General features: G+C 42.1%; 6 protein-coding genes across 26 annotated transcripts; 2 read left to right on the top strand and 4 right to left on the bottom strand.

Annotated features, from left to right (window-relative positions):
* Window positions 1–36,212: 36,212 nt before the first annotated feature.
* Window positions 36,213–59,291, bottom strand: rpap1 (RNA polymerase II associated protein 1). Of its 3 annotated transcripts, XR_014599836.1 has the most exons (28): window positions 59,211–59,291; window positions 58,285–58,493; window positions 57,729–57,877; window positions 56,706–56,798; window positions 56,203–56,383; window positions 54,852–54,998; window positions 54,454–54,678; window positions 50,979–51,094; window positions 50,647–50,745; window positions 50,327–50,428; window positions 50,060–50,227; window positions 49,749–49,928; window positions 49,180–49,314; window positions 48,763–48,933; window positions 46,789–46,946; window positions 45,990–46,160; window positions 45,704–45,899; window positions 45,306–45,415; window positions 44,964–45,156; window positions 44,597–44,743; window positions 44,101–44,243; window positions 42,740–43,178; window positions 41,867–41,985; window positions 40,894–41,125; window positions 39,429–39,605; window positions 38,168–38,224; window positions 37,202–37,546; window positions 36,213–36,627 (listed from the first exon to the last, which is right to left on the bottom strand). XR_014599836.1 is itself a non-coding variant. In XM_084044929.1 (27 exons), exons 2-27 carry the CDS (start codon window positions 58,487–58,489, stop codon window positions 37,397–37,399), a joined length of 4,263 nt encoding a protein of 1,420 aa, XP_083901055.1. In that variant the 5' UTR covers window positions 58,490–58,493; window positions 59,211–59,291; the 3' UTR covers window positions 36,213–37,396. The 3 variants fall into 3 exon arrangements, 2 of the variants coding, with proteins under 2 accessions (XP_083901055.1, XP_083901056.1); XM_084044929.1 differs by having other exon boundaries at window positions 36,213–37,546; XM_084044930.1 differs by having other exon boundaries at window positions 36,213–37,546; window positions 50,647–50,736.
* A 1,511-nt stretch (window positions 59,292–60,802) lies between these two features.
* LOC311036077 (transmembrane protein 151B) lies at window positions 60,803–65,016 on the top strand (the record flags this gene model as incomplete). The annotated part of the gene is made up of 2 exons (XM_084044601.1): window positions 60,803–60,973; window positions 63,367–65,016. The coding sequence occupies 2 exons, from the start codon at window positions 60,803–60,805 to the stop codon at window positions 65,014–65,016; spliced, it is 1,821 nt and encodes a 606-aa protein (XP_083900727.1).
* An 18,462-nt stretch (window positions 65,017–83,478) lies between these two features.
* On the top strand, window positions 83,479–89,421 carry lrr1 (leucine rich repeat protein 1). The gene is made up of 5 exons (XM_084045491.1): window positions 83,479–84,063; window positions 84,769–84,867; window positions 87,207–87,459; window positions 87,847–88,321; window positions 88,441–89,421. Exons 1-5 carry the CDS (start codon window positions 83,881–83,883, stop codon window positions 88,694–88,696), a joined length of 1,266 nt encoding a protein of 421 aa, XP_083901617.1. The 5' UTR covers window positions 83,479–83,880; the 3' UTR covers window positions 88,697–89,421.
* A 394-nt stretch (window positions 89,422–89,815) lies between these two features.
* dnaaf2 (dynein axonemal assembly factor 2) lies at window positions 89,816–92,294 on the bottom strand (the record flags this gene model as incomplete). The annotated part of the gene is made up of 2 exons (XM_084044600.1): window positions 89,816–90,163; window positions 90,801–92,294. 2 exons carry the CDS (start codon window positions 92,292–92,294, stop codon window positions 89,816–89,818), a joined length of 1,842 nt encoding a protein of 613 aa, XP_083900726.1.
* A 2,044-nt stretch (window positions 92,295–94,338) lies between these two features.
* klf11b (Kruppel like factor 11b) lies at window positions 94,339–98,914 on the bottom strand. The gene is made up of 4 exons (XM_084044910.1): window positions 98,642–98,914; window positions 97,457–97,747; window positions 95,815–96,814; window positions 94,339–95,594 (listed from the first exon to the last, which is right to left on the bottom strand). Exons 1-4 carry the CDS (start codon window positions 98,684–98,686, stop codon window positions 95,293–95,295), a joined length of 1,638 nt encoding a protein of 545 aa, XP_083901036.1. The 5' UTR covers window positions 98,687–98,914; the 3' UTR covers window positions 94,339–95,292.
* An 11,659-nt stretch (window positions 98,915–110,573) lies between these two features.
* On the bottom strand, window positions 110,574–133,767 carry grhl1 (grainyhead-like transcription factor 1). 19 transcript variants are annotated; one of them, XM_084045074.1, is made up of 16 exons: window positions 133,570–133,767; window positions 128,971–129,223; window positions 127,652–127,725; window positions 127,253–127,437; window positions 126,907–127,142; window positions 125,926–126,007; window positions 125,172–125,335; window positions 124,433–124,544; window positions 122,594–122,688; window positions 119,443–119,692; window positions 118,907–119,028; window positions 115,379–115,410; window positions 114,930–115,021; window positions 113,364–113,449; window positions 112,225–112,289; window positions 110,574–112,108 (listed from the first exon to the last, which is right to left on the bottom strand). In XM_084045074.1, exons 1-16 carry the CDS (start codon window positions 133,587–133,589, stop codon window positions 111,994–111,996), a joined length of 1,983 nt encoding a protein of 660 aa, XP_083901200.1. In that variant the 5' UTR covers window positions 133,590–133,767; the 3' UTR covers window positions 110,574–111,993. The 19 variants fall into 19 exon arrangements, with proteins under 19 accessions (XP_083901200.1, XP_083901197.1, XP_083901199.1 ...); XM_084045071.1 differs by having other exon boundaries at window positions 115,379–115,413; window positions 118,907–119,034; window positions 125,172–125,328; window positions 125,925–126,007; window positions 133,570–133,766; XM_084045073.1 differs by having other exon boundaries at window positions 118,907–119,034; window positions 125,172–125,328; window positions 125,925–126,007; window positions 133,570–133,766.
* Between the last annotated feature and the right edge of the window lie 10,412 nt (window positions 133,768–144,179).

Genomic DNA, 144,179 nt, shown 5'->3' with positions numbered 1-144,179 from the left:
GTGACAGGAAACAGGGAGAGAGAAACGGGGAGTGACACGCAGTAAAGGTCATCGGGCTCGGTTAGAGCCTACAGTATATGTGGTATGAATACCAAAACACAGTCGCCCCGGGCCAAATCCGGCGGTATTCACCTCAGTAAACTATGCCTACACCTAACCTTATTCCTAAACGTAACCTCAGTAAAACGGTGCCAAAACCTAACCTTATTTCTAAACTTAACCTCAGTAAAACTATGCCTAAACTTATTTCTACCCTTATCCTCAGTAAAACAAATACAAGAACCGCTGGTCCGTTTTGGGGCGAGCCTTCCGGTTACCTGTGGTATGCACCTTAACCACTAGGCCATCGGCGCCCCTGAAAATGCATATTAACATAAATCCAACTCATTATTAGCAGAGATGAGGTGTAAACAAACAAAAAGTGTGTTGCTGTGTGCTGTCATATTAATCTATGAAGTCTTCAAAGCTGCAGCATCACTTTTCAACAACCCATTCCTTTTCACTCAATATGCATCCCTGATTGTGCCTGGCAGGTCTGTGGCAGAATGTGAGGCTACCATGAAGGAAGCTTACAGTGTGCTGGGTTTGGAGTACAGAGACACTGATTCGGAGGCTGAGACACACTGCACCAACTCTGACCATGGATCTGCCCCAAACATATTTGATGATGATGATGCAGACAGCAGTAAGGATGTTGTCATTGATTTATATGGCTTCATAGACTAGAGTATGTATTTATTGAACATAAACCTTTTGTATTTTGAACGTTCATAAACAGGAGAGTAGAAAATGGATGAAGATTTGTATGTTGCTATATCAGTGGTGCTCTAACTTTTTCATGTCAAGGACCCCCAAAATTATATGTATTTGGCCGCCAACCCCCATCTCAAAAAAATTTGTTCCAGGTAGCCCAGAAGCAACGATTTTAATAAAAAAAAGTTTTGCTTAAAAAATATATATTCAAAGATTTGCAATCTTTTTGAAAAATCTTGACATATCTAGTATCCAAAATTATGAAAACGAATCCAGTAGAACGAATGACTAGTTTGACAAGTTTACAAACAGATTTCATTTCATTAACTTAATCTAAGTGATGTCTCGTTATGACTTCAGTGACATAATCCAAATAATTATGATTTCAGTAATATAACATTTCTCGTGTGTGTGTGTATATAAACATTTTTATATTTCTAATTTCACAATTTCGTGTTTCCTAGGTGATATTTCATTCTTCCTTCCCAAACTTCCCCTGGAAAAGGTTTGCCATGCTCTCCGTCCACTGTCACCCCTGCAGCAATGCAGCAGCGTGGAGGATGAGGTGGTGGAGGAGTGGACTCTTCGTCTGTCTGGTAATCCTACACTGATACTGTACCATAATGAATAAGCTGAAGGCGATTGGTTTTGATAACACCTCTGTTAACTGGATGAAACTGGATGAAATCCTAAATCCTAATCCTTGATAAAACAGAATCCATTCTTTTTAGGTCCAAACAGTCCCTTTAGTAATGTAAATGCAAAGTATTTCAAGGTCAGAGTTGACAATATAATAATCTCAAGCAAAGAAGAGGTTACCTATTTGGGCTGTATTCTTGACAACAAACTGACGGGTGAAAAAATTGCATCAAAAGTGATCAAGAAATGATATCAAAGAAAGAATTTCCTCTTTTGTCAACAAAAGTGCTCTCAAGACTCTTGCTGGAGCCCTCATCCAATGCCACTTTGACTATGCTTGCACCTCTTGGTTCTTCAACATCTCGATGTCACTACAAACTAAGCTTCAGACCTCCCAAAACAAACTGATTAGACTACTTCTCGGCCTAAAGCCTATGACCCACCTAATTCCAACACACTTAGCCAGTTCTTTATGCTATGTTGATGAATTGAATACATAGGACCACAATAGAAACAAGTCCCCAGTACTTTGTATGCGTTATCCTTTTAGCCGTAACTTAATGTCTGACTGTACCTCGTGCTGTTACCATTTCTGACTAATAAAGTATTCAATCAATCAAACCCCCCCCCCCCCACCAAGATTTTTCCAGCTGGTCCAGGAGATCGACGTACGCTCCTCTAACCTTTACTGTTGGCCACTGCTGCAAACAATTTTCACCTGTCTCTACTTTTCTCTCTCTCCCTCTCTCAGGAATGAGGTCCCAGTTTTCGAAGACACAGTTCTACTCCTGTTCCAAGTGTCCATATGCCTTCACATCTCAGTTCTTCCTCCATAAACACATGAGGACCCACAATGACATCTACTACCAGATGCTGAAGAAAGGACAGATCACCTCAGCAGCCTGTCAGAAACTCATCGACTCTGTAGCCAGCCAGAAACAAGGACACACTGATGAACCAAGATCTCAGCCAGGAGAAGCGCGTACACATCAGCTGACTTATACAGGAAAGAAAACCCACTTCTGTAAACAGTGTGAAAAGAGTTACAGTTGTTCAAGTCAGCTGAAGCGTCACCTGCGTGTCCATAATGGAGAAAAACCTTTCCACTGTAAACAGTGTGACAAGCGTTACAGTGATTTAAGCCACCTGAAACGACACCTGCTTGTCCATACTGGAGAAAAACCTTTCTCCTGTAATCAGTGTGACAAGCGTTTCAGTTGTTCAAGTCAGCTGAAGCGTCACCTGCGTGTGCATACTGGAGAAAAACCTTTCCACTGTAATCTGTGTGACAAGCGTTTCAGTGGTTCAAGTCACCTGAAGCGTCACCTGCGTGTGCATACTGGAGAAAAACCTTTCCCTTGCAATCAGTGTGACAAGCGTTACAGTGGTTTAAGTCACCTGAAACAACACCTGCTTGTCCATACTGGAGAAAAACCTTTCCACTGTAATCAGTGTGGCAAGCGTTACAGTGGTTTAAGTCACCTGAAACAACACCTGCTTGTCCATACTGGAGAAAAACCTTTCCACTGTAATCTGTGTGACAAGCGTTTCAGTGGTTCAAGTCACCTGAAGCGTCACCTGCGTGTGCATACTGGAGAAAAACCTTTCCCTTGCAATCAGTGTGACAAGCGTTTCAGTCGTTTAAGTCACCTGAAGCGTCACCTGCGTGTGCATACTGGAGAAAAGCCTTTCCCCTGCAATCAGGGTGACAAGAGTAAAGAGTTACAGTGTGTCAGGTAGATTGAAGGAACGCCAACATCTCCACACTTGAGACACTTGGAACAGAGTGGTCACAGATTCACTCACTTGAGTGAGGCCATTGGCAAAATGTATCTGTCCTTCCACAAGGCTGTAGCCAAGACCACTGAGTCATTGACGAGTTTCTTATTTATTTACTTTTTTTTTTTTTTAATTAACTTTTTAGCGTTCATTTGGCTAACACATTGGGATATTTTGTGTGGAAATTATTTGAGTCATAGCTGCAATACCACTGAATGTTATTTTGTATGTATACTACTAGGCTACATTTGAATAAATTATTAGGTACATTTTCACCTGCTTGTGTGTTTGTCCAGTCAATCTGAACACATTCGGGTTTTTTTGGCACCACCTACTTTTTTTTTGTAGAAACAGGAACTCTGTTTGGCTCCTCCCCTTTCTTAGTCTACGTCCTCCCGGGGTGCTTCTGTGTTTATTACTACTCACAAAACCACAGCATGTTTGGGGCAGTGTTGCTGACAGATTCTGCTGTTAGCAGACAGCAGACTCTGTCTTGAAAGATTAGTCCGCGGTTAATATTGAAAACAAGTGTCAAATTTCTTGTGCATGCTGCCAGCAGGCCAAGGAACTCAAACGTCAATCACAGAGAACTGTTATTTTTATGAATTCATAATCACAGACCCACAATCCCTGTGAGGGACTGGAACTAGGCAATCAGGCGCCTGTCCCCACTAGTCAATCACAGACAATGCAATAATGCCTGCACAAGTCCTATATGAACAACAAAGTATACATTAATTATGCCCCCCAACACCATTGAATCGCGAGTCTTAACCACATTAAACCTTGCATCTCTGTTCTGGGCATGTCATAATAGGCAAACATTAGGCAAAAATAGCTGCTCGACAAGCTCAACGCGTCACGATGCATGGTGAGCTTGTAGAATTTCACTTTGGCATACAACAAAGTGTATATAGGGTTTAAGTACATGTCTGTGCACAGACTTGCTGCACAACAAGCATGCTGGATTTGAAATGAACATGTTTTGAGTGATTTGATCGTCCCTGCTGAATTTAAAAGTCATGCATGCATATGGGTTGAGACTCGAGAGACCAATCTCTTTTGACTCCCTCCATCTCACGCAAATACAGGTCTCATTCATGAGTGTCGTCAAAGATGCTTACTTTAGGAAGATGGCCCAACCCACACTTGGTACAAAATGGTACAAATGGTCTCCAATGGTCACAAAGTCGATTTTAGTGTCAGAATGTTGGGAAGATTGTGTGGCTTGTGAAGATTGGGTCCAATATTTTAGTTCAGTGACCATGGGGCTAAAGAATCGTGTGAGTGTGTGTGCGTGCATGCGTGTGTCCATGTGAGTGAGTGAATGAGACTGACATTCCTGGTATGTCACTAGCTTAGAATGTGGTTTCAAACTGTTCAATGATTCATATCTCATTAGGTTGAGCTGCTGACACAAGTTTCTTGTTACTTCATTTACTATTGTCTGAAGCAAAATTTCCGGGAACCTGATTTGTTACTTCAGAAAAACCTCCAACCATTTTTGCATTAAAGAACAAGGAAACTATAATTTGCCAACAGAGTATTGATAGAAGCCCACATTGCCTGTTCACAGCTGGAACTACAGACATACAGTATCAACAAAATACTACACTAGCGATGAACATCCACCAAAGTAGACACTGAATATTCCCAAATGAAAGTGGACTTGCTAGCAACTGGTTCCCACCAGAGCGAGAGAGAGTTACGACACCCCTATAGATTATAGAGAAATTTTACATACTGTAATATCCAATCATGTCAAATTCAATAATGTATTGCCAAAACCAACTTACTGTATAGTTATTTGTAATTTGTTTAGATATGCTTGGAGATTGCAGAAGAATGCAGAAGTAACGTTTGCCATCGGGCGACCAGTAGTTCCAAACAATAGTACTGTACTAGTAGTTCTAAACATTGAATCCTCACAATAGGTGTTGATTAAGCATGCACAATACATGAAACACGTGATCACGTTGGGATCAAAGAGTGTCTGGTTCCCACTACTGTTGATCAAGTATATCGCTCATGCATCCAGTATTCATAGTGTTTTGCATGTAGTGACATGGCCTTCGGCATGGATGCTCACATTTAGCCTATTGCTTGATAGGCTATTATGGAGATCTGCCCGACAACAATGATGTGTGAGTCCACACACTTGATTATGCCATGGTGTACATTTACTGTCTTACAACCTAAATTCAGAGCTGTGCTCAAAACATCTCGGTGAGAAAAAAATCATACTCTGGGTTATATCATTATTATTTATCATTATTAATTATTGCATAATGAATTATGCAATTCATTATGGGGGGCCACAGCTGATGGGTAGAGAGGCCGTCTGGGAAACAGAAGGTCCCAGGTTCGCGCCCCGGGAACTTACATGTCGAAGTGTCCATGAGCAAGACACTCCCTTTCCCTCATAATCACAAGGAAGATTTCATATCCCTACATTCTTGGATTTTATCCAACACCTGTTACAGGTTTGTGATGCGTTTTCACTTCTTTTCGTTAAGAGGAGCCGCTTTCAAAACTTCTAAACTCACTGCACGGGTTCACTGACTACCATGTCTCCTTTCAGTCTCCTACAACATGCTAACGTTAAAACATATGACTCCAAAACGTTATAACTGCATTATCTGACAGACAGATACACAGATGGGTTGCTCTCATGCAGCATTGGGCATGTTGTGTAGCACCACGCTTTAACAGGAAATGACTTGTAATCTAATAAATGTGAAATACAGAGCTGTCTGGTTCTGTCGGGGGTTGTCTCCTCCATGCTGTGGTGTGTGTGTGTGTGTGTGTGTGTGTGTGTGTGTGTGTGTGTGTGTGTGTGTGTGTGTGTGTGTGTGTGTGTGTGTGTGTGTGTGTGTGTGTGTGTGTGTGTGTGTGTGTGTGTGTGTGTGTGTGTGTGTGTGTGTGTGTGTGTGTGTGTGTGTGTGTGTGTGTGTGTGTGTGTGTTCTGTTTGTGTGTTCGTGTGAGACAGCTCAGTCTGGAGCCATCAGGAGGTGTCTCCAGATATATTTCATGTGTCCCAGTTACAATCAGTTACGTTTAATAGGATCCATGCTGCTCTGTGTCTGCGCTGCCTTCACAGGTATCCTGCTGTCCCGGCAAACAACAATGTCCTGTCTAATTTCTTCCAAACCTGGATGCACAAAGCACGTTTTCTCCGACCGCTACCATGTGCATCAGTTTCCTCTCTCTGCCTGCCTGCCTGCCTGCCTGCCTGCCTGCCTGCCTGTCTGTCTGTCTGTCTGTCTGTCTGTCTGTCTGTCTCTCACTGTCTCATTCCCTTTAATGAAATGTTTAACTCTCAGAGTTAAATTAACATGGAGGATTTCACTCTGTTCCGTAGCCTCCTCTGTATTGTTGAGTTGGTTGACAGAACAGTTAATTCCAAGGAGATCAAATTCCCTATACTGTATGTGTATGAAAACATCCCTGACTTTGGCGGCTGAATTTCCCTCGCGGTATCAATAAAGGTCTTATCCTGACTTACCCCCGGTTTAGTCTACTTAATGTACATCTGAACGTCTTCATGCTTAGACTTGTGACTTTTTGTTAAAACTGTTACCTCAAACCAACTCTATACAGTATTTATATTGCAGGCTTCGATGAGTGTGTGTGTGTGTGTGTGTGTGTGTGTGTGTGTGTGTGTGTGTGTGTGTGTGTGTGTGTGTGTGTGTGTGTGTGTCTGTGTGTGTGTGTGTGTGTGTGTGTGTGTGTGTGTGTGTGTGTGTGCAGTCAAATCCACAATCGACTTCAATTCTTTGTCAATATTGTTTCTGGCTGCTATCTCTGTCTGTCTGTCTGTCTGTCTGTCTGTCTGTCTCTCACTGTCTCATTCCCTTTAATGAAATGTTTAACTCTCAGAGTTAAATTAACATGGAGGATTTCACTCTGTTCCGTAGCCTCCTCTGTATTGTTGAGTTGGTTGACAGAACAGTTAATTCCAAGGAGATCAAATTCCCTATACTGTATGTGTATGAAAACATCCCTGTCTTTGGCGGCTGAATTTCCCTCGCGGGATCAATAAAGGTCTTATCCTGACTTACCCCCGGTTTAGTCTACTTAATGTACAAACTACATTTAGGGTTTACAAAATGAACATGCAATATGAACGTATCACTTACCACTATATCACTATTATTATCACTCTTATCACTCTAGTAGTCTCTAAACTCTTCCCCAAAGGACAGTCATTTGTGCCACTAGCTATGAAGATGTATAATGTGGTACTGACAGGTCGGCTCGTTGAATGTGAATGTATTTTTACCCTGCTGTATCTACAGTACTTTTTCTTGACCTGTAATCTGTATCTTAACTGCTGTGCCACCTTTGGCACAGTAATGTCTTATCTTATCTCTCACTCTTATCAGTCTAAACACATATCAGTCTTATCACTTATCATTCTAGTGTACATTTATATATTAAGTTAATAGTATTCTGTTTTCAAGCAAAACAGCATACCCCATGACCAGATGTCTATGCTGGATTCAAGGGATGCTCATTGGGTGGGCATCACGTCAAAAGCTAGCAGGGCGTGATATTTTCTATTATATTACGCAATTATCGTTTCAGCCCCAGGATTTGTTCTGGGAAGTTTGGACTAGTGATATTTGCCTTCTAATCTTTAAACTTTTTTTTTTTAAATGGCGTGTTCAATCTTTATAAAAGTTTCTCATGAGGAGAGGAGAGGAGAGGAGAGAACAGGACAGGAGAGAATGGGGGTAATCAGAAAAGGGGTCCTTGTGGTGTTGTACACTAGCTCCCCAGGGCATGTCTGTGCACAAAGTCAGAGTCAGAACCACAAAGAAAGATGCTGTACTGTACAGTACGTGTATCAAATCAATTCCAACCAAGCCAACAACATCTGAACGTTGCTTACGTTTGCTTAGACTTGTTGCTTCAAAACCAACTCTGTGCGTGTGTGTGTGTGTGTGTGTGTGTGCGTGTGTGCGTGCGTGCGTGCGCGTGCGAGAGAGAGAGACAGACAGAGAGAGAGCAGAACAGTAACACCAAATCAATCCCAACCAAGCCATCAACATCTGAACGTCTTCATGCTTAGACTTGTGACTTTTTGTTAAAACTGTTACCTCAAACCAACTCTATACAGTATTTATATTGCAGGCTTCGATGAGTGTGTGTGTGTGTGTGTGTGTGTGTGTGTGTGTGTGTGTGTGTGTGTGTGTGTGTGTGTGTGTGTGTGTGTGTGTGTGTGTGTGTGTGTGTGTGTGTGCAGTCAAATCCACAATAGACTTCAATTCTTTGTCAATATTGTTTCTGGCTGCTATCTCTGACATGAGGCTAATCACACCAACCACAACATTTGGAAAGGGGAAGATGAAAGGCAAGGAATTAGTAGAGTATTTTTGCTGCAATATGAAAAAAGACAAAAGGCCATAAAAACGTGTTTTCAAAGAAAGTCCAGCCTTCCGAAAGTAATGCTTCTTTTATAGACAAATTAATGCTAAATTAAAAGATATATTTAATTAAAAAACTTTGGTCATGGCAGATTCACAAGTCACACTGGGAGCCTTGTTTCTGTCAAAAATACAGCCAAGTTTTAATGTCTCTTTATGTTCTCATTTCTATTAAAGATTGTAGTGGGAGGTCTTGGCACAGATCAGAGCAATATAAAGTAATCCATCACAAGAGTCGGGGACGGAAGTACTGTATGGTCTATTTGAGTGAGAGTGTGCGTGTGCGTGCGTATTAATATTACCTGCACTGGGCAAATAGCCAAGGGTATTCTTATTCCCCAGTTTGATTTCCATAACACGGCCAATGCTAGGATCAGATTTCATTCAGCCTTAACATGGCCCTAACAATCTCTCTGTGTGCAGGTTAATGTGCACACACACACACGCACGCACGCACGCACGCACGCATGCACGCACGCGCGCGCGCGCGCGCGCACACACACACACACACGCACAGCATTGATTTACCTCTGCTCTGCAGGGACATGCTGTTCTTGAGTACTCCTTGGTGTACAGCTGGTGAATGATGAGATTATAACTGACATACAGTATGCCTAGTCTCTATTAAATATCTAGCATGTTGAATGTGTCATCGTGTTATCACTGATGACCGTAGCGAAACGGATATACAGTTGTCACTCTGCAGCAATTAAACATAGGCCACTGCTTTTACAAGTCAAAATGGAAAAAGGTTTTCATGGTGGGTTTTGTAAGGCTCTACATATTGTCTTGGGTGTTTTTTTGCCTGCCACCAATCTGTATGGTAATGAGCCTGTGCCTGTGTCCTATAAAAGCCATGTTCTTGTTTAGTCACCCTGATGAAGGCATGTGGCCACAACGCGTAGGTGCATTTTTTTCTTCTTGCTATGCATTAGCCAAACTATTAAAGGCTTTTTAACTCTTCCACAAGAGTGCCTGCTTGGTCTCTTCCCCCTTGCCTTGCTTGGTCTCATTTGCATCAATTCTGTCACCCAGTTGTACCGGCATAGAGCACCTTGTTGGAGATTTCTACTCTAGCAAACAGATGCGCTCCTTCCTCTTTTTTCTACTGAGTAGAGTAGAATAGAATACAATATGGTTCTGAACTGAGGCAGTGTAAGTTTAAACAATTTCCTTACAAATGCAACACATACAGTACACCACAGACATCACCCCAACCCAATGTGGGGCGATATCACCCCACCACGATGACTGTTAACCATTTTTTAAATGTCTGCCTTAAATGACATGCCTAAATTAGAGACACCAGGGTTAAAAAGGTTACAGCATAGTACAATGTATAGTGCATGTGCAGCAAATTACTTTAAAGATAAAATCCATGATTTCCATGATTTTGGATTATATGGTCCAAATGAATGAAATAATGAACAGAGAAAAAAACAGGAATAGAGCTTTAAATTGTGCCAAAAAGTCATGCCATACAGATTAGCTCATTGCCAATTGCTGTTTCCTGTTTATATGCTATCCACTGCACCATAGTCCAGGACAGGGGGTACAGTCCATTAACTGTTGTAAAACTGATTTGATGCAACAGACAACAAATACAGACAAAAACAAAAACAAGGAGAGAAAGAGAACGACATGCAGGGTCCTCTGAGGAAGAGTCTGGTGGCTCGAAACGTTACTCACAAAACATTCTGCAAACACCAAACGGGAGTTGTTTGGTGTGCGGATTATATGACGTACTCTTGTTTTTGATCCAGCACCCTGCCTAGTAGTAGGTATGGGATGAACATGTCTTTTTCACCTTTTCTCATCAGAGAAAGAGAAAGAGACATCAGAAAGACATACAGTACATTAGATACAGTATAAGGAGTGTATTGTTGTTTATGTTCAATTCCAGGTCTTGTGATAATAATACCTGGAGAATATTTTACAACACAGTATATTACACCATAACAGGTTTTTAGGTGCGGATTTTAGTCACGATTGATTGAGTGGTTAATGACTTGTCCATTCTTTAGCTATTGCAGTTTGTGAACGAAGCCACACAATTCTCAATGCGGTGTTCAGTGGTGAAGTCACACTATACTGGCCGCTTGAGTTCATGTGATGGCCTACGCCTCATTTGGTCAAGTGGAAATAGAGATCTTTATAAATACTTCACCAATAACAACAAAATTGCTTCATAAGAACACTGTTGGTGTAGTTTAGACAAGATTTTCAACTAAGACACAGCTTGTAAATGCTCCTCATAAGTTTCACTTTCACTAGCGTAGGTGCTTCCGTTTTGTAAGTCACGCAGACACGCGCCCAGTTGTGATTGGTGTACTTTTGAAGGGACAGACATACAGTACAGTGTACATACAGACAGACAGACAGGGTTGGCCAACATAAAGTGGGCTTAACTATGATCAATAGTTTATGAATAGTATTATTAATTTATGTTTTATGTCATATTTCCAGGTATTATTTGCTTAGCCTACTTGTATTGGTATGAAATGGCTGGTCAAATCATGACAAAATATTTTTTTTCCTGAATCTTCTTGCAACCTTGCTGCAGTTATGAAAGATGCCTTTAGATTATGTGTAAAAGTATCAGATGGGCATGTCTCCAGTGTACTGTAAAAGATATCAAACAGGAGAATATGTGAGCTAGAGCAGAACTCTAGCCCCCATCATCAATAAAACACAAAGTGTCTGAGAAAAACCCACCTGCTCATGAACCCACTGTCTGGTTCATGAACCAAAGAGAAAGGTTCACTGTGTGCGTGTACAGGTTGGCCTTACCGCACCTTTCTCTAAAGCGCTTTACAATTTTCACCTCTCATTCACCTACAAATGGTGGTGGAGCTGACATGCAAGCTGCTGGCCTGACTATTGTAAAACAACTTGGCGCTCAGTGTCATGCACAAGGATACGGCGATACATGGACAGGAAGGGGCGGGGAATCGAACCACCAGCCCTGCAGTTAGTGGATGACCCACTCTACCTCCTGAGTCATAGCCGCCCAGCTGGAGGAGAGTGGAATAGATAATTCCACAGATTTGCATTGATGTAATGCAAATGCAAAAAAAAAACGAAAAAGAAGAAAATTAAGGTCCTCACACTGTAGCTCCCTTAAGTGCAATTTACTGGCACATTTACTTTATTGGCACAACCACTTTGCACTTAAGGGCGCTACAGTGTTCAGACCTTCTTTCATGTTTTCATTGCTGTCTCTATTGCTCCAGCAGCTGCTTTTTGTGCACAAATACTATGCATTGTTCCAAAATTTAAAGACCGATTCAGTGCAATTATGAAGTGCCTTTTTACTTCGGATTTGAGTTAGTCACTAAGAGCAACTTTCAGTAAGAAATATGGTAACAATATTACTGAGTCAAGCCATTTATTTCTTGTCCAAAACATGCTGGCATAGGCATTGACATTCTCAACCAGAAGTGCTTAATAATCAGTAGGTACAGTACGGTGCCTTGCTAAAGGATATGTTGACTGGACACGTGGGTGTGGATGTTGTTAGCTTCAACGTTACATGCTGTTGTTTGCATGACGAATGGGATACCTAAGTGGCCAGAGGGAGTTCTGGGGCACGTAGTGTCAGGATCTGAACTTAGGATAATTTGTGTAGCAGACAGGCAGTTTGACCAGCGACACGCGTTCCTCATTATCGACAGGAAATCGATGTTTGCTCCCAGCCAGGCTTTTGATAGTCACTATAATTAAAATGTGTTAGAGAAGCAGCTCATTGACCTGTTAAGGCCAAGCGCTCCCATTAAACAGTCAATACAATGCCACAAAGCCTCTTTGCTTGTTCATTAAAGCTCTGTTTGTGCTTTGTTTCAATCTATTGAACTAGAACTAGACCAACATGGGTTGAGCTGTGTTATACTAGTCAAAATGAAATCATCCACCTCACTGACAGGAAATGCATTGTATGATGAATCAATGAATCGGGAATTAATGGTAAATTAAGAGTGACTTATTGAAACACTTACGATCAAGGCAGCCATGCAACAGTGTTCCATATCGTCTCGTCGGGGGTGGAAACCTCATATGTCCAAAAGTGTTACTGTTCAAAAATAGCAAACAAAGCAGATCGACAAGCTCAAAAGAGAGCTTGCAGATCTGCTATTTTGGATACTTTTGAGTGACACTGTAGTATGGTGAAGAAGGCAATTCATTTACGGGGAAAATATGGAGATAGGAGGTTTCTGCCTGACATCGCGATATCTTACTCAAGGACACTTCAACGTGATGCCAGGAGGAGCCGAGATCAAACTGGGAACATTGTGACTCAGGCAACCACTCTACTTCCTGAGCCACCACCACCGAATGAACGAGTGAATATTAAGATCATTAACCACTTACACCCCATATGGTTAGGAGGGGCGCTCGCTGGCCAACAGTCCAGGTGCATAGGCCTACCACATAATATAGGCTCTAATGCGAGACAGCGAGTCGCAGGTTCGAATCCCGATCCTGACGACCTTTGCTGCGTGTCACTACCTGTCTCTCTCTCTCTCCCTGTTTCCTGTCGTATCTGCACTTACCATCAATAAAGGCAGAAAAGGCCCCCAAAAATGTCTTTAAAAAAAAAACTGGGGACCTTCGTGGCTCTATACTAGTGTTTTTTCTAGTAATTGTGGTGAAAGCTTTCGCAGAAAATAGCAGATCGACAAGCTCACAACACGTCACAGCACGACGCGTTGTGAGCTTGTCGATCTGCTATTTTCAGCGAAAGCCTTCCCCACAACAAGGATGCTGGGGTTTAAGTGGTTAATCAATGATCAATGCTGGGCAATGTTAACTGTAGCATTTTGAGTTGGAGCCAAGACGGTTAAGATAGTTTTGATGTGGTTGTTAGATATAACGAATCATGGGGGAAACCCTGGAGTCTAATTTCTCATTAAGCACTCTGGTGCTCTGCTTACTTCTTGGTTAACTTATTACTTAAAAAGGCTGTATCTCGGCTCCTGTGTACTTTTTTTTTTACTATGTATTTTTGGCCAAGACATGCTATTTTCAAAGGCAGACAATTAATGTCAACGAGGTTACGATGACCTCGTTGACATTTGTGAAACCACACAGTATAACCCTCAGTCATTAGCAACCATCAGGGGATCGATCATACTGGAGATAAATATTCTGTGACAACTTGAAAAAGGTAAGAACATCGAAAAATCGCTGGCACAGCAAGCAAATATTGTTTTATTTAATTGCCACTGAATGAGTTAACATGAAATTGCTCCCATTCTGAATTGAGCAGCTGCAACCCCATATTAACAATTACTATAGTACATTATACTGCTCATTTCAGTCTATTGATGCTAAATGAATCAGATAAATGTAGAGGCAAAGTACATACTGTATTTCTCAGCTGGTTATTAAGATCTATACCTGAAGTGTATGTGCGTTTTCATGACAAAATGGCATGAATGCACTCAGTAATGATAGAAAAGTAGTGTCTGCACACTGGATTATGCTCTCAATTCATTACAGTTAATTTAAATTAAATATAGTAAATTTAAACTACTAGCGGTTCCCCGTCACATGCACAAATCTGCGTTGTTAGGCAACGGTTTCTGTTTGTGTCTGACATCAGTGCATGTTGTCCACCGGCCGGCCCACCCACACACCCATAAGGCAAATTTAATATAGGATTTGAAATATTCAAATGAACTATAGTTAATGCATGTATAAAGGAACTATAGTTAATGTATTGGATTACCACCAAGGTGACATTTCAAGCGTCTTATGTCTTCCTCAGTTTCAGTATTCAGTCTGAGGAAAAGCTAAGACGCTCGAAACATCACCTCGGAGGTAATCCAATAATTAACTATGGGAGCATGATCCAGTGTGTGGAGTCTGCGGACTCTACTTTTAATGTGTGTTCTGTCCAGCAACTAGCATTTTCCCTTTTTGCATTATGCAAAAATTCTGTTTTGTGTCCCTTAAAACACGGTTTCCCAAACAGTGGGTTAGGACCTTTCTTTGGGTCGCGGACCAATTTCTATGGGTTGCAAGTAAATATCCTTTTTTTCCCTGCGTACTAGAGGCAGCATAAATCTGCCTGTTGTGGAAATCCCGACTGAGACACCCAAGTCGACAAATAGCAGAGTCTTTAGGCTGTGTGTGTGTGTGTGTGTGTGTGTGTGTGTGCGTGTGTGTGTGCGTGCGTGCGTGCGTGCGTGCGTGCGTGCGTGCGTGTGTGGGGGGGGGGGTTATGAGTTCCCAGGTAAGACAGACATAAAAGTTGAGAGACGGAGACAGAGAGAAGGAGAAAAATACGGGGGACAGGTAGGTATTAAGAGAGAGAAGTCAGAGAACTACAGGGCAAGTGCTAATTCATGATTCAAATTCATGGCTAGCACAGCATGTAACAGTTCCTGCACATACTGCATTACTGCATCTCACATGAGCATTCTGTATATAGCCTTCGCTCTGATCTGCACACTGTTCAAATGAGTAAAAAAAAAGAAGAAGAAAAAAATACAGTGACGGACAGGGGCCTATAAACCCTGTCCTATAGGATGGACATATGGTAACAATTTGTTATGTTTCTTTTAGAGCAATCAGTTAAAGCGTTGTACTGAATGTGATGCAGTCTCTTTATGTAATTTCCAAAGAACGCATGAAACCAGAGGTCTATGACACGTGAAGATCATTTCCTTTGCATGCTTTGTTTTCATCCATGACCTACCGTGTATGATCCCAACATCAACATCATCAAATATGAGACAGGTCACATTAATCATGTCTTTAACTTGCCATCGTAGCCATGTATAGTGTATAGTCCTTTCGGCTTCACATTCTACCGTATTTTTAAGGGTTTAATATTACAAGGAATATTGACCAAAAAATTGCCCATCTTGTGTCTACTTCAGTCAGCTAAGGAATGAGCTCCCTTCAACATTCTAGCCTGTGTGTTAATATCACAAAAAAAGGAGAAAGTGAACACACTGGATAGCTGCCCCCTTAGAAATATTTATCGTGACGTAACATTACTGTGTCTTCATCAGGCCTCGTACAAAGGCTGAATTAATATGGCATACTACACATTTAATTAAGTTACACTTTTACCTGCTCATCAGTGTTCAGGGTCTTGCTCAAGGACACTCCAATACGATGCCAGGAGGAGCCGAGATCCAACCGGGAACCTTCTGATTCCCAGCAGGTGACCACTCTACCTGCAGATGAATGAATGAATATTAAGATTAAATTATCATTGCTGGGCAATGGTTACACATTGGGTGCCATACAACCATGGAGTGCCAAAACCGTATATATATACGTTTTTTGAAGAAAAAAAATTAAAAAAAAAAAAAAAAAAAAAAAAAAAAATCCTTCACAGCATCAGGAGATATCATTTTCCGAAGATTTAGACTCCATCCACTTCCTGGTTAACTTATGACTTCAAAAGCCTGTATCTCGGCTCCTAAAAAATGGTTAAAAATCCTAGCACTCAGTGTACTCTGTTTTTAAAAAAACCTGGCACCCCATGTGTTAACAGCAATATGTTATAAAATAAGGAGTTTGAGCCAAGGTGGTGAAGATAGTTTTGAAGTGGTTGTTGGATATAATAGATAATGGGGGAAACCCTTTAGTCTAATCATTTTTCACCAAGAACTCTGGTGCTCTGTTGCCTTTAATGTGAAAACGCTTCCATTCTGATTTGAGTGAAAGAAGACATGCTATTTTCAAAGGCAGACAATTAATGTCAACAGGGTTACGATGACCTTGTTGACATTTGTGAAACCACACAGTATAACCCTCAGTCATTAGCAACCATCAGGGGATCGATCATACTGGAGATAAATATTCTGTGACAACTTGAAAAGGTAAGAACATCGAAAAATCGCTGGCACAGTAAGCAAATATTGTACTGTACAATGTACTGTACATGTTCCTTAACTGGTTTTTAAGATCTTAGTGTGACAAATTGCATGGATGTACTCAGTAGTGATAGAAAAGTCGAGTCCGCACACTGGATCCTCAGTGTGCAGATTCTATTTCTGTCAGGAATGACGGTTTAGGACCCAAACATCCTGACAATTTCACTGTGTTCTTCTGTCCAGCAACTGGCATTTTATTTTTTGGATGCGTGCTTTACCTACCTTTTTACGTGTTTTAAGTTAAGTTATAATTTGCGATCGTTGTGATCCTATCAACCTATTTCCATGTCTTTCTTTACTTGCCATCTCAGTTTACAATGTAAGTACTACGGGGACTACATTCATGAAATATAATACTACTGTAGGATGGATTATGGTTGAGTTAAGCTGTCACACCTGGCCTGAGTCAAACTAATTGGACCCAGGCCTACAGTAGGTGAGACTACACACCTGTTGTGCATCAAATACAAGGGATAAATCAGCCATCCCCACACACATTCAGAGAGAGCCACTGTCCAGACAGAACATTACATTATGCTCGGGCTTGTACTAGCTTGCCCTTTCAAAAAAAAAAACATGTTTTTACCATCTACCTGTCTGTGTCCATGACTACAGCTCAATAATCAACACAATAGTTCCTGCCAAGCTCCTCAGCACAAAGCTCAGTGACCTAGGCCTGCTCCATATGTGCAGCTGGACACTGGACTTTCCGACAAGCCGCAGCCAAGTGGTGAGAATTACTTCAGACTTTCTGGGCGGCTCTCAACACAGGAGCTGCCCAGGGCTGCGTACTGAGTCCTCTCCTTCACTCTGTGTACAAACATGACAGTGTGGCCACACACAGCTCCAACGACACAACAGTGATGGGGCCGGATTGTTGATGACGATGAGTCTGCCTACCATGGTATCAGGAGAACAACCTCGCTTTCAACATCAACAAGACCAAGGAGCTGATTGTGTGTACTGACTGGCTGCAGGTGTGCTGTGCTGCTGCTGCACTGGCACTGGAGAGATGTGTGAGGGTTTTCAAACCACCGCGGTGATAAGGTGACCGAAAATGGTAGCATGCGCCCGCTTGGGGTAATTTCTCCATTCCGACATCTCGTCACTCCGACTAGTGGCTTCCGCGTGCGGTTAGGGTTAGGGTTAGGTATAGGGTTCGTTAACGTCGGAAAGGCAACATGTCGGAAAGGCGACATGCACCCGCCCCGCTTTACAGTACACTGACATCTTTGATGTGGAGCTGTTCAGTTTAAAATGTTGCAAATCACAGTTCGGGGTTTCTGTTGCAAGTGGTTGCAAGCTTCAACTCGGCAGTTGTGTTGTGAATCTTTGGTCTGACTCTGAACTAGACTCCACAGCACCGAAGGACAGAACATCCTGATGAACTGCATTACTGTCTGGGTTTGAGAGCTGCACCACCCTTGACCCGGAAGACATTATAGAGGGTGGTGCAGATGGCCCAGTGCGTCATTTGAGGTGAGCTTTCCTCCCTCCAGGGAATATACAATAAGCAGTGTGTGACCAAGGCTGAGCAGATCATCAATGACACTCTACACACAATCTGTTAATGCCAGGCAAGCGACACTGATGTATCAAAAGCAATTCCACCAGACTGAACAGTTTCCACCTGACTTTCCATCACACTGTTGAACAAGTGGTGAGCCTCGCCTGTTGCCAGCCTGCCAGGCTGTCTTGCCACTGAGGATAACTTTCTCAGTGTATGACTGCACATGCACTCTGCTGTTGCTGCACTGGCACTGCCACACCCAGTATACTACACTGACATGTTTGATATCTGCTGCTAAATGATGTTTCACCTGCATGACACTATAGGGTCTATTTTTCTATACAGTATCTGTTGCTACAGTATCTAACTGCCTCATTTTATTGACATTGTGGGCATTTTACAATGCACCGTGTGTGTTCATAGGGCGAGCAGGTGTTCACAGGGGCGAGCAAGTATAATATGTTCTGTTCAGACAGTGGCTCCCTCTGGGTTTGTGCGTCTGGCTGGCTTATTATGCTGTGTGCATCGATTCACAAGAGGTGTGCGTTCACAAGAGCTGTGCAGTCACAGCTAGCTCTGAGTCCAATAATTTGACTCAGCCCAGGTGTGGCTACATTTATATGGAACATTGACCAAGAAATCCCAATGCAATTTTTAGCCATAAATGGGTTGTTAGCAAAGCTTTGTGATGTATTTTATTTTCTTTCTTTTTTTGCACTCAACTTATTTTGATATTAATGAATCAAGTAGAAAGAACATACACGCATAGTACAAAGATCACATCACAGATGTACTGTAGGTATTGTATCAACCAATTAGAATTTGTTTCTGTTCATAGAGGCACAGGCACCTAGATATCATTATTCTAACCTTCATGTAATCACCCATGCATACCCACATACTTTTTGACATAACCATCGTGAAACTGTGGAAAGGGTCAGTACAAGACTGAGTTACATCATCATTGTACAGTCAAAATATATACTCCTAGTCCCTTGGAAATACATAATTCCTTTTACTGCAGGTGGGCTGCCCCAGTTGAACTTCTCCCATCCGTTGAAGTTACGGAGGAGTTGTTCCTCGGTCATTGTAATATTATTACTGGTGCCTATTTAGTGCTGAAAACATTAGTCCTTTTGTTGCAGTTTAGCCGTAATGTATACCATCATATACAGTACATGTTTTTAATGTCTCCCTCCATTGTTGGACAGTTGGTGGTTTTACATTTCTCCAAGACACTGTAATCATCTTCTTTGTGATTAAGTAAATATGTCTGTTTTTTGGTATCTATTTCCTCTGGAGTCTGGAGGTATGTCTATGATTTGTTTGTTTGATGTTCCCCAGAATGTCACTCTAATGGCTTTGACATTTCTGTATCTAGCTCTTAAATATTTATATTGAGTATTCTCTTCATTTGAAGCTCCCCCTTTTTGTATTTGGATAAATCAAATCAAACATTGGATATTGATTATTTAATAGCATTGGTGCAATAGCGCACAAGTTGTGATTTATTTATTTTTCACAATGAAGCAACATTGTGCTTTAAGAGGAAGTATACTACTAATAATGATTCAAGTTTGATTATGCTGACATAATTTCAACTATTCAAGTTGGCTTTATTTGGAACAACCATAGCAATAACCTAACAATCACAAACGCCCACAAACTGTACATTTAGAAACTAATTACATAATGAATACTTTTAAATAAATTTCAAAATATCACTCAAAAAACTAGTGATGTACCGAAATAAGGAAAGCTACAGTTTACCAACCATATACTGTAACATCACAGATCAAGTCTTATATAGGCCTACTGTAACAGGATGTTTCTCATGGATTTACCATAGATGAATTGAACTGGCCAAGTATCACAATTCTCATCTGAGCCACAAATCGCATTTTCTTAATGGCTGTAAGACAACTTCCTAGTTCTGATCCAGAAGAGGCCATGGCGAAATCCGACTACGAATTTATCATCTCAGCACTGCTGGAGAATGGAAACTGAAAACCGACAGGGTCTTGACATTCCGAGCCTCCCCATATGTGCCGTATTATGCGTATACATCAGGTTGGAGATGACTTTAACAGGCACACTGCCTTTTGCATGCCTGAACCGCATTCCTCTGAGACGTCTGCTCTGCCCAGGCCCCTCATTCTTTCCCCTTCACCTACGTGTATGACTGGCAAGGCATAAAAGCTAATAACGTTGAAGCAGAGGAACGCACCTACAGATGTTTGATTGAAGGTTGAGTTAACAAAAACCATAATGAACGATATGGTTAGTTCTGTCAAGGTTTCTACTGCATGGCTTTGATGAGCAAAGTACAAGGGTTTCTTTGAGAAAGGAGGAAAAAAGTATGCTGGACCTGTCCTGCTGTCCTGCTCTACAGTGTAAGTTCAGACAATTCCTCCCAAGTGAGAGCAACTGTTCTGAGGGATTTTTTAAGTGAGTACATGCTATTTTCCTGGCTTCATTTATCCACATCTGATAGACAGTACTATTACACTGAAATTTAGTTATGACCACATGGCTTTCTAATGTGTAATTCCTTGTCCAGGACGGGGAAGTTGATGGATGAAACCAGTACGGGGCCGTTAGTATAAAGTTACTTTTCTTGAGGCCAATCACACACCACGTGGGATACAAACGGTATAATGGCTAAGCTGTCTACGGGACCTTTCAGGAATAATTGATGATACCTATAGCTTGGAAACAAATCTGTAGTTAAGAATTTGTAAGTGATGTGGTGGCCTAGGCCTTTGGAAAAGACATAAAACATTAAATGATACACTCTTCCTTGTGGAAAGAATACTCAGGGCCTCCAACTGTTGCATGAATGTTACACCCAGCGAAAAGCGCAGCCAAGTGTCATTGCTAGTGTACAACCGATACAGTTGTAATTTCTATGACCAGCGCCCACATTGTGTACCTGTGCCCATGGGTGTATTGTTGGTCTTCAAATTAGGTGTGGACAGGTACAATTGTTGGTGCGTTGCTATCTTAGGGGTAGAACTTTAGATAAGTTAAAACCTCATCTAGTATTTTCTCCTATAGTAAGTTACTATGTGTGCAAAATTGTTGTAGATGGAAACACGCAGGGGACCAAGTATAGACCCCTGTGGGATCCTGGTCAACTAAGTACTTGTATATAGTGTTCAAGTAGTTGTTCATGCTGCTTTCATTTATGGTCAGATGTGGTTCTGCTTTTTGAGGTTCAAGCATGTAGCAGCATAAGCTGTGATTGGTCTACTTTTGAGGGGACATACATAATATATATCGTTCAAAGAACTGACAAAGGTTAGGCACCGATTCCATTCTCCATCAGCGTCCCCCCTGTCCTTAGATGATCTTGTATCTTTGGATTGTGTCTTTGCTTGTGTCAAAGGTTAAATACACTGTCATTGTTGAATCATGGGTGGAAGTAAGGGCCATCTGCCATTACCTGATCCAGCAACCAACAAAACCGATGACAATAGCTACAAACGATGTATTCCGTATTGCTGTAAACATTACCGTTGAAAACAACGGTAATTGGTTGAGACAGCCAGAGGCATTCTGTCAGAGGCAGAAGCAATGACCTATACCTTCTCCTAATTAACCCTCCGGATTGGCCTTACACTGTGAATCCTTTTGTGTCTCTGTGGGCAGAAAGACAAGTCTGGCTGGGAGGAGTGTTGCACATGGAGAGGATAAGGTTCACTCTTTCTGATAGGGAGCCCCTATTTCAGAAAATCTGGGCACCTATTATTGGGTTGCTAGATGAGATGACTTGAGTGAATATAGTGTCGTGTTGCCCCCGGAGTGGTACCTGTTGTATGCCTTTATATTTTACTAGATCGTGATGCTGTTCGTTTTGCCCTTTGGATGTGTACTGTCATCAGCCTCATGTTGTTTGTATGTCACTTAGTTTAGTTAAGTTGTGTATGTTGTTGTTGTGTTTTGTATGTCTCTGTTTTGTTTCATGTTGTTTTTTTGTATTTTCTTTATCTGTGCAAATCCTGTTGTCGATATTTTTGAAAAATATCTATGTGAAAAAAAAAAAACTGCAATAAACAGATGTTTAAAAAAAAAAAGAAAAAAAAGAAAGACAAGTCTGTAAACTGAACTGGAAAGATCAGTTGGGACCACATACTGTACACTAAAGGGGGACCCCTGACTGGTTCAGTGAAAGGGGCTGTGGGACCATTGGAAGCAACAGCACTGCATATAGTTTGTTTTCTTCTTTGTCCCTCTATTCTAGGCTCCCCATATTCCTGTAATCGATCATCATCATTTTACCGTGTTAGGGAGTCCAGCATAATATATAAAACACAATCAAAAGCGCCACTGTCACAAGCAACCTCACGAGCAACCCTGTAAATAATCTAATGTATATGTAGATTCAGATTACAGAATGAGAACTCTATTATCAGTTCTGAGAACGGGTTGTTATTCATGTTTGATGTTATATGTAACAAACACTTTTTTTTTTTTTACGCATTGGGTTGTGAAGCAGATGTTGCACTGGCATCTCATCGCCACTATCATAGCTGTGAATTCATGTCCGCCTGACTGCCATTCTGCCAAGTGCTGCATCGTACCGTATGGAAATGACGGAGCCGTCACAGAGCCAGCAATGTCATGGAGCACTGCACACATGGAATGTCAACGCAGCAGCACACACACAAATCACCAGAACTAATGCGGTTGGACCTGCCACCTGGAAATGAGAGCAGCAGAGAGAAATAGTGTGTGTGTGCGTGTGTGTGCGTGTGTGTGTGTGTGTGTGTGTGTGTGTGTGTGTGTGTGTGTGTGTGTGTGTGTGTGTGTGTGTGTGTGTGTGTGTGTGTGTGTGTGTGCGTGCGTGCGTGCGTGCGTGCGTGCGTGTGAGAGAGAGAGAGAGAGAGAGAGAGAAAAAGTGTTTGACAGAGCAGTGGGAAAGGGAGAGAGAGGGGGGAAGATAGATAAACAGAATTAGAGGGTGATCGTAATGCTTTTTTTCTCCCTTTCCAAAACATTCATTCATTAAACTCATATTCAACTCAACTCGGATTCATTGTAAAGTCCTCAATCACTGTTACAGTCTCTAAAGGCTCGGCAGGCCCACATTTAACAAAGGAATCAAATGACAATCCCCTGTGCCCTCAATCAGGAAAAAAACAACAACACATGCATATCTCTCTCTCTCTCTCTCTCTCTCTCTCTCTCTCTCTCTCTCTCTCTCTCTCTCTCTCTCTCTCTCTCTCTCTCTCTCTCTCTCTCTCTCTCTCTCTCTCTCTCTCTCTCTCTCTCTCTCTCTCTCTCTCTCTGAGATTATCCGCAATTACCATCTTACGAGAATAGCCTGTATATGAAACCATATGAAAACTAAATAGTTGGACCAGAGGGATGGAAGCCGGTCTCCAGATCCTGCAGCTGATTTGAGCAGAGTCCCAGGGCCACACACGCATCAACGATTGGATGTGCCAGAATTTTCTTCAATTAAACAAAGACAAAACTGAAGTGCTCGTGCAGCTTCAGTCGATAATGTTAAAAATCACAACCCAAGCCAGAAATCTTGGTGTAGTCATGGACTCAGACCTGAATTTCAAGAGTCACATTAAGAAAATTACAAAGTTGGCCTACTATCACCTTACTAATATATCACAGATTAAAGAAATGTATGTCTCAGCAGGATTTGGAAAAACCTCTGATTTGGAAAAGTCTGACTACTGTAACAGTGTCTGTAAAGGTCTCCCTAAAAATCGTTAACACAGCTGCAGTTGATTCAGAACACTGCTGCTCAAGCACTCATTAAGACCAAGATCATATCGCTCCAGGTCTCAAATCTTTACAGAGGCATTCTGTCTGTCAAATAACCGATTTCAAAACACTACTGTTGGTTTATAAAGCACTGAATGGTTATGGCCAAAATACAATTCTGTTCTTCTGCTACATTATGAACCATCCAGAACTTGCAGGTCATCTGGGACAGGTCTGCTTTCTATCTAGATTAAAAATGAAATGCGGAGAAGCAGCGTTCAGTTTTTATGCACCACAAATCTGGAACAAACTCCCACAAAACTGCAGGTCTGCTACAACTCTCAGTTCTTTTACTGTAAATCAAAGCTGAAGACTTCTGTTTGCCGCTGCCTTTTGAGGCTCTTTTTCCCCCTCAGAATTACATTTATTTGTTTTCGTTTCTTCAGTCTTAAGACAAACAGGAATACACATACAAAACAGGAAAAAGAAAAGGAAAAACAGGAGGGCAATAGAGAAAATAATACTTACCGTAACTAAAGTAAAGAATAACAAATAATAATAATCCTGCAAGTCTGTGTTAGACTGTGTTACATCATTCATACAGTATATTCAAGTGCTCAGCAAGCCTCCTAAAAGACTAGCCTCAAGAATTAAACAAAATGTCCCCATATATTAAAGCTCTGTATCTTCCCCTTGGATGCATAAGTCATGGGTAGAAGAATTGCAACACCTTATAGACAAACAAACCACCACGCTGGCAGTTGGAAAATGTGCTCTACTATGCACATTTTCATGTTTATTTACTTTTTCCCTCTCATCTGCTATATTTAGTTTTTCTTCAACAGCATGTGAGAGAAATGCATCAAGTCAAATTCCTCATCATGTGAATATCTATAGTACCTGGCCAATGAATAGATTCTGACATACATTGCTAGGGCCAATTAAACAAGTGACCCTTGCTCCCAAACAACGACTGTGCCCAACAGACTGTGACTTTGGTGTTTCCACAAGTCTGTGTTGCTGCAGAAATAGAAGTGATAACCAGACACACATATGGATGCACACGCGCATAGGGTGGCTCGCTCGCGCTCGCTCTCTCTCTCTCTCTCTCTCTCTCTCTCTCTCTCTCTCTCTCTCTCTCTCTCTCTCTCTCTCTCTCTCTCTCTCTCTCTCTCTCTCTCTCTCTCTCTCTCTCTCTCTCTCTCTCTCTCTCTCTCTCTCTCTCTCTCTCTCTCTCTCTCTCTCTCTCTCTCTCTCTCTCTCTCTCTCTCTCTCCTCTCACCTGTTGGCTGAATAATACTACTTGGGTCCCTGAGTTTGCTCATTCCTGAAGCATTTCAAAGTGTACTGTAAGAGCAGTACCCCCCCCCCCCCCCCCCCACACACACACACACACACACACACACACACACACACACACACACACACACACACACCTTTTCAATAACATTCAGAGATAGACTGTGTTCATGTACATATCTATGTACATGTTTGTTTGTGCCTGCACAAATCAGTGCCTTTGTGCGCTCAATCAATGGTTCTGCCCAATACCTCCATTTTCCACTTCTAACCTAAAATAGTCTTTCCTGAGTACCTGAGGGCTCTAAAATAGTGTGTGTCTGTATCTGTGCATATACAGACAACATCGCAGAGAGCAGTGCTTGTGTTAATCAATTAACACAACGACCACCTCTGTATTCATTATTGACCATTTAATGGCTTCATGAGTAGAGTAAAGTAGAGAGAAAGAGACTGCTAATGGGTCCCATTAAGCACAAAGCGGTTAATGGGACCCATTAGCAGTCTCTTTCTCTCTACTTTAGTTTTTCTGAACTGCGACTCGAGATCGGCTATTTCTGTGAAAGCTTTCCCCACAATACGGATGCTGGGGTTAAGTACAGTAGTTACGTACGTCTAGTGGTATGCTTGGCCAGAAAAGTGGCATGCAACACCTTTTTTTTCAACTGTCACCGTTTCACCAAATCATAAAGGCTTTAGTCACTTGTTCACACTGACTGTCCTGGTAGCACTGCTGTCCTTGTTGGAGTTCAATGGTGTTATTGGAAAACGCCTCTTTTTACAATTTGGGCCAGTTATGTGGCGATTAAATAGTATTCTATGGTCTGGCATGTCTAGCACGTTGACGACCACTGTATACTTGACATTACTGTTGACCATTCTGTCAATAAAGATGCCAATCAATCAATAAATCAAAAACAAATTCAGGATATCATTGGATTGCAATAATTTCAGCACGCTATAAAAATCCACTTTCTGAGACATGCTTGAGATGCTGTAGGTAATTAAACACACAAAATTTCACTGCGTGGTTAGTTTTTGTCAAAGTAACATTATTGACTAACCACGTTCTATTTTCACATTTTTTTCATAACTTTTAAAGAATCGTCAACAATTTCTTAAAACATAGCCATCCTACAAGGTCACAATGCGACACATGTGAGCTTGTAGATGTGCTATTTTTGAAAATCTTCACCTGACATGCCCAAAATAGGGACACGGTTAAAGAAATGTGGATTGATCTGAATAGTTGAGAAAATCTAGTCCCTGGAGAAAAGATTGATTTTCACTAAATTCAAACGTCCATGAACTTATTAACCATGCAATGATGCTTATTCAGCAGTGACTCAGTTCTTCAGGTAAGTTCGGTAACATTTTAATGACTTGAGATGAATGAATGAGAAAACACAAAACATGCACTAAAACTAAAGGAAACACAGCAAGGGCATGTGAAAAGGAGGGATGCGGGGTACATTGGGAGAAGGATGCTGAAAATGGAACTGCCAGGTAAGAGGAGAAGAGGAAGGCCAAAGGGAAGGTTTATGGATGCGGTGAGAGATGACATGTAGGTGGCAGGAGTCACAGAGGAAGACGCAGAAAACAGAACCAGATGGAAACTGATGATCTACTGTGGCGACCCCGATGGGAATTAGCCGGAAGAAGAAGAAGAAAGAAGAGTCTATCGCCAAATACTGTGAAAAGTCAATGACATGTACAGTAGGCTACTGACACCAGTATGGTCTTCACTCATGTCTCCGTTAAACAGGGGTGAGCTGTCATTACTGTGTCATTACAGTGTCAGGTGCTATGACACAATTTCTCACAGCTACAGTATGTCACCTCAAGGAAGCACTGTTGAAACAGTCAACAGCCAGGACAGCCAAGATATCACCATGAGAAAGTTCTGCGTTTTTGTTTGATGACATGTTTGTTATTCGGTTATCTATGGACCTTGGTTGGTTGTGTCATTGCCTGAGACTTGGATTCTTTTCTTTTTTCTTCTTTTCCTTCTGTTCAATTCTCTCTCATTAATATACAAAGAAAGTATAGACGCCTTTTTTAGAAAGAATCTTCAAGCAATTTAACTGCCAGTTGTTCAGCACAACCTGGTCCAATCACAATCACACTTTAATGATATCTTGCATTATTCTTTCATACTGTATCATTAAATATTGAATAGAGTAACTTTATTTTTTCCATTGTCTAAATTTTTCCAATGAAATCTATTGGTTCTACACTGTAACTAGATGAATTAGACAATTGTCAGTGATTGACATGACATTATCACAAAATCACAAAATATCATACAAAACAACATATTCAATATTTATCAATAATAAGCAGAAAACTCTTGCCGGCCGTTGCCAGGGTTATTGCGCTGACTTGTTGCTTTGTGGCGGTGTTGATCAGCGTCGGGCATAATTACGCACGCATTGGCCATAATCCAGGCACTTAATTGCCTAACAACATCGATAGTCGGCATCTTCATATATGGTGATGATTTGAGCTGAGAAAATGTAAGATAGGCCTGAGACTCCAACATGTCAGACAACATGTACAATGACTATATCAGGTAATGGAGTATTGCAACGAGTGGGCATGTATTACCGACTTGCGTAGTGTTCTAATAGGCCGCCACCCAAAGGGCTAGTATAGTAGATGAGAATCCTCTTTTAGGGGGGTTAACTAATGAGTTGCACTATTGCTGCTATGCTCAGTAAATATGGACCTGCATAATGGCCAGCCTGCACATTCAGTTCACCAGATGACTTCCATTTGATAAGCCATTGAGTCTTAGTCGAGTGTGACTGTCTTCCACACCCTTAAAAGGCTTTTAAGCAGTTGTGGTATGTGGGTATAGTCTACCAGAGGACAGCTCTATCATCTCACCCCCATAGAGCCTATAGAGAATGAATGAAGGACTCCATAAACTGCTAGGATCCGCCCTGTCCAAGCGTCATGGTATGGCTGAAGACAAACGTTTTATTGATGGATGTTTCAGTGTTTGTTGGGAGCAGATGTACGTACAGAGGGTGACTGAGGACAACTCTTGTCTCTTTGTTTGACTCAGACCTTTGTATTGGTGAATTTGCTAAATACCACACTGTCACCTACTTTGCACAACAGAGCATTTTTATACCCTATCAAGTTATATCTGTACAGGGAGAGTGGAAAGTTTTTGTAGCTGGAACAACAACAGCTTCATGTATCCCACTATATCCTCTCTGGTAGAGTTCAACAATCAACAACAAGCGCCTAACAAAGAGCTACTTCCCAGAGGTTCATATATCTGTCAAGAGAAGAACACTGAACGTAATCTCTTTAAATTAGATTCAGATTGTTCTTGCTCTGTCACACATACATACATACACACACACACACACACACACACACACACACACACACACACACACACACACACACACACACACACACACACACACACACACACACACACACACATGCATGTACACTCCCATATAGACAATAAGCACAGCAGAGCACATAGTCTCATAGTATCACAGACAGTGAAATTATTCTAGTTTTATTCCGAATTCTGCTGTTGCTGTTATGCCACCTGAATTTCTCTCCGGGCATCAATAAAGGTTTAACTTATCTCATCTTATCTTATCTTACAGATCTTAGTTCCCCATCGCCACACAGGCTTTTGAATTGTGCCCTGGGTGGTCATCCCAAACTCTCATGCTGGGACACAAACTGTCACCTTACTGTACCTCAGCCTGGCTCGAAAAGCATGGCCCTCGTTAGCATTGTTACATTATTGACACCCCCCCAACTACAGAGGTTGAAAGAGGGACAGAGAGGGAGAGGAAAGGGGAGAGAAAGAGAGAGAGAGAGAGAGAGAGAGAGAGAGAGAGAGAGAGAGAGAGAGAGAGAGAGAGAGAGAAACGTCACCAGAGCCACACTGAACTGGACCCAAAACAGATGCTTTTAACATAGCCATATCGCGCTACAGTCAGGGTATTGATGACGAGAGTCTTTCAGGGTTTTTTTGGGAAATGAGTTGGAGTTGGGAAATGGAGTCTGGTGTTAATCTACTTTTTCATAGATGGCCAAGGGAGAGTATATAAACACAGAGTTTGGTAAGCTCTGGAAGTGGATGTTGTGTTCTGTTCATTTGTACAAAAACAAAACATCAACCATCCTCTTATGCCTCTGATGGACCTTCCACAGCATACTCCACATTATGTATTTTCAACCCCCTCCGTCTCACTCCTTGTTTTTTAGTCGACCATGAAGGGGTCGCTCTTTGTGCTGAATGCAGGCTTTGTTTGAGGAGATGTCGGCAAAAAGCATCTTGTCCTCCCTCTAATATAATCAGTTTCAGCGAATTACAACAGCGGCTAATGGCATTAGGACCTGGTGACACTCATTTAGTTCACTTAGGCCCTGCATGGCTCACTGGGGCCCTTGTGAAGTGGGGCATCTCCGGGGCCAGCCTGGAGTGTGGCAAATGTCTAAGCAGTGCTTCCTGCTGGTCAGAGGGGTGCACTACAGTATGGCAATTTCCAGTGGTGGAAAAAGTACTCAAATAAAAAGTATCAATACTGCAATGTAGAAGTAAAAGCCCGGAATTCAAAATTTACTTGAGTAAAAGTACAAACGTATTGGTATGAAAATGTACTTAAAGTACCAAAAGTAACAGTACTAAAATGTTTGAAAATAGCCGATCTACAGCTCACAACGCGTCGCATCGCAACGCGTTGTGAGCTTGTAGATCGGCTATTTTCAAATAGCCTAGGTATAAAATAGGGCTAAAGCGGTTAATGTATGTTTTATAATGTAATCATTTATATCTGCAAAGTAACTAACTAAAGTTTTCAAATAATTGTAGTGGAGTAAAAGTACAATATTTGCCTCTGAGATGTAGTGGAGTAGAAGTAAAAGTATAGACAATTGGAAATACTCCAGTAAAGTAAAAGTACCTCAAAATTGTACTTAAGTACAGTACTTGAGTAAATGTACTAAGTTACTGCACTGACAATTTCTCAGTTCAGGGTTGAGGTTCTCACATGCATAAGGCATAATGTACCATATCGTTGCTGTCCGGCAGAAACCAGCTTACTCTATTTTGACGCTATTGCATTTTTTCCCATAAATCAGTGCTATTGAACACCCTTTACGTCTGTGTGTTAGTAAAACAAATATTGAACCAATGAAAAGCATTAAAAAGCGCTTCTGACAAAACCAGCTAACTCCATTGGATGCTCAAGCTTTCTGCTAAACCACTTTCTGCTAAACTTTTTGCTGACTCCAGGCTCCACCCCCTCCAACCTCATTGTGAGCTTGGAGGTCCATTCAGCTCTTCTTATCAATGATGAACAAAACCTCCTAACTCCACTTTTTTTCATTTCCTGACAACATTTTGGAGTTCGCTTGTTTCTGCCGGACAGCACAGATATATTAAATACCTTTTTCTGTCATAGAGAAACAGTAACATTACTAACATATTGGTTTACTTGTACAAACTGTTGCATATTACGGTACTCTTTTATATGAAAGCTATTCATTTGATGTCTTAATGAATCATTTGTTTTTTATGAACAAATTGTATTAACTACTTTAACCCTATACTTTATTGATCGGGACCCCATACATGGTCCTCTACCTTTTCCTTTTCTGTGTCTTGAGAGCACACTCTCACCAGGTTTGATGTCAGCCGGTGTAAATCAACACGTTTTATGTCATCTGCTGTAAATCTCACACATGACATCATATGTGTGAGATTCAATCCAAATATAAAACGGAGCAGTACTATATTATATTATATTTGTGCAAGCCACACAGTGTTTTGAATACACTATGGGGACAGGCTATTTCAAGAGGGGAAATAGGTATTTGGATTGTACAACTCAATGTCAATTAAATCCTATTGGTTATATGAAATGTGTTTTACTATTACAGTTTCATCCCATGGTAAATCCGTAATTTCAAGACAGATTTGGTTTACAGATGTTTGTTTTTAAAGAAAACTTTAAAAGGGGCAATTGTGAGAACTCCTGTGATAAGGCTGTCTGTCAAATCTGTCAGAATTGTGCATAATTTATAATACATTCCTGAAAGAAACTGTTATTCCAAAAGGTTTAAAAAAACATGAATTGAAAATGAATTTGGGGTCTTTACAGTAAACCAGGTGGTAGAGTTATAAACTTTGGATTTTCTCTGATCGACTTTTAAACAACTGAATTGAAGCAAAACTGGGAGCAGAAAACTAAATTAGGCATTGTCCAATAGATATTGCATAAGAAGAGCCCAGTTCTGCATCTCAGCGTTGATATTCCAAACGTTAATTAACTCCCATAGACTTGACGACTGTTTCTGATTTTCTGATCAGGGTTGGCAGATCATGAAAGAGGATCAACAATACAGCATGTCATTGAATGTCAAACACGATAATTCACTCATGTTGCAAAAATGTCATCCGTTCTTCCCTGAAATGAGGTTAACTTTCAAGCACTGTTTCAGTTTAGAAATGTTTCGCTCTCTCACTCTTGGCACCTCCAGCAAGGTATTCCAGAGAATCCGAACTGAAATTATTTAATAAAATGTGGGATAATTATCGGTATTTGTTTAAGAAGCTTAAGCCAACAATGCAACGCATTGTGATCTTTTTGGCGCGTGATACAACAAAGCATAGATTTGACATTGGTCCTATTACCCCATAAAGAAAGGGAATGTCAGAGACAGAGAAATAATGTTATTTTGGTTGCTGTATATAAATGTGTTTCAGACCTTGTTATGATAATGTAGTATCCATATGCTAATCCCATTCTCAGATTAGCCACACATGGACAGAGATAATAACATCTGGGTTATTATATGACAGGGCTGTAACATAATCTATTCTGGGATGAGTGCTACTTGTTATACAGTATACCCAACAACATATTGTTGCTCAAAACATAGTAATCTGTGAGTTTTATAAGTGAAACAATAATTCAAAGTCACGTTATATGCTCATTCTAAAGGTTATTGAGTTCATTGATGGATTTAGGTCAGGAGGACAAAAACAGTCAGAATGACAGCAAGCACTGGGTTTAGCCTACTGTAACTTTAAAATGTATTCTATGGAGAACCTAAGCTATACTCAAACTTGACATTCAGAGATCAAATTAAAGACCACACAAAAAAAGTCCCTCTTATTCTATCAATGAAGCAACTATCACACAGAACATAAATAATAATCACTCTGTCTTAAACCCTTAAAACATCATCAATAGTCTTCTAGAACAGTGACAATTCATGTTTTTAATTTTCAGAGACCCTCAGAGACTCTGGGAAATGCTCCCTAATGTTTTGCACTGAAGTGAATGATGTACTGCGTTGCAATAAATTAAAATGATATCACATCACAGGCCTAATTATGAGAAATAGCTGTAATTCAAATGTCACAGTAATTGAGAGGGACATGACTTAACCACTTAAACCCTTTATACTTAGTTAACCGGGGTCCCCCAAGGCTCCATTCTAGGATGAATGTTGAATGTTTGTTAATAGTCGGTAAATGATTTAAATTAAACTACACACTAATAACTGTTAAGTATTTGTTAATAGGTGATTAACAACTTTCAGTACAAGATACCCTCTCTGCTACTATTCTAACATCATCAATCACATCTTCTCTTATCACCATTAAGAACAAAACTACTTCACACAAATGATGTTGGTGTGACTAAGGTTTTATCCTTACGAGTTCGTCTGGACACCACCATATCGACCAATAACAGAACATACCATGAGCTGGAGGGACAGGAGTGTTGTAACTGGCTAGTAGTGGAGATCCCATAAATCGACAGATTGGCTGGTGCTGATCCATAGCCTTTTTAGTTTTGGGCAGCAGTCACACTTATAGACCCCTTAACAGACGACGTCACACTGATAAGAACCAGTATGCGTGCAACCAGTATGTGCGTAATGAAACCCATTCTGTCAGGTCTCGCTAGGACGCGCCTCACTAGCCAACACAGAAGAGGGGGTTGGGGTGTGCTGAAACCAGCGCACCCCAAAACAACAGGTTGAGAATTGATTGCATGAAACAATCACGTGTGCATCCAGTCTCAATGTTGGTAAACAAATAATTGGTCTATTTCCTGTCTTGTACAAACTGTGATGACAGGAACGGGTGTCAAGGTGCAAGAGCTTGTGAATTGTGTTTGTGACACCTGTAAAGTAGCAATTCTTATCTCATATATTAAATAGGGGAATACGTTTTTTTTCTCTCACTCCTTTTTGTATCTTTGTGATATAATGAATATTAGATACTATGTATACTCGCCTACTTTGCCTAAAAAACTGAATAAAAAGATTTTGAAAAGAAAAGATTTGAAAAGAACCAAATGGATCCATAAGGAGTCACACATATATAAATTAACAACCGAGGATTTTCCAGTGCAGTCCTGTCTCAACAAAGATGAGGAAAAAGGTTTGCTGTACAGTCCAAATCAAATAGGTGTTCCAGTCAAGTGCGTAAGTCAAACATAATGCAAGAAGGACAAAGGGAAAGCTTGCACACCAAATCAAAAAAGGGAACAAAGGTTTGTTCAGATCCATCATGTGAAAAAAAAAAATCAAAGGCGCTACCAAAAGGTGTAGTGAAGGTGTGGTTAAAAAAAACATCCTCAGCCTGCCATCCACATTTTTACACATGGACCATTTGCATCTGATTCTGAACAAACCTTTGTGGACATTCCCTTTTTTGATGTTGTGTGAGCTTTCCTTTTGCTCTTCTTCACAAGACATCTCTCATTAGCACATTGCAACACATAATCATGCATGGAAGATTAACTGAATTTATGACAATAAATTGCTCATCAACACACACACACTCATTTCTTGTTCTAATGCAGCTATTCATTATTGGTTGGATCACAAATCTTTGAGCTGGACTACATGAAGCATTGTCTCATCATTTCACATATAAGAGATCACCGCTAGCATTTAATATTTCCAGCAAAGGCAAAAATGACATAATTCACCCCCCTGCTGATTATTCTCGGCCTGTGCTTCATGCCAAGGGACACTGTCAGCTATCAAGATGACATAAACCACCAACAGGTTTCCAACACAAATATCCATAAATCATTGCAACAAGGATATGAATCAATCAGTGATGAAAAAATACTGCTTTTGGAAGAAATAAACTTCTGTGGCAGCAACTGTAGCCCCAAACAATAAGAACACATGTTAACCCTCCCTAGATCTGTATTGTGTTACATACTGTATTGTTTGTCTGCAGTGTAGAAGCTGTCATGGCTTGAAAGGAGACAAGAGGCCAATGATTCACTGACAAACCCCATGTTTCCCAATGTTTGTTTGTCTCAGTCTCAGAAGGGTTGAGTTTCATCTTATATTACCTTTTTTTTGGGAGTGTGGTTAATACTGTAAATAACCATGTTTCAGAATTAAAGCTGCAATCCCGAGCTTATTTTATTGAATAAAGCTATGGGGGTGTATTTTAATACAATATAACTAGTGTCGGGTAGAACACCATCTGGTTGTACTACTGTAGTACTGTGAGAGAAATTTGAATCCTGGGTAGGACATTAAAACCTACAAATTGCAGCTTTAAAAATATAATATAAAGGAGTATCTTAAAACAGAGAGGGAAGAGGGAGAGAGAACATTTTGTATTTAAGGGTCTGAAGGTAATAACTTTTGTTATTGGAACAGTGAATGGTGAGTATTACTTTCATAAAAGCAACAGTGTTGCGGGATTAGGTGTTAACCATTTTAATAAGTGAATATCTCATTTTGGAATCACTTTAAGGAAAATATTCTGCATGCCTCTTCGTGTTATTCCTTCATATCTTACAGTAAAAAAAAAAGGCTCTGCCCCAAGGTTATGTTTCTTTTGCAATGAGAGATTTTCATTTTCTTACTTTTAACAGATGGTTATTTGGGCCTGTGTGTTGCACATGCCTTGCTTTTACAAGGAAGCAATTCTGCATATTTCCCCTTGAATTAGATCAAATAGAGTCCAGATGTAGCCTGAACCCTGTGACCACTATTAGTACCCACAGGAGCAACCATTGTCTTTCACCAGCTAATTAGGTACCATAGGAGCAAACAAGAGACTACACCGACCGTTTAAATAGTTGACATTTCGCTCAAAGGAGCTCTGTTTCATGCGGCCATACAGAGTGGGCTATGCAAAGGAATACAGGAAAAATAGGGCATCAGCGCCTAGTGTCAGTTAAGAGACCACCATTATGTAAAAACTCTGTGCCACATACCGGAAAATTTAAAGCAAAGCCGTTTGACGAGAAACAGAAATCCACATGGAGCTGTATTGTTGTGTGATGGACTGTAACGCAAATAGATGGAATATTGGGAACACATGTTTCACACAGTGAAATGCAAGACAAGGCTATTGTCTATAGTACTTATAAGTGCTTCATAGGGAGTATTTGGTGGGGTTGAAGGGCTCTTGACCAACTTCTCATAACACATATTGTAACAATTTACCTTGTTCATCAAATTGCTGTCAGTGAGCTGTGCCTTCTGGAGCAGGAAAAGTGTTGTGTCTACCTCATGGTCAAGATGCAAGTGACTCTGATAGAGGTTCTGTAGACACCTATGGATCAAATCTGCAAGCAGAGAATGGACCTGGTGTAATCAAGTCAGTACTGCCGTGTACACTTTAGAAGCACAGAGCATTGCTTGAAATAGTCATTGGTTTATACTTATAAATTATAAATGTACATCAAATGTACATTGTTTTTTCTTTTGATTTATTTTTAGGCTTTTTATGCCTTTATTATCGATAGGACATCAGGTTGACAGTAAATGGGGAGAGAGAGATGGGGAGTGACACGTTGTACATTGTAGCCTAGGTGCCCAGACCACTACGCCAGAAGTGCAGGCAGGACTAACAGTTTAACCAAGTGAGACATTGTGACCAGTTTAAAAACATTACATTTGAAACTACTCTATGTAAAGCAACAATGCATGCTGTTTTCAATTGAAAAATGCTTCCTTTTCTATGTTCACTCTTGTGTGTGTGTGTAGTGTTGTGGCAGTAAATAAAAACTATCTCTACGATTTCATACGAAAAACACTTGTGTGGTGACAGTGATGTCCATAAGGCAACTAAAAACTATTGAAATCAGTAAAGACATAAAAAACTACTGAATCAAAGAGCCAACGAAAAAGGATTCCGAGGTTAATGATAGTTACAAAAGAAGGTTTTATTTGATGTAACAATTATGACATTTACAGGCACTTGTCAAATATGTCATTTGCTCCCATGTACTCTTCATCGCAACATTCATCCTAGATTTGTCCCACAACCACACTTACTACTCAATCACAAGAAAAAACATTAAATTCCTTAGAATTATAAACAATGTTGCTTCCCAGACCCTAATTACCCAAGTGTTGTTGAGTGTGTTTTACCTACTTAAAGTACTAGTCGGGTGGTACTAGGTACTGTACTACGCCAAAACAACAGATAGATTCTGTTAAGTTGTCAATCACAGGAAAGTACATTTTATATAGCATTCATTATTTTGTCATATGTGGCAAAATAATTTGAATTACTAGTAAATACTGTTTGACATGGGTCTGTCAGACATACTGTACCTCTGATCTACAAAGGTTAGGAGGTTAGGTTCCTTCTTTTAAAAGAAGCAACAGCAAATCTGTTTACTCCTTTTCTCAATAGGCAGTCCAAGGAAAGCCATTGAGAACTACTATACTACTGCTACGGGAGTCTTTGAACTGATGGGCAGTATTTGTCTCCTACCCACATTCATCTCTTATCATCCTTAATTCTTATACCTTCATCTGCTCCTACCCTAAGATTTCTCGTAAACCACTTAAGCCATGTATACTTAATTGTATGAAGAATAGCCTAAATAGCCGATCTACAAGCTCACAATGGGTCACATTACAACACACGGGGAGCTTGTAGATCTGCAGGGGAGGAGGTTGTGAGAAGTTATGAAAAATGTCAACCTATAAGCCTAAAATAGGGACGGCAGGTTGAAAGCACGCTGGCAATACCTAGGTCAGTTGAGTGTCTTAACGGAGTACTGAAATTTGCCGGAAATTACGTTGAGGCTTAACAAAGCTGTTTACATTCTCCGTGCATGAAAAGGGTGTTGTGATTGGTCGAAAAAGACAGTTACGGGGGAAGTACGTATGACGGAAGTGCCGCCTTATAGACATTCTCTGCTTTAGGTCGTTACCGGGCTTTTCTCCTCCGAGATGAAAAAAGGCTGGGAACGAGGCTAGGTTGAAAGTGGTTAAGTGCTTTTTTATTTAGCTACCTTCTGGTTTTTCCTGTTCTGTGTCTATCTCTCACTCCCGGCTTCCATCCTCTCCTTTTCTCTCAGTCTATGACCCTCCATCACTCTCCCTTGCTGTCGCCAGCATCCTGCGTTCCCACGATGCTCTCCAGGCGCTTGGCCCTAATTGGAGGAAGCTGCTCGTAGGTGTCAAAGCCCAGTTCCAGTTGCTGCCGTGGCAGACGAAACAGCAATAGGTGGCTCTTCAATACCTGAGCATGACGAAAGTGGAGGTGGAAAAAGAGGATTAACCCCTTTAAGACCTGAGGTTCCAATTCTACAAATGTCTTCTAAATCCTAACAGTTTTATGAAAGACTATTGTTGCTATATCAGTGGTGCTCAAACATTTTCATGTCAAAAATGATATGTTTTTGGCTGCGGACCCTCATCTCAAAATATATTGTTCCAGGGACCCCCAGAAACAAAGATTTGAGTTAAAAATGTTGTTTAAAAATATATATATGTATTCAAAGATTTGCACACATTTTCGACATTTAGGAAAACATTTTAGGTTAAGATGAGGGTCATGCATGATTTAGGCAAAAACTATAGATTCAAACTTTAATTAAAATGATTTTTAAAAGTACTGCCATAGTTTCAGGCAGGACATTTCTGATGTGCGACTCTAGCCTGACAGCTACAAGTGTGCTTGTTGCTGACAAATAAATGCCAGTATGGATTAATAACAGGGATAGAGATAGCAGGCTTCAAATGAGTGCAAGGGGACAGTACTGCAGATAGGACAGATACAAGTGTTAAAACAATAACAGATCGATAGCAAGAGGACATGTAAGCCACTGCAAACAGTGATGAAGGGGAAGGAGGTGAGTACCTCATCAGTCAGGTAGTAGATCTTTCTCAGCATACTGCGACGAGCTGCTTCTACCTCCTAGAGTGAGAGAAAGAGGAGTTCTGGTCAAAGACCCTGTTGCTCTATAATGTTACAGTAGTCTACTGCTGTGTGTGGAGAGCGAATATGATCTACAGCCGCATTTAGATCCAATGTTTTCAGTTTTGTAAATATAGTGGACTAAAATTGTTGCAGGATATTACATGACCTTACCCAAGAAAATCTGTCATAAAATGCATGAATAGGTACAGAGAATTGTACCTATTCTCTCAGGCTTTGGTTGTTTGTTTGTTGGTTGGTTGTTTTTTATGTAAAGCGTCATTGGGTTCATGAAAGGCGATATATAAATCCAAGCTATTATTATTATTATTATTATGTTGTATGCTGTTAATGTTATATTTAACTGCTATCTCTTTATAAAAACACTCTTTATAAGCACATGGGAGAATGTTATTTTACAAGTGAGAAAGAACCAAGTTCCAAAAGTGTGTTGCTATTGGGAGGCAAAATCTGGAGTCTGACAAAGAACAGCAGACTGACTCAGAGAAAAGTCAGATGTTGTTGCATGCACTGAACTCTGTTTCTCTTAGTAGTTCTTCTAACATATACAGTATGTATGAAAATAAGCCCATGTCCCTGTGAAACTGAGTCCACAAACCCTTCTCTCATTTGATGTCAGTGGAACAGTTCCAAAATGTCTTTGCTTTTGGCCTCCGTCATGGTTTAATCAAAACACAGTAAACACATAAACAGGCAGCACAGGACACAGGATATAAAACACCACAACAGACCACCTTCAGAAGAACCATGTCTCTCTTGTTTCTAGCTGTGGGGGAGACGGAACTGGCCAAGACAACACAAATTAAGTGATTTCCTCTTCTGTTTAAGGGTAGATTCTAAGGTCTTCCCATACAGATACAGGTTTGGCCACGAATTACATTATTGCAAAGTCCTGTTGCATGCCATTCCCTCTTCTCTACCTTGTCGAGACCTCTCTCCACTGCACTATTCAATATAGCAGAGGTCACTTTTCTTTTTTTTCTTAAATTTTTATCCCACGATTTTGTAACCCCATTTTTTACACCCAAGTGCCAATTGTCTATGTAATCCTGGGCACTACCTTCCCTCTGCCAACCTAGGGAGGCTAGGGCCGAGCTCATGCCTCCTTCAATGCATGAGAGCCAACTGACCTTCTTGTCACTTTTCTTTTCTAAGAATACATGTGTGTTGTACTGTACTGTACCTGTGCTGCAGCGTCTTGTGAGAATATGAAAGTGTTGAGGTGAGACAGAGCGACCACATACAGGACAGGGCACCAGCAACGCCTCAGCGTCCCCATCACCATCGACCGAAAGTAGAGACGGAGGAGAGGAAGGGAGTCTTCAGGTGGAGAGGTGAACTGCTCTATGGGGATGGGCAGCTAGAAGGGATGAGTACACATAGTAAAGAAGTGGAAAGAAATTAGAGCTACAATTATCGATTATTATTTTGTCAATTACGCGTTGTTTTCTTGTTTTTTTCTATATATTTTTTAATTGTTATACATCGACGAATCAACGTGAAAAGAAATCTAATTGATTTTCTAAATCAACTAAATTAATTAGTCTGATTAAGATAGTCTGACCACAATTTTACATTTCTTCATCTGATGGATAGATCTGTTGTTTTAGCTGTTTTTGAACATTTTTGAAGAAAAAAAAAAACATTTCACAACAACAAAATCTATTATTTTATTTTAAATGTTTTAGTTTTAGTTTTTTATAATCGATTAAATGAATTAATTTGATTAACTGTTGCACCCCTAAAACAGATTGAATGAGTCCAAGAGATTCAATGTTATAAGGTCACAGAAAGCCTTATAAATGGTAAATGGTGCATTTATATAGCGCTTTTATCCAAAGCACTTTACATTGATTGTGCCATTAACCCATTCACACACACATTCATACACCAATGGCGGAGGAAACCATGCAAGGCACCAACCTGCTCATCGGGAGCAATTAGGGGTTCAGCGTCTTGCTCAAGGACACTTCGACACTAACTCTAGGGGAGCGCCCCAGCCCGGGATCGAACTGGGAACCTTGCGGTTTTCCAGTTCACTCTACCCGGCCACTCTACCCCTGAGCCACTGACGCCCCTTATGAATGATAATATAGAAGAATTAAGCATTATCTATTTGCTAAATCTAAAGTCCAGTGTTTTCACATTATCAACGTACACAAACCTAATTACAGGCCACAAAACACAGCAAATACAGTTCAAATTGTATAATGTTCCATCCAAAAGAGAGATCATCATCATCGTCATCATAACCATTGGATAAAAGCCGCAGGCTGAAAACCCACCTCTTCAGGAAACACTACCCTTCCTCTTTGCCTGGCCTACTTGTTGTTAACTAGTTGTAGGAACTATTGTTGTATTGTTGTATTGGATCTATTAGCTCGTGCTCATTTGATTTGGCTATTTTATCTCATGTGTTTATGAAAGTAGATAGCTGATATATTGCACTTTTACCTTAGCGCTAGGTATACTCTTGGTTGCTTGTTTTTACAGGAAATGCGCTTAAGACCTCTGGTGATTAGTAGTTTCGTTCCCTACCTATGTTGAATGCACTTATTGTAAGTCGCTTTGGATAAAAGCGTCTGCTAAATGACTGTAATGTAATGTAATGTAATAACCAAACGTCATCATAATTAGCTCATCGTTACCTGGTCCAGAGGGACCCCCAGTGATCTGAGCATCCCCACGTGTTCTCCGAACACGGCCAGCCTCATGGCGGCGCTGTACCTCCTCTGTAGCGGCAACAGGACCCAGCAGCCAAACAGCCGATCGCCAAAGGAAACGGCCTCGTACTGGACCAACAGGGCCGAGTACAGGTCCTGGAAGGAGGCCAAGCCTGGAGGAGGCACGTCGAGGTCCAGAGAGTCCAGTCTGGAAGGTCTGTGTTGTGGACAGTGGTGTAAAGTAACTAAGTTCGAGGTATTTTATACTTTATTGTATATTATTTGGAGTATTTCCAATTTTGAATACTTTTACTTTTACCCCACTACATCTCAGAGGCAAATATTGTACTTTTACCACCGCTACAATTATTTGAAAACGTATTACTTGTTACTAATTACTTTGTAGATTTTAATTATTGATTACAAAACATACATTAACCACTTCAGCTCCAAATACATTTTGACCACAGCAATCTACAAGCTCACAATGCCTCGCGATGCGACGCATTGTGAGCTTGTAGATCTGCTATTTTTAAAAGATTTTAAAACTTGTGAAATGGGACATTCTGCATAATGAGTACTTTCTACTTTTGGTACTTAAGTACATTTTGATACCAATACTTTTGTACTTTCACAAAAATAAATTTAGAATTCCGGACCTTTACTTTGTAACGGAGGGAATTTCTACATTGCAGTATTGATACTTTTACTTAAGTAAAAAATGTGAGTACTTTTTCCACCACTGGTTGTAAAACGCACCAGATTGTCTAACGATGTCATGAATCTTTTTAATCTGTTCTCAAGCCCTCTCCTCCTACTGGATGAATGTTGTCCTTCTAAGGATATCTTTCCCTGAGAGACGAAGTGATGTTAAAATGTCTCCTGTTGGAGATGATTAAAGGCAGGGAGTTAAAGTATCTCGTATCTATGAAGTATACAGTATATATATATATCATACCTGGTGAGCAGTCGGAGCAGGGCCCAGGCTAGTCTCTGGACAGGCCTCTCCAGGAACAGGTCGCTGGAACACAGGAAGATGCAGGACAGACGGGTAAGCTTGGCAACTGGAGGTACCACCTAGAACACAACGTAAGAAAATACAAAACAATTGGGAGAATATAAAAGCCATTTGAAATGCTTAATACAGTAAAATATATTCAAGTAACAAAATCGTATGATCTCCGTCCACTGAAGGCTGACAGAGATGATACGATGAAGGCAACTTGTTGTGAGATTTGGCACTTTAATAAAATGGAATTGAATTGAAGGCGGGACGAGAGATAATGTATTTTTTACCCCTATCCGTGTTGTGGTGTGCATTTAAGTGCTCAGCTAATCGTAAAAACTGCAGGATCATTCAGTGCCAAACCTTTTGTGCATTCTGCCAGCAGGCCAAGGATGACAGTCCTCGATTATTTTTCCAATCCATCAATGTCAACTATGTTATTTAATAATTTTGTGAATGCATTACTGAAGACCTACCATCCAACCAGAGTACAATAGGAAGGAGAGGACTGAATCCCCGTTCATAGGAAAGTACTTCTATCGGCTACAAATACAGGTCGGTGCATGTGGGTGGTGACGTCAATGACAAACTAGTTTAGAGTTCCAAGCTAGGCATTTATTTTTTGATAGCAGTTTTACCTCAGAATTCCTCAGACAGAAAGCGACACACAAACAGCAACCAACACAATGCACACATACACACCTAGCGAGACACCTTTCTAGTGAAAAGTATATTAACCTCACTACGGAAAGGGAACGAGGGCGACTAGTGGCTCAAAAGGATATTTTCTTCCTAATGAATGTCGTCAGGGCGTCCTCCACTTACCTGGAGTGCATCCTCCCTCCAAACCTCCAGCAGCAACAGCCACTGGAGACAATGGATCACAGCCTGCAGCGCCCCATGTGGCAGCTCCTCCACCTGCATGCCACCACCGTCAGACACCCCCATTCGCTCATACAGGCTGACAAGCGGCAGGAAAGGCCAGTCAGAGGGCAGCGCCGGACCGCAGAGCTCCGGGAGGAGCTGGGACTTGACCCAGGGGTTATGGCCCAGATGGGCGTCTCGGGAGACTATTACAGTGGGCTCCAGGTGGGCCAGGTGAGTGAGGAAGCAGCCCCTGATCGAGGGCAGCTGGACGCAGGCTTCCCTTAAGAGAGCGCCAACCGTCTGGAGAGAGGGAGAGGTGGAGGTGGAGCACTGAGCACCTTCATGAAGCTTCAACTCTGCTAGCTCTATGGCTTCAGGTCCTCCGCTCCGGCCCTCTCTGGAAAGGAGACATTGACCATATTCACATGGTGGCCATTTATTACTGTTGTTATTCAGAGATCTATTTGTCTCCAGTTTTCTTTCACTAAGGTCTTTGGCTGAGGGTTAAGTCGCCAATTTCTTTGTGTATGTGTAGTCTAATGATCTTGCTTTAAAAAAAAAAACAGAGGCCACCTTGACATCTCTATTAGACCATTATTGTACTGATCTTAACTGATTAAAACCAGGAAAAAATAAAATATAAAATTTTAGTTATATATATATATATAGCAACATAAGTTTTTCAGAAAACTCATAGGATTTAGAACAGTCGTTTAGAACAGTGGATAACAAAAATAGCAGATATACAAGCTCACAGCGCGTCCTTTTGTGCCACGCTGCGAGTGTTTGAAAGATTTTGAATGAATTTAGCATTTTTTTAAAGAGAAATCGTCTTTTCTGGGGGTCCCTGGGCCCAATACATATAATTTTGGGGGTTCTTGGCACGAAAAAGTTGGAGAACTACTGATTTAGAAGGCATTTGTAGAATGGGACTGCATATGACCAGAGTTAGAATTAACCACTTTTAAGCTGGCGTCCCTATTTTAGTACCCGTCCACACTAATCAGACCAGCATGGCAGCCACATTTCTGAGCCTGCAGAAATATACTGTTTTGCTCTTCGGTGGAGGTAGAAATTAAAGCGATCATAAGACCTATAAAAAACAATATTTAGTCAATTAGGTAGTGGGTAATAAGCACTGGCGCCGCAGTTCTCAAACTTTCTAATTTCAAGCACTTTGATATGCGTTAGGGACAAGTACCCCTATAACTCAAGTGTGTACAAATGGGCAACATTCTCATGGGTACAGGCCAACATTTTATAGCCTCTTGCTTGACGTCAAACGCCTCCAACTGAATGCGTATGAAACAGAAACTCACGATATGAAGTCCTTGCTGAAAATGACAGCGGAGAGGAGTTCATGGGCCAGGTATTCACTGCCTGGCAATAACCATGGCAGCAGGACAAGTGCCACCTGGTGGTATAAAGGAGAATGTCTGGCCACTTCTGGTTCACCAGGAACCTGGGAAAAGAGAAAAAGAAATAAGATATAATGCAGAGTATGCAGCAAAGAGCGTATAATTTGATCATTTAACCACTTAAAACCTATACTTAGTCACCAGATTCTCAAGGGCTCTATAGTAGGCCCCTTCTTATAGTTGCCAAAAATAGCCAATCTACAAGCTCACAACATGTCTCGTTGACCCGTTGTGAGCTTGTAGATTGGCTATTTCCGCCAAATGTTCCCCCCCAGAATAGGGATGCTAGTGTTCATGTGGTTAAGGCAAATTCTGCTTTGTCAACATGTGGATTAGAGCGAGGCGGTACAGCTTCTTCAGTTTAGGTGTGGTTATACAAGGATTGCTTGGGGCATACCAGTCTGTGCGCCAGGCGTAGCAGCAGGTACAGGAGGTGGTGTTCATGACGAAGGAGCCAGACGCTGGCATGAGAAACAGTGGGCGTAGCCTGACCACAGCTACGAAGGTAGCCAATCACAGGCTCTGATAGGATGAGGCTACTGAACTAGATAATGAGAGGAAAAACAGACAGAGGTTGGGGAAAAAAGGAAATTAAATTATTAGTTAATTTCAGCCATTTAAGTCATTTTCTACTTCCACCACAAGATGGTAGCATATTTCCCATTACATGTGTTTAATAATACCCCCTCACATGATAAAGAACAAAAGAAAAAACAAGATGTCAACAATGGGAAGAGGAAATTGAATTCCTAAAAAGGACATACTTTGTGGGGGAGACCCTTGTGGATGCCTGTGAGTGTGTCCAGCAGGAGACCCAGGGCTGTGAGTAGAGGGAAGGGAGATGAAGGGTCAGCCAGCCACAGACGGTAACTCCGTGGACAAGCTAGACCAGGCAGGCTGGGGATGATCTCTGGACCTGGATGACTGGACTGGAGGTTACACACTATGGAGCAAGATCTGGCAGGAAAAAAGAGAATGATTCAAACTAGTTTAATAAAAAGTTAATTTAGCATGGGATCCTCACTCAATTTGGAGATTCATGTGAGGTAGAAATAAAATGATAGGTAATAAAATAAATAACATTTTGTCATGTTTGTCACGCTTACTCGAGGTTCTTCATGAGGCTTTCCACAGCCGTGTGGGACAACAACGGGAGAAGAACGTCTGTTGTGAGCTGCTCCAGCTCTTGAAGAGTCTCTACTGGCTTGAAACAGTTCTGCAATCGGAATCACAAGGCTTATATTAGTTTACACACAACAAGAGATTACACATGTAACACCTACCCCAGATGTGTTGTGTAACTTGTGTACACCACTCAATTGTACCATGAGCCAATTAATCATGACTTTTGAATTAAAGGTCTCGGAATTCACTGTATTCGACTGAATAAATAATTCATGGGAATGGGACAGTCAACCATCATAGTTGTGGACAATTAAACCAGATGCTTTTTAATTCAGCCATCATCCACCCTTATGGTTATCACTATTGACCTGTGCAGTACCTGTCTAGAGAGCTGGTGGTAATACGCCTCCGCAAAGAGCAGATAAGCTGGTATCAGAACCAGGCTGCTCTCTCTGTAAACTGGGTCATCGAGGCTCTTCACACAGCCCTTAAATTGTCCCAGCAAGGAGGGCTGCAGCCCGCTCACGTGACCCCATGACACTGGAGGGGGTGGGGGGGCCTCAGAACCCTGGCAACTGTAGTGAAACATAGAAGAAAGTTGTGGTTAGTATTTAAACGAGTGATTCAACTGGTCATATTTCTTCACATTAGGCATCTATCCTTACCTGACCATGCCAGCCTGCAGCTCCTGGTGGCAGCCTGCGGTGTGTGTGACCTGTGTGAGCAAAGAAAGCAGGGCCTGGATCCTCTGGAGCTGGAGGGGCAACAGAGGGTCTGATGGGAGCAACGTTCGGTGGACAGACTGCATCACCTTGACCAAGACAGCATACATGTCTCTGGGGAGACAGAGGAGGATGGAGGGAAACACTGAAAAGCACATAATGCCAATCTAATAATCTAACCAAGAATGGTGCGGTTTTGCCGGTGAGTTGCGACGCGGTGGTGAGGTGGTACCGTGGGTAAAAGTTGAAAAGGCTCCAGTTTTGAGGAGCTGCGTCATGGATCACCTGTGACCAATTCATTTGTCACAGGTGACAAATGAATGTAAGGGGGGTGGGACTTTTAACAAGACTCTGTAAATAACCCTTATCATCACAATGTAAATATCCAAACCACAGTTTTAGGCCGACGCTTAAACTGCTCTTTGCTTTACCTGAAAGAAAATATGGAACTTGCCATCATCTAGGCAACGTTCTTGCATCAAATTGTTCAACTATAAAAGATCTATAAAAGGTAGAAGGTCAACTTTTTATGGGTCAAACTAATCTATTATTATTACAAACATTACAAAATATTATTTTTATTACCTATTATTTTATTTCTACCTCACATTATTATATAATATTTCATCACGGCAGTTTGCGACTCATACCCCCCCAATTGCCACTGAGCGATGCTGCTAGCAAGTTCTGTGTGCCTAATCCGTGTGTGCAAATGCACTAAGTGTCTACGTAGCAAACTTACATGTATATATTACAGGCCTGTCCATAGCTGGCTGCTACAGTCCACAGTCTGTAAGCCTCTGTGGTGATCATGAGCGCCTCAGACTGCTCCAACAGCAGCTCCCTGGGCTCTGGGGTCAGCAGGCGACAGAGTCGCTCCTTCGCTCCCAGAGAGTTCAGCTAGGGAGAAATAGCAACAAGAGAAGCTGTGGGTGCCTGATGCTTTACCACTTTATGTGCAGGCATTGGCAATATCAGTAAATGTAGTATATAAAAAGTTGGGGATCTTCTGCACACAAGGTAGCTTAAATAATCCTATGCCACATTTTCATTAGTGCCAGGCTTCTCTGGGCCATGCAGGGCTGTGAGAGGCTGAGCACAACCGAGTATTTCACCCATCCCGTTTGTCTTTCAATTACAATCATGGTGAACGGGGCTGTGTTTGGTGCTGTAGTTTTGCTATAGTAACTCAATGCCGTAGTCAGCTGTTATGTAATGCTAGCCAGCTAAAGGCCATTTTATTCCTTGTCAAATGACTGTGTCAGACTCAAACGACAGAAGTATGCATTTTCAACTGTAAAACGTGTCCATGTCTTCTCAGCTCAAAGTAAATTTACATCGTTTTTGTCAAGCAACGTGGTCGTGCAATGAAGTCTTTTAATGTTTTGTGGCTAGTATCATTTTCTTTGAGTGAAAGCTGACAGTCCAATCACGAGCAAGTACAATTCCAACCCCGCCTCCGTAGCCCCATTCTAATTGGCCAGCACCAGGTGACAAGCATAGCTAAGGACTGACATTTTTCAGGGTTGGAATCTGCGCCCCAGCCAGGAAGATATTATGTAAAAGGATTTTCTATAGCCAAGGATTTTCACAGTGCAGAGCAAAACAGCCTTGTAGTAGAAGAAAGGCCAGTAGTTAATCATTGTCTCCGCCAGGCCGAAGGCATGGTGGAGAGTATGTTTTACCTCCCTCCGTCCGTCCGTCCGTCCGTCCGTCCGTCCGTCCGTCCGTCTGTGTCCCGGCACCATTGGCTAAGCTTCGCAGGACGTTGTAACCTCTATTACAACTTCCTGACCTGGCGGAGACCTGTGCTCCGAGGAGTACTTTTTTCACTTTCGCTAATACAAATTACAAATTTGTCCATAGCTTTTAGCAGATAATTTAGGTTAGCTACTGTAATAGCTTTGGCCATTTCTCTAGTGTGTTTCAGTTGGGAAACACACACAGAACAGAGGGAGTGTTGGGGGAGCGAGAACCAGCACACTGAGACAGACAGATCGAATACCCAACAAGGAGCCTATCGCCGGCAGGCAAGGCTCCTCCCTTTTGTCCTAGAAAGTACAGCACATGCAGGCTTCCAGACTGGTCAATAATCAGCTAGTTATTACTACAGAAACACACTGTGTTTCATTGGGCTATTCTCAGAAATACAGTTAAAAATCACACCCAGTGTGAAGTGGGCGGTGTGTGGTCATCACAACATGACTCACTTTTAAAAAAAGACTTTTTTTAAAGTCCATACTGCTATTCATAGGGCTGCACATGTGTCATGTGTTTCGCTAGCCAATCACAGTCCTGAATTTGCAGAGTCAGCCAATCACATTACAGTTAGTGGTGATGACACTAGCTGTAATGTGATTGGCTGATATGAAAAAAGTATCGATTTGCATTAACAATGGAAGGGTTAGGGGGTACACAAATGTTTTGGTCGGTGTCCCAAACTCACTTATAGGCAAAAAAATCACACCTGTGTGAAGGTAGCGGCACCTTTGATACATTTTGTCATCAATAAGTGTTTATAATGTGTTTATAGCCACGTGTCACGTGAAGCTTGACCAATCACTTTGTTGACGTGTCTGACCAATCAGAACGTTGACGCAAAAGCCAGGTATAGAGGGCTAATATCCGCTCTATACCTAAAAGGTATAGAGCGGCTAGCGCCGCTAAAAAAATAAGTATAGAGGCTGGCAATACCAGATTCTATATTTATACTTACAAGCCTGGCACATGCATGTCTCCCGGAGGTTGCCAACACTCTTAGCAACTTCATGGCGCTAGCCAATGGGATTCCGTAAACAGACAGGGGGAGGGGCAAAGATGGCATGGTCCAGGAAGTGGGTAAGAACTCTGACATCACAACCTCCATCAGGCGAGGACAGTCTAGCACCTGTAAGGGATAAGTATGTATTTATTGAATTTAGAAAGATTTAAAAAAACATTAACAAGGAACTGAGTTAACTAGGACCTAGAGAGTAGACAAATACAGTTATTGAATATGATTCCAAGCTAGATATTTGGAGAACATTAGTTCTAAAAAGAAAAATGCAGATACTGTAGGTGTAGAAGATTCATATACAGTGTATATACCGTAAGAGGTCAAACAGGAAGATAGAGAGAGTGTTGTTTTTCTTACCTGAGTGGCAGAGGAGGCAGAGTGTCTAGCGACACGGGTCAGAACCGCCAGAATGTCCTGGACTACCCGTGGAGACGGACGGACCACCTCGAGGATGTAACGCAGTCTGGGGAGCAGTTTCATCCTCAGCAGACCCTGAAACAGAAAGAGAGATGGTGTGTAACAGAGTGACAGTTCTTTCAAATGCAAAGGATAATATTATGGAGCAATTTCATGTTGGGCATGTCTAAATGTGGGCCTATTAGCCCAGACAGAGCCACAGACAGACAACATCAACTTTAAAGAATAGATCATGGTAAGAAAGCTATAAAATGCATGGTTCTACCAACGTTTGACATCACTTGAAATATTTTTAAATATTTTTTTGGGGCTTTTTGCCTTTTTTTTTATTATTGATAGATGACAGTAGACTGACAGGAAATGGGGAGAGAGATGGGGGGGTGACACGCAGCAAATGTCGTCGGGATCGGGAGTCGAACCTGCGACACGCTGTCAGGCTGACATTGCAGCCTAGGGTGCCTGGACCGCCACGCTGCGGCCCAGGCCATCACTTGAAATCTTGAGAATACCTTTATTACATCCTGTCTGGCCACGTCGTGATCCGTCTTCCTCTCTTCCTTCTCACTGGCAGTCAATTTCAGGGACTCCTCCAGCCCTTCATCCTCCTCATCCTCCTCTTCCTGAGAGGAGGGTAGCAAGGGGAAGGAGGCCAGGCCACGGAACCAGGAGAAGGTGCTGTCCAGACACTCCTAGACGTGACATATGGGTCTGAGAAACTATCATACAATCAAACCTGAAGAGGTCTGAAATGGTTCATTATGTTGACATGTTGCAATGCTAAAATGTTTTTCTAGCTTTTATACTGTGTGGATTTTCCTACCTCGTCCTCTGTAGACACTAGGAGTGCTTTGAGTGCGTGCACTGACGCAGACATTACGCCATCAATATTGTCATCCAATGCGAAACGGAGGAGGAAGAGTAGACCAGCGTCTAGGAGTGTAGATGTCACACTTCCCCTCAAAAGAGACACATATTCACCAGCGCGTGCCTGCATGAGAAACCCAACATGATGACATTAAAAAGCCTGTGGCTGTGTGCGTGCATGTTTATGTACTGTATATCTCTGTGTGAATAGTGGGGTACCTACCTTTGTGAGAATGCTGGCCAGAGTGTTGAGGGCCAGACTCCTCTGCTGGATCACCTGACTCCGAGACAGCAGGAAGAGTTCCTGGAGCGAGTAACCTGCCAGCTGAGGAAAAATCCTCAATGTCAGTGAAATATTAAAAAAACACGCTAAAATAAGCATAAACACAGTGCATTTGGCTTGGGGTCATTCCTTTCCAGCGGATGCCGATGGTCCTACTGTGCAGACAAGCACTCAATTTCTTATAAACCGAGGCCAATACTGATACTTCAAAGAGCATCTGTTTTCATCCCATTTCTACTCTGTGCTACAGTAATACTGACCTCAGGTTCCTCCCCATGGTGGTGTAGTCCCAGGTGAGTTGGAAGGTCTTCATTAGGTGGGATCAAGGTGCCAGCAAAGTCAAAACGAGCCTGCATGGCCTATCAGAACACAGTCCCGCAGATCGTTACTGGTTGAGGCAAACAGCTTATTCACCTCGTAGGTGGACAGCGAAATACAACACATGCACTTTGTAACTAAGCTTGTTTTGAAAATCTAAAATACAGCAAAGAATGGGGTGATGTATTTGTTTCCAATCTGGCTTACTTAACACAATGTAAAACCCCTTAGTTGTTGTTTCTCAGATGACCATTGAGCCCCCCCCCCCCTTTACCTTCTTGGTTCCTCTCTTCCTGGGAGAAGGCAGGTCTCTTGTCCACTCTAGTTTCTCTGGTTCCAGCTTGTTCATGTGGACCCACTCCTTCAGTGGCTTCACTGGCAGCTCGTCCGCTGTTAGTTTACAACAACAAAAAGACACACTGAGGAAACGCAAACTGGCAAACTGGCTTCCTCTGTGCCCAATTACAACACGTCTAAGGCAAACTGTGTGCACCTACAAAGTGGGAACTTGCTGTGGTATTAATAACATACTTTATTATTACATACAGTATACAGCCGTTACTTGCCCTGGCTGAGGGGGTGATAAAAAGGGGGTGATACTGAGAGGGCGATAAGCTGGTCAGTTTCCGTATCTTCTCTAAGGGTAATATGGCAGCTGACCAATCGGTGCAAGCTCAAGTGCCACCATTTGCTGAACTGTCATCGCACGTGAACCGACCAATGTCAAACATGGAAGAAACTTGGACAACAACACAGTTTCTACGGATAAAATTCACAGTCGAGTAGACCCTGGAGTTCTTTTGCAAAGGAACCAAAACACATAGTGGAAAACTACATTTAACAGTTCATAGGCCAGCTACCGGCAGCACCTGTGGCATTTTCAGCCAACTCCCTCCCCACACTGTTGGAGAATCCCAGTGGGACTAGCAGTTCACTCATAGGAGTAATGTTAATCTGTTCATTCAGTGTTGATCCAATGCTATCATCAAATGTATCATCGTCTTCCTTAATAAATAAGGCTATGGTTTATGTGATAACCAAATTATCGCCAAGGCATGTATCACATTGAGCCCTGCAGTTGGAATCCTGTCTATATGTTGCAATAGGGAGAATTTCACTGGTGGTGCATTCTTTGTGTGGTCTGCAGTAATACTGTAACTCCATTACACAGAGTGGCCAGTCCTGGCTTTGGAAGGGCTTCCTGCTAATCAGACAGAGTGGAATCAATGATCAGCTTTGGCTGTGGATTCTAGGTATGCAGCAAAACGGCTCGCTCCTCTGCAATAACCCATCAGCTGGACAATTAGGGGAGGAGAGGGTGGTAGGGCTGGGCGATATGACTTCAAATCAATATCACGATTATTTCACACTTTTGCCTCGATTACAATTAATGAATGATTATTTTATTAAAATAGTGAAAATAGTCGATTTACAAGCTCGCGGCTCGTTGTGAGCTTGTAGATCATCTATTTTCACACGCCACCCTTGTACAACAAAGTACTGTATAATACATACCAATCAATTTAGTCGATTATTAAATATCTATTCGTTTTTTTCGTGTCGATAGTTGATATATCCAAAATTTTAAAGAATTATCACTAAAAACCTTGCTTCTCAATTAATCAATTAACCTAGATGAGCAAGATCAAGTCGGTTAAGAGGTCCTACATTTCGGTTTTGATATATTTTTGGTTAATTGCACAGCCCTAGAAGGAGGGAAGGCAAATGACATGTTGGAGGGACAGCAGCACAAACAGGGGTGGCGGGGCAATGCTGGAGAAGATGGCTGGCAGCTACCCAGGGTTCTTTGGGTTTTCTTGACAGTGCCAGCAGCAGCAGCAGCCAGGCCCGCGCTTATTTATAACAATGCCCAGGGTTCGCTGGGTTGGCAACATTTATTCTGCTTCAGAAAGCCAGCACAACCACTTGGCTTCGGTCCCAAACACTGAATGTGCTGTACATACTGTATACTGATCTATTGATCTTGTTTTTATTGATTTGTTTTTTATTTTTTACTGGAAGCAGACCTAATAATCTGACCTTGTAAACAACATGTTGACAATTTCACCGCACAGAGCAGAACAGAGTTGAACATTTTTCCAGCTTAACCATTTAACACATTGAGGACCGTTTTTCATAATCCAAACGAGGTGTGTCAAAAACGGTTATGGCCGTTTTTGGGCAATTTTTTTTTTCCTTCACAGCACCAGGAGATATGATTTTACGAAGATTTAGACTCCAATCCACTTCCTGGTTAACTTATGACTTCAAAAGCCTGTATCTCGGCTCCTGTGTACTTTTTGTTTTTACGATGTATTTTCGACTATTTTCAACTGGCTGCAACTATGGAACGGATTACCGAATGTTTTTAATCTTTTTCCCCGGATTGTACGAGACCTCTATGTGTGTAATGAGGGTATCACCGTGAGGACGGTGATCACTGAAAATGTTTTGTGACTACTTGAAAAAGGTTCAAAAATGGTTAAAAATCCAGGCACTGGAGGTACCCTGTTTTGAAAAACCCCTGGCACTCAATGTGTTAAGCCAGTGGTTTTAAACCTTTTTCGTGTCAAGGACCCCCAAATTGACATATATTAGCCCACGGACCCCCGTTTGAAAAGATATGCCAGGGACTCAGCCATTTTGATTTCTTGGGGGTCCCAATCTACACTGTATCATCATAATCAGTGTTCATTTAACTCTGAGAGTTTACAAAAGGAACCAAACGGACCCGTTAGGGTCCGTTTGGTTCCATTTGTACGCTCTCAGAGTTACAGACACATAAGGGTTCAATTTGGTTCCTAACTATTCATTTGGCTGGGGACCCCTTGGAACCCCCACAAGGACCACTAGTGGTCCCCGGACCACTGGTTGAGAACCACTTATTTAAGCCATAATATAGGCCAAAACATAAAGCAGCCTGGTATAGCGCCACCACGAGGCCCATTTGAAAGGTTTGAGGTGGAGTTTCTTCCTTGGCCTACTGGCTGCCTGCATGAAAGGTTTTACGCTGATCGGTCCAGTGGTTTGTGAGATTAGCTGCGCACAGACAAACAGACGGGGGTTCAGGAGATTAGCAACACAAGCAAGTTGGTCTATCTGTATTCTTTCCAGTAAATTCTCAGCCGCAGGCCTCACAGTCAGACTAGAGACAGACCCCACAGATCTGTCAGGGCTGTCCGTTTATTTTATGTTTAGTAACGCTGAGGAAGGCCTACTGTACGTGCCGAAACACATCTGTTGTCTTTCTTAGTAAACTGCTGCCGTGGATCTTAAACATTATTAAAGACTACTAAACTTATTCAGAGAGTGCGGATGTTTTCATTATTATTGTCAAGAATCTGCACCCAGTTTGTTCTCAAGACTACCTCAGGACTGTCCTTTGAGTTGAGCGCACATTTCCCTTGATGTTTATTTTATGTCCCAGAAACATTGATGCTTCTAACAACCATCTGACTAAATAATAATGGGATCCAAAAACGTTGTGCAAAGAGTTGATTGGTATTGCAATTTAATGCCAATCTTGTTTAGTATTGCATGCATATATATTAATAAAGAATTCCCAGCAAGCTATATACTGAATGTACATATGCTGTTAAATATTTCTTTCATTAGGACACCAAGTCTGTTGACTTACAGCGGATCAATTTAAGCTTATCAGTTGACACGTGAATAACCGGTTGATGATGATCGGTGACCGGTTAGAAACGTTTACCAAAACGGACACATATAGAAGAAATTCCTTCTACCTGTGATAGGAAGTGGTGGTGTCACTTCTTCATCCTCTTTCTCCATCTCTACCTCCAAGGGTTCCTGCTGTAGGCTTGTGGTCCTGGAGTAGTCTGACTCCTTGGTAACATCTTCGGGAACACATTGTTCCCTGCCTTTGACACCGTGGGGATGTTTGAGGGGAGAGGTAGGGAGCTGGGTGCCTTTGGCTTTGCGAGATCTGACAAACTCCACCAGTCTAGGATCTAGAAGGCAAAATTGATTCACAGATTCACCATACCCAGTTGGGGCTACCAGGCCAAACTTGAGTACAGTCAGTGAGCAGTACTACTCTAGTAGAAACATTAGCGATCAGGAACCAATGACTCCCACCAATACAGTAACTAATAAAGTCATTTGTTACGATAGCGATGCCTACCAAGCTGAGCCAATACTCTCTTCTGTTCCTCTAGTATGTCTGCCTGGGACATTGTCTGGAGCTTGGCCTGGTTCTCATGGTGGATCCTCATGCTCTCAGCCGAGCTGTTGGGCCCCTGGAGTCCCAGTCCAGACACCAACCTTGGGCCTAGTGGGAGAAATATAGTGCATGGATGAAAGCAAAATAACATTTCATGACTGAAACATTTTGTATGACCAAGTCCTAATGCGCCGTTTCCTAAACAATTAACATGGATATGTAAAATGATGATGTTTTGGTAATTTTGTTCCTGCTGTTCTACATATTGCCAACCAGGTGAAGAAATCACAGATTGACGCTTTAACCTTTGCTTTTATATGAAATATCTGAGACTATTAAGATTTTATGGAAGATGATTCTGAACATATTGCTAGTTTGAACACTTCAAATGCTCTAATCTTAAAATAATAACCAAAAATCACACCCAGTGTGAAGTGAGCGGTGATATTTATGAGTTATTAATTTCATCATGCATCTCGGTAGCCAATCACAGCGCGTCTGCGAAGTTTGAAGTTCATTTCATCATGTGTCTCGCTAGCCAATCACAGCACGTCCTGCAAAGCTTAGCCTATGGGCGTGTTTTTAGCGGCGCTAGCCGCTCTATACCTTTAGAGCGGATATTAGCCCTCTATACCTGGCTTTTGCGTCAACGTTCTGATTGGTCAGGCTCGCCAAGGTTCTGATTGGTCAGGTCCGTCAACGTTCTGATTGGTCAGGTCCGTCAACGTTCTGATTGGTCACTATTCATGACATCACTATGTCTATATGTATCTACTAATACTCATTATAATATGATACCACTCGGTGTCTCAGAAACCCGCCCACTAGTGACATCATCTGTAGGCAGGTTTGGTCACAAACAAGATTTCAATGTTTATTTTTAGCGGCGCTAGCCCTAAAGGTATAGAGCGGTAGCCCTCTATACCTGGCTTTTGCGTCAACGTTCTGATTGGTCAGACACGTCAACAAAGTGATTGGTCAAGCTTCACGTGACACGTGGCTATAAACACATTATAAACACTTATTGATGACAAAATGTATCAAAGGCGCCGCTACCTTCACACAGGTGTGATTTTTTTTTGTTCAATGTGTCGCAGACACATTGAGAGCTTGTAGATCGGCTATTTTCACTGTGCAACATGCTTCCATAGAAGACATGCTGGCTTCTATGCAATCCAAATGCCTGAAATCAATCGTGACGACTGAGAACTTTAATCCATGATAGTGAGGACGCCACAGAGCGAATAATAACATCAATCACAGATAGGCAACAACATTACATATATCTCTGCATGACCCAAAGTCTACTAACCATCACATGTATCTATATCCATACTACTTTCAGGAGGTAGATTTGGGCCCATTGGTGCAGGTATTTTTTGACTGCCATCTTCAGGTGTACATCGTAAAGGAGTATTGCCCTCCTTGAGTCGCTGAGCTGCGATCTGACGAGCAAAGATGCTCTTCCTCCCACCACCAGAAGATACCGGCACCTGGTCAGTTGGAAGAAAGGGAACCAATGTGCAATGAGACGTGTGTGCATGTCCAGGCTTACATATAGATAAACCCTATTATTGACAGCTAGACTAAGGCCACAGAGTAAAGTTTTGAATCCTGGATAGCTCAAATATTATAACGCTGTTATTCACATAGAACTAAATCTCACTTAAGCCTAGAATACATGCGTTACAACGTGTGAATGAACACTCTGGCATTTACACACAATTACAAAACCACAGCATATAGGAAAGAACAAGTTTGCTAATCTCATCATGTGGAGAAATAGAGCCTTGATGAATGTCTATGTGATCCTACCTGATTGTCTGTCTCCAGGCGGTGCAGTACTTTGGGGAAAGCTGTGCCCGTGAATGTTGGTAGAGAGACTGGAATAGAGCTGGTGTCTCTCTCCTGGAACACAAAGCAATTGATCAGAGAAAGTTATTGTTTAAACGGGCGCTCGGGTGGCACAGTGGTAAAGTCACTGCCCACCACCACGGAGGTTGCGGGTTCGAATCCACTGTGGTGCATCCGGCTTTGTCGAGCGTCTACACAAACATAATTGGCTTCTCTAAATTTAAAAAAATAAAAATAAAGGTAAACAAATTTAACTCATGTAAATAAGTCAAGGAGAAAAAAGGCAAGGAAATAGGTCTGTCTCACGATCACAAAAGAAACGCAAATACATGCAAAATAGATAGCATGAAATTGAGGAAGAACACGTCTCTCCATAGACAGCATGTTTGACAGAGATCATACAGTTAAGTATAATGTTCATTTAACTCTGAGAGGGTACGAAATAAATGAAACCAATGAAACTTGTACACTCTCAGAGTTAAATGAACACTGAGGATTTTACAGTGCGCTGGCGACAGTCACCTGTCAATGTTTTTTTGCAAAGACTGGCTTTCATTGTTGAAACAAACAAACTCCCAGGTTTCCGTTATACATATTATGGCAGTGGCTCCCAAACACATGTTTGGGTCATGAACCCACTTTTTATGGGTCACGACTCACGAATAGAGATTTTTAAGCATTCGACTTATTCGACCAATAAGTATTCGAATATTCGATTCATCGATTTTATTATTAAAAAATAAATTAAAAAATAGAAAAGTCGACGTCAGGCTCCTCGCCCGACACGTCGACTTTTAGGGGACAGCCCTAGGCACAACCTCACATACAGTATGAAATGATTTGACAACAAATCAACCATGAATGGATTAGGAAAACTACCAACACCAGAGCTCACAGCTGCGTGTCTGCTGTAGAAAAGCCACTGAATTTTTTTTTTTTTATCTAAAAAAGAAATGGGAATCCGGTTTTATGGTGGTCACTTACTACGATCCTGGAGAGAACCGTAGTGATGTGTCTGTCATGTCTGTCCAAAGACTCTTCTGTATCCTCATCCTCAAAACGCACTTTGTTGGCTTTGAAGCGGGACTTCTTAGGAGGGGCTGGTGTCAGAGCAGGGAGTTCGTCTGGGAGCTCTACCGCAAATAAAAGGGATGCACATGAAGATAATTGTGTTTATGTATTCATGAGTTATTTTACAGTCAAGCCTGACCGAAATTCCTCCTTTTATGTTGAGGTTAAGAAAGTACGGTTAATAGAAGTTCAGTGAATCTCAAATCTCGCACAGACAAATAATTAGGAATATATTCATTTATTATTATTATTATTATTATTATTATTAATTACCACCAGTCAATTAACCCATTCAAACTGGGGAAAGCATCTGTGTCGTTTTAGATTTTAGCGTTGGCTATTTAAAAATAGAAGCTCTACAAGCTCACAGCGCGTCACTTTGTGCCGCACAGCGAGCTTGAACATCTGAGTGTGTGAGAAGTACTGATTTAGAAGGCATTTGTAGAATCGGCCTCAGGTTATTACGAACCTGCGATGGACACAACATCTCTCTGACTTCCTCCATCCTCTGCTGTGTGGCCTTCTCCTCCTCCTCCTCCTGCCCCAGCCTCTCCTCTCCTCTTGTCTGGCCGACGGACCACATGAACCCCGGACGGAGTGCCGGAGGTCAGAAACTGCTCTTGCTCTCGTAGGAGGTCTTCCTCAGAATCGTTTGGTTTGGGTCTCCGCAACATTCCTCTGAGGGACAGATGAGAGGTGGTACTGATGAAGATGAATGTTAAAAAATACTTCTGTAAGAAGACGATATTACAGCATGTCTTGGTCAAGTCAACCTACACAAGTCTAAATTGAACCAGGAGAACATTTTGCTCCAACAGAAGAACTAAATTATGAATGCAAATAAAAGCAAAAATGCAAACAACAGAGCATTGCAACAATGCAATACTTACATAATAAAGAAAGTACACGTTTCGTATACAAAAAGTACTACAAGAGTGAATGAAATACATTCAAGCAGTTCATAGTAGTGTCCATTCTAGCCCTAGAATGTCTGTGATATTACATACATTTCATGAAGATGAAATGTATGTAAAATCATATAAAAAAGAAAAAATATATATTGTAGAGTGTATCCAAACTCATATCCCATTCTCAACATTGTTTTCACTTATGCCAGTTAATTCAGCTAATGATAACGCTAGCTAACTTGACGTTTGGTATTAAGACGAACTTTACTAACTTTAAGTCAATAGCTTAATTATCATGTTGATGTCAATCAGCATTGGTTTGTTGTACAACAGATTTTTTTAATTAGCTTATTTAACAACGCAAGGAAGCTGAGCTTTCGCCTACTTTGTCTACGACCGAGCAGAACATGCTAATTAAAAAAGAACAATTAACGACAGTATGTAGTTTGTTCATTCCAAATAGATAAAGATTAGTAAGATGTTTCACCTTTACTGTGTTGTTGTCCTGACTTCACAATGAATTCACACACAGCGTGAGTTTGTTCAAAACAGACAGGGGGAAGTATTTACGTGTAACACATTGACTTTGCCTTCAAAATAAAAGCTTTGGGAAGGCTTCCCGTGAAACACGTTTCTTTCAAATTAAAGCTCTGAACGGCCAGCTCTAAACCAAGTGATTCCTAAACGTTTTAGCTCAAGACCCAAAAGAGATTTTAGCGACGCGTTGTGAGGTTGTAGATCTGCTATTTTCACTACTTCTTAAACATTTGTTTTCTAATTTAGGAAATTCATTTTTTTTTCTTTTTTTTTTTCTATTTATGGAATTATTTAGAAAAATCATTGAATTTGTTTTTAATTCCTATTTTCGCGTGCATTTTTTCAATTATTTTGAAATGATAATAATCAAAAACAAAACGTAGGAAACAAAAAATAAAGGGATACATAATTTATTCGTGACCCATAAAAATATGTCCGCGACCCACAAATGGGTCCCGACCTGGTTTTTGGGAACCAGTGCTCTGAACGGCAAGTAGCCTACCAAGAGCTCCTACCAAGCATGTCGTCAACATGTCACCATAAAGCTAGGTCTGGTCTGGTGCATCATGCACATTTTGAGAAGATATAATTATTTCACGGTAAGAGCGAGGTATGTTCTTGTCCGTCTTTGACGTATTAATCTAAACATTCATCAGTTTAAAGCTCATCATTGATTTATTTAGTAGCAGCCTAAAATATCTTAGTCATTATGATGATGATGATGGTAGCAGCCATCTGCACACAGATAGACAAACATGAGGTATAATATATCATGTTCATGTGAATGTTTTTCACTACATTTTCAATTAAATTCAATTCAAAGGAGCTTTATTGGCATGAGAAACATACGTTTACATTGCCAAAGCAGGTGTCAAAATATAATAAAAACAGTTGAAAATGGGGAAAGTATATACAGTTGGCGGGGGTACATTAATTGTGTAACATTGCGTCGTTATATACATGTTATATAGGGTATGAATTAAGCTATTTTTGAAACAAATAGCAGCAATCCTTTGCAGTCACTTTGGGACAAATAGCAGCATTTTTTCTCAAAACTATTTAAATAGCATGCAAAAAAAATGCGTTTAAAGGTACAGCAGCTCTGTTTATATCTGCAGTAGGTCTCGCGTTGGTGTTCGTGTGAAACGTGTTCAGGACCGTGGACAGCGTCCATCACCATCACCATCCTCCTCCTCCTCCTCCTCATCATCATCATCATCATCATCATGGTGAACCTCTGCTGCCTCTGCTGCGGTGAAATCCCAGTCCCACGACCCCGCCCCCTTCGGTCCAGCAGCAGCCAGTCTATGGGACCACCGCGGGATCCCCCTCATCCCCCCCGAGCCGCCGTGCAGCACCAGCAGCCTGGCAGCCAGCAGCAGCCTGGCAGTGGCCCAGACGCTCCGGGGATGATGAGGATGATGACTAAGGGACAGAACGGATGGAAGTCTAGCTCCGGCCGGCAGCAGCAGCAGCAGCAGGCTAAGAAAGCGGAGTGAACTGAACTGTGGTGGCGGTTCTGCAATATGCTCAGACTGCAGCATGTTCTCCCCCGATGATCTGGACCCAGAGGAGACCACTGCAGAAGACACACGGGCGACTGGTTCTCCCAATGATGCTGATGCTGCTGGTGGAGAGGATGAGGAGGAGGGGGAGGAGGAGGAGGAGGAAGGTGACGGGGACTCACCGGTCAGCATTGACGTCCTAGAAGAGGTATGTGGGGCAGTTTAGTATCAAACGTCTTCCTTAATATTCATTTGTCCTGTTTACAAAAAGTACGGGGAAAAGAAAGAAGAAAGAAAGTAGCACAAGCGTAAATTGTAAAATAAAATCTGTCACTTGATGGGTGAAATCATTTTTTCTTTTTTTCATTCAAATACTTTTCAGTAGGCTATATGATCAAATTAGCAGATGTTAGAAAGTGCATTTGATTGCTCAACATACACTATAGCCATTCCATCACTGTACAATGGATTCCACCTGCAGAAAATACCATTAATGTCTGCTTGCTAAAATGTCACAGCAGCTCTCTTCACATAGACACTACTAATAACATGAAAGCCAATGCAGTTGGCTCCCAAGACACAGTTCTTGCACTGTAGCCTATAAAGGGGCTTGTATTTGGGATAGGGATACGATATGGTATGGAATTATATGTAGCTAAAATCTTTGCAATGCATTACCTTGGCTTGAGATACATTAGTAGTGCAATCAATCAGTGCAACATGTGTGTGCATATGTGTGTTTTACTTCAATTGTGCTGATTCTATATCCTTTACGTTCCATATAGTTCCAAATAGAATGTATTTTCTGGGGTAAATAAACCTGCTACTAAAACATTGACCGACAGTTGATAAACCAGTTCTGTCCAGTCAGCCAGTATTGAATGCCTGTGGTCCCATAAATAACAGGGGTGGAGCTACCAAAGTGACATTCCCATTCTGATGTCAGTGCCGTAATGGATGGTTAGATGTCACCATCAATCCGTTCACTCCACATATCACTAGAGATAGGCTATAACAAGACAGGTTATCAAGCCTAAGTCTCATGTTGGGAGGGTTCACAATCCTACGACCTGGTGCAAAATACTACATAGTACCTACCTCCACGTAAATTTCAGATATATGTCATTACCTATTTGATGCAGTGGTGGTCTCAAGGTTAGAGGAGCGTGTTTGTGACCTGAAGGTTACCGGCTTTTGTTCCCCCAGGCCAGCAAAACATATCTGAGTGGGGAACTGAATAATTAACACTCACTCCTCTCACCCACCGTTGAAGTGACCCCCAACTGTGAAGCTGCTCAGTGAACAGATAATACTGTGATTGTACTGGGCAGTTCCCAGGTATGAGCGTGAAGGAGAGCAAAAAGCATTCATGCTCAGGGAACCTGCCCTGGATAAATAAAGGTTACACCGCACCACAAAATCTGTACAAAATGGTACCGAATCCAACAGTGAATAAAAAGGTTGTGGTACATTTTCTGGTTCCTATATATGTCCATATACATTATATAATTCATTATATGATATAATCAATATCCTTTATAATATTTTGTGTATATGATATAATCAATGCTATTATGTGCAGTTTAATGTTTTCTTCTCAGTTGGACTTTTAGATAAAATGTAGAGCACTGAAAATAATTATTTAGTGTCTGCAGCTCTTCTAATCTAGACCAATGCCTTCGCTGAATGGGAGAAATCCGCTGTCGTTCAGTATTGCAGTTGTGAGCACTTTCTGCCACTGTATGTCCAGCAGAGTACCTGTGGGATGCTGCACTGACTCAGAAGTCAGCAGATAATAGAATAGAGTAAACAGACTGTGTGTAGTGTGTAGTGTGTAGTGTGCGTGCGCGCGCGCGTGTGAGTGTATTATGTTGTGTGAAAAATAATCCAAATGCGTATGTTATTGCTATTCAAATTTATAGGCCTATTTCATGACTGAATTGGCAAAATGCATAATGCAAATGTATTTTGGAAATGTCACTGTCAATAGAGGCTGGCTAGCGAGGCTATGCCATTGTAAGAATGAGACATTTTGAATGGACCATAAACAGATGCCAATGACAAGATATTTTGCAAATATAATTTACTTTGTAAAGAGGCAAAAGAAAAGTCACAGCTAAAATATATTAATATTAATAATTTTCTTAGAAATAGCAATTTAGGCAAATGGGCTAAATTGACATACAAGCTTCAGATGGATTCTAAATCAGCAGGGTGTAGTTTAATTACATTTAATTCAAGTGAGCTCCGTGGTTGATTTACTGGATGGTTTGGCTTTTAAATGTTCAGCAATTTCTAACACTCCCATGTTCATTTGCATTTCCACTGCAAGCAGTGGTATCACTTCCATGTTTCCATGCTCATTGGCATAAGTGGCCGTTTCTCATGTCCGTTAATCTGTCTGGCTGCTTAAAATGTATACTGTATTCTGTTGCATGACGGCGTTGCTTGCCGAAAACAGCCAATCTTCAAGCCCACAATTGCGTTGTGCCGCAAAACCGGTTGTGAGCTTGTAGTTTGGCTATTTTCTGCGTTGTTGGACAAAGTATAAATCAGGCTTAACTCTCTCCTTCCGGCCCTCCCCATTTCATCTCTCCACAGCAGCGTCCAGTGAAGCAGTCCCTTGGCTCGTGTGTCTGCCGTGAATCCCACTGGCGTTGCCTGCTGCTGTCCCTGCTCATGTACAGCTGTCTGGGAGCCGTCACCTGGTGCCAGCTCACCCAGGTCACCAAGCTCAGCTTCAACTCTGCACTCACGTCTTCCTTCACCGCCTCCATCACCTCTCTCCGGGGGGCCTCTGGGGTTGGAGGTCACTCCATGATCTACCACGACAGCCCCTGCTCAGACGGCTACATCTACATTCCGCTGGCCTTCCTGTTTATGTTGTATGTGGTGTACATGGTGGAGTGCTGGCACTGCCAGGCCCGCAGCGAGCTGCAGTCTAAAGCGGACGTGAATAGTGTGTATGAGCGTGTGCTGCGGATGCGACAGGCTCGGCCGTGCGTCTGGTGGAAAGCCATCAGCTACCATTTCGTACGCCGGACGCGGCAGGTGACACGGTATCGTAACGGGGATGCCTACACCACCACGCAGGTGTACCACGAGAGAGTCAACACGCACGTAGCCGAGGGCGAGTTTGACTATAGCCGCTGTGGGATGAAAGACGTGTCACGTGATCTAAGGGGCCTGGAGGGACATGCAGCAACTCGCCTGCGGTTCACCAAGTGCTTCAGCTTTGCAGGAGCTGGTCCCGAAAACTCTTACCTTAACCAGCGAGCTAGGTTCTTCTCTGAGATAGAGGGTCTGGATGATTACATGGAGGCCAGGGAGGGGATGCAGCTGAAAAATATGGACTTCAAGGAACATCTGATAGCGTATGTAGACCCTGACAGGTTGCCTTGGTACAATTCCCAGGTTGCCTTCTGGCTGGCAGCTCTTCTCATGCTGTCCTGGCCGCTAAGAGTTCTGATCGAGTATCGCACCACATACGTGCACTACCGCGTGGAGAAACTATTTGGCCTGGAGTACAGCCACAGCAGCCCTTCTCCCACAGATGAAGAGGGGCCCGTGAGGAACAACGGTGGCCGGAGTATTCCGAGGGTCGATACATTGGACAGCACTGAACTCGAGTGGCACATTCGATCCAATCGTCAGTTGATTCCCAGCTACTCAGAGGCCATGCTGCTGAACCCGGACACAACAGACTCCATCTCCAGAACAGAGATCGAAGACACCGCATCATCAGACTGTTTTCTTTTGGATGGTGGCCAACCTGCTCACAGTTACGGAACTCTTCTAACGCCGGAGGACTGTGAGCACTGCTGCCGGCAGCGGCAGAGCAGAGGCGCAGGAGGTGGAGGAGCTGGAGGAGGGGGTCGGAGGAGGACAATCACCAGCTCGAGCTGCTCCTCTATATTCTCTTGCCGTGGAGCGTTGTTCCACTCCCGCCTCTCCTTGGACACCTCCCGCTTCTCCCTCTGCCGTATGTACGGCTCCCGGCGCACAGTGGGCCCGTGGCGGAGCCGCAGCAGCAACCTGACGGACCGCTGCTGTGCTGCAGACGAACGTTGCAGTCAGTCCGACTGCTCCAGTCAGCTGGCCCTCAACAACAGCCCCCCGACGTACCGCGACGCCCGCTTCTTCCCCGTCCTCATCGTGCACCGGGCCGAGGGCTGCGACAGCGACGAGGGGAGGGAGGTGTGTCGTTACTACGTACGGAGAGGGTCGTCGTGTCTTGAGACCTCACTATGAAGGGGAAACAACGGGACTTGTTTTAGAAAAGGGTGGTGGGCATTTGACTCGGAGAGCAGAGACAGCAGGAGGCCTGAGGGAGAGACAGAGCAGGGGGGCGGGGGTTGGGGGGTGTTGTCCTTCAGGATTCAGATTGGCCTACGGGTTTCAAGAGCAAGCATCCTTAATCATTAGCCTAGGACATCAACAGGCACGAAAGAAAGAGACATATTTTGTATCGTTAGTCAGATCAATTGTAATATCACACTGTCAATATCAAAATATGGTCAATAATATCTTCAATTATAAATAATCAAGGATATTGTAATGCTGGTCACATGGAAATTAAGAGAATAACATCAAGGGGGAAACACACAAGTTATTGAGAGTTCCCCAACAAGTCAATTAAGAGTACATTCATTGTTTACTTTGTTGACTTTTTTTTTTTATTCAAACTGTTTAACAGAGTCACAAACAGTCTACTTGTATGGGATGGTACCTGTCTGTAATCACATCATTGCCTCTTTGGAAGTGGCTGTGCACTGTAACCAGAATGGGACAAATCTGTGTGCTATGTATTTAAGTAAAAAAGTTAACAATGTCTCCTCTTGGTAACAAACGTATCATCATCTTAAAGGGCTTTGTTTTAACCATTCTGTCAACAGTGGCAAGCTATCGATTCTCAGATTATATGGTGCATACAATACCACTGCTAACAGAATTACATTATTACATGTTTGAAAGTAAGCATACTGTAAATTTGGGGAACAATATCACATCTACTTTTATATTCACATTACAGTACATAAGGTAAATCTGTGTGGATTGATAGATATATGATAGCTGATATAAATACCCTCTATATATGCATAGAAGGTGTTTGATAACTTCTGGTAGACTACTACTACCCTAAGGATTGCATGTTATTTTCCAATGCGTTGTATGTTGGACCAGTTGATGGCAAGTTGGAACCAAAGAGGTTCAATAAAGAATATCAGAGAAGACTATTGAATGAATGTGTGCTTATATCATTCCGTGATATGAAATAGAAATAAGAAGCAGAAATCAGAGAGAGAGAGAGAGAGAGAGAGAGAGAGAGAGAGAGAGAGAGAGAGAGAGTGAGAGTGTTCAGGTCTGTATGTTCAGGAATGGCAGCCCATGACCACAGGAGGTCCACTTCCTTATCCAACAGGACCAGAAAATGAGAAGAAGGGAGAGCAAAATAACAAGTATTAATTGATTGATTGAATACTTTATTAACAGACAAATAGTACAGTCAGTGGTGTGCAATTATACAATGGTGCTGCTAAAAGGATAACACAAAAAGCACTGAGAGCTTATTTCCATTGTGGTCCTGGTCAAACCACAATCAAGTGTTGACCTATAGCCAATCGCAAGCAGGCATTTATAATGAATACAGGAAGGGTGAGCACTAGACTTGAAAGACTTGAAACTTAAAACTATGCCTAACCCAAACCTTAACCCGGCCTAAACCTAACCTTAGTAAAACTATGCTTAACCCTAAACTTAACCTCAGTAAAACTATGCCTAAACCTAACCTTAACCTCACAGAACTATGCCTAACCTTAACCTCAAACTAATATAAAAATGGTCTGAAAATATTTTGGAAAAAGTAATAATCTGAATATAGTTACATTCCAGTAATATGAATGCCAGACTGCCTAGATTTCCCCTAGTGCCCACTCCTCTGAGGTCTGGTGCTCACTCTATTTTGGTGCCCACATTTCCCTAGTGCCCACTCTTCCTAGGCCTGGTGCCCACTCTGGTTGATGCCCAGTTTTCCCCAAGTGCCCAGAATGTTTAGGTGATCACCCTTCCTGTTACCTTTATAATCGCTAATGTAATTGTAATGCCAGTGGCAGACAGGGAATATTCAAATATAACCCTGACTTTATTAGTTGTATCATCTGTTCATATTCCCACCACTCTACTATCATCCCAACCTACTAGTCAAAAATGCTACTTCAGCCTGAGCCTTCTCCCATACTTAAACCTTGAGAAGCACTTCTACAAAATGACCGCTAAATGACGCTGTTGCACAGTATTTTGTTTATTCTTCAGAAATTGTATTTCTTGGTGTGTCATAGAAGATATAAAAAAAACTATACATTACCGGTCCGTGTACGTTCTGGCAGTTGGATTTTCTTTTGAAAACCACAAACAGAAAACCGCCCGTTGCGCTCGTTTTTCATTTTTCATTTTTCATTTAGGGTCGTGTTAGTCTCGCGTGGCCAGACTGTTGCCTCCCACAATTTACAAATGTTTCCGTCATACAGTTATAATCATGTAGCCTACGGTATAATAAAATTATATTTAATTATACACACAGACAAACACACACTTTTATTTTTAAGTCCTAAATCTACTTCCGCTTCTGGTCTAGTCTTTACAGTATCTTTGATATTAAGATCGAGAAATGAAAGAATGAAAAAGCAAAACCCTGTTTTCTTACGTTTCATTTTTTATTTTTTATTGAAGAATGAAAAAATGACCCGAAACGAACGTAACTCAGTGGCGTGCACAGACATTTTGAGGGGCAGGTGCTCAAGTAAATTATACTTTTTTTGTGTTTACTTGGTCTGCTCTTTTTCCCCTCTACACCTATACCTCTTGCCAAAAATAGCCGATCTACAAGCCCTCAACGCCTCGCAGCGCGAGGCGTTGAGGGCTTGTAGATCTGCTATTTTTGGCTAAAGTTCTCCTCAGAAAAGGGATGCTAGGTTTCGAGTGGTTATGGTAAAAAGAAAAATCATATCACATAAAGATTTGGCGGACCCCCTGTAGTAACTCTGAGGACCCCCTAGGGGTCCTGGACCCCCTGTTGAAGACCCCTGCTGTAAACTGGAAAAAAAAACACTTTTCCCCCCTTTTTTTCAAAAGGGCACTTCTGGTCAAGAGGGCAAAGGGCAGGTGCTCTAGCACCACCTAGAGTCTATCTGTGCACGTCCCTGGCCACCCACAGAGGAGCAGCTAGGAACCCAGTGCCTATCTCATGGACGCAATCACATTGCCAGGCCCAGGATTTGAACCCAGGGCTTTCTGTTTACAAGACAGGCTCTCTACCCATTCAACTATGGCCACTCCTTTGAACAACACAGTGGTTTTCAAATTCTTCATATCAAGGACCCCCAAATTGTATTTTGCTGCGGACCCTCATCTGAAGAGATTTTATGCCAGGGGGCCCCCAAAGAAAGTACTTTCAAAAGTATTAAAACTTTGTCACAATTATTTCAAGATTGTTTTGATTGATTGAATACTTTATTAACAGTTTGCAAAAAGCACAGAGGTACAGTTATACAACGAATTAAACATGTAGATCTGCTATTTGTAGGATTTGAACCCAGGACCTTTTGCCATTATGTAGAGAGAATCCGAACTCAATTAACTATTGTACTTGGATGGATTCCTCACAATAAAGCCAGAGGCTTGTTTCCATTGTGCTCCATAAACATTCAAACACCTAGAGATTCTAGACAAGCAACAGCACAATATACCAAAACAAAAATCTGTATTTTGTTTGTATCGTTGTTAGTAGTCACTTAAAGCAGAACACAAACTGGTCTGGATGCAGGCAGCATGGTAGCTCAGCTCACTGTGCTGAACATTGTCTACATGATCCAAAAGTCGTGGGTTCAAATCCTCCTGCTCCTTTACTCTGAAGCATGTTTTGAAGACTTAACATCCAGGAACTACACTTAAAACTACTAAAAGAAAGGATGTGTAAATGTGTGGTGGTGCTGTAGGGCAGTGGAGTTGGTGAACACCTCTGTGGTATCTGCAAACAGGGCCACAGGTTCAAGTCCAGCCTAGGCATTGAAGCCAATACTCGTTTCTGGGTGCTGCTGTGTCTGCTGCCCACTGTTCTTCTCAAACTAAGCTTGTTTATTCACACTTGTGATTTATTGAATATTGCTACCCACTGTTAAATTATTGGAATGCTGCCAGCCCAGTAGGTAGCGCTCACTAACACAGGGGTCCTTGTGCCTTGAAAAACAAGACCCCAGTTACCTTCCACTAATAACATGAAGAACATAAACGCACACACACACACACACACACACACACACACACACACACACACACACACACACACACACACATAGTTACCTTCCACTAATCACACGAAGAACACACACACACACACACACACACACACACACACACACACACACACACACACACACACACACACACACACACACACACACACACACACACACACACCATTAGTCAATCATCATTATGTTGATTGACTGGATGTGAGCAGTGCTTATTAGATATAAATAGAAGGCAGGTGAGAGATGCCAGTGGATCACTTCAGAATGGAACCTGTCCCCCCTGCTGCAGGTAAATACAAACTGTTTGAATGATATGAAAATTACATCTTTTTAGCCTGACTATTTAACATTATTGTTTAAGACTTGGGTTTATAGCCTAAACTATAGTCTACAACTAAACTACAACTACTAAAACCAACTCAGTCAGTTGTTTTCAAACCTCTTCCATATCAAGGACTCTCCTATGACAGGGACCCTGTAAGGCTACAAGATGTGTGTTGTATTACAAACAATATTATTAACACAAATCTTGTATGTGGGTCCCTGGCACATGTTTTCAGATGGGATCTGTGGCCAAATACAAATGACTTTGGGGGGGTCCTTGACATGTAAATGTTTGTGAACTACTACCTGTCTTTAGTAATTTCTGAAACCAGAACAGATTATAAGCACGGTAGTGAAGGCTTCCAAAATGTGACCCTGTAGGCCTACACCTGTGGTTCTCAAACTTTCATGTCAAGGACCCCCAAAATTAAATGTATGTTTGGCCCCATCTCAAATATTTGGTTCCAGGGACCCCCAGAAGCAAAGATTTGAGTTGTTATGTTTGCTTAAAAAAGAGGGGAAAAAATATATATATTTTTAGCCTGACTATCTATCTATCTATCTATCTATCTATCTATCTATCTATCTATCTATCTATCTATCTATCTATCTATCTCTCTCACCCATTTTGTTCAAAAATGGCAGATCTACAAGCTCATAGCGTGGTATTCGGTGCTGGCCTGAGCTTGTATATCTGCTATTTTTGAACAGCCAAAATATAAAGGGTTAAAATTATTGTGATGCTATATTAACACCCCGTGGGGGTCCCGGGACCCCCACACTGAGAACCAATGGCCTACACAACTGAACTGTTTTGTCTTCTTTCCAGAATCTGAAGTTGACCAGAAGAAGACATCTTGAGGACATGCAGGTGGCTGGAGTGACGAGGAAGATGCAGATGGAAACGGATAATCCGCTGTGACGATCTAGGTTTCTATATCTATGGCTGTTGCTGCAGCGTGTGCAGTGAAGATGGCTGGAAGGTAGGAACTATGACGCTGTTGCTGCAGCGTGTGCAGTGAAGATGGCAGAAAGGTAGGAACTATGATGCTGTTGCTGCAGCGTGTGCAGTGAAGATGGCAGAAAGGTAGGAACTATGATGCTGATGCTGCAGCGTGTGCAGTGAAGATGGCTGGAAGGTAGGAACTTTTTTAAATTCTTTGCTGCTGCTGGTTAGGGTTAGGGAGGTCACTTGTGTTGCGCCATTCGCGCCATAAAATGTGCCATTCGCAAAAGAACAAAAAGAAAACGATGGCCTACACAACTGAACTGAACTGTCTTTCTTTCCAGAATCGGAAGTTGACCAGAAGAAGACATCTTGAGGACATGCAGGTGGCTGGAGTGACAGAGGAAGACGCAGATGGAAACTGATGATCCGCTGTGACGATCTAGGTTTCTATATCTATGGCTGTTGCTGCAGCGTGTGCAGTGAAGATGACAGAAAGGTAGGAACGATGTTGCTGTTGCTGCAGTGTGTGCAGTGAAGATGGCAGAAAGGTAGGAACTATGATGCTGTTGCTGCAGCGTGTGCAGTGAAGATGGCTGGAAGGTAGGAACTTTTTCAAATTCTTTGCTGCTCTTGGTTAGGGTTAGGGAGGTCACTTGTGTTGCGTCATAAAATGTGCCATTCGCAAAAGAAAACCGCCAACGCAAAACAAAAAGAAAACAATGGCCTACACAACTGAACTGTTTTGTCTTCTTTCCAGAATCTGAAGTTGACCAGAAGAAGACATCTTGAGGACATGCAGGTGGCTGGAGTGACGAGGAAGATGCAGATGGAAACGGATAATCCGCTGTGACGATCTAGGTTTCTATATCTATGGCTGTTGCTGCAGCGTGTGCAGTGAAGATGGCTGGAAGGTAGGAACTATGACGCTGTTGCTGCAGCGTGTGCAGTGAAGATGGCAGAAAGGTAGGAACTATGATGCTGTTGCTGCAGCGTGTGCAGTGAAGATGGCAGAAAGGTAGGAACTATGATGCTGATGCTGCAGCGTGTGCAGTGAAGATGGCTGGAAGGTAGGAACTTTTTAAAATTCTTTGCTGCTGCTGGTTAGGGTTAGGGAGGTCACTTGTGTTGCGCCATTCGCGTCATAAAATGTGCCATTCGCAAAAGAACAATAAGAAAACAATGGCCTACACAACTGAACTGTTTTGTCTTTCTTTCCAGAATCGGAAGTTGACCAGAAGAAGACATCTTGAGGACATGCAGGTGGCTGGAGTGACAGAGGAAGACGCAGATGGAAACGGATGATCCGCTGTGACGATCTAGGTTTCTATATCTATGGCTGTTGCTGCAGCGTGTGCAGTGAAGATGGCAGAAAGGTAGGAACGATGATGCTGTTGCTGCAGTGTGTGTGCAGTGAAGATGGCAGAAAGGTAGGAACTATGATGCTGTTGCTGCAGCGTGTGCAGTGAAGATGGCAGAAAGGTAGGAACTATGATGCTGTTGCTGCAGCGTGTGCAGTGAAGATGGCTGGAAGGTAGGAACTTTTTCAAATTCTTTGCTGCTCTTGGTTAGGGTTAGGGAGGTCACCTGTGTTGCGTCATAAAATGTGCCATTCGCAAAATAAATCCGCCAACGCAAAACAAAAAGAAAACAATGGCCTACACAACTGAACTGTTTTGTCTTTCTTTCCAGAATCTGAAGTTGACCAGAAGAAGACATCTTGAGGACATGCAGGTGGCTGGAGTGACGGAAGAAGACGCAGATGGAAACGGATGATCCGCTGTGACGATCTAGGTTTCTATATCTATGGCTGTTGCTGCAGCGTGTCCAGTGAAGATGGCAGAAAGGTAGGAACTATGATGCTGTTGCTGCAGCGTGTGCAGTGAAGATGGCTGGAAGGTAGGAACTTTTTTTAATTCTTTACTGCTGCTGGTTAGGGTGCTGCTGGTTAGGGAAGTCACTTGCGTTGCGCCATTCGCGTCATAAAATGCGTCGTTCGCGTCATAAAAAAAACAAACGCAAAAAAACCAAAATAAGGCGCTGGTCTGGTTCTCCTGGTTTTACTAGGACAGGGTTCGATTCCCTGTGGCGCCCTGCTCATGGTTTGCGTTGCATTTACATTTCCCTGGTTTATTAGCACTTGATTGGTTACATTGTTATGGGGGGCAGCAGTGTTAAAATGTGTCATAGGAGGGGGGAGGTACAGGTTGAAATGAATATGCATTACTGCATGCATTTTATTTTTCATTTAAATCATTTAACATTCGTTTTTAGATCGACCTGGGATTGTATAATTGTGTACTGGGCTGTCTAACCTGCAGCTTGGGCTTAAAGCTAACAACAGTCCATTAGACAATTGTAATGATTCATAAATATAGTTATTCATATCTTTTCATTCATTTTAATGCAAGTATGCGATATGGTGTCAACATGGCAAACAAGCGCTGGTAGTCGGTACGCCTGGTTTCTACTGGGAACAGGGTTCGATTCCCTGCAGCGCTGTGCTTACTGTTTCACCTTTGTCCTGTTGTGTATGTTTACATTACATGTTAGCACTCAATTCATTGATTCATAATATGAATGCATACTGAGCAACACCAGAATATTCACCACATGCTGACTGCATGTTTTAATTTCATTGTGGTTCAAGCATAGGCATAGGATGTTGCTGTGCATTTGATCACTTGGATCTGGGTGTGCATGCTTTCTTTATTGTATATTTTTATTTATTTATCATGTACAATTATTTCATTTCATTTAGACCTATTTGTGTTTGCTATTAGCCTACATATAGTATGTGTGCAGTGTGCTTTTTGCAAACTGAAAAATGAAATGATGAGAAATGTGCATCAACAGAAAAGCCAAAGGCTTGTTTAAATTGAAGTAGCTATTGCATGCAATACTCCCCCTTCTTAGAAACGCTCTAAACGTTCTAAAACATTTTGTTGTCAAGGACCCCCCGAATTGACTTCTATTTGGCAGTGGACCTCAATGTGAAAAGATGTAGTGTCAGGGCCCCCCATGAAAAAGATGTATATTTAAAACTTAAAAAGAATCTATGTATTCATTCCAAATGTCTTTATTTTCACACAATGTCAGGGTTAAGAATCAAACTCACAACCTTCTGTTTCTCAGGCAGGCTCTTTATCCAGTGGGCCACTGTGCCATGCCTAAATAAAGGCCAAATAAATAATGACAGAAAAGCCAAAGGCTTGTTTCCATTGGGGTTCATTAACATTGAAACATCTAGACAGGTAACAGCACAGCAAACCATAGACAAAGTAATATGCTGTAAAGTTCTTTTTTCTTTTCTTTTTTTAAAGTACTGTTGTGTGTTGTTCCACAAAGAGGAATGAAGACCTTTCATAGCAAGGGAGCTGGTAGCACAATGGGTAAAGTCTAAAGGTTCTCTCGAAAAAAAGATTGTTCCCCCAAAAACCTGTTAGGAGTACGTTTCAGGCAATTTAAAGTTGATTGGTAGTACTTTGTAGTGACTTTTTTTTTGGTCCCTAACATTCATCGAGCTCTGGACTTAGTAATTTTCAAACCCCCCTCCCAACCCTCACAAGAAAGTAAATTACATGGTATTAAAAAGTACAGAAAAGAGGGCAAAAAGAGGAAAAGGCGAGAGAAAAAAAAAGACAAAAACAAAAGCAAAACCTGAGAAAAAGAAAATAAAACTCAGCCAAAAGAGTATCCTAGTAGATGACATGACAGCACGTATTATACAAACAAGGCACAGAGAAAGCTCAACCCACACCGTTCTCAAACACTTGAGGGGTCTCCTCGAGCACGGGCTCCGTCCTCCGACCTGTTCTTTTTTGATGATTGCATACCGAATTCTCTCCATATGTAGAACATTGCCCAAGTCTCTAAGCCACTGCTGGAACAGAGGACTAGATTCAGATTTCCATTGTTGCAAAATTAGACGTTTGGCCAGCAGTGTGCACAAAGAGATGGCACGACCCTCAAATGATTTAATGGAGGGATTGAATGTCACAAATCCAAAGATAGCCAGCAGTGGATCGGGCTCAATATTTTTATTGAAAGCCTTTGAAATATAATCAAAAATAAGTGACCAAAATGTGTTTAGTTTTGAGCAGAACCAGAACTGATGAGCAAGTGTGCCGGTCTCCTGCTTGCACTTATCACATAAGGGAGAGGTATTGGGATATATGGCATGAAGCCTTGACTTTGAATAGTGTAGTCTGTGCACAACTTTGAACTGAACCAGGGTGTGTCTGGCATTTATAGAACTGGAATGAATTTCACCCAAAATTGACTCCCAAAGATCAACCCCCCACCTTTAACTATCAGGAAACAGGGGAGGGACACAGTCCCCCCGATGGTCCTCCACTACGTTAATGGCATGGGACTTGAACCTGCAAACTGTCTGTAGCAGAAGCAACCGATCAAGCACCTAGACCACTGCGCCAACGCACCTTTGGGCCCTCAGAGGGTTTCTCTTTGTGGTTTTGACTTTTTTTTTTGTATTTTGGCCTTGAAAATTTCAATTTCAACAACACTGAAGTATATGACGACTGGGATTTGAACATGGAACCTCTGTGCTGAGAGTCCAACCTTTAGACCACTACTCCATCTCTCCGCCATACCTAACAGGTCTCTTCGTGGTTTTGACTTGCTTTTTTCTATTTTGGCCTTGAAAATGTCAAAGTACAACAACACTGAAGTATATGACGACTGGGATTTGAACATGGAACCTCTGTGCTGAGAGTCCAACCTTTAGACCCCTACTCCATCTCTCCGCCATGCCAAACAGGTCTCTTCGTGGTTTTGACTTGCTCTTTTGTATTTTGGCCCTTGAAAATTTCAAAGTACAACACTGATGTATGTGATGACTGGGATTTGAACATGGAACCTCCGTACTGAGAGAACCTTTAGACTTTACCCATTGTGCTACCAGCTCCCTTGCTATGAAAGGTCTTCATTCCTCTTTGTGGAACAACACACAACAGTACTTTAAAAAAAGAAAAGAAAAAAGAACTTTACAGCATATTACTTTGTCTATGGTTTGCTGTGCTGTTACCTGTCTAGATGTTTCAATGTTAATGAACCCCAATGGAAACAAGCCTTTGGCTTTTCTGTCATTATTTATTTGGCCTTTATTTAGGCATGGCACAGTGGCCCACTGGATAAAGAGCCTGCCTGAGAAACAGAAGGTTGTGAGTTTGATTCTTAACCCTGACATTGTGTGAAAATAAAGACATTTGGAATGAATACATAGATTCTTTTTAAGTTTTAAATATACATCTATTTCATGGGGGGCCCTGACACTACATCTTTTCACATTGAGGTCCACTGCCAAATAGAAGTCAATTCGGGGGGTCCTTGACAACAAAATGTTTTAGAACGTTTAGAGCGTTTCTAAGAAGGGGGAGTATTGCATGCAATAGCTACTTCAATTTAAACAAGCCTTTGGCTTTTCTGTTGATGCACATTTCTCATCATTTCATTTTTCAGTTTGCAAAAAGCACACTGCACACATACTATATGTAGGCTAATAGCAAACACAAATAGGTCTAAATGAAATGAAATAATTGTACATGATAAATAAATAAAAATATACAATAAAGAAAGCATGCACACCCAGATCCAAGTGATCAAATGCACAGCAACATCCTATGCCTATGCTTGAACCACAATGAAATTAAAACATGCAGTCAGCATGTGGTGAATATTCTGGTGTTGCTCAGTATGCATTCATATTATGAATCAATGAATTGAGTGCTAACATGTAATGTAAACATACACAACAGGACAAAGGTGAAACAGTAAGCACAGCGCTGCAGGGAATCGAACCCTGTTCCCAGTAGAAACCAGGCGTACCGACTACCAGCGCTTGTTTGCCATGTTGACACCATATCGCATACTTGCATTAAAATGAATGAAAAGATATGAATAACTATATTTATGAATCATTACAATTGTCTAATGGACTGTTGTTAGCTTTAAGCCCAAGCTGCAGGTTACAGACAGCCCAGTACACAATTATACAATCCCAGGTCGATCTAAAAACGAATGTTAAATGATTTAAATGAAAAATAAAATGCATGCAGTAATGCATATTCATTTCAACCTGTACCTCCCCCCTCCTATGACACATTTTAACACTGCTGCCCCCCATAACAATGTAACCAATCAAGTGCTAATAAACCAGGGAAATGTAAATGCAACGCAAACCATGAGCAGGGCGCCACAGGGAATCGAACCCTGTCCTAGTAAAACCAGGAGAACCAGACCAGCGCCTTATTTTGGTTTTTTTGCGTTTGTTTTTTTTATGACGCGAACGACGCATTTTATGACGCAACGCAAGTGACCTCCCTAACCAGCAGCACCCTAACCAGCAGCAGTAAAGAATTAAAAAAAGTTCCTACCTTCCAGCCATCTTCACTGCACACGCTGCAGCAACAGCATCATAGTTCCTACCTTTCTGCCATCTTCACTGGACACGCTGCAGCAACAGCCATAGATATAGAAACCTAGATCGTCACAGCGGATCATCCGTTTCCATCTGCGTCTTCTTCCGTCACTCCAGCCACCTGCATGTCCTCAAGATGTCTTCTTCTGGTCAACTTCAGATTCTGGAAAGAAAGACAAAACAGTTCAGTTGTGTAGGCCATTGTTTTCTTTTTGTTTTGCGTTGGCGGATTTATTTTGCGAATGGCACATTTTATGACGCAACACAGGTGACCTCCCTAACCCTAACCAAGAGCAGCAAAGAATTTGAAAAAGTTCCTACCTTCCAGCCATCTTCACTGCACACGCTGCAGCAACAGCATCATAGTTCCTACCTTTCTGCCATCTTCACTGCACACGCTGCAGCAACAGCATCATAGTTCCTACCTTTCTGCCATCTTCACTGGACACGCTGCAGCAACGGGAGGCATGCGTTAATCCGACAGACCTTTTCTCCGACTATGTGGCATCCGCGTGCGGTTAGGGTTAGGGTTAGGGTTTGGTTCGGGTTTAGTATTGGAAACGTCGGAGCGCTGCGCTGTCGGAGGAATGCGCTGTCGGACTAACATACTGCACCCGCAGCAACAGCCATAGATATAGAAACCTAGATCGTCACAGCGGATCATCCGTTTCCATCTGCGTCTTCTTCCGTCACTCCAGCCACCTGCATGTCCTCAAGATGTCTTCTTCTGGTCAACTTCAGATTCTGGAAAGAAAGACAAAACAGTTCAGTTGTGTAGGCCATTGTTTTCTTTTTGTTTTGCGTTGGCGGATTTATTTTGCGAATGGCACATTTTATGACGCAACACAGGTGACCTCCCTAACCCTAACCAAGAGCAGCAAAGAATTTGAAAAAGTTCGTACCTTCCAGCCATCTTCACTGCACACGCTGCAGCAACAGCATCATAGTTCCTACCTTTCTGCCATCTTCACTGCACACGCTGCAGCAACAGCATCATAGTTCCTACCTTTCTGCCATCTTCACTGCACACACTGCAGCAACAGCATCATCGTTCCTACCTTTCTGCCATCTTCACTGCACACGCTGCAGCAACAGCCATAGATATAGAAACCTAGATCGTCACAGCGGATCATCCGTTTCCATCTGCGTCTTCCTCTTTCACTCCAGCCACCTGCATGTCCTCAAGATGTCTTCTTCTGGTCAACTTCCGATTCTGGAAAGAAAGACAAAACAGTTCAGTTGTGTAGGCCATTGTTTTCTTATTGTTCTTTTGCGAATGGCACATTTTATGACGCGAATGGCGCAACACAAGTGACCTCCCTAACCCTAACCAGCAGCAGCAAAGAATTTTAAAAAGTTCCTACCTTCCAGCCATCTTCACTGCACACGCTGCAGCATCAGCATCATAGTTCCTACCTTTCTGCCATCTTCACTGCACACGCTGCAGCAACAGCATCATAGTTCCTACCTTTCTGCCATCTTCACTGCACACGCTGCAGCAACAGCGTCATAGTTCCTACCTTCCAGCCATCTTCACTGCACACGCTGCAGCAACAGCCATAGATATAGAAACCTAGATCGTCACAGCGGATTATCCGTTTCCATCTGCATCTTCCTCGTCACTCCAGCCACCTGCATGTCCTCAAGATGTCTTCTTCTGGTCAACTTCAGATTCTGGAAAGAAGACAAAACAGTTCAGTTGTGTAGGCCATTGTTTTCTTTTTGTTTTGCGTTGGCGGTTTTCTTTTGCGAATGGCACATTTTATGACGCAACACAAGTGACCTCCCTAACCCTAACCAAGAGCAGCAAAGAATTTGAAAAAGTTCCTACCTTCCAGCCATCTTCACTGCACACGCTGCAGCAACAGCATCATAGTTCCTACCTTTCTGCCATCTTCACTGCACACACTGCAGCAACAGCAACATCGTTCCTACCTTTCTGCCATCTTCACTGCACACGCTGCAGCAACAGCCATAGATATAGAAACCTAGATCGTCACAGCGGATCATCAGTTTCCATCTGCGTCTTCCTCTGTCACTCCAGCCACCTGCATGTCCTCAAGATGTCTTCTTCTGGTCAACTTCCGATTCTGGAAAGAAAGACAAAACAGTTCAGTTGTGTAGGCCATCGTTTTCTTTTTGTTCTTTTGCGAATGGCACATTTTATGGCGCGAATGGCGCAACACAAGTGACCTCCCTAACCCTAACCAGCAGCAGCAAAGAATTTAAAAAAGTTCCTACCTTCCAGCCATCTTCACTGCACACGCTGCAGCATCAGCATCATAGTTCCTACCTTTCTGCCATCTTCACTGCACACGCTGCAGCAACAGCATCATAGTTCCTACCTTTCTGCCATCTTCACTGCACACGCTGCAGCAACAGCGTCATAGTTCCTACCTTCCAGCCATCTTCACTGCACACGCTGCAGCAACAGCCATAGATATAGAAACCTAGATCGTCACAGCGGATTATCCGTTTCCATCTGCATCTTCCTCGTCACTCCAGCCACCTGCATGTCCTCAAGATGTCTTCTTCTGGTCAACTTCAGATTCTGGAAAGAAGACAAAACAGTTCAGTTGTGTAGGCCATTGGTTCTCAGTGTGGGGGTCCCGGGACCCCCACGGGGTGTTAATATAGCATCACAATAATTTTAACCCTTTATATTTTAGCTGTTCAAAAATAGCAGATATACAAGCTCAGGCCAGCACCGAATACCACGCTATGAGCTTGTAGATCTGCCATTTTTGAACAAAATGGGTGAGAGAGAGATAGATAGATAGATAGATAGATAGATAGATAGATAGATAGATAGATAGATAGATAGATAGATAGATAGATAGATAGATAGATAGATAGATAGATAGATAGATAGATAGATAGATAGATAGATAGATAGATAGATAGATAGATAGATAGATAGATAGATAGATAGATAGATAGATAGATAGATAGATAGATAGATAGATAGATAGATAGATAGATAGATAGATAGATAGATAGATAGATAGATAGATAGATAGAAATAATAGTCAGGCTAAAAATATATCTTTTTTCCCCCTCTTTTTTAAGCAAACATAACTCAAATCTTTGCTTCTGGGGGTCCCTGGAACCAAATATTTGAGATGGGGCCAAATATACATTTAATTTTGGGGGTCCTTGACATGAAAGTTTGAGAACCACAGGTGTAGGCCTACAGGGTCACATTTTGGAAGCCTTCACTACCGTGCTTATAGTCTGTTCTGGTTTCAGAAATTACTAAAGACAGGTAGTAGTTCAAACATTTACATGTCAAGGACCCCCCCAAAGTAATTTGTATTTGGCCACAGATCCCATCTGAAAACATGTGCCAGGGACCCACATACAAGATTTGTGTTAATAATATTGTTTGTAATACAACACACATCTTGTAGCCTTACAGGGTCCCTGTCATAGGAGAGTCCTTGATATGGAAGAGGTTTGAAAACAACTGACTGAGTTGGTTTTAGTAGTTGTAGTTTAGTTGTAGGCTATAGTTTAGGCTATAAACCCAAGTCTTAAACAATAATGTTAAATAGTCAGGCTAAAAAGATGTAATTTTCATATCATTCAAACAGTTTGTATTTACCTGCAGCAGGGGGGACAGGTTCCATTCTGAAGTGATCCACTGGCATCTCTCACCTGCCTTCTATTTATATCTAATAAGCACTGCTCACATCCAGTCAATCAACATAATGATGATTGACTAATTGTGTGTGTGTGTGTGTGTGTGTGTGTGTGTGTGTGTGTGTGTGTGTGTGTGTGTGTGTGTGTGTGTGTGTGTGTGTGTGTGTGTGTGTGTGTGTGTGTGTGTTCTTCGTGTGATTAGTGGAAGGTAACTATGTGTGTGTGTGTGTGTGTGTGTGTGTGTGTGTGTGTGTGTGTGTGTGTGTGTGTGTGCGTGTGTGCGTTTATGTTCTTCATGTTATTAGTGGAAGGTAACTGGGGTCTTGTTTTTCAAGGCACAAGGACCCCTGTGTTAGTGAGCGCTACCTACTGGGCTGGCAGCATTCCAATAATTTAACAGTGGGTAGCAATATTCAATAAATCACAAGTGTGAATAAACAAGCTTAGTTTGAGAAGAACAGTGGGCAGCAGACACAGCAGCACCCAGAAACGAGTATTGGCTTCAATGCCTAGGCTGGACTTGAACCTGTGGCCCTGTTTGCAGATACCACAGAGGTGTTCACCAACTCCACTGCCCTACAGCACCACCACACATTTACACATCCTTTCTTTTAGTAGTTTTAAGTGTAGTTCCTGGATGTTAAGTCTTCAAAACATGCTTCAGAGTAAAGGAGCAGGAGGATTTGAACCCACGACTTTTGGATCATGTAGACAATGTTCAGCACAGTGAGCTGAGCTACCATGCTGCCTGCATCCAGACCAGTTTGTGTTCTGCTTTAAGTGACTACTAACAACGATACAAACAAAATACAGATTTTTGTTTTGGTATATTGTGCTGTTGCTTGTCTAGAATCTCTAGGTGTTTGAATGTTTATGGAGCACAATGGAAACAAGCCTCTGGCTTTATTGTGAGGAATCCATCCAAGTACAATAGTTAATTGAGTTCGGATTCTCTCTACATAATGGCAAAAGGTCCTGGGTTCAAATCCTACAAATAGCAGATCTACATGTTTAATTCATTGTATAACTGTACCTCTGTGCTTTTTGCAAACTGTTAATAAAGTATTCAATCAATCAAAACAATCTTGAAATAATTGTGACAAAGTTTTAATACTTTTGAAAGTACTTTCTTTGGGGGCCCCCTGGCATAAAATCTCTTCAGATGAGGGTCCGCAGCAAAATACAATTTGGGGGTCCTTGATATGAAGAATTTGAAAACCACTGTGTTGTTCAAAGGAGTGGCCATAGTTGAATGGGTAGAGAGCCTGTCTTGTAAACAGAAAGCCCTGGGTTCAAATCCTGGGCCTGGCAATGTGATTGCGTCCATGAGATAGGCACTGGGTTCCTAGCTGCTCCTCTGTGGGTGGCCAGGGACGTGCACAGATAGACTCTAGGTGGTGCTAGAGCACCTGCCCTTTGCCCTCTTGACCAGAAGTGCCCTTTTGAAAAAAAGGGGGGAAAAGTGTTTTTTTTTCCAGTTTACAGCAGGGGTCTTCAACAGGGGGTCCAGGACCCCTAGGGGGTCCTCAGAGTTACTACAGGGGGTCCGCCAAATCTTTATGTGATATGATTTTTCTTTTTACCATAACCACTCGAAACCTAGCATCCCTTTTCTGAGGAGAACTTTAGCCAAAAATAGCAAAAAGCCCTTAACGCCTCGCACTGCGAGGCGTTGAGGGCTTGTAGATCGGCTATTTTTGGCAAAGAGGTATAGGTGTAGAGGGGAAAAAGAACAGACCAAGTAAACATAAAAAAAGTGTGGGCTGCGCAATATATAATATATATATATATATAATAATATAGCCGATCATAATTATGTTTATGTTATAACCGTGTAGCCGACAGTAGCCTATAATATATGTATATTATCTATCTATCTATCTATATGTCCATCTGTCTAACATTGATGTAGCCATAGTAATGTTATAACCATGTAGCCTACGGTATAATAAAATTATATTTAATTATATATATATATATATATATACACACACAAACACACACTTTTATTTTTAAGTCCTAAATCTACTTCCGCTTCTGGTCTAGTCTTTACAGTATCTTTGAAATTAAGATCGAGAAATGAAAGAATGAAAAAGCAAAACCCTGTTTTCTTACGTTTCATTTTTTATTTTTTATTGAAGAATGAAAAATGAAAGACCGAACGGGAGCGAAAGAACCGACACGGCCCTAAATGAAAAATGAAAAATGAAAAACGAGCGCAACGGGCGGTTTTCTGTTTGTGGTTTTCAAAAGAAAATCCAACTGCCAGAACGTACACGGACCATTACCGCACATTGATTTCAAAGGCAAATTTTCCTTTTTGTCCACGAGTTATATCCATAAATGTTACACACACATATTGAATAACGTTCACAGGACCTTGCTTGCAGGACTGTGGCACCTTGTGTGCCGTTTGATTTAGCAAACGATGTCAGCGGTAGCGCGTGTATGGCAGTGTTGTTCACATGTAAAATTGGCTATTTGGTCCAGAATGGTCATAAAATATTTGAAAAATGGTCACCAGGCCCGTATGGTGCCGCCGCTCTCTCCCTCTGAGTCTGCACCTCCCATAGAGTTAAACACGGAACGGAACAACTTAGCGAGCGCTCCCTTGATGACACTTTCAGGGTTGCCATGCCCGCTTATTATAAGTGACTTTGGGCTTGGTTTTTCTGTAAAGTTGCTTGAAAATGTCGGTAGTTGTGTTTTTTTGGGCTTCTTTTCAAAGTGTTGTTGCTTATTTTGGGCTTGTTGTGTAATGTTTTAACCAGTGTTTCTCATCTGTTATGCCAGGGACCCCCATACAAGAGTTGTAATGATCCGAAAATATTACTAATTTTTCACATTTTCTTCAAGATATATTTTTTTAAATAGCAGATCTACAAGCTCACAACACGTCGCACCAAATCGGCTATTTTCAAATAGGTTTAAACTTTAAAGGGCTCATGTAGCGTAGTCGCTTCTTTTGGGCTTGTTTTAGTTAGACCTGGTTACTTATGTCACTCACAAAATCTGGCAACAGTGTGTCACTTCACTTCCCTCCCTCGCGCGGTTTGCTTGCTACAGCTACCATTAGCACTTCTACCAGCAATAAGTAAACATACGCGGCTTTTTGTTGACTTTGACAAGGTACAAATGAGCGAATATTCACTTCATGTGAACTGTTTTAAATAAAGTCAGCTCCACCGCTCAATAAGGACATTCTTGACAATCGTTGCGAGTGGACTGGAGCAGTCTGGTGGTACTGCAGGTCGAAGCTGTTTTGCAGGCTAATAATTCACCAAGCCTTGTTGTTGACATCCATGACGTCCACTAATGTCAATGTGTGTGTGTTGGAGTAGTCTTTGTGCATGTGTGTGTGACGTTGTGGTTAATACCTTTAAATAGCGTCTTCTTGGTTAAGTCTTGATTGTAGATCAGACCTATAGTCTAGAACACATCTATATTTTGGTGCAATGAAGTTGCAGTGTGATGTCGAGGTGGTCAATCGGATGCTTCCCACCTTTGGCATGAAGAATCGTGGGAAGGGGGCCAGGGCGGTTCTGTCCATTGGCAAACACATAGACAAGACCTCTCAACGCACCAGCATCTATCTGATGATCTGCACGGCGAAGGACAGGGCAGGATCCAAGTACAAGGTGAGTGCAGCTGTAAAGTCAATCACAGTGGTTCTCAGAGAGCTGGGTTTCGTTCTGGGGACCCCCAGGGTTCCTTCAGGCTTTCATTTCACTATTATTTCACCAGCTAGAACACATAATGTATGACTATTCAGATCATGTTTCACTCCATGTTAAGTCTAGCCTACGACGTTATGTCACCAGCTACAGTATAGACAGTTGTCGAATTCACCCATTCTCTCTCTCTCTCTCTCTCTCACACACACACACACACACACACACACACACACACACACACACACACACACACACACACACACACACACACACACACACACACACACACACGAAAGCATGCAAGGCATTTGCTTTGCCCTGTTCTTACCTAGTTTTAATTCCCCACCTGGCTGCTCTACCGCCTAGAGCCACTGGCCTACTGTCGTGACTATTATCATTGTCATTCTCAAAACTGTGCTAACCTAACAATTCACGCAAGATGATGTTGGCCTGTTTAACGATAACACACACTGTGTTTTTTTCTAGCAAAGGTGTTGACAGATGTGCTTCCGCATAGTGATGGTGTGGCTTTATTTGTCTAGACTTGCTTCAAAGAAGTGATTCATCCTTCTTGGAATAGAGATGATGAGCAACTGTCTCTTACTGTTGTGTAAAGTGTCATTTTTCATTATTCCCCTCTAACGTTTACCTTTTTTCTCTCCCTCCCAGCTCAAAGACAACATAGAGAAGTTCTTCTCGTGGTTCGTGGATGAAGGCAAAGCCACTGTGAGATTAAAGGAACCTGCTGTTGACATATGTTTGAGCAAGGTACAAGATCCAACATAACAATTTATAATTTAGGCATTTTTTTTATCAGACTCTTATCCAGAGCAACTTAGAAGTGTGAGATCTAGGGTTGGGATCCGGAACCGGAGGAACCGGACCACCATATAACTCTGAGAGTGTACACTCTCAGAGTTACAGACATGTAAGGGTCCATTTGGAACCGCCTAAGAATCGTTAAAGGCAACCGTTAAGGAATCAGACCGTTAAGAGGGATTCATTAAAATCCTAAAGGATCCCAACCCTAGTGAGATCAGAGTAAATGATATGAACCACAACAACAAACGACAGGGTAAATGGTCACATAAGTATAGTGCAAAGAAACTAGGATACCAGGTAAACATCAACCCTAGCATCTGTCTAAACAACATGCTTTCTAAATAACATTCTTAGCATTGTGGTCAAGTACAAGCCAATCTAAATGCATATGTAAACGAGTAACCAACTTCCTCCTAGTGTAACTACCATCAAAACATGTCAGAATCACTTTATCGCTGAGTTGATATAAGGAATTTGCCCAATGTAAAGTTAAAAAAATATATATATACACAGTATATATATATTTTTTCCTGTACATTAAGATGCATTAAACAGCACACAACACACAATGAAACAGTGCATTGTGGATATACAGATATGCAGACTAAACTGTCCGCCAACGCAATAGGAAAGGAAGCCTCTTTAGAGTATTATAACTGTGTGTGTGTGTGTGTGTGTGTGTGTGTGTGTGTGTGTGTGTGTGTGTGTGTGTGTGTGTGTGTGTGTGTGTGTGTGTGTGTGTGTGTGTGTGTGTGTGTGTGTGTGTGGCTGTAGACATTGGAATACTTTCATCTTTTGTCTGTATCAAGAGTGAGCTCAAAGGAATATTGGTCTGTTTGCCCTCTTGGTGAACTATGAGATTTCATTAACCACTTAAACCCTTATATACAGTAGTTCAAGTTCAAGTTGTATTTGAAAACATCATAGCATAACAATATGAATTATGATGTTTCTGACAGTAAAATAATTGAATAAAAAAAACAAGAGGATAAAAAAAAACAAGAGGACCGCTCTATTAAATACTAAAACTAAAACTAATCATCAGTCAAACATCTAACAACAATAAAATGTCTCTATTTCTTATGATAAAGTGTGTAGGCTCTTGGGAGGAAAGTCATCTGGTGCCTTTGCGTGTTGCTCACAGGTTGTGTGAGTGTCCTGCCATTCCTTAAGTTGTAGCGACTCGTATTTGCAGACAGCCTCTGAATCATTGGACTGGTCCCTTCAGTCAGCATTCGGTTGAATTCTCTTAGTTAGTTGACCAGGGTCCCCCAGGGGTCTATACTTGGTCCCCTCCTTCTTTTCCTCTACACCAAATCTCTTAACCGAAAGCTTTTGTTGAATGTTCACCTACTTTTGCCAAATGTTTGCTTATTATGGCAAGCCAAAAATAGGGCCACAAGGGTTCATGTGGTTAAAGTCACTGACGTTTAGCTTTGGTAAATGATAAAGGTTGAATTTGTGTCAAGAGAACCAAACAAAACTGAACGGAAAACCCAACATTCCACTGTGGCAAGTTATCAGATAACCAGATAACATTACACACTGGATTTGAATGCACCTCCTACCTGCGGCCAGTCAAGCCTTTTATTTTCTCCCATTTTACTAGATTGTACTCTGTAACTAGTACCAACTATTTTTATGCTGATTATACGGTACTGTTATGCTGTGCAGATTACGTGGGCAGAGACTGCAGGGCCTTCTCATTGTTCCCATTGGTTGTGTACTGTACCTCTCGGTTGTTTTGGAGGAATACTGACCTCTCACCTAGATCCAAACACAGCCCAACCCATAACATTGACGGTAAAGCAAGCCTGAGTTGTACACCGAAAATAGCTGATCCACAAGCTCACAATGCTTGTAGATCAGCAGCGCTGATAATCAGTGGTAATAATATATTCAGTACTTATAATTATAGTCAGTTGCACACCCACGTGCAACTGAGTATAATTCAGGCTTGATACACCCAAACAGTCTGACTGCCAATGGGTTGGTGACTAAACATGCTGTGGACCTACTTTATTGCTACATGCAATTCCCCCATAGTTCGTATTTATTCAGACGTAGAAACTGCGTCACAATATTTTGAGACAAGCTATTGCACAATGGTTATGGAAAGATTTTGATGCTTGCATATCTTTTGCAGAGTGTCATGCATCCAGCCCCAACACCACATAGAGCTACTCTGATTATATTTGCTTTTGCTATACAGACAGTAATGGCAGGACACTGTCTATGAATGAAGTGATCACTTATATGTTTTTAATTGTGTCTGATGTGCATAGGCTGACGCAAACAGCTTGAAGAACTTCCTTTCAGCTGCCCGTTTGGCAGACAGAGGAAGTGACACCAGCAGCTTCCCTCTCTCCACGCTTACGCCCGTTCGTGCCAGAGATGTCGAGAAACCCAAGAAGAAGCTTACAATCGTTTCCAAGAAGGACTACCCAATCACGTCCAACTTCCCCTACTCCCTGGAACACCTCCAGGTGTCTTACTGCAAGCTTACACGTGTGGACATGCGCATGCTGTCTCTTAAAGGTAGAGTGCAGTGCACGACCAGTGTGTAGTATATACACGTTACAAAGCAGCAGAATCTTTCTCCAAGTTTCATAGTGGTGTATTTGCATCTTGTACATGTGCAGCATTACTTCTGTGTATTTTGTAAGATGGTTTGTCTTTACACCATGGTTTACATTTTACATTTTGTGTAATAATAATAATGAATAACTGATGTTTTGTTTTCCAGAGAATGGCTGGATAGGAGACTATAGTCTTGTGCAATAATGCTGAGATATGGTGTAAACATTGTGCTATTGTGATGACTGACCCTGTGCACTTTCACCTTACAGTTATCGCTAAATATCTTCTCTGCCACCCTGTCACTATGGTTCCGTCATCAAACTATCGCTACCTTTTGTTTTCCAGCTCTCCGCAAGCTAGACCTAAGTAATAACCACATCAAGAAGCTGCCGGCCACCATCGGTGACCTTAGCTGCCTGGCGGAGCTGATCCTCCATAACAACCAGCTGGATAGCTTCAGCGAGGCCCTCTGTTTGTCCACACTGCAGAAGACACTGCAGCACCTGGACCTCAGCCAGAACAGACTGCAAGGCCTTCCCACTCAGTTCTGCCAACTCCGGGAACTGGTCAGACTCAAACTGGACGACAACAAGCTTGTGTGGCTGCCCTTCCACATCGGCCGACTCTCCAAACTAAGATTCCTGTCAGCGGCGCACAACCAGCTGGCTCTGCTACCGAGTGACTTCCGCAGGCTGAGCCTCGAGAACTTGGATCTTTTTGGGAACCCGTTCACCCAGCCGAACCCTCTGGACCACACCATCCACCTTACCTTCCCTCTCCCACTGCTGGAGATGGCCTCCAGGGCTGTGGTCAACCTCAGGTCAGAGTTGTTTAAGTTGTATATTATTCTTGGTCTGATTTCAGTGTATGCAGTGTATTCTTATTCACACCGCCATGTCAGGATTATCCTAACCTTCAATTCTCGGGTCTGTCCTACAGAATACCGTATGGACCTCACCTCATCCCAGCCCACTTGTGCCGGGACCTTGAAGTAGCTAAAACCTGCGACTGCGGCCGAGTCTGTGTCAACCTTTTCATCAAGACTGCAGTAAGCATGAACCTCCACCAAGTGTCCCACACGGTGGTTCTGGTGGACGACATGGGAGGAACTGACGCACCGGTACTGCACCACTTCTGCTCCCTCTCGTGCTACTCTGAATTCTTGGACAACTGCCTTCAGAAGGGAATGAGATGAGGAGATACGAGTGGTGCTTTTTGCAAATGAACATTGGCCATTGTCGTTGATCAGCGAACACGGACATGTTCGTAATTGTCTTATTCTAAACTGAACTGAGCTGTACATTCTTGGTACATTCATACCACAGCTTGAGAAAGAGATGCAGGAAAAGACGTCATGTGATGCTTGTGCAAGAATGAGGAAGAGTTTGCAGTGTTAGTAACAAGAGCAGTAAATGCCAGTTTCTCAGGCATTACCATTTGGCAAAGGACAGTATTGACTTGTTTTCAGCTTTGTTATATAAAGCACTTCAAGCTGCCTGTTTCATTGTAGGATTTAATATTTAATAGACTTCTCACGTGTCAAAGGTGGGGTAAGAGGAAAATGCCAGTATGTACCGTCAAGTCAACAAATGTGTAGCTCATTGCTACAACACAGCAATAGAAGGCATTTGCACTGAGACGCAACTGCCTACAGTATACAGTGCTCATAAGACGTCTCTTGATTCTTTGTAGCGTAAGACAAGAAATCATCTTATTCCATCCCTTTGGAAAATGGTGGTTGCCTTACACCAGACCTTACAAAGTATGAGAAAAGTACTGTAAGTGAGAGATGCATTTTTTATTTACTTTTTATATTTTGTTTTCCTGAACACAGCACTGCAGGTTTATAGGATTTGCCTGAAGGGAGCTGGTTTTAACTATGCTGATGGTCCACATTTTAAACGTACGTGGAAGATTAAATAAAATTTAAATACAATTTGTCCTGTCATAATGTATGCTTTAAGATCGATGTGTTGTAATGGTCATTTTACATTAAGTCCCTTTTTTCAAATGAAGAAAAAGCCTCAGACAGATTTCTCAGTTTTTAATTGATGGATATTCAGATCGTCACAATTTGATGTATGGATTTCATCTTCCTTCTGATATTACCAGCACTACATAATATAAATTAGATTATATTCTTGTTAACAAATAACAATGTAGCTTAAAAGCGATAGCCTCAAAGTTGGAAACACAAATTATACTGTATATAACAATTATGATTGTTATATAATAAGCATTATTGGTTATCTTTGACAGCAGACAGCATTTTAATAAATGGGAAGACAGAGAAGGCAGTTTTCTTTTAAATAAGTCAGTCTAGTTCATACAACAAGGAATTTTGGAAGGTGATTCCAGCAGATGTGGAATGATCACTGATGACCGTCTCCTCTCCATCCTCATTGGTTTCTCTCAACAAGGTTGGTGGGGGCTTCCTGTTGCAGTCTGGGGATGGGAAAGTCTGCTCTCGCGGCAGGTCATCTTCATCAACATCCTCTTCCTCAACAGGCATCTCTCTGATCTCCGTTACCAGGGACATGCTGCCATCTTCAGTTTGGATGCTGTGGTCTGGGCCCTGCGCCGTGGCAGACACAGCTACAGCCATTTGGGCCATTTGGGTTTCACTCGATATCTGATTCATAAGCGATGCCTGTGTTTCCACCTATAATGAATAAACAGAAGGCACTTTTAGGATTATAATACTGCATGCAATAATGGATGGAGCAAAGCAAAGTTCACTGCCATGTTTGTGTTCCTAACTTCATACCCCTTTAAGCAGTGGTGGAAAATAACTAAGTACATTTAGTCAAGTACTGTACTTTAGTACAATTTTGAGGTACTTTTACTGAATATTTCCAATTTTCTATACTCTTACTTGTACTCCCACTACATCTCAGAGACAAATATTGTGCTTTTACTCCACTACAATTATTTGAAGACTTAAGTTACTAGTTACTTTCAGCAGATTTGGATTATTATTATTACAAAACATACATTAACCACTTCACCCCTATTTAAACGTTCTCACAAGCTCACAAAGCAACACGTGAGCTTGTAGAGCTGCTATTTTCAAAAGATTTGTATACATTTTAAACATACAACTTGTGAAACGGGACATTCTGCATAATGGGTACTTTAAGTCTATTTTGATGCCAATACTTTTGTACTTGTACTCAAGTACATTTTTACTTGTAACAGTGTTTCTACATTGCTGTATTACTTATACAAATAGTAATTTTTCACCACTGCCTTTGAGTCAACCTAACTGATGTTACTTATTTAAACTTGCTATCACCCACCTTATTCAGACTTCCATTTGAAGCATCTTTCTCTGCTGTGACCACAGTCTCTTCATTGCCCTCTGAAATTTTCATGAAGTCATTTGACTCGGAATCATCGGACTCTGAACTTTCTCTTCTCTCATCCTCTATGCAACTGGACTGTTCAGCCATATCTTCATCATTGCTCAGGTTTGAGATGGGCTGCTTTACATTGATGTTCCCATCAACAGCTTCTGTGTTTCCCTCTTCAGTAGACATACCTATATGATGGACAGCATCGTCTCCTTGGGAAACTCTACCGCAGACGTCTTTGTGCTGTGCTGCCTGGTCACATATCTCACCATCTCTCTCTTCACTTTCAGCAATTTCATCTTTCTCACCTTCTTTCTCTTGCTCATTCCATTTGTCCTCTGTCTCGCAGTCACTTACAGTTTGAGAAAAATTAAAAGTCTCGTTTGAAGGCAAAACAGGCAGTGTGATGGTGAGCTGTCCTTTCTGTTTGTTGAACTTGGCTTCGCCTTTATCTTCATCCACAGGGTATGCTAAGGGGAGCTCCAGTCTATAGGCTGGTCTGTTGGACTCCAGCAGTAGGGTTTTATTATTTATCTCCAAGTTAGCATCCCTGGCTGATTTAAGTAAGGGCATGTCAACAGTGACAACTATTTCCTTGGGCCTGGGACTCTGGCCTGAGTCTCGGGAACACCTGAAGTCCTGCAGGTCAATGAACGACCTGTATTTTAATGTGTAGTTGGGTGCCTGTGGTTGGATGTGGAGAGTCTTGGGTTTTGTGTCATTTACTTTTGTCCTGGGAGCCTCTGTTGACTCAGTCGTGGCTGTGGCAGGGTTTTTTCCAGGGTATGGAAAAGCAAGCGGGTCAGACTGTGTTGAGGGCTCCTTTTGTACAAAGCCAGGAATGGGTTTTCGAATCACACAAGGCTGAGGACTACCTTTGTACTTGATTTTCAACTCTCTCGTGTTCTTTTCGTCAAGACTCACTGTGAAACTCTCTTGGATACCCTGAATGGCTGTGTTGGCCACCATGCTCATGAACCGTTTGTCCTTGCTAGCGAGGTGAATACTGTCAGGGTGGAACACAACATCATAGACCATGAACTTGTTTCCCTTTGGATCTCTGTCTGGTCTTCCAGGGGTCAAACTGTGGGGTAGGGACCAATGCTGCCCCCTCCGGCCGTCCTCTGTCACTCCCCATTTAAATTCAGGTTTTCCAATTTTTTCGCTGCCACAGATGTTGATGAAGCACTTCTGATTGCCGTTCATACTTGTCCTGAGAACTCTAAATGGTTCCACGTGGATAAAATCAATGTCGTTTCCTCTCTCCTGTTCCAACAGTTTGATTTCCTCCTCGTATTTTTTCTTGTTATCGGGGTCTGACAACTCTCGAGCGTAATCAAGCAACATTCCTTTGAACTTCTCGTCTCTGAAAGCCTTCGTGAATCTGTCGATTTCGTCCCCTGTCATATTAAGTTCCTTTAACTTTTCCCCGAACTCCATGGTGGTGCAGAGGAAACCCGTAGGCTAGACGTTATTTTCCAAATGTAAAAGAAAATAGCAAACAGACAAGAAATGAAGTTTACCACGCTAACTGTTGCACGCTGGTTTTAGTCAATTATATATATAAAACAAAACAAAAATCCCATTATTACGTTGATGTTTACTTAAGTTTCAAAACGACGATCGTTTGCTGACGCTCTGCTCTCTCTGCAAAGTGATGTTAATGTAACCATGGCAACAAGACAGCGTCTTTGCAACGTAAAAGGTCTTCCCCCGAGAAACGTAACTCATCACTCGCTCCAGACCTGGCTGGCTGGAGCACGTTGAATACATTACATTTAATAGTTTTTATAGTTTTTAGTACGAAAAACACCCGTAAATGCATATAGAATAAAACAGTCTGCACGATGAGTACTTTTACTTTTGGTACTTTAAGTATATTTTGATGCCAATACTTTTGTACTTTTACTCAAGCACATTTTGAATACTGGAATTTTACTTGTAACAGAGTATTTCTACATGGCAGTATTGATACATTTTCTTTAAGTAAAACAATTGTGAGTACTTCTTCCATCACTGCGTATGGTTTACTATTTTTGCTTCCCACCAGATGTCGCTGTTTCCCGCTACAGGCATGGCAACCCTATGTGGCAACCAGCCAGATGGAGGATGTCGGTCAGTAAGGCAAAGGGGAGGGTATCCAGGAAGACACCTGATTGGTCGCACCCCCCGACAGTTGATATTTCTCACACTCTCATTGGAAGGAGTGTTAGTCTATATTATACCTCTATGGTGTTAGTCGATAATTTTAACATTTTGAATCCTTTATTATTCACATTTCATATAATACAACAAAAGCATGAACTTTCATTTTAAATTGCGGTGCTCTATGCTAATCACACTATAATACCTGTACAAGTAAAGAGGTCCTCCAACCACATATCCTATATAAGTGTGTGTGTGTGTGTGTGTGTGTGTGTGTGTGTGTGTGTGTGTGTGTGTGTGTGTGTGTGTGTGTGTGTGTGTGTGTGTGTGTGTGTGTGTGTGCGTGCGTGCGTGCTGTGTGTGTGTGTGTGTGTGTGTGTGTGTGTGTGTGTGTGTGTGTGTGTGTGTGTGTGTGTGTGTGTGTGTGTGTGTGTGTGTGCGTGTGTGCGCGCGCGCGCGTGTGTGCGGAGTGTGCGCGCGCGCGGTGCGTGCGTGCAAAAGCAGAGCAATCTATACTTTTCTTTTTAGATTTAGCAAAAACGTAAGTCCTGCAAAAAAGAAAAGCAAGGATAGGTCGAAATAACATTCACAAACGACGCTTGAAGTTGCCTGGCATGCCTGCCTTGTGATTTTTTGTTTTTTGTTTTTTTTTGTAGAATACACAGTACGTCAAAATGTGTCCTTGGTTAACCTCTTCCATTCGGTTCCATTATAATTACGTAACATGACCTAGAAATGTCTGGTTCGGAGACTTATTATGTGTTTGTGAGAATGTGAGCGCCACAGTATGCTCACAATGAGATGAGGGGAAAAGTGATGGCATAAGTTGGTCCTCATTTTCCAAACCACTGTTTTAGGGTAATGATGACTAAGGAGGGTGGGCATGTGCACTGTCTAAAAGAAAACAGCCTAATTGAATAAAGCTGCTTTCAGCTTTATGAGAATGTTGAATATGGATGAGTGTAATATTAACTATATTACACTCATTAATGAAGAAAGCCTCATTGGAAGGCTTCATTGGAAACAAGTCCGCAAGGACTTTTATGAACGGACCTGTTAGACAAAGTATTTTTAAATGTAACTGTGCTGTTTTACATTTTTTGCCTAATAAATTATTCAATCAATCAATCGAACCCACCATCATTTCTATGGTGTAGACTGGAATAATCCTGTAAAACATATTTTCCATTTTCAAGTCAGAAATCAAAACATTTTTTATAGAGTAGAATTCATATTTTATTGATTTTGTGCCCATAATATATCCCTCCGGGGCTCTGTATAATACCCTTTTAGTAAAACTCCTATTTCGTTCTCCATTTGTTTGGATTTGAGATTGAGATTAGACAGTTGGACTGTACTAAACAAACAGATAATCTTGAGGAGCGTTTATAGAGAAAAAGACCCCTTTGTCTGTCCTGGCTCCTTCTGAAATAAGAGTTTAGCTGAGGGTGAATATCCCCCTAGTGGTTTCAACTGAAGAGCTTTCATCATAGTCAAAATTCATTCACCCAACAGGAAACTGCCCAGGGGCCAGTCAGCACATTCAGCGGGACGTTTCAGCTGACCATAAGAGGGAGGGATGGAGGGTTACACAACGTGACGCGCACACAGGATGTGGTACGGCCCCACTCAACTCCCATTTCAGCACAAGATGACTAGCAAGTAGCGCTGACTGGACCTGCATCCCGTATTTTCAATGATGTATTAGCTTTCCTGGATTTGATGACTTTACCGGAATGGTCAAGTCACAAACCAAGAATGGACAAAAACACATGTGTTGTGTGTGTCTTCTTATTTTTTTATTTATTACAAATATGTATTAAATATCAAAAGTTAGACAGTAGTGTATAATCATAATAATGCTGATTAATATCCACTTTTACATTATGTTGCATGTTTTCCCCAGATTTGACAGATAAATGCATTTCATAGCACAACACGCAATACATTCACATAGACATACTGTACACTAATTCCAATATCAGTACAAAAAAGGAGGGTTGGGGGCATGGGGGAATTTGGGGACAGAGGTTGAAATGTGTAAGACAGACTTCATACAAAGGCTTTGGCAAAAGAGTGCATACATTTTATCCATTATATGAAAGTAAACAGAAAAACATCTTGAGAAAAAAAAGATTCATGTACAAAATAAGCAGTAGAGGAAAAATGAGTCCAGTGCATGTTTTTTTTCCATGAGTAAAACAGCAGCAGCCATGTGTGCTTAGCTGCTACCTAGTAAGTCCCTGTGGTAACTTGGGCGTAGGTAGGTTGTTTAAGGATGAGAGTTCATTGTTTAGTTGGAAGCAGCAGGTACCAGCATGCCAAGTGTGGCGAGGGCAGGTTTCGAAGAGGTCACCTTTCCCGTGGCGATTTTGTTGAGGCTGCGAACCTCAGCCTGCCAGGAAGGAATCTTCTTTGTGGTCATGTGACGGCGGGCGTGTTTGGTCAGGTGGTCACTGCGCATAAATCGTCTGTCACAGACTGGACACACAAACTTCTTCTCGCCTGTGTGCGTTCGCCTGTGCCGTGACAGCTCATCGGAGCGGGCAAACCTCTTGTCACAGCCGTCCCAGCTACAGCTGAAAGGCTTCTCACCTAAGGAAGCACGAGAGAAAAATCAGCAAGTGAGTCAGCAAGTGAGTCATTGCAGAGTCACAAACAATAATGGTTGTTGTGCCTGTTCTGAGACAAAATGAGTTCATTCTCATCCTACCAAGAATAAGACACATCAGCATTACTCATAATATGATCATCAGGATCAGTCACTTCTACTCTCTTTGGCACGGAAGCCCTGTGATACGCTGTCAAGACTCACCTGTGTGTGTTCGAAGGTGGGCCTTGAGGTGGGAACTTTTGAAGTACGTCTTCCTGCAGCCCGGGAAGTTGCACACATAGTTCCTCCTACGGGAGAAGTCCATCTTGGCAACAACTGTGGCACCGCAGGGCCCTGCTGGCACATAGACCGGGGCTGGGGCCAGAGGTAGCAGTTTGGTATTGCCCAGGGTCATGACAGTCTGTGGGCAGTGTGAGGCCTGAGAGACAGAGGACTGAGGCAGAACCAGCATCACTGTGCCCTGGGGTACTGCTGAGCCCATAATGAGTGACTGCTGGACGGGGATGCCACTGGCGGAGCGAGGCTGGGGTAGAATGGCTGTAGTGGTGGTGGTGGTTCTCACCCCAGCACTGGAGGTCTGAACCGCAGAAGGGATAAAGGCTGAGATTATGCCTGAATGGCTGCTGACAGGGAACATCTGGCAGAAGATTTGCGGGCTTGTTACTGGAGGTGGTGAGAGGGTTGTGTGAATGGGAGTGGGTGGGCTGTTTAGTCGCTGGGTGTTGATGGGAGTGGGGTCAGTGAAGTCCTTACAGGCCTGCGAGGGATTGGCCTGTGCAGTACAAGTCTGCATGACTTGTATTGTAGGTGTGAAAGGGGCAGGAGGAGATGGCGGTGTGGTAATTCGCTCCATCTTTACCATACGTTGCTGCTGCTGTTGTTGCTGGCAGATCGGCTCAGCCGTTACTGTGTCTCTGTGTTTCTCTGGAGTGGGGGCCACTGGAATGCGGTGCTGGCAGGGGGTGCTGTCTGCGGTGTGGCGAATGACACTGGTCGCCATCGCCCTGCAGGGCTGTGATGGAATGGGGAGGGGAGGGGTCCTCTCAGCGATAGGGGACAGGGCGTGTCGCTGGACCCCAGACCCACAGCGATGTGAGGATGCGGCCAAACTGGAGCTCGGTCTGCCTGTCGGGGAGGTGCTGGGCTGGTGGGCAGAGCTGGAGGTCTCAGTGAAGGTGGGGCTGTGCGGGGGAGTCATACACTGGATAAAATAGAGAGAGAGACAGATGAAGAAGCCTCGTGAGAAAGATTCATATAGGAAAATCACTGATGCATAACAACTTGGCTGTACTGCTGCTACATTAACATTTTAGAACTCAATTATGCGACCGTTTTCTTTCTTTGGCTTTCACAGTAGTGTTGTTTATAGAGATAAGAAACCCAGTATATACACAGAAACCTAATGGCCACTTTCTGAGTTATAAACTCTGATATTGATAACCCCCACAGCTGAGAGGAGGAGTTCTGGGTGAAGTCCAAACCACCTTTACTGTAACTTGTCGCTTATCAAGCTACATTACCTCCCACCTGTCCAGGTCACCCATCATAAACGGCAAACCCAATGCTTTCACCAAACACATAAGCAAACAGATAAAGAGTGTTTTAGAGTTCCAAGGCCATGGGGTTCACTTGACAAAGCCTGGGTCCCAAGTATGTTTACTAATTTGCCAAGTAGGCTATTTCATGAGTGTAGCCCCCCCATTTCAATATCCCAGCTATTATCCATCTATCCATCCATCCATCTATCTTATTATGGAAGGTGCAACTCCATAATTTCTCTAAATGCAGAGTCCTGACACATGAAGCACCGCTCTATCGGTCCAGATTGTATTTAGTCTCTTACCAGGGAGGAAAGAGAGACAAAGTCCTTGGGGGGTTCTGGAAGTTCTGTGGGTAGCAGGGAGTCACAAGAGTCTGAAGCTGGGGTGAGGGGTCTGGGCTTGCAGGGGTTCGGTCTGTGGCCACTGAGGAATGGCTCCTGACCCCAGGAACTCATACACACCAGGGCTTCAGCTGCCTCTAGGTCTGTGTACTCCAGACTGGAGGAACTGTTGCTCGCTCCACTGGAGATAGACTGCTCACTGTCATGTCTTCTTCTCTTCAAGTAGGATCCACAGGGGTCCATAGGTTCTGCCTGCAGGGAAATCAGATAACGGTTAGAACATATTACAAATGTGTGGTGTTGGGTTGTTATGGTCAGTTCAAACATCTGTGTGTTATGCTGGAATCGGTATTGGCTTAAAGCTTGACATCTCACAAATGCCAGACAAGCATTCTGTTTCATTAAAAAGAACGACTAGGAAATCATTTATTTTTCCCACTCATCCACCTTAGTCACTGCTTAAGTGTTTTGACTTTATTGGGGCGAAGCCGCACAGCCTTGCCAGTAAGGGACTTAAGGGGGGGGGGGGGGGGGGGGGGGGGAGAAACTACACCCCACCCCAGCTTGCTTTGCCTTTGGCTCAGAGCCAAGACACCTCCCATTGCCAAATATAGACCACAGAGTGACGTGCTCCCAAGATGAGCCATGTGAAATCCCCATAAAGGAGGGTTTGCATCAGGAAGTAGGCTATGCAACAACAACTTTTGTTTTATATTTTCAAATGCTAGTAAAAAAAAAAGTTTAACTGGTCATCCACTCAAACTTCAATAAGTGAAACAACAATGTTTCTTGCAGTTATACTAATTTCTAACCCATGCGGCATACATTTAAATGAAAATTATATTAGATCTTATATTATTATCACCTGTTCTGATGATGAGAAAGAAAACTGACTAGAATCTAATACTTTTGTCCTTCTTAAATCACAGAAATGTCATGTTACACTCAAATCAAGGGTGATGCTGTGGATTCCCCACATATTATTGCACATATTGTATACTAAACAGGTTAACGTAACGTTACATCATGATAACAATTTCACAGGCGCACTGAAACAACAAGCCACGCAACTCAACGCCACCGACTGGACTGACGCGAAAACAAAGACGCAAGTCTGAAGAACAACGCATTTTAAATGAATCTTACCCCATACGAGTCTGATGCCATCTCTATGAATTTCCGCGAAGGCATTGAGGAAGTATCTCACTTTTCCCCGTCAGAAGAGCCACTATGGAACAAAGAACCAGGTCTTGCTACCAGACAGTAGTCCTGCCTGCGGTCAGTGAGAAGAACCTGATTGGGTTGAAGTGGTTTCTCAGTGACTGTGCGGGTCTGGGTCTAGTGGTTCGGCTCTCTCTCTCTTTCTCTCTCTCTCTCTCAGCTGTGTGTAAAACATGGGGAGGAGGGAAAGGAAAACAAAACTCACAACACACACACCGGCGGGTGGCAACATGCCACCAATGAAACACAAATGTGTGCGAGGCGTCCGGCCAATGGGAGAGGAGACAACGCGTGAACAGTGCATGGTCGCCGGGCGGTTGGAGGAAGCGGGGTGCGTGGCTGTTGGTGGGCGTCGGTGTTGCCATGTCGGCGAAACTCGGCTTATTATAAGCGACTTTGGGCTTCTTGTTCTGTAGAGTTGCTTTACGTTTCAAAAACGTTCCAAACATTCCACATTTTATTCCAAGCTTTCTTGGAAAATAGCAGATCTACAAGCTCGCAACGCGTCGCATCGCGACGCGTTGTGAGCTCGTAGATCGGCTATTTTCTTCAAAGTCTTCAAATATCCGAGGCATGTAGGTTTAAAGTGCTCGTGTTTTTGCTCTGCTTGTTTCTCTCGCACAACCTGGCAACGGTGGTGGGCGTGCTGTGGGAGTCACCAGTGTCAGGGTAAACCCGATGAACTGGGAGCCGGAGAACTAGGCGAAAGGTCGCCTCAGTGCCGAGCTAAGGGAAGGGAACCCGGCCGCGGGTTGTGCTCGTGTTATTTTTTTTGGCCATGCTGCGTCGTTACTTTTTTAGCAGGGAAGCTGCAGATCAACAACCGCTTATTGTTCTCGTTTTAGCTCTTCACGAGACACGTTTAAAGGTTTAGGTGAAACAAACAAAACAAAAAAAGGCTGAGAAGATATAGGCTACTTTTTATCTCCTTTCTTGTCGCGCCTCATTGTCATTCAGAATCATGTGAAATAGCATGGGTCACCATGGCGGTGTGGAGCAATGCTCAAATAACTATTTACTAGCATTCCACGAGTCTGAAAAAGGTTAACGCCACACTCACCAGTGGGACATGATATTATGATTACGTTCATAATATTTGATTAAAATGTAAGGAAATGCTGAGCAGTTATGATAAAGTAAAATAAAAACGTATGTTGTCAACTGATTTTGATTGATTGAATACTTAATTAACAGTTTGGAGGAAAAAAAGCACAGAGGTGCAGTTCCATACAAAAGGATGCTAAAAGGATAAACCCAAGAAAGCACTTCTATGGCTTGATTCCATTGGGGTCCTGTGTATTCAATTCATCTAAACATTTAAAGACAAACAATAATTTACAATAGTATGCAAAAACATCATAAATCACTCAAAGGGATCCTTTGTATTGTTGCCAGGCCTGGACCTATAGCTCCCTACATCCCTCAACCCTTTTTTTTGGTCTCGAATATAATGTATGACAATTTGGGGGATGTAACCATCTTTCAAGGAATTCAAGCCAAGGGTGGAGCCATCCTCACTTGTTTTTGTCCATGCAGTCTATCTACAATAATCATCTTTTGATTGATTTATTATTATGACACTTGGCTTTACAGTGAGTTTGCACAATGCATGCCTTTAAAGCCTCAAACAGAAACATGTTTTCAATTGACACAACATGCTATAGGCGAACTGAGGCCAAACTGATCCCACTATAGTTCTCTAGTTGAAAATATTATTTCAAAAAGACAACATACATGCTGATATCCACTGTGGGTCCTTTGTTTTGTATTGCATACTATGTAATGTGACTGCAATGACAGGAGTAAAAGGGTCATTTTGAAAGTTTATGTACATGTCAGTTTATTGTTTATAGTCATCATCATAGTCTATTTAAACAATATTCACACTACAACTAGGGGGTTCACCAACTAGTAGACTACTATAACCACTAGTCTGTGGCAGTAGTCAAACTAGTTGAGAATTTCTTTAAATTATAATTTGAATTGTTATTAATATTATTTTATAATTGTTTTTATAGATCAGGGCATCACGGCAGATTATGCAGCTGTGGGACCTGAAACAATTGTTCTCTTAATATACATGAATGGGTAATTGTCGACAAACAAATCATAGTCATGATGTTGTGCCTTCAGGGGGGCTCAAACAGCAGACATGACTCCTTAAATCGCACTGGTTTACACCCAGGTCTGTCCATCTACATTATTTAATGCTTTACTGGTTGTGTCTGAGACGTTTTTGATGAGAAATGTCTACTGTTGTTGGATGAAAGAAATATGATATATCTCCACAACTAGTTGACTAGTCGACTAATATTCGACAACTATTGCAATTCAGTTGTACGGTAAATGCCCTAACTACAACTCATATTAACAGAGAAAATCCCTTTCTGTCTGTTCCAGCCATTCTGCTCCTACATTTCCCATGATGCATATCACAGGGGCAAGCATTCAAGGAATGTCACATCCACCAAGGATAGCAGCAGAGATCCATGATATAATCCCAAGGTAGCCAATCCCATGCCTCACCACTAGTACAAAATGGTACACTACATGTATGTGGGTGCGGTCACTCCACGTCAACATCAGATCTCACATGAGCAGAGTTGCCTGATCTCACGAGAGTGTGACTTCTGGTCTCCTAAACCCACGTCACACAGATACAGGAAATCTATCAAAGTTTGAAAGTCTTGGTTTCTCCCACCGTCTTTGGTAGTGGCTGAAAAACAAGGCTCTTTCTTTAATATACACTCAACAAAGGATAGGGTTTAAGACAAGTTGTTAAGAACTATCAGCTTAAGAAAAACATTTACCCTGCCATGTCTCACTCTCTCTTTTATCTCTCTGCACACATCTGTAGCTCTGCCTCTGCAATGGTTCATGTCATAATATCTAGCATTTATCTCCCATATGCACTAGAAGTTCTAAAAAAGTTAAATAATGAAATGTTTAAACTGTATAATTATACAGGTGATAATATCCTTGTGCAGCAATGTGCTAATAATTCATTTCTGTATTTTAATCTTCTTTATGTTTGGCCTATAGTCTTAAGCCGTATTTTATGCTTTGTTGTATGATGTGTCACACAGCCGATCTACAAGCTCACAGTGCATCACATTGTGACATGATGTTGTTAGCTTGTAGATGTGCTGTTTTTGAATATTTTTGAAAATAGTGATGCCAGGTTGAAAGCATTTAAGTCTTTTCAGCCCAGTACACTACTTTATTCATTCACTCATCCACATATTCATGTTGAGAATAATAATGGTATAAACTTTTCATGTATGTACTTGCCTCTTAACCAGTCGCTTCATGATGGTCAGGTGCTTACTACTGTGAGGCATATTTTTGGCAACACAATGGGCAGCTTGGCGACACATCATTGGTATAGTGGACTAATGTATTCAATACCATTTGTCAGCATGTCAAAAAGCTGCCACATATTGTAGTAAATTCAGTTCAGATATCTCATTGGATGATGTTGCACTACAGGGTTATTCAAAACCATATATCATTGTACCATGACCCTGAATGTGCTCTCATTTAACTTGTTTGGTTAAATAACTGGTCACACCTGTCACTCTGGTTGCGATATAATGCTGTAATGACAGTCCTTTATTATATCCCTTTCCTCCCACCACATGACTTTTCATCCACACGCACACAACTCCCATAACATTGTCATCACATGGCCCAGAGATAGACTGAAAGATTGGGGGGGGGGCATGCATCCTGGTAGAAACTTGCACTCTACTGAGTGCACCTTGCTAGTTTCATAACTCTGACCACAAGTGCATGTCAGAATGCAAATCAGTCTGTCTTCTTGACCTACATATGCTGTTACATCACTAGTTGCATTTGAACAAAGGAAATAGCTCTACCAAAATTCCCAGCATCACAATTTTATATATATATATATATATATATATGATTTTAAAATATTAGGGTTTGTTGGCCACGTTCATCTTTGACACAATGCAAATTTTCACGATTACACATTAATGTTCCAATCAGAGCTTTGTGTTCCTATGCCCACCAATCCACGTATGTCTGTCTTATATCCATTGCTCTATTTCCTTGCAGACTGCCTGCAGCAGTTGGGAGTTGTGGCAGGTGTGTCGGGCTGGCCGTGGCAGCCGGGCCGTGCCCCAATATGACTCACACAAGCATGACCTCAGGGAGGCAAGGAGGGCTGGGAGCTTTAGCAATGTCGTTTCAGTGCCAGCAGTTAGCGAGGAGTTAAGAGGAAACAAGTGAGCATGCAGACATGCAGGCGAGGCCTCAGTACAGCAGGCTGTTTGTGATATAAGTGGGGCAGTCCGCGTCAACTCAGCCAGGGAATCTGGAGGAAAGGTTACGCTGGTCCTATCTGGGTCTACGCATACACACCTCCCCAGGGTTGCCAACTCCCCTAAATGAAGGAACTCTTGGAGAGGAGTTCAAAAAAGGAGGAGTGGTCACAGCGAGGTTAAATATACCACCTATGGCACCTTAGGACCATATTACACTGACGGTCCCTCTTCTCTGATATGTGGACAATGTTGAGTGTCATGTATATTCTACCCCATAAGTGCCCTCTCAAAGTAAAGGTACGGATGTGTCCTAAAATAAATTATACACAGTATAACCCCACTTCAGATTTACCTTTATTAGTCACAGTAAAACACAAATCAGAATATTCAGATAATGAGCAGCAGCAATACAACTACGACTAATAATAATAATCATTAAAACTAATAATTCATGTTATTTATTAGAAACATTTGAAATTGATTGTCTATCGAGAGACAACAAAATTTATGGAATATTGGTAAGTGAACTAAACATCTAAAATGATGAGGGAAGTATCAGTCTTACTTTGTCTGTGTTGTGGACATGCAAACATTTAAGTATCCAACATACAGAGAAACTGTTAATTTAACTCCGAGTTACAGTACATTAACACTTGTTTACAGTGCATACACAGACAGCCTCAGTGATAAAGAGGTTTCTTAGAAATCCTGCAGTATTCATTGATAAGCACATACAGTACGTCATGATTTTCTTGAGACTTAAAACTGTTTATTATTGACTATTCTGTGAATGCAATGTCACACAAACCAGTTATATTCAATCTATATACTGCATGTTTTGTTTTCGTTAGGCTAACATATAGACATCTGATATGAATTTCTTCAGAATAATTTGAGAACCATTTTTTTATCCCTGGAAAACACTGGCCTCAGCAACCCACTCATCCTCATCATTACTGGAGGCTGACATCTGGGTGAAAGGACACCAGAGAAAAATAATCTACAGAACAGGCTCCCTGGAATGCTCATACACAGTGAAATCCTGAGTGTTAATTTAACTCTTGAGCATACAAATGGAACCAAATGGACCCAGTCACAGGGGGTCCATTTGGTTCCATTTGTATACTCCCAAGGTACAGACCCATAAGGGTCCATTTGGTTCCATTTGTACACTCAGAGTTACATTTACCCTCAGACTTTTACAGTGGAGAATAGTTTCTCACTCTCCATTATTGTGCTTATTTCTCATACTTTTCTTTCATTTTGTTCTTTTGCTCTTTCCCAAGTCCTTATTTATGTATTCAGTTACTAACTAATGTACCTGCTATCTTACCGCTTTCTCTTATTGCCTGATTAGTTTGAGATCAGTTTTAATGGCAGAGGCATTGTTTTTCATGAAAACGTAGTGGGTGGGTCAGTGAGAAGTGATGCAAGCTCTGAGGTGAGACAATAATAATACCTCAACAGTGTCTGCACCACAAGTTCCGTATCTAGGTGAAAGGACACAGCATGAGACATTTGTACATGACATTGGCCTCTGTTGTGACTGTGATGCCCACTGTCACATAGGACCTTGTACCAATCACCTAGTCCTCTGCCAAGGCATACCTGGCTGGGCACTGGAGTGATATTAGATGGCACATCTTATTCAATGTCACATTACATTTCTTATGGAAAATAGCTTATATGGTATTAAATGTGACAATTCCAAAATAGCTTGGTGGTGTTTGTGAGACCTTCAGTTTACTCATTATATAGCACTGAAAATATGTTGATGTATATGTCAAGCTTTATGACATGATATCGTCTCTGTCGGTGAAACCTAATATGTCCAAATTCCAAAACTGTTACTTTTCAGGATTCAAATTCTGCTACTCTTGAGACGCTGTATATGATCAAGGAGGGCATTAATTTACAAAAACACACAAAAAGTTAAAATATGGAGATAAGAGGTTTCTGCATCAATATAATAATACCTCAATAGTGTCAGCACAACCTGTACCAGTTTGGTATGTAGTGAAAGGACACACTAAACAGCATGAGACATTTATAAACAACTGACCGACGACGATATTGACATAATGCCCACTATCACAGGGCCTCACACCAAACACTTGGTTCTCTGCCAAAGCATGCAGTACCTGGCGTTGGAGTGAGATTAGATGTCATCCTCCACCCGTGCTGAAATAGTCTTTGATCCACTTGGCTCTCATTCAATGTCAGATTGTGTTTTGGGAAGAGGGCTTATATTACAAAGTGAATTCCAAAATAGCTTTTGTCTTTTGTTTAAATCTACAGTACAGAGAAGTTTGTGAGACCTTCAGCTTACCCATTCATCTTATTGTAAGATGTAATGTAACACTGAAAATATGAAATATGTTTTTTCAATTATAACATATTGCAGGGCAATTGTTTTTCTTCTTTTTAATATTGTTGTTCAATTATTCATTCATTTATTTATTCAAGCTTTATGGCTCAGGCTAAAAGCCAATTAGCTGTTGTATGAGCAGTCTTTCTAAGTGAACCCTCCATTCCAGGAGCTATAATGCATCGCTGAATACTAAGCCCCACCCCCTTCCTCCTACACATGGGTACATACACCCTGATTCATCGACAAGCAACAATCGGGATTGGTGGGCCCTGGATTCTAAAGCCAATCTGTTACTATGACACTCTGACGTGTGAACTGCCAACTTGCTGTCTGTTGTCCTGGCAACGGTGGAGCATGAGGCAGGTTTGAAGGCTCCAAAGAGAAATTCCGTGGAGATGGTCTGGGCATGTGTGGTTGTAGTGTATTATTATGATGTTAGATGCACAGAAATCTGAGAGAATAATAATCACTGTCTGGTAGCCTGGTTGTGAGACAAAAAATATGCTTTTCATGCTCTTCTCAGACCTGGCTTCCTTACAATGCCCTCCAGAAATGAAGCTATACTTGTTATTAAACCTAATGCCTGTCAAAGATTGCTTTCAGTTTTTTAATCCATGAAAGTGCAAATAGTTGTTTGATAATGTGACGACACTCACACTCACTGTACAGTAAATATTGATTGCAATCAAACAGTGGCGTCGTTAGGGGTGGGCTTCGGTGGCTATAGCCACCAATGTTTTGTCCAAAGCCACCAATAAAAAAAAATTAAAAATTAAAAAATCAAAAGTTTTTTTTTTTTTTGGAATTATATATCTATCACCCTAACCTAACCCTACCCCTAACCCTAAAACCGAAATAAAGTAACAAAAAACGGGGAAAAAAGCACCCTAATCCGCGAAATCCGCGAAAAAAATCGCGCGCGCGCGCTTCGCGCGCGCGCGGGAGGAGGGACACATGCACGCGCGCGCAGCGCGCGTGCATGTGCCCGTTGCCTGCGGGGCTAAGCCCCCGACCTAGTAGAGACCTAGCGACGCGTCTGCAATCAAAGTTCAAACCTGAACCATGGTGCACTGTATGCAGCTCACATGTTGGTCCTTTTAACCACTTAAAGCCCTATAAAAAAGGCAATCTATACAAGCTTATGTGTGAGCTTGTAGATCTATAATAACAAGCCCAAAAAAGGACGCCAGGTCGCCAGAGTGTTTACTTGAAGAGAAATGATATATATATCACACTGAATCCTCCAAAAACATGCTGAAACATATACAGAATGACACAGATGAAGAAACACTCTCGATAATGGACCTCTTCAGCAAAACAATACAATAAAATAATCAACAGTATATGTCTTTGGAGGCAATACACAGGTTATTCTTAACCACTTAAAATCTAGTGTCCCTATTCTGGGGTAGGCAAACGTTGGGCAAAAATTAACAAACGTTTAGTGAAAATAGCTGATCTACAAGCTCACAATGCGTCAAAACGAGACGCATTTGGCAGCTTTGGCTGGCGAAATAGGAGGGGACTGAGTATAGACTCCTGGGGGACCCTGGTCAACTAAATATATATATAGGGACACTGGACAGGGTGGTTTTAATGTAAGAAGCAGAACCGGTTACTGCAAATGCACTTACAGTAAATTACAATAGCATGTCTCCTTATGGAGTATTTCAGTCAATCATTACAAGAAATGGTTAGATTCTTTCGGATACAGATGCATGTTTGGGTGTTTTGTCTCAACTGAAAAAGTACTACAGTAGAAGATATGTTTTTTTAATCATCATTTTAATCCCACAATTGTGTAACCCATTTTTTCACTCAGTGCCAATTGCCATGTAATCCTGGGCGCTACTCTCCCTCCGCCAGCCTAGGGAGAGCCCAGAACTGAGCTCATGCCTTCAATGAAAGATATGTTTTAAACCAAGTTGAGTTGATGAATCGTGTCATATTCAAAGAGACACAGTCTATGTAAGAAAAAGGAATCAACTGCAGCGTCTGATGCTTTTAACCAGCAGCCAGCTGCACAGTGATGTGTCTTCTTTGGTCAACAGAATATCATCTAACACTGTATAGGCTGTGGAGATGGTGCCTGGGCTTGTTCTGAACCCTGTGTCACGGTTTGAGTCAGGACGGAGTGTAGGACCCAAGCGCAGGAGAGACAGAGGCAGAACTGGTCGGTTTAACGGGTTTATTAACTCAAAAGGTATTAATACACGCAAGGGACTGAACTCACAATGTAACAACACGCAACATTATACAATGAACAAGCAAGGACAGGTTGCAAACACAGGGATTAAATAGACAGGGAAATAATAAGACACAGGTGAACTCAACAGACAATCAACACAGGAATAGGCTGAGGGACTAAGAGGACACAGGAGGAGAACATGACTAATCAACAGGGAGGTGAGACAAGACAGGTAACAATAACTAAGCAGAACAGGAAACAAGACTACAAAATAAGGTACAGAACAAACGCAGGGCAACAACAACAGAGTAACAGAATAACCAGACTAGGTACAGAACAGAACAAAGGCCTAATAAGTCCAAGACCTTATAAGGGCAGGAAGGTCTAAATAATAATGTCAGAGTCCGCGGCCCGAGGAGTGGACTGTAACAGGCCTAAAGAACAGGCCTAAAGTGTCCACGACCATATAAGGGCAATGAGTCCACGGCCCGCGGAGCGGACCGTGACACCCTGAATTAACATACACTGTATCAATCAATGGAATATGCTTTATACATTCAATTGAGGATGTTATTCAACATTTAACATTCAACATTCATATTAGTGTCATGGGTGATCATAACTCATATCATCACAAATCACCAATTTGAAGGGTAGAAAACACAATTCTGAACTTAATGAAGTATTGGGGTTATCACGGAAGCCTCTTCCACCCCTTTTGCTCATTAACCATGTTAGTCATATGATTACATCCAAATAAATGAAAGTGACAGATTCGCTGTGGCCATTCCAGATAAACACAGAGACTTGGAAGCCTTCCATATCCTCTGGCCTTACTTAAACTCTTTCACTCTAAAAACAGCTACTGTATGAGTTTAAACGAGGACAACGTATTTACCCCAGCAGAGCCTGGAACTGAAGAACAAACATTTAACCAAGAGCGATGAGGGAAACTGAAAAGAGAGAAAGTGTGCGAGAGAGGGGGGGAGAGGGAGAGACCAGATGGCTTAGCACTCAAGGGCAACAGGGAGGCAGGCAGGTAATGTTGGCTATTGCCCAGCTGTTAAAATGTAACTAACTTCAGACACCTTATACCTTACCTCCACGCAAAGAATTACTCTGAGAGTGTGCAAATGGTACCAAATGGACCTCATTTGGTACCAACAGTAACAGTAACAGTCTCTTTTTTACCTTTACTTAAGTAAATTTAATAGTAGGCTACCACAGTAAAGTAAAAATACTTTGTTACAAGTGAAATCCCTGCATTCAATATACTTACATATATATATAATTCAAAGTACAAAAGTACTAGCATCAGAATATACTTAAAGTAGCAAAAGTAAAGGTATTGTTTAGACAGAATCTCCATTTCAGAATCATGTCATGTTATTTGACTAATATAATGAAACCCTATTTTATATTTAGGCTATTAGAAAATAGTCGATGTACAAGCTTACAACACGTTGCATCATGTTGTGAACTTGTAGATCTGCAATTTTTTTTTACTAAAAATGTGATTAATCATTACAGCAATCTGAAGTAACTAGTAACTACAGCTGACAAATAAATGTAGTGAAGTAAAAAGTTGAACATATGCCCCTGAGATGTAGTGGAGAAGAAGTATAAAGCAATGGAAAGAAATGGAAATACTCGAGTAAAAGTACCTTGAAATTGTACTTAAGTACAGTACTTGAGTAAATGTACTTAGTTGCTTTCCACCACTGCATTTATTGTTGTGTTTCTGTCTGTTTCAATCCATTTGTCTTACACAGAGACAGGTAGAGCTACAGTATAGGCATGATAAACTCTCATGTCAGTAGAGGACATCTGAGGACACGGCAGCTTGCTGCCAGGTTTCTTCCAGTACACTACGGCGTCTCTGGGCTTGGCGGTCTTGTCACGCCTGCATCCTGTCAGCAGGGTTATGGGTGATGCCCAGACATCTGCTCCTGTGGAAAGGCGCTGGGACTGGAGCCATAGCTGTGTGGTTCTTCTGTTGCACTGGGATGGAGATAGAATCTCTCTCTACCTCATGCCTAATTTATGCCTTGTCGCACAACCGTGTCGCACACCGACAATAGCAGATCTACAAGCTCAGCGACGCGTTGTGAGCTTGTAGGTCGGCTATTTTCAGCAAGGACCACAGTCGTATGACGAAGTATCAGGCTTCACAACGTTCCAGACCTGCACCACAGGCACAGTGACATTATCGTTTTTGACATGTTATACATCATTGGTAAATGGCCTTGCATTTATAGTGCCTTTTTCCACTGACAGCGGAAGAAGCCATGCAAGGCACAAACCTGCTCATCGGGAGCAGTTAGGGGTTCAGTGTCTTGCTCAAGGACACTTCGACATTATGCCCGAAGGAGGAGGAACCTCCCAATTCCCACACAACTGCTCTACATCCTGTAATGTAACACTGTAATGTAATGTAATGCCCCTCACTGCCCCAGGACAGTACCAAATACAAATGATTGCATATGCTGGTATGTGAATGTACATAGTGATACCCTCTGTGTGAGTACGCGCAGAAATGTTAAAATAAATCTTTAGTAGCTATATATTCCCATAGTAGTTGTTGTTGCATCAGTGTAATACATTGACCTCACTGAGACAAGTTCCTCATATGTGCAAATATTCCTGGAAATAAAATTATTCTTATTGATAATATACAATATAGTAAACTATATGCAGCTATATATGTATATTGTGGAACTTCTAATGGGATCATCAATCAAGTATCTATTTATCAACAGTGTCTGTCTGTCTGTCTGTCTGTCTGTCTGTCTGTCTGTCTGTCTGTCTGTCTGCCTGCCTGCCTGCCTGCCTGCCTGCCTGCCTGCCTGCTGTACTTACAACTCATCTATATTTTTCTTAATTAATAGTCTGGGAGGAAACGTGATTAAATGTGCTTATTTCTTAATAACAAAGCCCAGCATGGTTCTGGGGGTGAACAGCAGAGACATGGGTAAACGCAATATGGGTGCAGATCAACAGACATGTAGCTGAGCTTTTGGGAAGGTTTTATTGGGCACTTTGTGCATCAAATGCTTTGTACAAACATGACGAACACATCGTCATTTCCCTAGACGAACATTAGAATAACTTCATATAAAAAGGAACAAAAATATTATATTATTAAGAATAATAGAAATAGACATTTGGATATATGTTGTAAAAAATAACCCACATCCATTTTCAATAAATATATACACATTAAGTACTGAGATACAAAACAAGGGATCATGTTGATCCTTTTCAACATTATTTTCAATGGACAATTGTTTCTTATTGTATCCATTGATGCATAATATAGATTTGGCCATAGAGAAGCAAATGGGTTCGTTTGAGTGTCTTATTGCACTTCCAAAACTTTTCACATGGGCTGTGCTAGACATTCACTGACCTCTCTCATTCATATTCTGAGGACCACAAAAGGAAAGGTAGATGGGATTTACTACTATAATTTAATACTTAAGTAGAGAGGCATGTACTTAAATTGATTCAGGGAGAAAATCCATTCATAAGCAGCCTACACTGATTCTCAGGCACAAACGTTACTACAAACACGCACAACTGTGCTACCTTAATGGTAGAGTTGAGGTTGACTTGACTAAATACTGCCAACATGTTTAGTAAAAATACACTGAACAACACAGGGCTCACAACATCCTGCTTTTTCAATACAACAGGACTTTGCTGTTTTTAATTACGTGTGCTAAATACCCTCATTTAAAGACATCAGTGCTAAGGCTATACAAAGGAAAAGACAAGCTCTTGTCTTATAAGTATGTGGTATATATCTCAATCTAATATATACATATTTCTTTTCTTGTACAATTCAAAGACATAATAAAGATTGTGGCGTGCATAGAATGAGGTATAGCAGCACCACAAATGTTTTGCACATTTTTAACAAATAAAGGGCAAAAGTTTGAGTCAATCACTCAAATTGCCTTGTCATACAAAATGAAGCTATCGTTACAATCACAATTGTCTGAACTTCCTGGTTCTTATCTACAAAAGTAACAAAGTGAATCAAAATGTATAACCTATATCTCAAACCATTGGTGTTTCACAATAAGAGCTATGGCTTGGAGTAAGATTTAATTTATAAGACTCTCTCTGTTTTGACCGTAAAAGGCACTGAGACAATAAGGCTATACTGTAGTTTCAGAACCTGTCTATTATCACTTTCAAGGCTGAAGTCTAATTCATACTTCATGTCACGATGGTGTTGCTCGCCGCGAATAACCGATAAATGCAGTTATTTATGAGCAGCCACCCCGTTGTGCCACAAAGTATAAATTAAGCTTAATATTACAGCTAGATGTGTAAACCATGTGTCTTCAATCGACTGCCTAATTTCATCTGGTTTAAGTCATTGCGAACAGGGCAATATCATGTCCTCCGTTCATCGCAACAGTCAGATTTCAGTTAGCGTGAGTTTGTACATGCCCTGCTGCTCCTCCATGGAGATCTGGAAAGTATCTTCATTGGAATAGTGTTTGATGATGTTGTCGTCCATGTTCACTAGAATCCTGGCAGGGGAAATACAGCAGACATATTACTTAAATGGCTGATTTAACCAATTATTATCTGATGGAATGGCGAAGGTTATAACAAATATCTCTGTGCGTGTGTGTTAGTGACGTACCCTTTCTTGCATTTCTTGTAGACCTTTCCAACTTTTTCCAAAGGCAACTCATACTTCTCTGATATCTGGTTGAGAAAAAGCAATGAAATATAACATGAAGGTGAAAAATATCACAGTGAAAACAAAGTCAGAAGAACACAGTCCATTGTGCAGGTCTCTCTAATCCTTCATTCTTGCCTGATTCCCATTTAGTGTCTGTTCAGCACAGCTACTGTAGAATATCCCTACAACCCATCACTCATTAGTGGAACCTCATACCACCTGCAGTATCTCTCTTTCAATCTCTCACCCTGGGCCACTCCTCCTTCTACACCCTGTTCTCCCACTTTTTCACCAGCTTCTGCGTCCTCTTTCTCTACCCTCCCCAGCCACTCAAATTTTTTTCTCCCCATTAGAACTGCAACTATCAATTATATTCTTAGTGATTATACTTTCAATTACCTTTGAGAAGCACAAATCTAAAAAAGAGATCTCGAAAATTGTATTCGATTTTTTAATCAATCGTTTTTATTAACCACTTAAGCCCTATTTTATAATTTGGCGCAAAACAGTGTCAGGCAGAAATAGCTAAATTTGCCGATCCACAAGCTCATTTTGAAAAAAGTATATATTTTTTATAATCGATTGATTAGTTCGATTAACTGTTGCACCCCTACTCCCCATCCCTCTCTATCTCTTACTAGCCTCTGCCCTCCTCTCTTTTCATGTATTGCCCTCCTTTGTCCCAGGCCCAGGTCAATGCCATCTCTCTACACACTGCTCTCTTTCCTCCTGTAACCTCCCCCAACTAACTCCTCTTTTAAATTCCTTCCCCCTGTCTCCCCCATGTTTCTCTTCTCTCTGCGACACTCCTCTTTTTTTGGGGGGGGGGGTGCTCTGTCACAGCTCATTTAGCCTGTTATGGAGGCGGTTAGTGTGAGGGAAAATGAGGTCTCCAGCTGCATGCAGCATGCCTTCTTTGTCTTAGCGCGTCACACCGGACAGAGAGACAGTCAGTCAGGCACACAGGCAGGCGATTCAAATCATGACGCCCCCTTATGACCGCCCTCATGACAAAACGGAGCATAAAGAGTCCTCCTGTGCCGCTCTTGTGCTGTCATGCCGTGCTGGTGAGTGGGAAGCAAGTGAGAGAAACTTACCGCTTCCACCAGGCCTTTCAATGTGGGGTTCTTCAACATAAGCGCATCAAACACCTCCTCTGCCTCCTTACGCACGTATAACAGGACTGCAAGCGAGAGGAAGAACGGGAGACGGGAGAGAGTCATTAAACGAAGCTCACGTGGATTTGCATGCACAGTATACACACATTGATGTGAGCATCGAGTAGAACTGCGCACACTAGCTAATCTGAAAGTCAAAGCAGGAAACTACCCAAATCAAACAGCAAATGAATTCACTGGCATACTGAAGTGTTTATAGCTGGGTCAGGCCAAGTTGTTGGACCGTTGCTTCCTTTATGTGGATTTTGGTCTTTGTGGCTTACTGTGTCGTGTCCCCGTCTGCACTCACCCATACCACACACACACTGAGCTCTCTTTAGGGGATTTGGAGGTTGTCAACCTTGCACACACACTCGTGCACACACGCAAGCACACATGCACACGCACACGCGCACACGAAGACCTTCACAGGGATGTTGCTAGGAGATGTGTGAGAACCCTTGTTTATGTAGCCACCTAGATTTGAACACAGGTCTACCACATCAGAAACTAAACGTCTGCTACTCGTCCAAAGGGGAATGCCCCCCCTCTGGCCAAGGGACATATTACAGTGCAGATGAATGTAAGTGGAGTGAGCTGATTTTTTAAAATGCTTCACATTAAAGGAAGCAGGTGGCAGTCCCGCGCAGCGAAGCAGAGCAGAGCAGATGACGAGAAAAGTTTAGATTCTCTCAACCTTATGCAAATGACAAGAGAACCCAACTGGGCGTTCAGCGTTGGCCAATCGTATTGCTGGTTGTGACATAGAGTAGCACCTAGCAATCGACACCGCTTGAGATTGACAGAAATGAAACAAAGCTTATCATAACTGTGAAAGACTATGCTGTATATGTATATGTCATTATAAAACCTGACATTGAGGTGTCGGCTTTAGCATGTTTATCAAATTGATTACCTGCAGATGTGTTCAAGGCAGGTTATAGATTAATCACAGTCACTCTGGTACTATCTATAACTCAGGAATGCTGTCTTATAATATTACAACTATGTGGCATGTACATACTTTCCATTTTGGTGTCATGCTGACCCAGGCAAAGAAAAAGCATGTTCTATGTGTGTGAATGGATGTGGGGTAAAGTGCAGGCCAGGGACTTGTTCGTGTGTGTGTGTGTGTGTGTGTGTGTGTGTGTGTGTGTGTGTGTGTGTGTGTGTGTGTGTGTGTGTGTGTGTGTGTGTGTGTGTGTGTGTGTGTGTGTGTGTGTGTGTGTGTGTGTGTGTGTGTGTGTGTGTGTGTGTGTGTGTGTGCGTGTGTGCGCGCGCGCGTGTTGGGTCACTGGAGGCCTCCAGCACGTGTGTCTTTTCAAAGAGCCTCAATAATCACATGGCCCAGGGGGGTGGGTACATGTCTTTCAGAGTCATAACATCAACAACCACCCAAAAAAAACACACACACACACACACACACACACACACACACACACACACACACACACACACACACACACACACACACACACACACACACACACACACACACACACACACCTTTCTTTGGCTCCTCCACTCTAGCCATCTTGTTTGGGGGGGAACCAAATTCATCCTCAGGGTAGGGTAATCTCCTTCTCTCTGTGGCCGAGCTGCAATGAACACATACAAAATCATTGCTTGATCACCCATAACAACTAGTTAATAGGCACTATCACAAACCACACACAAAGATATATGCACACACGTGCGTGCGCGAGCGCGCGCACACACACACACACACACACACACACACACACACACACACACACACACACACACACACACACACACACCCACACACACATGTGCGGCACAAGAGGCATTTCCAAGAAAAGGCATGTGAATCCAATGCCTTCAACTGTGGGGTGCCAAAGGTTGTTTCGTTCTAAAAACATCTTCCCCGCTCCCTCTGTTTAAAGGCAGAGAGAGTATGTGAAAGTGTGAAACGAAAGCTTCCAAGAACTCACCTGTTATCCTCCCCATCCTCTGCCGAGAAAGTCTGCTGGTGAGACAGAAAGAGAGAGAGAGAGAGCGAGAGAGAGAGAAAGAGAGAGAGAGAGAGAGAGAGAGATTAATGTTAGTGAAATGTAAATGCAAAGGAATCAAAAAACATCCTTTCATATATCTGAGCTGACTAATTGAGGCAAAGCACGTGGACTGCAATTACCATTTTAACATGGAGGTCGTTTTTCTCTTATACACATCATACATGGAACGGGTGAGAAACCTCACCCGCACCCAAGTATGAGGTAAGTGAAACCCCACCGCACCCAAAGTATTAAGTAAGAGCACGTCAGAGCACCGTGCACATTTGTTTTAGAAACAGTGACAAAAACATTAATATGATTTTATGTGATATGATTTTATTTCCCCCAAATCTTTCAATTCCACGTACAGGTTGCACTGAAATGCTTAGCTTGCATTGTTAAGGTCATGAGTGGTAACTGTAAATCACTCATCTCGCCATCCCGGAATTCCCAGGTCATTGGATTGACCTGGTTGTCAGGTTGGGAAACCTATTGGATTGAACCTGCTGAACTGGTTCAGTCCAATAGGTTTACTAACCTGACACAATTTCCCTGCTTTTATCACTAATATAGGAGCTCGGTCAAGAAACACATTCAAGGTAGCTGAGGTATAGCATCAAAGGTAGAACATGGTTTGCATGGATACATTTAGAACAAGGGTTCTCAACCTTTTCAGGCTGTGACCCCCCAAAATAATCCTATTTGAACTGGGGACCCCCCACCCTGATAAGCACTTGGAATGTAGGAGTTGAGGCATACATTTTTCGGTTCCACAGATAAATATTGTGAAAATAGCAGATCTACAAGCTCACAACGCCTCGCTTTGCAAGGCCTTGTGAACTTGATTTTTATTTTTTATTTTTTTAAAGGAGACTCACAACCAAAGAAACTCATCTCAGGTCTCACTTAAGAATCACACATTATTCATAAAATAAAGATTGTGCGGATTCCTGGAAAGTTTACTTTTTGGAAAAAGTTAATTACATTTTAGGACATCAACAGTGCTGCACTGATTACCCACGGTGCTCTTCAGAGAAATCTATGCTGTAAACGGAGCCCAGTTAACCCTGTGTTTATCTGACACTGATTGTAGAGCCACAGAGAGTTCAACAGGGTTGTTAGTCAGGTTCAGTGTCATCAGCAGGACCAAAAATAAACGCAAGTTGCCCCTCGCACCCCCATTTCCCCAACCCCCGGTCTGACCGGACAAATAGAGAAAAGGTAAACAGCAGAGCAGTGGAGACACATGCAGAGACAGACAGACAGACAGACAGACAGACAGACAGACAGACAGACAGACAGACAGACAGACAGACAGACAGACAGACAGAGATTAGATAGATAGATAGACATGGTGAGAAAGGCTAGATTAGACAGATAAACTTATAGATATTTAGAGAGAGAGAGAAAGAGAGAGAGAGGGGGGGGAGAGAGAGAGAGAGAGAAAGAGAGAGAGAGAGAGAGAGAGAGAGAGAGAGAGAGAGAGGCCCTGAATAGCAACTTAAAGTTCAGGCACACCTGTCAGACTTGGGCCAACAGGGGGCAGTTAAGATTCACAAACGGTCTCATTCAAACCACCATGATCCACACAACCATAATTGAACAATGGAGTCTTCTTCCACACGCACACGCACACGCACACGCACACGCACACGCACACACACACACACACACACACACACACACACACACACACACACACACACACACACACACACACACACACACAGTCTCATGTGATCTGATCTTCCTGGCCGGCAGTGGGACGTGGAATAAGGCCTTGCAGAGGGCTCAGAGTCCAGAGGTTGGGACGCAGGTTGTTCCACAGACATTAGAAGAGGATCGGTATTGTTGGATAACACCAAGATCCTCATCAACTGTAGAACTTGTATAGGTCATCCGAAATAGTACTATTTTATAGTTCTGTATTGGCCCTATTATGGTTATGGTATGTACGGTATAACAAACTGTGTTACTTTCCATGGGAACACAGAATACTTGCTGGCAACTTTTAAAAGTGTGCCAGATATGACCAGATATGCGTTGGACGCCTTTGCCGAGCAGCATATAACCAAACCAAACAGTGTGCCCTAAAAGAAAACTGTGGTTGTAGTACTGCATGTATACATTCATACTGCACATACAGCCTGGCATTGTGTCGAAGTGTCCTTGAGCAAGACACTGAACCTCTAACTGCTACTGATGGGCAGGTCGGTGCTTTGCATGGTTGCCTCCGCTGTCTGTGTGTGAATGCGTGCTTTAGATAAAGGTGCTAAATAAATACAGACCCTTTACCATATTAAATGCCGCTCACAAGCAGCAGGAAAAGCATCGTTCTCTTCTCTTTATCCACTTATAGATATGTTAAGCAATGTTTTGAACCACCATGATGTAGTATTTTCATTTACTGGTAAACAAGACATGATGCAAGTATGGTAATCAGTAATGCAGAAGTTTATTAGAAGACTCTGGTCTCTGGGCAGTCTGAAAGTGGTTCACTCTGCCAACTGGCAACCAGATGGGAACGCATTATCTGGTCACTGTGACCTGACTTCTGACTTTGATGAGTGGGCGCCTGGGCAATAGTTCAGAATTGAAGTTAAGCTGTTTGAAGGAGCCGAAACTGACGCAAACAACTTCAGTGTTGTCAGGCCCTGAGGAACAGGATCATATTTACGGTGTCTATCAGCCAGCAGAGAAATGTAGCCAGATCGACAGATGCTTGAATAGACAGACAGTGAATTTTCTGAAGATGGAATGGAAGATAACAGACGCTTCTCTTGCAGAATTGTAATAGTTTGCTTGGTCCATTTTTTGTTTCAAGGAGACATTCCATCTCACTCATCCCACAACATCCCCTTCCCTGCCATTTTTATGATAACACAATGTAATGTGGCACATTCAGCCAATGACATATCAGGGTAAACCCAGCTGCAGCTAATAATGGGTGGGTATACTGTTAGGTCTACAAGTTAACAAGCATTGACAATACCATTGACTATTGTCAGTGCTTATTCTTTGGCAAAACTAAATCATTTAGACTCATTACTAATCTAACTATCTGCAGCTGTCTTTACCCTGCTATAAAACACCTCCAAATGTGCCCAGGTGCGAAAATGCCCTTTAACCACCTAAGGCCTATCTTGTTTCCGGAAATAGTTGTTTTTGAAAAATCGTGAAAACTTGCAACTTTTTGCCCAGGTGCCCATTGGGATGCCAGGGTCAATGTGGTTAAGATAGTGCTCAGATGGTCATGATGTGCACTTGGAGAGAGCTGTTAGGGGTTAAGTGTCTTGCTAAGGGGGGGGGGGACCGCGAACCGGGGGCGAACCGCTTCGGGGGGGCGAACCGCTGACCTATTACCAGGCAGTCTCTGTACCCACCAAGCTATGGCCGCCGCAGGTTAATTAATGTAATGTACGAATGCTGCTGGGAGCGCTGGTTTGTGTTTTGGTGACTGGCACTCACATGGCGCTGGAAGCTGGAGAAGTGGATGTCTGGAATGAAGAGGACAGGTTGTGTGTCGAAGTCACTCATCATCTTGAAGATGGTCACATCATTGCGCTTCTGGAGTAGAGGCATTTTCACATCTGCAACTGGGAGAGCAAAGGTACAACATGAAGGACTCTCTCTTTCTGTCCCTCTCTCTCTCTCTCTCTCTCTCTCTCTCTGTCTGTCTCTACAGTTCATCACACATAAGAGGCTTCTATGTTTCTTTAGTCCATTTTTAAGGTGCCATTCCTAGGAGGCGAGCTGTCTAGAAGAGGGTCTTTCTGTCTATGTGTCTGTGTGTCCGCAGCTAATCTCGCAAATAACTAACCTATCAACGCCAAAGGTATTGGGCCTGCTGCCTATAGGCCAAGGAATGTGTCCATTAATATGACGTAATATCAACATGGATCCACTGTCTTAGTCGCATGCCCAGTGACAACCTGAACTTTATAGACTGATGTATAAGTATACTGTAAATATTAAAATCAGCATGTGGAATGAGTGTCACTCACAGGCTCCCATTGCTCCGGAACTGAGGTCTGACACCTTCCCCTTCCTACGGGACTGTTTCCTCTCCTCATCTCTGATCTTCCTCTCGGCTCCCTTGTCGCAGAACACCTTGATCTGGCAGAAGGCGCGGTGGATGGGCTTGTTGCTGCGGTTGTTGTAGCTGTAGGTGTCGATCTGGAGGTTGAGTGGCAGACCCTTCACTCCCTTCTGTGAGGAGAAGTCTGTGCTCAGACAATTGACTGAGATGAAGATCTAGACATGGAGGGCAGAGGAGGAGAGAATAAAACAGAATGGATTAGGTTGAAAAGGATGGGAAGGTGTTTGTGTGTGTGAGGGGGGGGGGGGGGGGGTGCTAAGGTTGTTTGTTCAACCTGAGAAAAGATTTATGCAAAGTTTGTGCAAATTTTACCTAAGAAATACATCAAGAGTTGTTTGTCAAACAATGTCAACGATAATATCAATAATAATATTGTTCTTGAAAGTTTGCCTCTGAACTGGGATTTTTTCATTCCAGGTACTCTGTCTGTATGGAATTAATAATGCTTTTGGGCAGCTGCTTCCTGGCAGACAAGGTCTTTGTCCCACATTCCATGTTCTGTGTTGCCCTCTATTGGTAGTCTGTGGTTATCACAAGCAGGTTTTTATTATTCAAATCTAGTCTAGGCTTCCTCTGTCTAGGGTTCATCAAAACCCATGATCATGCCTGTAACTACCATTGAGGTCACAGAGACTATGTACTCTGTATTTTCTCGTCGTGTTTTTCAGTGACCTGATTCCTATTTTTCCATGAATTCCAAGCTGTTTTGCACTGTATGACGTTTGGATATTTTTATAGTACGAGAGAGACCTAATGCCAAATCGCAACCGTTCTTTTTCACAATGAGATCAGTGGCTGATAGTAACGTTAGGATGTTAGACTTCTCTGCTATATGGTGTGTACCTGTGTAAGCAACAAATATGTAAATCCACATTTGTATGCTTATGAACAAAATTGTTCGCCTTTTCATGAAACATGAGGTTAGGCTAGTTATTACAATTCCAGTTTGTAACTTTAACAAGCTTTTGCGACAAACAGTATATGAATTTAAGTGGAAAACATCATCCATATAATAGAGAGGTAATCACTTTTTTTTTTTTTGAATTTTTTAACAATCTTGAATGAAACACGATCTTGTGTCATTGTGCTTTTCTACCCAAAGCCCCATTTGTGAGATTATCATAAATACAGTAAACAGCCCCAGAGCGGGTAAACATTTGGGAAGGGCTGGACTCCGTAAACACACTTTGTCTTTCTGTGCCTCGCATCACCAGGGGGCACAGCAGTGGAGGCTGGAGAGGGAGCATCTATCGTTCACACACATTTACCTACACACACATTTACCTACAAACACACACACACACACACACACACACACACACACACACACACACACACACACACACACACACACACACACACACACACACACACACACACACACACACACACACACACACACACACGCACGCACACAATGTCTACATCTCAAATTCTAATATACTTTGTGGGGACATTAGCCCCTCACAAGTATAGTAATACAAGTACACACACACACACACACACACACACACACACACACACACACACGCACTCCCCTTCGTGTATCATCTTTCACATCGGCGGTTTAAACCCGGTGGGGCGTTGCGTACACAAAGGATAAATACACACGGAGAGACACACACAAGGATGAACATCCTATGGACACAGGCCTCAGGTCATGAGACAAGTCATTAGACTCATATCCTGGTGTGTGAGTGTGTCTATACACGTCTGTGCTGTTTGACTGCGAGTGTGTGTGAGCACATTTGCGAGGGATAAAATCAGGCGCCATCTTGTCTATTCCTGAGTTTGTCTTCTGACAACCAAGCCTAATATATGCTTTGAGGAGCAACTAACGTGGCACAGAAGCAGCCCCTCTGGTGAATTTGGCTTCTGGTTGACGCACTCTGCACATGCACACAACTCAACCAACTGGTCAGGAGGAGAACAGAAGAGGAGGAGAGAGGCGATGAAAAGGCGATGAAAAGAGGAGTGGAACGAGAAATTCCTCCTCCCCTCTGTCACCTTGTACTTGTCGGACGGGATTTCATAGTCAGCTGTCAAGGCTATAGACTACGGCCTCCTGCTGAGTTTCCTCATTCCAGCACCTATTGTTGTTCTCGAGTGGCGCGAAGGAAGACCTAAACGCGCGTCATGTCAGCATCACAATGGGGGTGACAGGTTGAACCAGTCAAGAATGCTGTATAGACAGCGGGCAAACACATCAAAGCACGCGTGCGCTCATACACACACAAGCAAGCACACACACACACACAGGCACCCAAACACAGGCACGCACGCACGTGCACCCACGCACGCACGCATGTCGCCTGTTTCTTCGCAACCTGACCAAACAGAATACAATGGGGGGATAGACGCCCCAACTTACAGGCCTAACTCCAGTCTCCATTTAAGCCTACTAGTGAGACATTAGTTTCCATTATGAACAAAATGGATGAGGCTCACTACGTCAGCTGTCACCTTTACTCTGATGAGCAGGAAAAACCAGAAACAGCATGTGACCATTGCAAGGAGGAGCAGTCTATTTTTGGTAAAGAGGTCCAATGTGTCCATTATGGGAAAGGCTTCAAGGCTTATTCTGAGACACACAGGTTGTCGTCATACTGTGTGGAGAAACTACAAAGAACTAGGATGATAGGGGACATTGTTAACTACAGACTTTACATGTTAACACATAATCGCTGAAGAAAAAGCTGCATGCTAATTAAATGCCAAGTGCTGGTATTTGAATTGATCCAAAATCTAAGTTAGTTGTTCTGTCGTGGCTCCTTGAGGGGGCTCCAAGTCCCTAGCTAAATTAGTTAACACAATCAGTTTAACCACTTTAACCCTATATATAGATTATTTGAAAACAGCCAATCTACAAGCTCACAAGGGTTGTGAGCTTGTAGATCGGCTATTTTCAAATAATCTTGAAAAAGATTGAAACATTTTTTAATTTTTTTAAAACATTTTTAACGCAGATTATGTACTGTATGGGGTCCCTGGCACAAAATATGGCCAAATACATATACATTTAGGGGTCCTTAACATAAAACAGTTTGAGAACTCACCTTGGCCTCCTCATTGATGTCCCAGGTGAAAGAGATGGCATTGTAGGAGATCTCCTCGATGTTACTGATGGTGTTGAAACTTTCCTTGTAATCGGCTGTCAAATACAGGAGACAAGAGACAAGTTGAACACAGACCATGGCAATGAAAGATAAGTAACTGTATGGCACAGCAAGATATAGTTATAATAATAATAATACTGTAGCTATCAAAAAGGTGCTCTAACAACAGTCAAAATGGAACTCCACAATGGAAGGCATTGAAGTTCTCCATCGTATTCAATGATTATAACCCACTGTTATTCTAGGTTTAAATTAGCAACATAAGGTTTTTGGTTAGAATTGTGGATGAATCTTGCTGCTAATTGCTGGCAATGTTAAAAAATATAATCTAGGCTAGGCCATGTGAAAAAAATATACATTTTGTATTATATCACAGCTACAGGAGTTTATGCATCAAGTGACCAACACCCATAGCCAAGATATACCACAGCCTCTCATGTATTATTGCTTGATTATAAACCGATGGCACTGAAGCTACATAATAAACAACGACGATAGCGATTATTTATTTAGTGTACAATAATAAAATATTACTATGATAATATAATATATTTTTTAATGTTTTTTTAATGCTTTTTTTTCTTTGAAGATTAAGCTGAAACATTTCCTACATTGGAGCCTATTAATCCCTTTACCACTATAGACACCTTTTCCCGTTGAGTCCCTCGCAACCCTGTCAGTCACAACTAAGCTGTGTTTTCAAACATCCAGAGAGACACACAGGGAGATTGATCAGCCCAGGCCACAGTAAATGAAGCTGCTGTATTGTCCTACCCAAGGGAGACAGCTTTCAAAGAGTGTTTAAAGAGCCCAAACAAACATGGTAATTATAGCCCACACCTGTCATCCAATCAGGTGAAGATAAACGGGATGAATCATTGGATGTAAGCCAATCACGTTTTGTTTTTTTGTTAAACCTCAAGTGGTACAGTAGTTTATTCTGACAGGGAGGCTGCAATATAATAATGTAGTAACATGATGAGCGCCTATTGTACACGCAATAACTTTGACTTTGACAATCTCTTGTCAAAATGGTTATTGGTCAAAGCAGTATGTCTGCAGACAGTAGAGGAGGGTGGATGTAACTCTGAGAGTGTTATTTTACAAAGGCCATGGGATCACCGAAAGTAGCAGGGTGCATCCTCCAGGTTGCATAAAAGAACTCAGTAGGTTTCATGGCGATGCACCTGAGCACCCGCAACGATACACTTTTACACTTATTTAACCACACTATATACTATACTTAGTTGACGGGATCCCCCAGGGCTCTATACTAGGTTTGCTCCTTTTTGTCCCTCCACACCAAATCTCTTTGCCGAAAATACCCGATCTACAAGCTCACAACGCGCCGCATTGCGCTGAATGTTTTCCCCAGAATACGGATGCTATCGGGTTATTCTCAGGATTTTACAGTGTAGGCTCTATAGCAGGGGTCTTCAAGGTTTTTCAGGCCAAGGAAGGACCTCCTAGCTGAGAGAGAGATGAAGCAGGGACCCCCACTACATATTGTATAAAACTGTGTTGCAGATCATTGTTTGACAGCACTGTCATCGGTGTACGTTGGATTAATGTTAATGTGTATTTTCAGACATTTAACCACTTGAACTGTCAATTTGTAAACTTGACCTTTCACTCTGTCTAGCCGATCTACAAGCCCACAACGCCTCGTTGACAAAAATAGCAGAACTACTACTAGTTTTAGTTTGAGGACCCCCTAGGGGTCCCGGACCCCCTGTTGAAGACCTCTGCTCTATGGCTTTGTTTTAGAAGAATCCTTACCGATGTCAAGACACCTCTGTTTGGCAGTGTGCTGTCTGGAGTGCCAGTACTTCCAGTGTTTCAGCTGATCGTCTCTGCATTTCTCCTCTCCAAACACCACCATCACCACACTCTGAGGATGGAACACACACACACACACACACACACACACACACACACACACACACACACACACACACACACACACACACACACACACACACACACACACACACACACACACACACACACACACACACACACACCAAGGTTATTGTAGTTAACTAAAACAAAAAAACTAAAACTAGGTGTGACAAACATTGGGATGTCTACATGGCTGTGAGTGTGTTTGTATTGTAATACCCATTCTGAACTTCTTCAATCTTGCCCCTGCCAAATACCCCCATATATTAAAATAAATAAAACTAAACCTAAACTAAACTGTATTAAAATAAAATAATGAAAATATTGAAAAATACAGAACAATAATAATTCTGGTAGACGCACAGATGATGGCACTCCCATCAGGATTCTATCTATCATTTGATCAAAGTTTTGCTCAGGGTTTGATAATAAACAGAACTTGCGTGTGTGTGTGTGTGTGTGTGTGTGTGTGTGTGTGTGTGTGTGTGTGTGTGTGTGTGTGTGTGTGTGTGTGTGTGTGTGTGTGTGTGTGTGTGTGTGTGTGTGTGTGTGTGTGTGTGTGTGTGTGTCTGTGTCTGTGTTTGTGTGTGTTTTTTTGTTTCTTCTCTTCTCTTACCCTGACTTTGGTGATGGGGTGATGCATGCCTTTGGCGTTGTCGATCTCCCTGAGGCTGATGGGATAGAACTGGCCCTTGTTCAGGTAGGTCATCGTGCCGTCACCTGTCTTCTGACGCAGAGACTTGGATGCCTCCAGAGTGTACTCAAAATTATTCCTAGGCCAGGAATACAAGAACATTACCCACATTAACCTTGGTGTCACTATTTTGGGCAAGTCATTACGTCAAAAATAGCTAAGATAGCCGATCTACAGCACAGATCTACAGGGTGTTGTGATGCGACACATTTGGAGCTTGCAGTTCTGCTAATTTCCCTATTTAAAAAAAAAATAGAGCTTAAGTGGTTAAGAGAACGCTTTAAAATCTCCTTTATAATGGAGACGCGAGCAGCATGACCCCGGGGGCCTTGTTCTCAAAAGCACGTTTGAATAAATTTGGCACCATAAAAAGAATGGAGACGAAACAAAAAACAACAACAACAAAAAAACACATGTTTTTGGGGCGTGTTATGTGTTTCATTGATGAGTTCAACAACAGACGCTGCTACTACTAAATCATGACCCAAAATCAGCGTGGTGTCAGTGCTGGGCCCGATAACATTGTGCGCGGCATTGTGTCTTTCACGCCGAGGGGAGTCTGGTGTCTCCCCAGTGGCTCGGCTGAATGAGGCCATTCTGAGGAGTGTTGTGTCACAGCTCAATGGTGGTGTGGCGGAGGGAGTTGGCCGGTGGGCCGGCAGCGGTAGAGCTTACCCCGGCACGGTGTCAAACGCACTGTAGTCCTCAGGCGCGATGGAGGCCATACGTAACTGGAGATCCCCAGGGAAGGAAAACACCTGTGCCCACACAAAGAAAAAGAGAGAGAGGGAGAGAGGGAGCGAGGGAGAGAGAGAGGGAGGGAGAGAGAGAGAGAGAGAGAAATATGGAGAGAGAGAGAGAGAGAGAGAGAGAGAGAGAGAGAGAGAGAGAGAGAGAGAGACGTAAGATACAGAACCGAGACATAAGAAAGACACAACACAGCGACATCCACAGTGGGAAATAGAGGAACTAAGCTTCCCTCTTTTTGAATCTCTCTGGTCTGTTTCTTTTTCACTTTTGTAAGGAAATGTCCTCTCTGTACACTGTACATAGTCAATGGTTACAATTCAAAAATATTTATCACAGGAATAAATGTGCCATTTCTTTATGCGTTGTCCCCTTGGAACTCTCTCTCTCTCTCTCTCTCTCTCTCTCTCTCTCTCTCTCTCTCTCTCTCTCTCTCTCTCTCTCTCCTCCTCCTGTTCTCCTTTTCAAAACCTCCCATCTCTCTTTCTGTGAATGGCTGAAACAAGCCACTTCCCTTACAGTCCCTCCCTCTTTTGCCCCATTCGGGGGGTTTTGTTGGGTTACTCCTCTTCTAAAGTAATGCCCTCCAGGTTAAAAAAGAGAAAGAGGAGAGAGAAAGGGCTTCGGCTATTGTAGGAGAAAAGTACAGCACTTTATTGTGTTGGTGAGACAATGGCATAATAACACGCTGGCCGCTATTTTGGCATGTTCAAATAAAACCAGGGGAAGGCTGAGCCCACCGTTGGCTCCGTGGGATCGGGTGAATGCTCTATTGTCTGAGAGGAGAGATCTGAGAGAGAGGAAGAGGAGAGGAGAGGAGAGGGGAGGTCACAGGAGAATGGTAGTGGGGTTTAGAAAGACGAGGGGTATTGGATCCTTCTTCTGCAAACACACACATAGAAACACGCACCTCCTGGGAACCGTCCTTGAAACTCTCCGGGAAGGTGGAGTCGGGGGGTGTGCGGGACTGGGTGTTGGGGCTGAACTGGACCGAGGTGTGGGTGAGCTGCCGGTCATACACCCCCGCATGGCTGTCGGCCTCTGCGCAGTTGTTGGGCACTGTGACCGTGAAACCGTGGGTGGGCACCTCCGTCTTGACAGTCGCGTAGTTGGGCACAGCAGCAATGGAAACTGTGACAGTTGTGTCTGAATCCATGAATTATTCAAACAATTACAATTAATCGATCAATTGTTCTGTGAATGACAATCAAGAGGTTCTGTCACGCTAGTCGTGTCATATAATCATATCAACTGACCTGGTGAGGGGAAGGGGCCCCTCTTGTCCTGTGCCAGCTGGTTGGGGAGAAGGATGTTGAAGGGCCCCTTGAGCACCTGAATCCTGTTCTCGACATTAGCCATCGACGTCTCCTGGAGTGGGGTTATGGTGTGCCCCGTCTGTATCTGGTGTCTGGAATGTTGCGGAGGGAAGGGGAAATAGCTGCTTTAACAGCAGATGTCCCAGTGTGAACAAATTTAAAAACATAAAAATAGGCTGGACTGTACAGTATAAGAACCCTGAACCTTTCAATTTCGTTGCAGGCACGTTCCCCTCTGCTGCGTGTGTGTGTGTGTGTGTGTGTGTGTGTGTGTGTGTGTGTGTGTGTGTGTGTGTGTGTGTGTTTTAAAGGGGGTATTAGGTGAGGTCGGCTGTCTACCTTTTGTTGGGATCCACATCAGAGACCAATGTGTCTGTCTTGCTGTGGGATATTGTTCTCTTTTCCCTGGGCACCTGTATGGGAAGGTAAACACAGCCGCTCAGTATCTGACCACAGCAAATCCAACAGCACAGCTCAATACAGTACATGAACACTAGATCAGTTACTAGCAGCTGATATACGCTCTGCCCCACAGATGTTGTCTGATGGTTGGAGGTCATGACGAATGAGGTTCACAGAGGTAAATTATGGCCTTAAAGTGTTCTGGTACCTAAGCTGATGGTTTATACTGGTGGTTTTGTCCTTGGTGCTCAAACATGTCTTCCTCTCACATGGGGGAGAATGTTATTTATGAGTTTATGAGTTTACCAGTGATGCTCACACATTCTCCTGCTGCTTCGATCACTGTCCAGTACTAGCGTACGGTGCTCATAGTGCACTGGAGGTTGTTGTGTTGTGTTTTGGTTCTAACCCATACCCTCTGATATTTATTTGTTTATTTCTTGTGAACAGATGTTTTGGTTGTTTCCATTTTCTCCCCAATTTTTCTCCCCATTCGCCTCATGTGTAGTGTGGTCACTGTCAAAGCCAAAACGGCTGGCTTGTGTATCCTGTGATACACCTGACGATGAGGAGTTTGGCCGGGAGAGAGAAATGCAGGTGGAGGTTTGCTCTATTTTACACAGGTCCCCTCCCCGTTAAACAGGCGAGCAACGATTATTAAGAGTTGCTAGTACAGCAACAAGGACATCATCCCCATGCCGGCTTACCACCAGTGAACACTGCCAATTGTGTTCGTTGGAGTACCCAGGCTGCCTGGAGGCACTGCTGCTGGGGAAGTGAACCTGGGCCTCTGTGGTGGTGGAGTGCTTTTAGCTCTACGCCCTCTATGACCTCTAACTCAGTGGTTCTCAACCTTTTCAGGCCGCGACCCCCCAATATAATCATATTTGAACTGGGGGCCCCCACCCTGACAAGCACTTGGAATTGTAGGAGTACAAGGAGCATTACATTTTGTGTGACTCAGTTTCACAGATAAATATTGTGAAAACAGCCGATCTAACAAGCTTACAACACCTCGTTGTGAGCTTGTAGATCGGCTATTCTCACAATTTGTGACTCTTACTTATATTATTTGACAATTTGGCAAAAGTTTTTATAGTATAGTTTGTTGATTACTTTTAATGCAGTAATGGTCTTTTTCTTTTCTTCTTTTTTTTAAGACTTAAAAGTCATTAAATTGTCAGGTCACTGTCAAATGGGGACCCCCCCCCCCCCCCCCCAAATCCCAAAGGTTGAGAACCACTGCCCTAACTTACATTTATGTGGGTTTGGCGTGTGTGTGCCATGTTGTCTGCCTGGTTCCTGTCTTGTGCCGCTACCTTGTAGTAGTCATAGAGGAGACCCAGAGCAGCGGCGCTGTCCTCGTCCCCGTTGATGCTCATCATGGCCTTGGTGGCGGCTGTCAGGGGGTTTTCCAGGAACGATTTCCAGGCCTCGTCCTCTGTGGTGAAGCCTCTGCGCTGACCGCCATAGCCCGGCTCATTCTGTAGAACCAGGACCGCACGCTTACTGGGAGGGGGTAGAGAGAAAGATTGTTAGCTTGATAAACACAGTGATAACTATTATTGTATCTCTTTTGTGCTCAAAGTTGTATGGAAATGAACCAAAATCATCAAAATGTCAGCTTGAATTGAATTTGCATTTACATATTGTATACCTATGTTAAAATTGGTTTGGTTGCTCTATAAATAACATACATAGTTATATAGTATAATAACATAGTTGTTGTTTTTTGTCTAATAAAAAAACCCAATATTTTATCATTTGATTAATAAGCCTTTAATAACACAAAAGTAGAAAGGTGTTGGCAATGTGATTCCACACATTTTACCCAATGATGTTTACAAATAAAGGTATGCTGAATAAACAAATGACATGAATGTAAAGAGTTGTAAGCAGTGCAAAGGAGTGCTATAGTTAAGGCCTCATCAATCAACTGGATATGGCTCCTCCTATCAGGAGCTGGGTATTTGTTTTGGATTAATATGCTTCTCTGACTTTATGTAAATCAACAAAGACCTACAGTCAAGCTCTTGTTCGGAACTGACAAACAGGTTATAAGAAAGATCAACGACAGCTACATTCTTTATCTCTGAGACCTGTTGTGCAGGCCTTTCCTTGATTGTGCAACAAATCTCAGCTTTTGAATGACTGTGTCTTAAGAAAAGATGCTCTACTGGCTCAGCCAGTGAGACGGCTCTAGATTGATGATCACTCATTGGTTAGCAGCATGACCTCAACCTGCGGAACAAATCTGTCACCGCGACATACCACTGTTTTAACCACACGACCACAGCTTTTGCAAAGAGAACCTGTTTCCGAAAAGCAATTACAGGTTTTAAACTCATTATCCCTATTATTAAAGCTGCAACAACATTGTCTCTGACCCCAACAACACCCTGAACGGTGAATATAAACTGTTACCATCAAACCAGAGATACAGGGTTAACTGAAGCTCTCTTTAGTGCATCATTCAATCCCAGAATGTTATATGGAGCTTAATCCCAGACCAAATGTACATGGAAGGGCTTTGAATATTTTCTTCTCTGATTGTAATGTTATGTGTAAAATGTAAATTTGTATATTTGGTTCTTGTCTTTATTTTGGGGGTTTATGTGATGTTGCAAATTGAGCAGCTGTGTGATGCAAGACACATTTCATACTTGATCTCACAGTAACGTTTCATCATCATCATTGCTTCGTACTTCCTTCTTCGCCTCGTCTTATTCTTCCTATTTCCCTTCCTCCTCCTCCTCCTCCTCCTCCTCCTCCTCCTCCTATTCCTCCTCATCATCATCATCATCATCAGGCCACCCTCAAGACAGCCCTGCTACAAGCCACTCTTTGTGAGCGTTGAGGAGAACTAGGAGCGGAGCTGGCATTGATTTCTATTTTCTATTCCAGACTGGCTTTGACCCATGTTTATCTATTGCAGTGGTTCTCAACCTTTTTAGGCTGTGACCCCCCAAAATAATCATATTTGAACTGGGGACACCCCCATCCCCACCCTGAAAAGCACTTGGAAATGTAGGCGTTTACAAGTTTACGAGTCTACAAGCTCACAACGCAATTTTTTCATTTCATTCTTTTTTTGGATTTGTTTTTGGTATTAAAAAGTCCTTAAATTTTCACTTTACTGACATCTGGGGACTTGATTGGGGGATTTTAAAGGTTTAATTTCAAGGACACCCATAACTCTGAGAGTGTACAAATGGAACTTGAAACCCCCTCAAGGAACCCTGGGGGTTCTTGGACCACACTTTGAGTTGTAATCTTGGTGATCTAGGAATTGATGTTTACTCTGCTGTCACAGTCGCTGTAAGAAACTCTTGGTAACAACTTGAACTAAATGCCTACAATCTAAATGTTATGTGTATTCAATGAAAGCCAGGATAAAACATCACAAAGCCACAAAAAGGATTATGAACCCAGTGTCCCTAATCCCTATTCCCGGGCGAGCATTTGGCAAAAATAGCAGATCTACAAGCTCAGAACGCATAGATCGGCTATTTTCTGCATATTTGTAGAGGGATAAAAGGAGGGGTAGTATTAGACCCCCGGAGGACTCCAGTCAACTAAGTATATATACTATAGGCTAGGCTTTATGTGGTTAAAGTTGATTTGTGTTACGGAATAATGAAATAGTGAAGCTGTGCATTTTTTTAATGATACAAGATTGTTTTATTTGGATATGTAGGCCTACTTTGCTTTATTTTAACCTTCATCATTTTTATTTCAAAATATTTTTAGAACTGTCATTTTTCCTGTTTTAATTTGTTTCTGAGTATATTGCAATCCAAGTTTATATTCTCAATCCATGAGATAATTCTACTTAATATCCCTACTAAGTCCTTTTGCAGCTTTTATTATGAGGAACTGTAAACGAACTGGATCCGTCTCCAAACTGCAGTATCCACAACAAATGCAGCTTTCCCTCTGAATGGTCCGAGCAAACTGATCATTAGTAATCCTATATCTAATTGTGCCATTCATAAAATGTCAATCTCAAGGCGTTAGGGATTTGCAATCCGATAGATCCGTTATTCAGTGGCAATAAAACTGCGATGACATGCAATCCACTGCTAAAAACAAAGGAGACAATGTGTTTTCCACACGGAAATGTTATGGGGGCGCTTGGGAAAAATCGGCAAAAACATTAGTCTTAATAGTCTATAGCCTACATCTAAACTTCTATTTCCCAATAACGTTTCCTTGATTTTAAAATTGCACCACGAAAAATAATCTAACAGCATATAAGGTGCGCAGCAGTGGTGGAAGAAGTACTCACATGTCTTACTTAAGTAAAAGCATTAATACCGCAATGTAGATGTCACCTACTCTGACAAGTCCCGTATTCAAAATGTACTTGAGTAAAAGTACAAAAGTATCGGCATCAAAATATACTCAAAGTACCAAGAGTAAAAGTACTCATTGTGCAAAATATCCCATTTCACAAGTTCAAAATGTATAAAAATCTTTAGAAAATAGCCAATCTCACAGGCATTGTGAGCTTGTAGATCTGCTATTTTCAAATGGCCAACATATATATAGGGCTGAAATGGTTAGCTTTCTGCCACAAGAGTGTGAAGGAATTAGAAATAGGCTATAGGAAAACACAAAGTGTTCATTTTATAGCTCACAGAGTGCAGCTTACATTTACATTGTGTGTTTCTTACTACTAGTATTGTGATCGGGCCAACGCCTAGTAGCCAGGTGTATGATTTCATTACAGTCAAGTCTCCTTGCAATTGCAACGCATGCCCTCAAAAACACATCAAATATAGGCTAGAAGCACCTGTCACAAAATGATGATTTTTATTCATTTATTTAGAAGGAAAAAAAAATACTTGGAGACATTATGCTACACAAATGGCAAACCCTTTTAAATAAATAAATACATCCGATCTTGCCAGACGCAATTGTGTAAACGGTCACGGCCGTTAGTGCGCATTTAACTGCGCATATTCCTGAATAAACAAAATTAAGACTAACCACATAACTGTCAGCGAAATCAAACAATAAACCGCCCTTCAGCACCACAGGACATAAGCAGGGAAAGGTGACACACTAAACAATCCTCAGTGTTTATAGCAGGCTATAATATATCTATTTGTAACTCTGAAAGTGTACCCACAAAATTGGACACTTTACCCCTTTATAACTATGGCAGTGTACAGAATGTCACCAAATGTTGTGTACACTCCCAGAGTTAGATCAACATCCAGAAAAAAATGACAAAATTTTACAAAAAATGGACCCGTGGCTTTATCCCTTTATAACTCTGGGAGTGTAAAAAATTTAACCAAATGGACCCTCACGGGTCCATTTGGTTACATTGTTGTGTACACTCCCAGAATTAGATCAACACTCAGGATCTCACTGACTGACTGACTGTGTAAAGCCTACCTCTGCTCGCACGACAGGTGGATTTATACACCTGTGCGTAAAGGTGCATGCGACAAGCTTCAACATGACAGGTGAACTGAACAGCTCTCCCACGGATCCTGATCCCCTTGCTGCTTTAATACACCAGCCTTTAAACCACAAGAAAACGGATCGCACTCTTTCTGACAGGCAAAAAGCTAACTTTTGTTGAATTATCGTTTAAAAAAAAGAAAAAAAACTTCTAATAGGTAAAAAAAATAACCCAAAACTAAACTAAAAAGAAGAGAGAAAGCAATTATTCCACTCCAAAAGTCTTTGGGGAAATTCTGTTTCAAATCCTCCAGAGCCACGGTAGGCTACAAAAAAAAAGATAAATCTGTAAAAAGTTTTTTAAAAGTTTTCAGTATCTTAATCAACACGTTGGTGGTGCTGACTGGTGCCAGGGGAGAGAGTGAGGAGAAACCACTTACTTGTCATGCTCCTGTGACATCTCGGTTGGTCGAACTGGACTTTCTAGTTGGTACTGAAAATCCGATCCGTCTTCTTTACCCTGGAAAAACTGCAGTCACACACTATAACGTAACGCGGGATGATGATGAGGGCCACACGGTCAGACCAGTCTGCTCCCAGGGAACGGGTTTTGTCGGCTTTTCTCGCTTTTTTGGGCTATACTGAGAACCCGAGGCCGGCTTTACCTGTGACAGGGGCTGGGATTGGGTTACAGGTGCACGACGGGCGGGGCTTAGGCAGTCAATAACACCTGTCTGTACTTGTGATTGGCTCAGCCTGTAAAGCTCTGTGTTGGGAGCCAAGATCTGGCTAATATACCTGAGGCAGAGAGGGACTGTACCTACCCTGGTGTTAACAATGCTGTGATTTGATCACATTGTTCCTTTTTATTGATGAGTGTCTTCACCTTTTTAACCCATTAATCCATTGATACTGGGAAAGCATCTACAGGTCATTTTAGAAATGAGATAAAACAGTTTTATGAAAAAAGTATGTTTCTGTGGCAGTGGTTCTCAAACCTTTTCATGTCAAGGACCCCCAAAATTATATGTATTTGGCTGCGGACCCCCATCTCTAAATAGTTTGTTCCAGGGACCCCAGATGCTAATTTGAGTACAAAAAAATCACTTTAAAAAGTATATACTATATTCAAAGATTTGAATCTTTGAATATATATATATCGATTTGAGAATGTACAAAATAGTAATACATTTATACATTCTCAGAGTTATAGACCTGCAAGGGTCCATTTGGAACGCTCAGGGAACCCTGAGGGTCCCTGGACCCCACTTTGAGAACCACTGGATTAATTAACCATTAAATGTAATGTTGATTAGTTGTAGGTTATATGAATGGTGCTAGGCCTAATAGCATAAGCCTCAAAGCCAGTGATTTCATGTCAAGGTGCTCAACTCCTAGTGTAGACTGTAACTTTTTTTTTTAAATCAATAAGCTATTGAATGTTTTATTAAATGACAAATTAGATTTTAATGAAAATAATACTCATCTCAACTTTTTTTTACTGTGCAATTGTAACATGCAAAACATAAACTGCAAGCTGCATTGCATGCCTGAAGGCCTATTTCCATAGAGTAACTGCAGGCAAGGGGCTACCATCATAAATACAATCTCCCATAACTGTTATTGGATGATGAGAAAGACAGCTATAGGCTATTTACATTCTCTTGAATAACAGCTCACTATCAGCTGGCATAACCGCAAATTGTTCTTGGCCTATTTATGGTTTGATATAATTGGTGTAAATATTAGTGAGTTTTCATAGAGACCATGCATAAGACCCCTAGCCTAGGGTTTATTATCTCTACAATCTTCTTACTACTATTTTCCTTTCATTTGTTGAATTTAAATGTGTAATTATGAGGCCTACAGGAGCTTGGACAACACAGAAAAATCCTCAGTGTTCCTTAATCATTTGTAATTCGGAGAGTGTACTGAAACCACATGGACTCTTATTTGGTTCCATTTGTACACTGTCAGAGTTAATTGAACAGCACTGAGAGGACCTAAGTGATAGGATTTAGTGTACAATCAAATCAAGGCATTATTATTGCCATTAAAGTTATGGCATGCCTCAGTTGATAGATTCTAATACACTCATCATTTGTTTTTCATAAGTCAAGAAGAAGTGACTGTCTCTGGATTTTTTTTTTTGTTGAAGAACTATTCCGCTGCTAATTCCCAGGGATTAGTATGACTAGATTCAATCTGATGATCATACAGTAACATGAAACAGCATGTGAAAATAAACTGTCTGTGAGTGGCTTAGAAGATGTTATCAGGAATATTCAAAGTGTATCCATATGCACTGAGCCACAAGTTCTGAGATAGCAAACCGTTAACCCACCCAATAGCTCGCTCACACACACACACACACACACACACACACACACACACACACACACACACACACACACACACACACACACACACACACACACACACACACACACACACACACACACACACACACACACACACACACACACACACACACACACACACACACACACACACACACCTCCTGCTCCTGTATCCTGGTTTACTGTTTATTTATCCCAATGGAAGGACACCTGCCTCTTCAAGCAGCTTGTTTGTGTTTGCACTGAAGACATGGGATAAATGCTTTGAGGGAGGGATTCAAGGATGTGTGTGTGCGCGTGCGTGCGTGCATGTGTGAGAGAGAGAGAGAGAGAGAGGAGGGGGCTGTCTGTCTGGAGAATAGATACACAGTATGCTGACTCAGCAGAAGGTGGAGAGGCCAAACACAGAAAAACACAGTCAGGAACAAAGCATACAGTAGTTATCCACCTGCATGGGTGAAGTCATTCTGGGCATGTGATGTAAACCGTTTGACACAATTTTCAGAGAGATAAAATCCTGATTGTTAATTTAACTCAACAACAAGCAACAGTTGAAAAGATTGAGCAAGCTGTTGGTATTTTAGTGAAATACACCCAGCCCAAACTCTATAGGTATTGGTGTTCAGTACAGCAGCCTGAGGCAGAATGGGTGATGTCACGATTGTTTGGAAGAGAGACACAAAGAGCAATTGGGAGCTTTGCTATAAGACCAGTCAGAGATTAACAAAGAAAATGGCAAAAACCCAGGCAGTTTTGAGAGTTGTTATACTTTCACCATCATGATTCCCTTCAGCCCTCGTCTACTTTGACAGAACAACGGTAACTTCCAACAGTTAACGACTAAACCCCCTCGAGGATCCGTGATCGCTATCTGTTATGACTGTCAATTTGTTTTGTGGGATACATCTCTCTTGTCCTATTGTTGCCCCCCACCCACACCCCCACACACACACACACACACACACACCTCTTTTTTAACACCATCTTTCCCCTCCACCCCACCCATATAATTCATTCTTCTACCAGACTTCATCCTGGAAGACAAGACAGTTGACCGTTCTGCCTCACTCCAGGCACTCTCAGCTTAAAGATGGAAATTAGATGCAAATCTGTCACCACGTTTAGTTTTTTTCTCTCTCTCTCTCTCTGACATGTAAGAGCCTGCCTGAGCAGTGAGCACATGTAAGTTTATATATGTCTACGGGTGAGCAGACAGACCTGGGTTTGGGACAGGCCTGATGTCACAGCTCATGTAGAACTTGGCTGTTGTTAGGTAAACACAGCCAAAGTATTAGGGATGAGCCTATCTCAACAGAGAAACACTGTGTCATTCTGTTTGAAGATCCCTATCTGGCTGATCGTTGTCTCTGTGTGTAAGGACAGTCGGCCTACATCCACACTGAAAGACCTCTATGTTTGGTGTAAACCGTTCATTAATCAGTGAATGTGGTGTAACTATAATTTATGTACCTGCCTATTTTCATTCAACAGCACCTGCATGGGGAGCATACTCTTGTTGACTTTAAGGGTTTGCCGCTCATCCCTCAAGTGTAACGGATGCTGTCTTGTTTCCGCCATGACATTACACTTCATCATTATACTTCTTAACCACTTAAACCCTCTATTCTTTAGTGAAATGGATCTGAGTTGCAACTGTACTTGGACCGCTTTTCTTCTCTCTACAACATCACTTTTCTTTGCCAAAAATAGCAGATCTACAAGCTCACAACGTGTCACATAGCAACACATTGTGAGCTTGCAGATATGATTTTTTAAATATGGATGCCGCTGGGGTTCAAGTGGTTAATTCCATCATTTGTAATCCAAATTTGTAAATGACGTTGTTATGGGCGTGATGAAAGATATTTCGGAATTGACTCGAAGCGTCTCTGATGACTGAAGCTCTGGTCATGATGTTTTGAGGTGTTTTGCTGAGACCTGGCTTGTTTAGATGTTATCACAGTCTTCTCCATGCTTACAGTACAAACAGTCACAGACAGAGAGGGCAAGGCAGACCCCTATGCTGCTCCTTAACTTCTAAAACGTGCGTGCATGTACACACACACACACACACACACACACACACACACACACACACACACACACACACACACACACACCACAGCACAGACACGGGTCAGTGGTTTTTCCAGGTGCTATGGGATTCTGGGATCCTTAATGAAGTGTTTCTGTGTGTTTTTCTTCACACAACACTGTGGAAGTTGTTGCCCTTACCTGTGTTCTAAAACAGGCCATTCAGACCGACTGACGTAACTGTTATCAGCTACAGCGTAGCAAATAGATGGTGTTTATTACTAAAATAAAGGTTTATTGTGATATGTCTTCCGCGCAAAGATGGTTTTATCAAAAGGTGTTGTGACAAAACTTTGCTTCAGGTATTCAGTGTGTGTGTGTGTGTGTGTGTGTGTGTGTGTGTGTGTGTGTGTGTGTGTGTGTGTGTGTGTGTGTGCGTGTGCGTGTGCGTGTGCGTGTGCGTGTGCGTGTGCGTGTGCGTGTGTGTGTGTGTGTTGTTCATTGACAGCATATATAAATCATACTCACCTGCACCGTTGAACCAAAAAAGTATCAACAGACCTATAAGCTGCCACATCAGTTGTGCGTATGAGTCAGTAAATGTGCATGTTAGAGAGCTGCTTTAACCACTTAAACCACACTGTGTTCTGTATACTTTGTTGACAGGAGTACCCCATATATTTGGTATACTCTCCTTTTTTCCCTGTGCAACAAAACTATTCGCCAAAAATAGCCAATCTATTGTGCTGTGAGCCTGTAGATCGTCTGTTTCCGCTGAACATTGGCCCCAGAATAAGGACACGTGGTTAAACCATGCACCATCTGTGTGCATGCGTGCATGCATGCATGTGTGCGTGCGTGCGTACGTACCTTACGTGCGTGCAGGTATGCGTGCGTACGTACCTTACGTGCGTGCAGGTATGTGTGCGTGCGTGCGTGCGTATCTGTATGTGTGTGTGTGTGTCTATGCATGCAGTGTACTGTTCACATACTATATATGTTATTATTACATTTAATTATTGCAACAAAATGAGACTCCCTTGCAACTATTCAGTATTTACAGTCATCTTTAAGAGCAGATTTATGTTATTATAAGAAAACAGGTTTGCAGTGGGGTGACAGTTGGAATGCAGGCAAACAGAACGCACTGCATTCCAGTTTCATCACAGGGTTTGTTACGTTGAGGACGTTTACCTATGGGAATTTTACAAACCTTTATAAAACACCAGGCTTAAGTGTATGAGCACGGTGCATGATACAGCGCATCATGGCGTATTGGGTTCCTTTATGCGGTGACAGTATGGGCTTATAATTAATTTTTTGATAGATTAGCAATTTACATCACAATCATAAAATGATTGCTAGTTTGGATCACTATAAAGGGGATTCAGTGTGAGATGCAGTGGTGGACAGTAAGGAAATAGCATACATTTACTTGAGTGCTGTACTAAATGTATTGAGTAGGCCTATCTGTACATTACTTGCGTATTTTTTATACTTTCAGACTTTCACTTCCATTACATTTCAAAGACAAATATTGTACTTTTGACTTCACTACATTTCTAGGAAGAGAAAAAGTACACTTAAGTCCTATTTCAAATATAGTGTAAATAGCAGATCTACGTTTTTGAATACACCAATTGATATTAAAAAGAAAATGTACTAATAATGTACTAACATGTCTCATCCAGTGTCCTCATCACACAGTAGAAGAGGGTCAAGGTTTATCAGACTCTTGAGCAGCTAAATCTCTGCTTCTCCGCACAATCGTTGTCTGATGCTCTCTTACAGGCACATACCGTAGCAGGGAATTCCCTGTCCAATGCACATGAAGTCACCCCACTTACATACACATCTACAGTGTACATTGACTAATATATTTAACCACTTTAAGCTTTATTTTATACATACAAACACACTCACAAAGCGTCGCAATGCAACACATTTTGAGCTTGCAGATCTGATATTTTCGATACTTTTTTAAAATGAGTTAAAAAAAATGTTAAATTGTTTGGCTATGATGCCCAAAATACGGACATGTGGTTAAGGGGCCCCCAGCTTGGCGCCCTTGCCAGTCAGTTCCTCTATTACCCCCACTGATAGTGTCCATTGTCTCTTAACTTCAACATACATCAAATCTGGTAAGACATGTTTTAGTAAAACTGATGAACAGGCCAAGGAAGTAGGAAACAGATAACCAAATAATTCCTTGTTGGCAATTTGATCTTGAGCCACAGTCACGTTGACCCAAGTTCAGTGACTTACAGACAGTACTTTCAGAAATCGAGACAACAAAGGAGCTATATTTATTAAGTCACAGTGTGTACAGAGCGGTTGGGGGGGTTACGGAACAGATAGAACCAGTATGGTGACTTGATTAAAGGAAGCTATTGTGGAAGGAAGCGTGAGAGTTTGCTAAACATGCTCTCCCTGCTGTCACCTGGCTGAACCTCCTCTTCTGCTCAATCAGGTTTTGCTTCTCTGGAAGTGGAGAAACTCACCCACATGAATTAGATATTGTTCATTATGTGACTTGGGACAAATTGAAAATTAAATAAATGTTCTGTTTTATAGTGCTTTATATGATGCATTAAGACTTTCTTTCTTTTAAAAAGATGTCATCTATTTGTGTTAACGTCTTTTGGTTAGATGATAAAAATAAAATAAAAACAGTGTTAATTATTTTGGGGTTTATTAATGTACACCTGCTGTATGCAAGGATTGTAGTTTCCTGTAAGTCCATGTGATCTGGGAACCTTTGGTGCATGACACTACAGTCAAATAAATTCATCATCATTAGCATCATCATCTCCTGAATGCATTAGTCAGTACATGAATTTCTATCTGAGGATGTAAGGAATAACCTTTTAGCTACTTGTTTGAGGAGATGAGAATGTTGTGTCACAGTGTGGAGAAGAAGGAATTGTCTGTCTCAAGAGGAAGATTTAACTTCATTGAACCTGTGCACAAAAAAATCAAAGTAACAAAAGAAGATCAATGTTGGTTTTAGACCTTCCGTCTACAAAAAAAAAACACCACTGTTTTTATTTATTTATTCGTTTTAGCCAGAGGTAACTCCTACCAGTCTATCAGTCTCCTCTGGAAATAGAGCTGCAGGTGGGCTGTCTTGACCACATTGTCTGTGTGCTGTGTCCAGGAGAGGTCCTCAGTGATATGAATACAGAGTAACATGAAACTGCTGACCCCTTCATTCGCAGCATCACCAATGTGGATGGGAGGTATACACCCCCCTCTGCCTCCTGTAGTTCAATATCATCTCTTTAGTTTTGCTGACTTTGAAAGAGAGGTTATTGTCCTGGCACCAACCGCTGCCTCCACCTCCTCTCTGTAGGCAGTCTAATCGTTGTCCAAGATCAGGCCTGACGTGGTCGTATCGTCAGCAAATTTAATGATGACATTGGAGCTGCATTTGGCAGTACACTGAGTGTACAATGAGTACAGGACATGAATATGCCTTGTATGTTATGTATGTCTTTTATAATGTCTTGATGAATTGAATACACAGGACCACAATGGAAATTTATGTTATCCTTTTAGCATCATTGTATAATCGTAACACTGTACTGTTTGCAAACTGTCAATTAAGTATTCAGTATTCAGTATTCCTGTCTTGAGGATCAGCGTGGAGGATGTGTGGCTCGCGATTCTCCCCACCTGGCGCATGCCCGTCAGGATGTCGAATATCCAGTAGCAGATGGAGATCAACAAGCTGGGAGACAATGTCAAAGGGAATGATGGAGATAACGTGATGTATATGATAGTGTCATCTCTGACCCTGTTCGGTCAGGTGGGTGTCTGGAAGGAAGGAGCAAATGTGGGTTTTAACTAGGTATAGGGCTATAGGGTTCAGGACAGTGGTTAATCATCCCAGGTTCAATAGCGAGTCTGAACCCAAATACCCCCCACAGGTAACTTCATACAACTCTAAAATGAAGACAAGACAGTGTACAGGTGAATCCCTCGCTTTAAGAAACATGTTTCTACCACAAAGGAGCAAGTCAATAGAAATTTTAAAAAGTCAAACACAAAAAAGAAACAACAGACAAATCTGTATACAGTAAAATACAGAGTGTTAATATAATTATGAAAGTGTTAAAAATATTAAAATGGCAAACAAAACATGAACATCAGGGAAGAAGAATTGGGTGAAGAAACATTTCATCGGCAGTAAAGAAAAGAGAGAGAGAGAGAGAGAGAGAGAGAGAGAGAGAGAGAGAGAGAGAGAGAGAGAGAGAGAGAGAGAGAAGAGAGAGAGAGAGAGAGAGAGAGAGAGAGAGAGAGAGAGAGAGAGAGAGAGAGAGCGGCAGTTGCAGCCTATACTGTATGTATGAGTGTGTATCCCTACTGCACTGATCCAGTCAGCAGGATCTCAGAGGGCAGGTACAAACCTGCCGTAGTTTCTGTTGTATTCAGGCCAAACTCTGTTGCTTGATGATTACTGGCTTTTTTCACGTGGTGAAGAAACGAGATTTCTCCCAAAGCCATTTGTCCCTTTGTCCATCCCTCCCCTCCTCTCCTCTCACTCCTCGAACCAGACTTCAGAGTGTGTGGGTGTGTACGGTGCCTCTGAAAACAAAAGGTTAAAGAAAATGTGTAGCTTCCTGTAAAGCTCTTTGCTCGCATGATCATGCACCTGACTTTGAGGGCAGATATGGTGCCACTTCTTTCTCCTATTTTTGGGGAAACTTTAAAGAAATTCGATCCTGATGACGGAAACGGTTTCCACACTTCATTATGGTGTTAAATTCAATTCAATTGTAACAGTGCCAAATCACAAGTTGTCTCAAGACACTTTACCTCTTGACCAGTTTGACCTCATGTCAAGCTGGTTCCATAAAAACTAACAAAACAAAAAGCCCTCTGCTGTCATCGTTCCTTTCTTACAAGAGGTTAGCGTATAATTCCACCTCCACTTCTTGCTATTTTCTAACTTAGGCTACGTCGTATAACGGTATCAGTGCATGGAAAATAGCAGATCTACAAGCTCACAATGCTTCGCATCTGTAATGCGTTGTCAGCTTCTATTTTTTGTCGCAGGACACCATTGTACAACATGTGAACTTAAAGGAGTAGTTCACCCAAAATATTACTTATTTTCTATCAATAACACACCCCATGAAGCCTGGAATTCATGGAGATTTTTTTGATTTGTTTTTCCTGAGACAAAAATTTGATGATCAGCGGAGTCTCGACCAGCCACCCCATCATCAAATTATTGGGTTAGGAATGCGACAAAAACAAAATCTCCATGAATTCAAGGTTTCATGGGGTGTGTAATTGATAGAAAATACTTTTTTTTTTGGGTGAACTACTCCTTTAAAAATGGGGTTGGAGGGAAGCGTCAAGGCAGCCAGTCAGATTCACCCCAGGCCCAACTGGAAAGAGAAAGAAAACAGAGAAGTTTCACTTGAACCAGTGCCAAACCGCTGTGCCCAAGGGGGAATGTGACTAATGAGCTAATGATGTGTTGCTGTATGCACCCAATTGCTCCTCTGAACATTACCATTAACTTCACTGTGTAGGCATGTTTTACCTGACACCCCTGACGCCCATGCGGGTAAGACTGGCAATGCAATTGCAAAACAAGAAGTTTGTGACAAAGGTCACTTTGATGTCACATCCTTGTTTTTATACTATGCAGCCGTTATGTGGATATGGGCTACCTGGGATACCTGCAAGCCTTACAGTCGATTAGCTCTATTGTTATCTTTATGTCCTCCATAAAGACTTGGCTGAATAGAAGTTGGACCTAATTGTCTCCGCCAGGCCGAAGGCGTGGCCGAGATTATGTTTTGCACCCTGTCCGTCCGTATATGTGTGTGTGTGTGTGTGTGTGTGTGTGTGTGTGTGTGTGTGTGTGTGTGTGTGTGTGTGTGTGTGTGTGTGTGTGTGTGTGCACACACACTCCCAGAGCAGAACCTCTGCCCTGAACTTTTCAGATCGGCCTGTTATAGAGCCACCAGTAGCCTGAGTTTTGCAAAATATATTTTTTTATATTATTCCTACAGATTTTGTCCAAACATCATGCAAATCGGTACTCAGTATCTTAATAGTCATGTGATCAAGACTGATCTGTCCTATGTTTCATATTCCATCCTGATTGGCTAACATTGGCTTGGCTTCCAAAGTTTGCACGATTGGTCTGTTTTGAACAAAATGCCTGTAATCATAAACGCAACGTCCGATTGTCGTGAAACTTTGCACACACATTCCAACTAGGCCGAGGAAGAAATGCCACCCTTTTCACATAGTCCTGTTATATCGCCACCAGGAGGCCGATCTTTGCTAAACATATTTTTTTACATTACTCCTACAAATTTTGTCCAAACATCACGCAAATCCTTGCACATTATCTCTATAGTCAAGTGATCAAGACGGATCTGCTCTGAGGAGCACTTTTTCTAGTTATATATAACTAGAAAAATAACCATCAATAACCATCAATTGATTGAGTTGTCACAGGTTCCGTTTACAGTACCCACTACCCATGCCTACATTGAAAATTGTATAATTCTCTGCTAACCCCCCCCCCCCTTCAGTTTACACACACACCCACACCCTTCTCAAAGGACCACAATGGAAATAAGCTTTTGAGCTTTAATGTGTTTTACCCTTTTGACAGTTATGTACAAATA

The sequence above is a fragment of the Gymnoscopelus microlampas genome, assembly GCF_963454915.1.
Source record: "Gymnoscopelus microlampas genome assembly, chromosome: 20".
NCBI classification, from domain to species: domain Eukaryota; kingdom Metazoa; phylum Chordata; class Actinopteri; order Myctophiformes; family Myctophidae; genus Gymnoscopelus; species Gymnoscopelus microlampas.
Note: the sequence above shows the minus strand (reverse complement) of the source record. Positions and strands in the feature narration are given on the sequence as shown.

Excerpts from the sequence above, each read along its gene's own strand:
- rpap1 (XM_084044929.1), bottom strand. The coding sequence starts at position 58,489 with ATGTTGCGGAGACCCAAACCAAACGATTCTGAGGAAGACCTCCTACGA. Across the intron at positions 46,947-48,762 it reads GACATGCATGTGCCAGGCTT|CTGAACTCTCTGGGAGCGAA; the intron begins GTAAGTATAAAT and ends ATTTCTCCCTAG. Across the intron at positions 41,126-41,866 it reads CTGCTCCGACTGCTCACCAG|ACCTTCCAGACTGGACTCTC; the intron begins GTATGATATATA and ends TCCACAACACAG.
- lrr1 (XM_084045491.1), top strand. The coding sequence starts at position 83,881 with ATGAAGTTGCAGTGTGATGTCGAGGTGGTCAATCGGATGCTTCCCACC. Across the intron at positions 84,868-87,206 it reads TTGACATATGTTTGAGCAAG|GCTGACGCAAACAGCTTGAA; the intron begins GTACAAGATCCA and ends TGATGTGCATAG. Across the intron at positions 88,322-88,440 it reads AGGGCTGTGGTCAACCTCAG|AATACCGTATGGACCTCACC; the intron begins GTCAGAGTTGTT and ends TCTGTCCTACAG.
- grhl1 (XM_084045058.1), bottom strand. The coding sequence starts at position 133,589 with ATGTCACAGGAGCATGACAA. Across the intron at positions 122,689-124,432 it reads ACAGAGGTGTCTTGACATCG|CCGATTACAAGGAAAGTTTC; the intron begins GTAAGGATTCTT and ends TGTATTTGACAG. Across the intron at positions 119,035-119,442 it reads TTCCGGAGCAATGGGAGCCT|TTGCAGATGTGAAAATGCCT; the intron begins GTGAGTGACACT and ends TTGCTCTCCCAG.
- klf11b (XM_084044910.1), bottom strand. The coding sequence starts at position 98,686 with ATGCCTTCGCGGAAATTCATAGAGATGGCATCAGACTCGTATGGG. Across the intron at positions 97,748-98,641 it reads TGGCATCAGACTCGTATGGG|GCAGAACCTATGGACCCCTG; the intron begins GTAAGATTCATT and ends ATTTCCCTGCAG. Across the intron at positions 95,595-95,814 it reads CCACCTTCGAACACACACAG|GTGAGAAGCCTTTCAGCTGT; the intron begins GTGAGTCTTGAC and ends GTGCTTCCTTAG.